The 144,179-nt window shown below is 40.3% G+C and overlaps 5 protein-coding genes across 7 annotated transcripts in view; 3 read left to right on the top strand and 2 right to left on the bottom strand.

The window, feature by feature from the left end:
- LOC143412340 (uncharacterized) overlaps positions 1-2,081 on the top strand; it is a 14,584-nt gene extending 12,503 nt beyond the window's left edge. For both annotated transcript variants that reach the window (XM_076882680.1, XM_076882679.1), the window contains exons 9-11: positions 770-824; positions 987-1,008; positions 1,330-2,081. In XM_076882680.1, coding sequence (XP_076738795.1) covers positions 770-824; positions 987-990 — 59 coding nt within the window. In that variant the 3' untranslated portion in view covers positions 991-1,008; positions 1,330-2,081. The remainder of the gene's footprint in view (positions 1-769; positions 825-986; positions 1,009-1,329) is intronic.
- A 5,469-nt stretch (positions 2,082-7,550) lies between these two features.
- LOC106675400 (uncharacterized) lies at positions 7,551-22,898 on the top strand. Of its 2 annotated transcripts, XM_076881110.1 has the most exons (14): positions 7,551-7,609; positions 7,782-7,934; positions 8,021-8,196; positions 8,401-8,568; positions 11,496-11,628; positions 11,719-11,899; positions 12,836-12,977; positions 13,214-13,357; positions 18,415-18,558; positions 20,550-20,608; positions 20,711-21,619; positions 21,762-21,807; positions 21,896-21,922; positions 22,068-22,898. In XM_076881110.1, exons 2-13 carry the CDS (start codon positions 7,797-7,799, stop codon positions 21,897-21,899), a joined length of 2,244 nt encoding a protein of 747 aa, XP_076737225.1. In that variant the 5' UTR covers positions 7,551-7,609; positions 7,782-7,796; the 3' UTR covers positions 21,900-21,922; positions 22,068-22,898. The 2 variants fall into 2 exon arrangements, with proteins under 2 accessions (XP_076737225.1, XP_076737230.1); XM_076881115.1 differs by lacking the exons at positions 7,551-7,609; positions 7,782-7,934 and having other exon boundaries at positions 8,099-8,162.
- A 13,208-nt stretch (positions 22,899-36,106) lies between these two features.
- On the bottom strand, positions 36,107-47,847 carry zgc:77880 (zf-DHHC domain-containing protein). The gene is made up of 9 exons (XM_004570116.3): positions 47,682-47,847; positions 46,522-46,610; positions 45,939-46,012; positions 43,019-43,131; positions 42,836-42,897; positions 42,471-42,591; positions 42,319-42,391; positions 41,748-41,922; positions 36,107-41,664 (listed from the first exon to the last, which is right to left on the bottom strand). The coding sequence occupies exons 1-9, from the start codon at positions 47,804-47,806 to the stop codon at positions 41,573-41,575; spliced, it is 924 nt and encodes a 307-aa protein (XP_004570173.1). The 5' UTR covers positions 47,807-47,847; the 3' UTR covers positions 36,107-41,572.
- Positions 47,848-51,193: 3,346 nt separating this feature from the next.
- LOC101474463 (serine/threonine protein kinase 26) lies at positions 51,194-104,041 on the top strand. Its single transcript, XM_004570115.4, has 12 exons — positions 51,194-51,478; positions 90,838-90,906; positions 91,080-91,241; positions 91,448-91,504; positions 91,930-92,038; positions 92,971-93,128; positions 98,022-98,207; positions 100,552-100,694; positions 100,797-100,902; positions 101,182-101,238; positions 101,457-101,584; positions 101,821-104,041. The coding sequence occupies exons 1-12, from the start codon at positions 51,458-51,460 to the stop codon at positions 101,834-101,836; spliced, it is 1,212 nt and encodes a 403-aa protein (XP_004570172.2). The 5' UTR covers positions 51,194-51,457; the 3' UTR covers positions 101,837-104,041.
- A 2,153-nt stretch (positions 104,042-106,194) lies between these two features.
- LOC101478381 (FERM domain-containing protein 7) lies at positions 106,195-125,741 on the bottom strand. Its single transcript, XM_004570126.3, has 12 exons — positions 125,447-125,741; positions 112,951-113,055; positions 112,830-112,872; positions 112,624-112,702; positions 112,451-112,548; positions 110,873-110,987; positions 110,360-110,507; positions 109,867-109,962; positions 108,938-109,101; positions 108,357-108,425; positions 108,054-108,129; positions 106,195-107,743 (listed from the first exon to the last, which is right to left on the bottom strand). The coding sequence occupies exons 1-12, from the start codon at positions 125,573-125,575 to the stop codon at positions 106,508-106,510; spliced, it is 2,358 nt and encodes a 785-aa protein (XP_004570183.3). The 5' UTR covers positions 125,576-125,741; the 3' UTR covers positions 106,195-106,507.
- Between the last annotated feature and the right edge of the window lie 18,438 nt (positions 125,742-144,179).

Genomic DNA, 144,179 nt, shown 5'->3' with positions numbered 1-144,179 from the left:
TCTCACTAACCGCAACTCTCCATCAAACACCTACATTTTGATTGAAGTCTGAGGGGTTTATATCGCTGTCATATCTCACGGCAAAGTTCGAACCACTTCATGAACCAGTCACGTGGTACAGCCGGGCAGCGAGGCTTCGGACGTCATCATTTTCAGCTCCTCCCATAAATGAAGCAAGCCTCGATACGCGCTTCGCGGAAACGCCCCCTCCAGTACTCGACACACGCTCCGAAGCCTCGATACAGAACGTCACATCACTACCTGAGGCAAGCTTCCTGGCAGTGCACTAGTCTTTGCCTTGGTAGCACCAGCCATTTTAGCCAACCTGGTTTTCCATTTTAGGATGAAACCTCTTCTCACCCACACTCTGTTATTCATCTCTGTTTTTATGTTGCGGCTTTTGAGCCGGGTCGTAACAGTTGCTAAATGTTTCTAAATCTGCGTATTTGTAAATAATTTTTGACATTGTTGCAAAACTCATTCATGAAAAGCTAAAACGGGATAAATCCCTGTAGATTATTACATTTACATTTATTTTAAGTCAGCTTTATAGCCGTTTACCTGCTCATGAAACGATTTGTATTGCCGGGGCAGTGTTCCGAGGTTTTTTGTTTGTTTTTTTTAATCTTTAAAAGTCATATATAGATACAGTTTTTAAACTTTGTGACACCATTTGTCAGCCAATCAGGTCGACTAAATCTTTGTGTTTCTAAATGAAAAGTCTATTTGGTTGGTCAGAAGTTCTTTAATCATTTTCTACTTGTTTTAGTTGTCCTGGTCATGGGATCTTTCCTTTCAACTCTTATTCTTGCCTTCCCTTCCATGTAAGTATGTGTCTGCATATTTAGATCTTTTTTTGCCGAAATGTGACATTTTGTGTATTTTTTAAACGTAAAATTATCATTACTATTGTTAACTTTTAAAATGAAACAAAATCAACCCCATTGATCATCATTCTGATGTTGAGTTTTTGTCTCTTGTCTCAGATGAATATGGATAAAATCAGAGGTAAGTCTCTTCTATAATCAGATTTTCTACCATAGCATCAGTACTAATAGTACCACTGGTATTGCTAAAAGTAGTAGTGTTGATGTCCAGTGATTGAACTACAGAAAACTATGAACACACACAATGGCTATGGCAACCTCTGTAGGAGCATACAAATATTTCGCAAAATATGCTAACACCACACAAAGCACAACTTATTCTATGACATATTCCAGAAATGAATCACATCATCAATCACTAAATAACATATCAATCTGAGGATTATCTCAAATGTAAAGAAAAAAAAATTCTATGAATTCACTGTTTCTAATTTCCTTCTAGATTGAAGATTGACACTGGATTGATGCAACAGTATTGCCCTCTACTGTTACAACATGAATGTCATCTGACTCGGCACAAATAACTTTTTTCAAGTTTCTTTAAGTTTTATTCCAACCAATGTAATCCAAGCACTAATTGGAGTTTTTACTCACTTGTCCTCACTTGTTCCAGGTGATTTATTGAATTGATGTAAATTTCATTTCTGATAGTTTACCTGGATTTATTTTATCAAATTATTAATCACATCATCTGTAACAACACCTCCTATTAGTCCAAACTACTGCACTTTAACCAACACTTTCTAGTCAACTAAACACTACTTTTATAAACCTTTCAAAAACAACATTCCCAGGCAATACTCCTGTTTATGAGTATGAATTACAGATAGTAACTGTTACCAAACACTAAAGCTTCATAGACATCAAGAGCAAAAACTAAACTTGCATGCTTTAATGACCATTAAAATCTAAACAGCAAATTTTTGTATCAGTTTTACTTAATAGAAATCCTCATCATTCTCTGATGGCAGTGCTGATCTTTGAGAGGAAAAACAGAGAGACACTGACTTGGATTGGATGTGTGTGATGATGTTGTTATTGTCATGTTAGCATTGAATTGTAGGCGTCGCAGGGAAGATTGAATTGAATGAATGGATGTAACATCATTTTAGTCTGATCATGTGATCAGTTCCATGGATGCCAACTTCCACCCCGACCTTGTATAAATGATTTGTTAAAAGGCAAATAAACAACGATTCCTATGATGGCTTTCTTTTTAACTGAGTAAGTCTGACTGAAGCAAGTGCTTTTTTGCACTGATGAACACCAAGAAGATTTTTAAAAGTTGGTAAAATACAGATTTTGTGTTGCAACTTACCCATTTGGGTACTGGGATGTAACAGTGAATTAATCATGCGAAATATTTGTAGTTGTAGGTAGGTGATAACATAAAGTGTAATAATCATCTAAATTTGACAAACTATTATATAGGAGTGACAAAACTATAGAGGCTCTGGTGCCTTGCTAGCAGGTTATATCAGGGCGACTCTCCAAAACATTCAGAGATTCATTATGCAACAGGAATATGCATGGCAAAAGCGAGGGAGTTAGACCTAGTGTTATGGCCCGTCTAGGCGTGGCCCGACCATAACATAAGGGTGATCCATCCCTGTCCAACCCCAAGCAGCACATCACGCAAATAATACTTTTTGGCAGTGATTTATTTACAATGAGTGAATTTAGAAACAAAGAAAGGGAGCGAGTTATAACTTGGGGGTGAGCCCAAGGCCAAAAAAACAAAAGGGATCTCCGGGGTAAATCAAACTTACCTATTCAAAAGAATTAAACCAAACGACAATGACTTACCTCCCTACCTAACAAAAACAGGAGAAAACTGTATTCAAACAAAAAGGCGGTCCACCCTTACATGCTCCTACATTAAACAAATATTGCTAAACAGTGAACACAGTCTGCCGGTTGGGTTGGGCTGAGGATGAATCCCCTGACAGTCCATGGCGGTCTCTTCTTATGTGCTGCCTCCCGGTCATTAGCCAACCGGTATGATCCGTTCACTCTGGATGCACCAATCATGGAGAAGCACCTGCACACTCAGATTTACATATTAAAATTACAACAACAGTCGTAACACCTAGATTCACATTTTTGTAACAAGACAGTGTTAAGGTTCAAAATTATTGGGGATGGAGACAAGAGAAAAAGCCACAATAACAACACTGGTCCGGTCGGGTTGAGTCAAACGATGATTTTAATGATCACACACATGGGAGATGGACACTGTATGCAGACAGCATCAGATCTCAAAATGGTGGAGCATTGCTCAAACTTTTATAGCCTCTGGTGCCTCCACCTTATCATAAAAAGCCTAAACGTTCACATGCTTTCTCTCACACAGCGCCTAAGCTACGACGTTGGCTCCCTGTTTATCTGCTCCTGCTGAGATGGGGCAGAAAACTCCAGCACACTCTGTTCTCTTCTAATCAGACAAATAAGGCAATGACTTTTCTGCAAACAGTATTTCTTATAACTCAGCAATATAATGCATCATAAAACAATATCATTCATTCACAATAAATCAACAGTCTACTTTAATGCAAATTAGTTTAACTAATGCAATAGTTGTCAGCTTCTTCTAATTCAGGAGAATAATGCAAACTAAAACTACATAATAATTCACAATCTTTAATTAGGGGTCTAACATGGCATAAAATAATATTATAATCTAACAACAGTATCTATAGAAACAAGAGCTGAAATTTTCAGTAGACCCACCAATCGTGTGGGAGCCCAGATATTCTCCCAATATGTATGCATCATTAACAGTATAAGAGATGCCCTTTACTTGCCACTCACATAAGCCTGACACAAGCTTACTGAAAACTTTATCCACAACAGAGCCATGCCAACTGTATTTGGTCAACAGCTGATTGGTGGTGTGGACAAACTATGGCTTGAAGTCTGAAATGATCTGACCAAACTCAAACTTCATACGGGATAATATGGGATTAATGCCAAACAGATCAAGCTTAATTTAAGATAAAATATCATGGACTTGACATCAGATTTAAAAAAAATAATTGCAGTTCGCGGCTGTAAAGTTAGTTCAAGTTTGAATCACAGAACTGTCTGCCAGAAGAATGCTGTCTTGGTTTTGTTTTTCATTCCTGGTTGGATTATGTTTGCTAAACACTGGTCGTTAAAAAGTAATGCACATGTGCCTGCATGCTGATATTAAGAGTACCTAATGAGCTGAACATTCTCAATATGAAACCCAGTGAAACCCTATCGTTACACAAAAAATCCCAGAGCGCAAAGATATCTTTACCAACATCTGTCTGTGATGCCACAACTTTTGCAAAACACCAGCGCTTGACTGGTTGGGAACTAACAATAAAATCATGTCTTTATTGTGTTTGGTTTATGAAAAAGCTCAATTTCTAATTAATTTTAAACATGCTCTTGGGCACACAAAGTCTTGATAACTGGAATGTAAAGAATTACACATTACAGGTCCATCTACACATACAAATGCATTGCTTTTCAGTGATTATTTCAATCTTGGCAATGGGACTGGAATGACATTTACACTCAGGGGTCATGAAATTAGCTTGGCATCAAGTAACACTGTGAGGAATCTTGGAGTCATTATTGACCAGGATATGTCCTTCAGTGTGTACATTATACAAAAGTTGTTTAACTGCTTTCTTGCTTTTGACATGTCCTAAAATCGTCCTGAAAAGTACTTGATCCAGAAAGAGAGAGCAGATTTCTTCCACACTGGCTGTTCTTCATTGGCTCCCTGTTAAATGAAGAATTTAACATTTAAAAAAATTTTAAATTTAAAATCCTTCTCCTCAAATACAAGGTATTGAATAATCAGGTGCCGTCTTATCTTAATAACCTTATAGCAGATCATTACATGAAGGAACCTTTTAAATACAAGCGCGCTCATGTTCACAGGTGTACACACGGGTGCTCACACACAGAAACTACACCCTTTTTGGCTCCTACCTCAAAGCACACTGTGCGCTGTCGATCTTACGTGCTGCACAATAATGTTTAATATTTAGTATTTACTGTTACATTCCCATAGATGATCGTAATGTTGTTTATTATGTTGCTCTTTTTTTTCTTCTGCTTGTTTTCTCTTTTTTTCTTGCTCAACAGGTGATCCAGGTGATTGATATATGTACTTTTTGTCTGCTTATTGTCACGATCTGAGGAGGCAGACCGTGCGGTGGTGTGTGTGGTGGACCCAGGTGCGAACACACGAGAGTAGACTGGAGTAAACTTAACTGAAAGCGAGCCTTCATTGTGGCTGGTGACAAGGAGTGCAGACAAAGCAGAAATGCAGTGACAAACTAAACTATGACTAAACTGGGAAAGTAAAACTAGGAAAAACTATGAAGACTCAGGAAACCATAACTATGAATACTAAGACTGGCTGTGACAACATGGAGGGTGGGAACACAGACGACGCGACACAGACTGCATGAAACACAGAGACTAAATACACATGAGGGATGATCAGGGGAAGTGGCCACACATGGGAGCACAGCTGACACACATGAACCTAACGACAGGACAGGAGAGGTGAAACTAAATACACTGACATTGAATACAGACTTACAAAGTAAAACAGGAAACATGGAGATTAGACATGACATGAACTAAACATAACTCATGACAGGTAGACGCACGAACCAGGGAGACGGAGTACAGGGGAAGATGACAGAAGCGACAGCATGAACTTGACAACACAAGACACACAGATATAAACACATGAAGGGCAAGGGAGGCTAAACACAAGGGTAATATAATTACAAATGAGCTGGAATAATTTAATGAACCTAAACAAACAATAAACATCAAAATAGACTAAACACAAAACACTGGGTCACACGACCCAGGACCATGACACTTATTTTGTTGGTTTTTGTTTTTTGCCCCATCCCTCTTCCCTGCTGTTTTTCTTTCCCTCTTTCTTTCTCCCCTTTCTTTTCCCCAGTCAGGTCTGTCCCGCATTCAGCAAGTGAAAATAAAATAAAATAAACAATAAAAGGTGAATCAAATAGACCATTACGGCAAGGCTGGGATGGTCCATTTGGTAAAGTAAATCCGTTGGGCATCTTCCCTTGACTTCCTCCTCCTCACCTTCAACCAGTGACAGCCGGTAGCTGCCGCTCCCTGAGAGTGATTTCTGTTTTTCTTTCTTTTTAAAGCCCAAAGACCTAAAGGTTGAGGAGCTCATTTACCTTCAAATTACTTATAAATTCGAATTCAGCCACTGACAAAACCACAAGCAGAACAAAATGATGAAAAACTTGGGGGGCAGATGTGCGCTCAAGTCAGTTTACCTTTGGAAACGTCTGATCTCATTGCGTAATGAGCAATGAGTGAATCTGATCTGTGAACAAGTTTCAGTATCTTCACTCTAAAAATAAGTAAATAAAACTATACCATCTTCAAATCCTTAAATGTGACACATTTTCCCAGTATTATTATTTGGGACTGATAATAAAGCCACATTAATAATTAATTATAAAACTGTTCGTGTTCATAACTACAAAAAAAATATAGAATTAACATCATTTATGAGGAATCAGTGTCAGATAGGTAGCTCAGATGCAGCAGGAGGGGAGGACTCAGAGAGAGACTCAGAGTATATTGAAGAAAACCTTCAGCGAGCAGCTTAAATTCACAGAGTCAGTAACCATGGTTTCTGGCTCAAGTTAACATCTCTTTCTTTTATATAAAAGCAGGAATTTCTCTAAACTCTGGTTCAAGAAACTGCAATAGGGCGCCTGGAGAGAGCCATGTGTGCCCTCTTTACCAGCTTTGTGTTTTAGTTTCGCTTTTCACACTAAACTCACTGTGTGAGTTTGTTTAGGAAACAGTGAAGCTCTAGGTTAAAAACCTGTATACATAAAGTGTTGATGTATGTCGACAATGTGGCGACCAAGTGCGTTGAAGGGTGCTGATCAAGCATTTCATGGTATCGCTGGTGTCACTTTGTCAAGGACAAAAGACATAAAGACCCCTTTACCGAAGTCTCGCTGTCTTATCTAAAGAAAAACACACAAAATACTATTTAACATAACTGAATAAACACCTTATTGCATTGCATTAGGTGTTTTCACATGCTGCATTTACCTCTCAATAAGACCCACCTTATTGATGGGTAACAATATTCTGCTAACAGTTTGGAGTGAAATAATTAAAGTCAATTTGTAAGTAAGCATAGTGCCACATTTATGCAGGATAAATATTGAAACATACACAGTGGCTGCAAATCAGGAAATTATATCAGTGTTTAAAACCTAAATTATTCTCACTGATCACAAGTCTGCACAGAAATTATCACAGAAATTCACATTAATTGACTGAACAGCCACAAAAGACATGCAGGTAATGCAGTTGTTTGAAAAATGACTGAAAAGATTAAAATACAAACATTTGACCAATCAAATCAATTGTTAGGCAAAAGAAAACATTTGACAAACATATTACGTACAAATAAAACTAATTTCTGCCGCCTGTATTAGGCAATCACAGCACATTAGTATTTGTCATTGCTGACCTCAGTCCTACAGGCTTGGAAATTCTCACTGATGTGGAATAAAATCTTGTATACTGTAAACTAAATCACGTGCCATGTTAAAAATACATGAGTCAGTCAGAAAGAGGCTGTCTTCGTAGTTACAAATAACTGACTTCAGTTGCTTATTTTGCTTAGCGAGGTTTTACTCAAGTGGTTTCGCGAGGTATTGTTTTTCTATTTTCACCTCTTGTAATTTTTGTATTTCATCCCCTCTTTAACCTCTTTGAGCTATTTTGAGCTGTAATATTTTATATATTTCATTGATTTTGATATTTTGGCTGTTGTAACAGTAATTTCTCAGCTTAGGATAAAAGTGCATCTTATCTTGTCCACAGACAAACAGACTCACTATGTCGCACTCTGTGCTGCCGCTGCTCTTCTTCGTGGTTTGCAGCACACAGGCTTTTTTCTTCTTGAGAAACCAGAATCCTGGATTTTATGGCACAGCTACATACTACACAAAAGACGCTGATAATGGATCTGCTATGGTATGTGTGCTTTCTTTTGTAAAATGTTCTTACTTTTTTAAATTTTCTTGTCCTTTAGTAAAAGCATACTGGCTGTTTTTCCACAGCTGACTGTTCGTTATACACTGAATAACCGCTACTGCTACAATGCTTCCTTGTATAACTGCCAAAATAACAGCTGTGAAAATGTGCTAAACAAAATCAGTGAAATCAGTGGAGAGTGGTGCCAGATGGAGGAAATCTATTACGGTGAGGTTCCTGACAATGATGTGCACCTGGTTATGTGAGTACATCTTAGGAATAACCTTCTCTTAAACTTTAATATTTCAACTAAACATGAACTTTATTAAAAGAAAAGTAAGCGATTGACTCTGATGATATAATAACACATTTTATATTAGGTTTGATTGTCCTAGTGTATAATACAAACCTAATATACACCATGCAACATAGTGAAAACTCAATCTCCAACAAATTTCTACTGAAGGCTGCATGGTGATAATTGGATGTATGCCAGTAGCTTGACTTCTGGTGCTAACGAGACGAATGGAGTCATGAGCAACATCACAACTGAAGCACTGATAGACCTGAGGACCCGCTCCGACACTGGCAAAAAAAATTCATCTCCACAGACCGCCATCCTGCCAGTTATGATGTAAGTTTGCTGACTGTTTGAGTCACTGTTTTACAGCTGAAAGCTTTAAACCGTTGTGTGTGTGTGTGTGTGTGTGTGTGTGTGTGTGTGTGTGTGTGTGTGTGTGTGTGTGTGTGTGTTTTTTAGATTTGGCCCTCTCTGTGCTTTTATATAGTGCAATTTATCCTAAAATTAAATTACAACATTTCACATTTCTCTGGGCTGTACTGACATCCGCATCTGTTTTATTCCCAACACAACTAAAATATCTTGTTTTGGAGGTAGTCCACCTTCTTCTATCTTTGTGCAATATACCAGGAAGCAGAACAATTCCAGAGTATGATGCTACAACCTAGGAGTGTTCTTAAGTTTGAAAGCCTTACCTTTACTCCTCCACACATACCGCTTTTCATTGAAGCCAAATAGCTCAGTCTTTGCATCATCTGAGTCTAAAACTCTTCTCCAAAAGGCATTTGGTTTGTCAGTGAGGTTGTCTTGGAACTTGAAGTTGTGGATTTTAGACCAGGGGCTTCATTCATGGTAAACACTTTGTCAATTCATGTCAGGCTTGAACCTAGGTGGTTACTGGGTCATTCCTGTACATCCTAACCACTTTCTTCCGATCTGAGGGTGACCATTTGGGTCTTCCTCCAAATCTTTATAAAATGGTGAAATAATAATAATGATGGATACTTTATTGATCCCCATGGGGAAATTACTTGTTCTTCTCTGCATTTGACCCATTCACTCAGTGAAGCAGTGGGCAGCCACTAAGCAGGCGCCCGGGGAGCAGTGTGTAGGGACGGTACCTTGCTCAGGGGTACCTCAGGGTAGCCGTTAAGTGGATTCGAACCCCCGACCTTCCGATCATGGGGTGACCACTTTACCTACTGAGCTATCCCTGCCACAAATATCCAAATAACTTGCACATATATGCTGTTGTTTGAATTGATCATATTGTGTTGCCTTTATAGCACTTGTCAAAAATAACACAGCATCCACTTATGCTTTGCGAACTACTGCTCCAAACATTTTATTAACATCATTATTAGTGTCGGTCGCGAACGAAATGGCTCTTAGAGCTGGATCTTTGAAGTGAACGACGCGAGCCGGCTCCTTATCGCGAGCTGTGGGGTTTTTTTTGTTTGTTTGTTTTTCTCTCACCCTCTCTCTCACACTTTTTTCCCGCTTCACTCCACACGCGAGCCCTGTGCTTTGTGCTGGGAAGAGGGGAGAGGGGCAGTAGTTACACTCGCAGTAGCACAGGAACAGAGCGGGAGGGAGAGACAGAGACAGAGAAAGAGAGCCAGGGACAACAACGTCACATTAGAAAGGTATAGTAATCATCCACAACTATTTTCAGTTGCGGATGATAAAGGATTCAGAAAGTTTATTCATGCAGGTCCATATGACAGAGAATATGCGTCTTCTTTTTGTGTTCATATTTTAATTTATATTTAATTGTGTTGTGGTTTGCAGTGTTTTGTGTTGTTTCACTTTAAATTTGTTTAAAGGAAAAAGCTGAAAATTTAAATAGTTAAAAGGGCAGCACAGTGACACGGTGGTTAGCACTGTTGCCTCACAGCAAGAAGGTCCTGAGTTCAATTCCACCATCAGGCCGGGGTCTTTCTGTGTGGAGTTTGCATGTTCTCCCCATGTTTGCGTGGGTTCTCTCCGGGTACTCCGGCTTCCTCCCACCGTCCAAGGACATGCAGCTTGTGGGGATAGGTTAATTGGATAATCCAACTTGCCACTAGGTGTGAATGTGCGAGTGAATGTAAATGGTTGTCTGTCCTTGTGTGTTAGCCCTGCGACAGACTGGCGACCTGTCCAAGGTGTACCCTGCCTCTCGCCCTATGAGAGCTGGGATAGGCTCCAGCGCCTCCCGCGACCCTGAAAAGGATAAGTGAATGGATGGATGGATAGTTAAAAGTTGAAATGTAAATAGTTGGTTTTTGTATTATATGATTTATTTATTACATTTTATGTGGAGTGAATAAATAAAAGTATATTTACGGTGGACCCTAGAGACAAAGCACATACAAACCGCAAAGCATGTAAAAACTCAAAACACGTACAAAAGACAACAGAAGTGCTCCAGGATGCTCGGCGCAGTGTTGTGCTTTTGTTAAGAAGTGGCTACACAAGCCAGCAAGTACCAATGACTGGATTTGGTGTGTGGTAATAACAGGTAAATGAACTTTTTTTTTTTTTAATTATTTGAATATATATGAGTGCTTGTGTATAAATACACAAACAATACACATATGCTTTCATATGTAATTTAAGTGATCTAGGCAGCTCTGCTTTTGAAGTTCAGTTAACGCTAGAAATGTTTTTTGGAGTTTGTACGTGCTTTGTCTTTAGGGGCCACCGTAAATATTTATATATAAATAAAACATTAGTAATTCCTTGTGCATAATTTTATATTGTTGTTAATAATAAATTAATTGAAACAACAAAACAACCTGAAGAGCCGGTTCAGAGCTGAAAGAGCCAGTTCTCTAAAAAAAGCCGGAAATCCCATCACTAATCATTATGCAACGTCACAGACCAGTCTTCTTTTATGTGCTCCCCCCGAGGCATTCATGAGCTTTCTTAAATACAGTGTCCCCTGCTGGTAAACCCTATCATTACATCAACATCAACATATCAACACAGATATTGGAATCTGTATTTTTTCGAAATGCTTCCACGTAACCTTCCCAATGTACAATTCTTCTTCTTAGAGCTTCTCTGAGTGCTTTGTACTTTTCCAGTGTTTCTAGCATTGGTCAATTCAATGACTGCTGACTAACAAACCTTTTTGACACCAAAGAGAAACTACTAACTTTATGTTTAGTGTCCATGAATAAGCTCAGTAAAAACTTACTGCTCTTCAATAAAGTTGCTAACCAAAAACTGTTCCAGTTGAGCTGCTTAATTAAGTGGATATTTATAATTCACAGAGTTCCTTCAAACTGTCAGATGAATTTCACCTTGTTGATGTTTGATCCTGATGGGGACAAGGTTAAATGCAGATTTGGAAACACATCAGAGTGTCAGCCGTGCAATTTGCCATCTTTCCTTACCATTTTACCAGTGAGTATGGCTTTCATTTAGAGGATAGTTGGCCCAAAACTAACTTATTAGGCTACTTTGACCACATGTCCTTTTTCTGTCCTCTTGCAGTCATCTTGTACTCTGTCATTCAGCCCCACCAACAGCACTACTGAAGGCTTGTATGTAGTACAGCTGATGATGGAGGACTTCCCCATAAAGAACATCACACTGACTCAAACTAATGGGACAGAGACAAAAATAACAACCAATGATGCTATCAGCAAAGTGCCAGTCCAATTTATTTTGAGAGGTATATGTCTACATTATAAAGTTTTCATATTTTATAAATATTTAAATATTTGGCAACATCAGTGATATGCACTGAATTTAAAATATTGTATATATTTGGGCTGATCTTCACAGGGAGTGAAAACATTGTCTGTCCAAGGTTGCATCACTAGCTTAAACTGTGTCACAGACAGACACTGACAAAAAGAATTCAATCCTCTACAGTTTCATTAAAAACACAAAGCTGGGAGTTGACTGTAAGGGGATGGTTTACATCATACATATTAAATTATGATAATAACAACTCTTGCTGTAATGAATTGCTTGCACCTTTAATTTGTGTAACTCAATGAGCGATTACAAGCATAAATCATCTGTTTGTATTATGAAATTTGCAGAAAATATGTGGATGCCACTGGGTTTAATTAGCTAAGGTCACCATGCTGCACAAGCCTCCTCAAATGACTGACTTCCTGTCTAGTGATGACATCATTTCCTATTACAGACTACACTGATTTAAAGGGGCCAAGTAAAGTCATTTTAAAATGACTTTAGGGGAGAAGTCCAGACTCACCCCAGTCAAATACCCATACCCGGACCATCACAAGATGCTGCTTTCAATAGGAAGATTAAAGGCTGTACTCCCCTAAAGTAGAGCCCAGCCCCCTTTGAAGAAAACTAATTTCTAACTGCTTATATCTACAATCTAGCTGAGGGTAGTAAAATAGAATCACTGGTAAACTGACAGCTTCACATTCATGCTCAGCTCTCTTCACCATAACACATTGGTGTACCCAAAACCTGTCAGTCTATATTCTCCACTAGGTCCTCACTCATGAGCAAGACCTCTTATACTCCACCACCTGGGTAGTAATGCATCCCTGACCTGAAGTGGGCAGTTTATTTCAGTATAAAAATGTCAGTATGACTTACAAATTTGTTTTATGTATTGTTTCAGTGACTACTGCTGTGACATCCTGTGCAGAAGGAGAGTTTTTGCCCAAGTTCCTGTCTCCAACACCAGCCAACGGTGCTCAGCTCTACAACAGGGCCAATCAGACTCTGGAAATTAACATCACTGCAGAGACAACAAACTCTACGTAAGTGAAAGGGAAAGGTTAATAAGATCTCCAGGGCTGAACTTGTTAGAGATATATCTCTACAAATCATCTGTGGAAGTTGGTAATGATTTTCCAGGTGATTAGTTGAGCAATCTGATTTCTCAAGGTAGCGGAGAATGTGACAAAGGAATGATATTATTTGTCTCTATTACAGCTAATATTGAATTCATAATACATCTTTGTAAATAGGTGTTTTGCTTTTCTCTTTGCTGAAGGATCTCTGAGCTGCTGTTCACCGGTCCATCTAATGTAACTGTGATTAAAACGGGACCAGCGGAGTTCAGTCTGAGATTGATGCCGTCTGTAAGAGAATATGGTGGAAGCTATCCATTCTGCTTTGTTATACAGGCAGACTCCAAGTAAGTAACTTGATTTATACAGTACTGTGCAAAAGTCCTGACTAGCTCTTATTTCATATTTTGCTTATAAGGCGGTTTCGAGTAGAAGGGCTTTCTTATTTTCTAAGTAAGTGTTCTCCAGGTTTTCTGGAGGCCTTTTAAAGTCTTAACACATTGGCTGGTTTTTCACAAATTTTCAGTTTAGCCCTTGTACCTGACCATTTCCAGAGTAATGATCTATGAATTATCAAAGCATTATGGCTACATCCCAACTCTAGGAAGTAGTAGCTGTACTCCCCTGTAGCAAGTTTTCAATTGTATCTTTAGGCTCTTTGCTATACTAGCATCCTGTTTCAAAAACACATAATTTTTTTCTATTTCTTCAATTGATTCCATAAAAAATGCCAACGATAACATAGTTTGACAGAAATAAAATAGTATTTTTGCACCAACAAGACAATTCTCAGATAGCTATGAGACTCAAACTTTGAATGTCTAAGCTTGATGTGTGGTGCACCCTTAATTATTTTACAGGCTTAAAAATCTATCGAAAGTACATGAATATTATTTGAAAATCATGGTTTGCATCTAGCCATTCAGTTGAGCTTTCTACTCAAAACACAGACAAAAAGGGCTGATGTATACCAAACTGCAAAAGAACTGCACTAAAAAGCAGTTATTAATCCAAATTTGATGGAGGTGATCAGGAGAGAGGCACAACAGTGGTACCTATGGCTATTTGCAAAAATACTGACATCTCTATTATGGTTAGGAGTTAAGAATACAGAAAAGTATCAGCAGATTTTGCTCAACAACACAAAGCCATTTGAAAAGTTTCTGGTTAACAACAAATTCATTTTTGAGTACAACAATAATCCCAAACACATTGCAGTAAAAAACGCACCAAGGAAAACTGTCAGTCATCAATTTGTGCCCCAGAGCCCAGGCCTCGATATTACAGAAGCAGTGTGGGATCACCTTGACAGAGAATGGATTAGATGGTAGCCGACATTCAAAAAAGAGCTTTGACTGTCCTTCAAGAAGCCCGGAGAACCATTCCTTGAGACTGCTTAACCCTCTACTGCATGACTTTTTAATTTTTTGAGAAAATGATATTTCACCCTATTTGGGGGAGCTTTAGGGTCCCTAATAATATATCAATCATAAAATTTGACACCCTGCCCCCCCCCCAAAACGAATATTGGTTTGTTGCTTCAAGGCAACACTGTGCAACAAGAGTAGTAAAATGCCAAGTTATTCCATAATAAGTTGTATTAGTACAACAAGGATAAACAAATAAATAAACAAGAAATAAACAATGTAAACATTTCACAGAACAATAAAACACCAAAATACATCCAACATTTGACCCTAACCCCATGCATGCGTGCGCGCGCACACACATTGTGTTTCCATCACTTTTTGGGACATTGCATTAACCTGCAGTGGGGCAAAAAAGTATTTAGTCAGCCACCGATTGTGCAAGTTCCCCCACTTAAAATGATGACAGAGGTCAGTAATTTGCACCAGAGGTACACTTCAACTGTGAGAGACAGAATGTGAAAAAAAAAATCCATGAATTCACATGGTAAGATTTGTAAAGAATTTATTCGTAAATTAGGGTGGAAAATAAGTATTTGGTCACCTCAAACATGGAAAATCTCTGGCTCTCACAGACCTGTAACGTCTTCTGTAAGACGCTTTTCTGTCCCCCACTCGTTACCTGTATGAATGGCACCTGCTTGAACTCATCATCTGTATAAAAGACACCTGTCCACAGCCTCAAACAGTCAGACTCCAAACTCCGCCATGGCCAAGACCAAAGAGCTTTCGAAGGACACCAGGAAAAGTCTTGTAGACCTGCACCAGACTGGGACGAGTGAATCTACAATAGGCAAGCAGCTTGGTGTGAAAAAATCAACTGTGGGAGCAATCATCAGAAAATGGAAGACATACAAGACCACTGATAATCTCCCACGATCTGGGGCTCCACGCAAGATCTCATCCCGTGGGGTGAAAATGAACATGAGAGCGGTGAGCAAAGATCCCAGAACCACACGGGGGGACCTGGTGAATGACCTGCAGAGAGCTGGGACCAAAGTAACAAAGGTCACCATCAGTAACACACTACAACGGCAGGGAATCAAATCCCGCAGTGCCAGACGTGTTCTGCTGCTGAAGCCAGTGCATGTCCAGGCCCGTCTGAAGTTTGCCAGAGAGCACATGGATGATACAGCAGAGGATTGGGAGAATGTCATGTGGTCAGATGAAACCAAAGTAGAACTTTTTGGTATAAACTCAACTCGTCATGTTTGGAGGACGAAGAATACTGAGTTACATCCCAAGAACACCATACCTACTGTGAAGCATGGGGGTGGAAACATCATGCTATGGGGCTGTTTTTCTGCCAAGGGGACAGGACGACTGATCCGTGTTAAGGACAGAATGAATGGGGCCATGTATCGTGAGATTTTGAGCCAAAACCTCCTTCCATCAGTGAGAACTTTGAAGATGAAACGAGGCTGGGTCTTCCAACATGACAATGATCCAAAACACACCGCCCGGGCAACAAAGGAGTGGCTCCGTAAGAAGCATTTGAAAGTCCTGGAGTGGCCTAGCCAGTCTCCAGACCTCAACCCCATAGAAAATCTGTGGCGGGAGTTGAAAGTCCGTGTTGCTCGGCGACAGCCCCAAAACATCACTGCTCTCGAGAAGATCTGCATGGAGGAATGGGCCAAAATACCAGCTACTGTGTGTGCAAACCTGGTAAAGACCTATAGTAAACGTTTGACCTCTGTTATTGCCAACAAAGGTTATGTTACAAAGTATTGAGTTGTATTTTTGTTATTGACCAAATACTTATTTTCCACCCTGATTTACAAATAAATTCTTTACAAATCCTACCATGTGAATTCATGGATTTTTTTTTTTTTCACATTCTGTCTCTCACAGTTCAACTGTACCTCTGGTGCAAATTACTGACCTCTGTCATCATTTTAAGTGTACATTCATTTCCTGGAGACTTATCCAGACTCTACCCATCACAAGTCCCTGCCTGATTCTTACCCTAACCCTGACTCAACTTTTACCCTAAAATTAAACAATTTACCTTGCAATTTGTCCCCATAAAGTAGGCGAGACCTCACAATGGGAGTGTGTAAACAAATTTGTGTCCCCACAATAATAAGTAATACATACACGTCCACACACGCACATACACAGCAAAATTGGTATGGCACGGATCTGGTCCACACAATGTGCTTACACATGGCCCACATACCGCAAAGAATGACGGCCCTTTGGTGGCCCAGACCTGGTTTGCCAGTGGTGGCCCACACATGGGCCAGCACAAGGCCAGTTTCAGACAACCTGGTTGTCCTGTGCTGGCCCACGTGTGGATTAGCTCTGGCAAACCTGATCTGGGCCACCAAAGGGCCATCATTCATTGCGGTATGTGGGCTATCTGTAGGTGGTGTGCAGCCACGGGCCAGTTGTAGACACACTGCTGGCCCAGAACGGTTTCAGCTCTGGCCCCAGATGTCAGCCTAATGTCTACCTTAATCAAGCCATGCAATAACAACATGTGCCAGAACATGCAAAACAGTGCAAAAGTAACATGCCGAAACTCTGTTCAGACAGTGAATGGACTGATTTTTATATAGCGCTTTTCTACTCTCCTAGATTGCTCAAACTGCTCTATACAACTTGCCACATTCACCCACTTTTGCTTAACGGAATGCTTCCTAACTACATTCATACACATTCACACTCTTGACATGCAGACTGGAGGAGCCAGGGATCAAACCGCTAAGCTTCCGATCAGTTTGTAACCTGCTCTACCACCTGAGATATGGCATGCCATCGCATAAACAGTGGCATCATTGCCAGACCTGGCACACATCTGGTTGACATACACTCTGCCAAAACACCAGTCAGTCAGAAGTGCCAGCTTGATGCCAGATCTGGACCAGACCTGTTTTCTCTAGGCCTGGGCCACATAAACCAAGCCACAATCAAGCCAGATATGGCATGCCATCACATAGACAGTGCCATCTATGCCAGGCCTGGCCCATATCTGGATGACATATGTCTTATCATACCAGAAGTTGGCCAGCAGTGCCGACTTGATACCAGATCCTGGCCAGACCTGCTTGCTATGTGGGCACTAGCACACACACACAGACACAGTTACTTTACCAACTGACTCCTGAGCTCCTAAGTGTCCCGCAAACCTCATTCAGGGATTCACTCCTCTACTTCAATTTCACTCCCTGAAAGCTCACTGTCCTCACTTTCTGAGGACAGAAAGTGCACATTCCCTTGGTTTCCTTAGATAAAAGGTATTTACATCCATGTCCTGTAATTATGAGTAGATTGTAAAGTAAAAAACATTGACTATGATCATATAAATGCACACAAACACATCTCTACAAACATATGCAAATGCATTATATTGCCTGAAAAAAATTGGGCTAACTGCGCAGTGTTGCCTTGAGGCAACGAATGAAAATTAACAGTTTTACTGTATAAATAAATTTTAAAAAGTAGAACAAACAATCAAATATGCTTCTTAACATATTCAAGCACATACAAGTATTTTTTAATATACATTTATTTCACTATAAACATGTAAAATATTGATCTTTATCTTGCCTCCTAATGGAGATGTCCCTCATGTAGTGCAGCTTGCAGAAAGGGGTCCTCCCCCACCAAAATGAAAGTCACACCACCTTCAATTCATCATGTTATTGGAAAAAGATGTGTCTGGTAGCATTATTTGAAAAAAAAAAGTTTTTTTTTTTTTTTGAAGGGCCGGTATAAGGCATGAAAATGTGGATTGTTGTAAGTGAAAGGAAAAGGTTAATAAGATCTCCAGGGCTGAACTTGTTAGAGATATATCTCTACAAATCATCTGTGGAAGTTGGTAATGATTTTCCAGGTAATTAGTTGAGCAATCTGATTTCACAAGGTAGCGAAGAATGTGACAAAGGAATGATATTATTTGTCTCTATTACAGCTAATATTGAATTCATAATACATCTTTGTAAATAGGTGTTTTGCTTTTCTCTTTGCTGAAGGATCTCTGAGCTGCTGTTCACCGGTCCATCTAATGTAACTGTGATTAAAACGGGACCAGCGGAGTTCAGTCTGAGATGGATGCCGTCTGTAAGAGAATATGGTGGAAGCTATCCATTCTGCTTTGTTATACAGGCAGACTCCAAGTAAGTAACTTGATTTATACAGTACTGTGCAAAAGTCCTGACTAGCTCTTATTTCATATTTTGCTTATAAGGAGGTTTCGAGTAGAAGGGCTTTCTTATTTTCTAAGTAAGTGTTCTCCAGGTTTTCTGGAGGTCTTTTAAAGTTTTCTTAACACATTGGCTGGTTTTTCACAAATTTTCAGTTTAGCCCTTGTACCTGACCATTTCCAGAGTAATGATCTATGAATTATCAAAGCATTATGGCTACATCCCAACTCAAGGAAGTAGTAAGTATCTAGCTGTACTCCCCAATAGCGAGTTTTCAATTGTATCTTTAGGCTCTTTGCTATACTAGCATCCTGTTTCAAAAACACATATTTTTTTTCTATTTCTTCAATTGATTCTATAAAAAATGCCAAAGATAACATAGTTTGACAGAAATAAAATAGTATTTTTGCACCAACAAGACAATTCTCAGATAGCTATGAGACTCAAACTTTGAATGTCTAAGCTTGATGTGTGGTGCACCCTTAATTATTTTACAGGCTTAAAAATCTATCGAAAGTACATGAATATTATTTGAAAATCATGGTTTGCATCTAGCCATTCAGTTGAGCTTTCTACTCAAAACACAGACAAAAAGGGCTGATGTATACCAAACTGCAAAAGAACTGCACTAAAAAGCAGTTATTAATCCAAATTTGATGGAGGTGATCAGGAGTATTTGCAAAAATACTGACATCTCTATTATGGTTTGGCACCACATGTGTGGTCCAAAGTGAAGGAGTTAAGAATACAGAAAAGTATCAGCAGATTTTGCTCAACAACACAAAGCCATTTGAAAAGTTTCTGGTTAACAACAAATTCATTTTTGAGTACAACAATAATCCCAAACACATTGCAGTAAAAAACGCACCAAGGAAAACTGTCAGTCATCAATTTGCGCTCCCAGAGCCCAGGCCTCGATATTACAGAAGCAGTGTGGGATCACCTTGACAGAGAATGGATCAGAAGGTAGCTGACATTTAAAAAAGAGCTTTGACTGTCCTTCAAGAAGCCCGGAGAACCATTCCTTGAGACTGCTTAAAGAAAGTATAAGAAAGCTTGGCTGTGTTGAAGTTTAAACTTTGTGAACTTCTTGCAGATTTTATAAAATGACCTGTTTTGATGTTTGTCTTTATATGAAATCTACACTGTCTAGAAGTGTTTGCTTGTTTACTTGATTATTTTTAACATGTATTTTCACATTTGAAATTTTGCACAAATCTGACTTTTTTTTCCAGTAAACTTTTTCATCTTTTGAGGTTACAGTTGGAGCCAGAAGATGACATGAAGTCCTGGAAATGTCTACAATACTTAAAAAATTTATTAGACCAGCTATCATAAAAACAAACAAAAAAAAAACCATAAATATTTTAGAAACCTGCCAAAAACATCTATAAACAATTATTAATTAGTATTTATTAGGCAAATAAAGTGCATGTTTTTGGCCACACTTAAATTCAGACAACCCCCTATGTTGAGCAAAAAGCCAAAGGTCCAGGTGCACCCTGCCTAGGACAGGATTACCAGGGTCCTACCCTGGAGCCAGGTTTGGGGAAGAGACTCCAGGGTGAGTATCTGGTGGCTAGGCCTTAGCCCATGAGACCTAGGTGAGCTCAGTCTGAAAAAGCTACAGGCAAAAGATGGATGGACAGACTTCTCTCCTTCTGCTGTTGGCCAATGCAAGCAAATGACTATAACTTGGCATCTTAATAAGAAAGAAATAGAAAATGATAAGACAGCTGTGCCATAAAGATTACATTAGGTGGTGATTTAATAAATCCATTAAGCACTGTGTGACTAAAATTCTTTGAGCTCTGCTAAACTGTACAGCACCATATTTTTAAATCTGATAAACCATTAATTATTTACAAGCTTAAGAATGAATGTAAATACTTTGGGAACCAAAATAATTGAAAAAAAATTACAATTTGTAACACAAATAATGATGTATCTACATTAATTTATAGCCACAGTGGAACCAAGTACTACTCAGAGCTTCGATGCGTCATTGTGAGCGTTGGAAACAGTGAGCAAAGCCGTTACCCTTTTCTCCCAAGTCTTACATTTTGCTACTGATTTACCCAATTCATGTATTTAATTTAACATCTCTACTTAACTTGATTCACAGAGTCAGAAATAATTATAGCAACGACCACTGCAGCAACTCTTACCAGTGAAGCAACTACTACAACTGCAGCAACTCTTACCAGTGGAGAAACTACTACAACTGGAGCAATTCAAACAAGTGGAGAAGCTTCTACAACTGGAGCAATTCAAACAAGTGAAGAAACTACTACAACTGGAGCAATTCAAACAAGTGGAGAAACTACTACAACTGGAGCAATTCAAACAAGTGGAGAAGCTTCTACAACTGGAGCAATTCAAACAAGTGAAGAAACTACTACAACTGGAGCAATTCAAACAAGTGGAGAAACTACTACAACTGGAGCAATTCAAACAAGTGAAGAAACTACTACAACTGGAGCAATTCAAACAAGTGGAGAAGCTTCTACAACTGGAGCAATTCAAACAAGTGGAGAAGCTTCTACAACTGGAGCAATTCAAACAAGTGGAGAAGCTTCTACAACTGGAGCAATTCAAACAAGTGAAGAAACTACTACAACTGGAGCAACTCTCACCAGTGAAGCAACTTATACAACTGGAGCAATTCAAACAAGTGGAGAAACTACTACAACTGCAGCAACTCTCACCAGTGAAGCAACTTATACAACTGGAGCAATTCAAACAAGTGAAGAAACTACTACAACTGGAGCAACTCTCACCAGTGAAGCAACTTATACAACTGGAGCAATTCAAACAAGTGAAGAAACTACTACAACTGCAGCAACTCTCACCAGTGAAGCAACTTATACAACTGGAGCAATTCAAACAAGTGAAGAAACTACTACAACTGCAGCAACTCACACCAGTAAAGCAACTACTACAACTGCAGCAACTCACACCAGTAAAGCAACTACTACAACTGCAGCAACTCACACCAGCAAAGCAACTACTACAACTGCAGCAACTCACACCAGTAAAGCAACTACAACTCTTTCATTTACCCCTCCAGCTAGTACACCAGTTTTGAAGTGTCACACAAGCCATTGTTGATAAACATTTTTAATCAAGATTAGCACTTTTAACTTTCAGTGTTTTTTGTTTTCTATTTCTTTCAGTTATTCTGATCATGGGACCTTTACTTTCAACTCTTATCCTTAATAAGTAAGTATCTATGCGTCTATGTGTATATACATTAACAGTCAACTCTTCTTGCTATCAATATAATGGTGAGTCTTTGTTTCTGTCTCAGGTGAATGTGGACGCATTGCTACCTGAGGTTGGTCGATTCTTATAAAGCCACAGAACCTCTCACAGTATCACATAATTTCTTTTTACAACTCAGGGAAAGTTTGCATTAGTAGTCATGATTAATGACAGTAACAACTGAAGCTCACTGTTCCTTTTTATCCATGTGCTGACAGGACCAGAAGATACCGCACCAGACCTCAAAAGCAGCCAGTACAGATGAGTGTGCCACCACCTAATTTTAAAACACGAACATCTACCTGCAGGAAACTCTTGAATTCTCTCTGTTTATTAAGTTTATTTACTCATTCATTTTTGTTCTTCTTTAATATTGAATGAAATCGAATGAAGTTTATTATTGTTAATCATTTATTTCACATTTTAATTTTTTATGTGATGGTTGTTAAATGACTGTCCTCTTTCTTTCATGTTATACCTTCTCTAATCAGTTGTTGCTATTAGAAATACAGTGGCTAAAATAAGTAATGAATAACAACACTACAGATGACAACAGAGCTGCTATTGACATGAAATTCTCACCAGATATTGGTAACACTCCGTCCAATCCACACATGCAAAGAAATGAAACCACAGTTGTCCATGAGGAATAACACAGGGAAAAAATATTGAACACGTGAAAAATGGGCCGTGCAAAAGGGTATGGAAAGTCATAAAAACAGCTAAAATATATCATTGTCTTTCATTTATATAGCACTTTAAAAATACACCTGGTAGACCAAAGTGCTGTTCAATACAAACATAAATATAGTAATAAAATAGCAAAAACCAGACATAGCAATAAAATTAATAAAAATGTTAGTTTTTATTAAACACCTATAAATAAACAGAGGGGCAGAGATACTCTGACAGTCTATGGCCTATTTTGACAAGAATGTGGCAAATAGTTGATAGAAACTGGACAGTTTGATGATTTGTGTTGTCTTGCTATTCTGTGTAGTGTGACATTCTTTTTTGCTTTCTATATGATTCTGTTCAATAAACACTTTCCAGTGAATCTCTCTGAGTTGTTTAATTTTATTTTGATCTAAAAACCTGAATCTACAAGTTATTGGCTGGATAAAGTTCATCACTCAAAGGTCAAAATTGTTACCTGACAAAAGATACTCCAATGTTTGTTCTCATTGTGTTTACTCTTGTTGTGATTACACAACTTATTTTGTGTAATCATGATTTCTATTTGAGAGCTGATACTCTAGGTCAAGTCTCAAGCTTTTACACTCAAAACAGGTTTAACAAGACAGGTACAATAGCTGTATGACTTTATTTTCATGCAACAAAAAGTACATGAGTAACTTAAAACCAGACACAAACTCCCTTAAGTGGAAAAAATGTAATTAAGAAAGGAATGAGATGCCAAATGGAAAATAAAAACAATCTGGGTTCATAGTTGCTGAAACATTACAAATATGTCATTACAAAAACATGTTCCTTTGTTTGTAGGTGAAGAGGCATTGAAGTTCTCTAGTATATCGAGACTATCTCTCCACACCGTTACATGCCCCTTGGTCGTGGCACATGGATACTTCTTCATTAAGACACTCCGGCTTGCCCGGCCACACCCCAGAGTTCAAGTAAAGGTCCCTGCCTGTTTCGGCAGCCTCCCTGGACGCTAGCCTCTCCCCAGTCATTTCCCTGAGCTTGGGTCCCCTTAGTTTTCTCTCGGCCCCAGTCTCCCCTAGTTGGTCTCCTTTGCCGATTGAGCTTACATTTGTGTGTGTGGTGATCGGCCTGTGTTCTCTCAGCGTCTTGCCCGCTTCGCAAGCTTCCCGCCGCTTGGACCTCGCTGTGCTTTGGTCCGGCGAGTGAGCATTCTCCGGTCTGTTAGCCTGTCTGTGTTTACCCATCACCCATCCATATAGATACAGTGGATTGCAAAACTATTCGGCCTCCTTGTACTTTTCCACATTTTTTCACATTACAGCCACAAACATGAATCAATTTTAGTGGAATTCCACGTGAAAGACCAACGCAAAGTGGTGCACACGTGAGAAGTGGAACGAAAATCATACATGATTCCAAACATTTTGTACAAACAAATAACTGAAAAGTGGGGTACAAGATACAAGTGCTAACAATAATAATATCTTCTTTAAAGAGTCTGCAGTGTACTATTAAACATTCCCAGTTAAGATATTGTTAACTGCTGCATATCTGGAAAGGCTGAAGGTCACTTTCTACTTGTATTTCAATCATGAACTCAAATGTGAAAAACAAAACAAAACATCAGATTTCCATGAACTATTCTAAACTTTGAAAGATATTGTCTGTATTCAAGGTTCTTTCTTTGCTTATCTTCAAAAATGTAAAGAATAAGCTCATTTATTTCCACAGTGGAACCAAGTATCACTCTGAGCTTCGATGCATAGTTGTGAGTGTTGATGTCAGTGAGTACAACTTTTCTTTGTTTTAATGTCAACAGTTATTTACTGTATTAATATTGTTCACTAATAAGCTTTTATTTTGACTTTATCTAGAGTGTTACTACACCAACACCTACAACAGCCAACTCACCAGTTTGTGAGTAACTAATGACAGAGTTAGCCTACCTTGATAGACTTTGGGCAACTTGGAGAATCCCAAAAAAATGGGAGCCCAGGCCTTTGAGTTCCAGTTTTCCACTTAGGCTGTGCTCACTCTTAGTCAGTGTTAGGAAGGTTACTTTTAAAATGTATTCCACTACAGATTACAGAATACATGCCCCAAAATGTATTTTGTAACGTATTCCGTTACATTACTCAATAAGAGTAACATATTCTGAATACTTAGGAGTACTTAATATATTGACGCACTTTTTACAACTACATGAATGTACTATTGCTGTGTGATTTATTACTATTAGTTAAGGTTTAAGGACATTAGGTAAGGCTGCACTTTTTGCAGCGATTTCGTATAGAAAACTATTCTGTGCGTATATAAAACAGGTCTGCAGCTCCGAACCGTAGTAAAGGGACCTCTGGCTAATACGTCGGGTTCCATATCAGAAAATGTTAGACAGCAGGGATAAACACTCTAAAACGCTCTAAACACTATAGATAATCATACAGTTTAACTCGTTCCCCTTCACACTGTGCCTACTAGTGGCACTTCCTCAAAGAAAAACATTTCATCACTCCAATCTTCTTCAGTCTCAGCTGAATGCAGCTTTCCTCGACCTTATAAACAGTACATTTGCATATGGACCGAAACTTGCATCACTGATGAACAATGGACTGTGAGGTCAGTTTCTTGATCATTAATATTCAAATTGTCATAAGCATTGATCAATCACGGTGATTGGGGAAACCTGAATTCAGGTGAGATTGAAGAAGATTGGAGTGATGAAACGTTTCTCCCAGTGAAAACACTAAGTCCGGATGAACAGAATCAACTTTTTAGGATTTCTTTAACCAGAATGCATCAAGTCATAAACTCATTCATTAAATTTGCTTTCCATGAACACAGCTTCTAAGATCATGTTCTGTCACTGCCTCTGGGACTAACTCAGTGTCACTTAGTCCAGAAATTAAAGCAGCACTGGTGAAAAGGGACTCCCACCTGATGTCCTTCTACAGTTGTGACACAGTGACATGCAGATTGGTGCAACTGCAGTGCCCTGTTATGATGCATAAAAATATGCATTTCATTTTAGTGACTTGATTAAATACTTCTGATGTAAAAAAAAAAAAAAAAAAAAAAAAATTGCATTTTGGATTTGAAAAAGTCATTGGTGATGCCAGATATTTGATATTGTACTGAAAAGGTGTTTCTTTACTTGTTTAGATTATTTAGCATTATTGTATTAGCAAATGGTGTTCTGGGCACATTTTCACTTTAGGTAGGACTTTAGGAACACATTTCCATTAAGATAAAAGCAACAGTATTGTCCATAAAAGAAATGAACTATGATGTGGCTAAGAAAAGTGTGGGTAATACATTTGTGGAGTACCAGTCACTCTCCTTTGTCCTCTCCAGGTATTCATGTGTATCGAAGCAGCTGACCGATACTTAAAGGTTCTGGAAGGGACTAAGGAGAAAGAAGCAGGAGTTTTTAAGTTCGTATTTGGGATTTGTAGGGTTATATTCAATTCAATTCAATTCAATTTTATTTATATAGCGCCAAATCACAACAAAAGTCGCCTCAAGGCGCTTCATAGATACAGAGAAAAACCCAACAATCATATGACCCCCTATGAGCAAGCACTTTGGCGACAGTGGGAAGGAAAAACTCCCTTTTAACAGGAAGAAACCTCCGGCAGAACCAGGCTCAGGGAGGGGCGGCCATCTGCTGCGACCGGTTGGGGTGAGAGAAGGAAGACAGGATAAAGACATGCTGTGGAAGAGAGACAGAGGTTAATAACAGATATGATTCAATGCAGAGAGGTCTATTAATACATAGTGAGTGAGAAAGGTGACTGGAAAGGAAAAACTCAATGCATCATGGGAATCCCCCGGCAGCCTACATCTATTGCAGCATAACTAAGGGAGGATTCAGGGTCACCTGGTCCAGCCCTAACTATATGCTTTAGAAAAAAGGAAAGTTTTAAGCCTAATCTTAAAAGTAGAGATAGTGTCTGTCTCCCGAATCCAAACTGGAAGCTGGTTCCACAGAAGAGGGGCCTGAAAACTGAAGGCTCTCCCTCCCATTCTACTTTTAAATACTCTAGGAACAACAAGTAGGCCTGCAGAGCGAGAGCGGAGCGCTCTAATAGGGTGATATGGTACTACAAGGTCATTAAGATAAGATGGGGCCTGATTATTTAAGACCTTGTATGTGAGGAGCAGGATTTTGAATTCAATTCTGGATTTAACAGGAAGCCAATGAAGGGAAGCCAAAACAGGAGAAATATGCTCTCTCTTTCTAGTCCCTGTCAGGACTCTTGCTGCAGCATTTTGGATTAGCTGAAGGCTTTTCAGTGAGTTTTTTGGACATCCTGATAATAATGAATTACAGTAGTCCAGCCTGGAAGTAATAAATGCATGAACTAGTTTTTCAGCGTCACTCTGAGACAGGATATTTCTAATTTTAGAGATGTTGCGCAAATGGAAGAAAGCAGTCTTACATATTTGTTTAATATGTGCGTTGAAGGACATGTCCTGGTCAAAAATGACTCCAAGGTTCCTCACCGCGTTACTGGAGGCCAAGGTAACGCCATCCAGAGTAAGAATCTGATTAGATACCATATTTCTAAGATTTTCAGGGCCGAGTACAATAACCTCAGTTTTATCTGAATTAAGAAGCAGAAAGTTAGCGGCCATCCAGGTCTTTATGTCTTTAAGACATTCCTGCAGTTTAACTAATTGGTGTGTGTTATCTGGCTTCATGGACAGATAGAGCTGGGTGTCATCTGCATAGCAGTGAAAATGTATGCTATGTCTTCTAATGATACTGCCTAAGGGAAGCATGTATAATGTAAACAGAATTGGTCCTAGCACTGAACCCTGTGGAACTCCATAATTAACCTCAGTGTGTGAAGAGGACTCTCCATTTACATGCACGAATTGGAGTCTATTAGATAGATATGATACAAACCACTGCAGCGCAGTACTTGTAATACCTACAGCATGTTCTAATCGCTCTAATAGGATATTATGGTCAACAGTATCGAACGCTGCACTGAGGTCTAGCAGGACAAGCACAGAGATGAGTCCACTGTCAGAGGCCATAAGAAGATCATTTGTAACCTTCACTAAAGCTGTTTCTGTGCTGTGCTGAGCTCTGAAACCTGACTGAAACTCTTCAAATAAACCATTCCTCTGCAGATGATCTGTTAGCTGTTTGACAACTACTCTTTCAAGGATTTTTGATATGAAAGGAAGGTTGGAGATTGGCCTATAATTAGCTAAGACTGCTGGGTCTAGAGATGGCTTTTTGAGTAAAGGTTTAACTACAGCCAGCTTGAAGGCCTGTGGTACATAGCCGATTATTAGAGATAGGTTGATCATATTTAAGATCGAAGAATTAATTAATGGCAGGACTTCTTTGAGCAGTTTTGTAGGAATGGGGTCTAAAAGACACGTTGATGGTTTGGAGGAAGTAATTATTGAAGTTAACTCAGAAAGATCAATTGGAGAAAAAGAGTCTAACTTAATATCAATGGTACTAAGAGTAACTGTAGATAATATTACATCTGTGGGATGATTATTGGTAATTTTTTCTCTAATGATAAAAATTTTATTTGTGAAGAAGTTCATGAAGTCATTACTAGTTAACGTTAAAGGGATGGTTGGCTCAAAAGAGCTCTGACTTTTTGTCAGCCTGGCTACAGTGCTGAAGAGAAACCTGGGGTTGTTCTTATTTTCTTCAGTCAGTGATGAATAGTAAGATGTTCTGGCTTTGCGGAGGGCTTTCTTATAAAGCAGCGAACTATTTCTCCAGGCTAAATGATGATCCTCTAGATTTGTGACACGCCATTTCCTCTCCAGATTACGAGTCATCTGCTTTAGGGTACGTGTTTCAGAATTATACCATGGAGTCAGGTACTTCTGATTTGAGGCCTTAGTTTTCACAGGAGCTACAGTATCCAGAGTCGTACGTAGTGAGGAGGTGAAATTATTAACAAGATAATATCATTTTAAATTAGATATAGGGTTTATGTATACTTTGGAAGATAGTTTCAATCATAAAATATGATATAAAATGGTTTTGTGGCTCAATTGCCACTTTAGAAAATGTGGAAACAGCCGTGGCAGGTTATGAGCAAAGTGTGGCTCATCAGCAGCAGGATATTAAGGTTTTGGCAATTACCCAATTACTTCTGGTTTTATTTCGCTGCTGTTAGGTCACTAGTGCCCACAGAGCCGCTATATTAAGATTTGTAAATTAACATTTTGACTAATAAAAATAATTATATTTGGCATTTGTTAAATCTTAAATCTGTGAATCTCTTTAAAATAAGCCTTACATGTCATGGCTGTGCAAGGGCAGGCAGAAATGCTGGACCCAAGAGCAGGACACACGGAGGCAACGTGAACTTGTAGATACTCAGCTTTATTACTGGTTGCAGGCAAAACAGAAAACTGGCTAAACTGGACATGAGACTAACAGGCAGATAGAACACACAGTGAAAGACAATGGACGAAGCGACACGGAACTAAGGGAGACTCTGACGTAAATACACAGAAGGCTAACGAAGGACATAAGGACACGGGGAACGATTACACATAACAAGACAGGGAGGACATGAAGCTGAAAATACTGACTCAAGACGCGAACCTTAAACGTAACACACAGAGTCAGCCGAGAGGAGCACATGACGGGATGAGGTAAACATGGAACACAAGAAGTCGGAGCAAAGCACAATAACTCACATCACTAAACACACAGCGGGAGACACAGAGGTTCCTAATACTCATTTGTAGACTCTAGCAAGACACCACTACAGCTGGGAAACCACGAACCACAGATTGGTGCAACTGCAACACCCTCTAGTGACACAACATAAACATCAAATCAATGACTCATGTTTGATATCTGCAAGGCTTGATTCTGATGTGATTTCTCAGCAAGAGCAAGCTTTGGATTTGAAAAATAATTTAAGTCAGCTATTTAAAGTCAATTCATCCCATTATTTAGTCAGTGCTGAGCAAATTTGGCAGTGTGTTTTTGAGTGGGTCTGTGAAATGTGATGGATTTTTGGGAGAAAGGATGAGTGACTGGGCTCATAATTTTGAAATCCATGACCTGACTGTTGAACACCACAGCCCTGTGTTTCAGTACCATCTGGGAAGAATGTGATTGCTAACTGCTTCATTTTTCAGCATAGCAATAATCACAAATACACTGTCAATGCAGTAAAATGCAGCAAATGCACTTGGATAGAAAACACACACAATAGAACGCTATCACTCTGGGATTGGCCTCCCTAAATCTTAGACCTCAACATTATTCAAGTAGTGTGAGATCACCTTGATAGAGAGCACAACAAAATGCAGCCAACTTGCAAAGAAGAGCTTTGAATGTCCTCATATTTGGACATACTAAGTACTGACGTTCAAGTTTTTTAGAATTAGATTTGACTATGATTTTACCATCACAAATCCATTGAAAAGCTGTGAAGAAACACAAAAAAATACTTTAAACAAACATAAAAAGATTTATTGAAGTTTCAACTGCTTTAACTGAATAAAGGTACTTTTAATCCCATGTAATCTGTGCTATCTCCAGCTACTCATGTGTGCTTGTCCTGCTAGAATTGTTAGAACGTGCAGTGGTCAATATTGTTAATCACACTATTTTCTATCCTATACAGCTAATATACTCAAATTAGTTGATGTAAATGGGAGCCTCCTTCACACAAAAAGGTTAATTATGGTTCCACATGGGATAAAGTGGCAGGAGTGAGCAGCAGTACAACTGAGCAGTAGCAGATTTAAAGTGGCAGTTGGTACAGTATTGCACGGAGTAAGGGTTTTTATTTTTATTTAAATACTAATAAAAATAAAGTGACCAGTGCAGAGTGTAGTATGTACTTGAGAAACTGTAGGACATATTCTGAGTGCATCCTGTGGAGTGTGTGTGTTTAAGTGTTGTCGTTGAGGTGTCGAATGGCTTGATGGTAAAAGCTGTTTTTGAGTCTTGTAGTCCGTATAAGACAGATGTCCTGAGTGGAAGGAAGCCTCATGCCTGCAATGTGCTCTGCTGCCTTCGCCACCCTCTGTAGTGATTTGCGGCTGCTGGCAGAGGAGCTTCCATACCAAACTGTAATGCAGCTCATCAGCAAGCTCTCAACATACAGACCTGGATGACCTCTGATGTCCTACTTTTAAATTCAGATAAAATTGAGGTCATTGTACTTGGGACTAAAAATCTTAGAAATATGGCATCTAACTAGATGCTTACTCTGGATGGCATTAGCTTGGCCTCCAGTAACACTGTGAGCAGGGCTGGACTGGCACAAAAAAATCGGCCCGGGCATTTTGACTAGAGACCGGCCCACCAAAAATGTGACGTCATTCAGGGGTACAACCGCAAAGGATTCTGGGAACTTGTGGCAAGAGGTACTAGCGCATGCAGGCTTTCAATTGAACTCAGTTACACAGCGATAAAAAGAAACACAAAAAATGGCAAGAAGCTGTTGTATTATTAACTGCAATAGCCGGTGTTGTGCCAAAAAGTGATTGTCTGCCAAAAACTGATTTCCGGTATTTGCCAAAAACTGATTGCTCATATTTAAATTGCTATAAGTAACTTGTTGGGCTATAATATGTGAAACATATGTCAAATGCATCCCTTATGGATGACATAAAGTCATCTCTCCATCTCTCTCTGCTGCTCTTCTGTCTCCTCCACTTTTGATGATAAATCAGCCTGGTGCAACATGTAAGGATTGGCACAATTTGTTAAGATTGTGAGGAGTTTGAGAAACTAACCTTTTTTTTGTGTGTGTGTAACGTTTGGATCTATAGCCATCAGAATTGTTGTCGTGAGGCCAAGAGAGATGCCAAGCGGATTTATTTTACCAAGTGGATCATCATGGCCTTGCCATATTGGTCCATTTGGTTGACCTTTATTATAATTATGAATTTATTTTATTTTCAGTTGCAAACGGGACAGACATAACTGTGGGATAGGACAGGGGGAAAGAATTGAAGAAAGAGGGGGAGAGAAAGAAAGAAAACCAAAGGGGAGAAGAGACGGTGAGAAGGGGGGGAAGAGAGAAAAAAAAAACAACAAAAAAAACTCCTGGGTCACCTGTATGGAGAAAAAAAAAAAAAAACAGAGGAGACAGCAAACAACAAAGAGCAACATAATAATAGAAAAAAAAGCACCATCACAATAAACTAGCTAGTCATAGATATTAATAGTTACTAAATAATAGACGATATTGTTCAGCACGCAAGATAGACAGCGCACAGTGTGCTTTGAGGCAGCAGCCAAGAAAGCTGTAGTCCGCGTCTGTGAATACCCGTGTGTACACCTGTGTGCATACCTGTGTGGATCAGCATGCTTGCATTCCAAAGGTTTCTCCATGTAATGATCTGCTAGGGAGTGTGGGGAGCCACAGCCCTGTCCTTTATGGTATCAAGCAGGTATGGAGGAGATCAAAACTCCAGACATCCAGAGGCCCCCAGAACACAAGAGACCAAGGAAGACCCACAGAGGGGAAGCTGCGCCACTGTCCCAGTAAGAGCTAAGGAGAGTCCCAGATGAGGGCTCATTCAGCAGCCGCGGAGCAGAAGCCAGGGGGAGTTGCAGTGATGCGCCCGTGGGCTCCACCGGCAGCCAGCTGTGCCTGAGTGACCGAGCCCCAGGCCGAGAGGCCGGGGGCACCCCACCTCCGAAATGGCCCGAGCGAGCCCCAATAAGCGGCCGCCAAGGAGTGAGCCGGTGTGTACCCAGACGCCCACCCCCAGATACAAAGAACCACCAACGCACCGACACCTGAGGGAGTCCGCCACCGGCAGGGGAAGTGGTGGTGGGTGGAGATAGACCTCCAAACCTTGGAAGGCCCGAGATGTCCCCAGAGAGGTGGCGTCTGATACCCAACCTGACATATAGACACAAACATCCATTCCCACCCTCATGCTCTCATGTGCACTTCACACTCAACCGACGTGGAGACAAATATAAAGAGACGCTGTATACGCGATCACACTCCCCAAGCGTACTCTACAAACCGGGTCTAGGTACCCCTGCCCCTGGAGGGGGGAACTGCACCCAGACCCAGGTGGTGTTACCCTTTTCCCTGCGGTGGGGAGAGGCAGACCGCCCCGACTCCGCAGCAGCAGGGAGGCCCCACACCCCAGACCGCAGCCGGACGGCCAACTCCTCCTAGCCCCCCCGCTCCAGCAGGCCGCAGAGAATGGGGGCGAGAGAAGACTCCAAACCTCCCTCCACCCGCTCATTGTAGTGTTGACGCATGTGTGTTCTAAGGTGCAATTAAAACCCAGGAGGGCATGGAGCTACCTGCCAGAGAGCAGCAGGTAAGCGCATAGTCCCTCCTGTTAGCCCTCAATGTCTACGTGTATTTAAAATTGAGAGGTGGGCAACGATGCCAGGGGTGAGGTGTACACCCTGATGGTAACTTTGACTCCATGTATTGTGCCCACCCCCAAGATCCTATATGTATGTGTAATGAGGGTGTGAGTAATGTGAATGTCTAAGTTGTGGGATAAAATTGAGGCAGAGGCAGCCAGAAGGGGACAGAGGGGGGGGGGGGGGTAGCCTCCTCTGCATCCTGGTGACATACCCCTACTCCAAGGCCCTGCATGTGTGGGTGGTTGTGGTGGAGCGGGAGGAGGGAGGCAGCTGGAGATGGGGAGGGAAGGAAGGGAGGGGCAGGTGACCCCTCCCTGGGGCCAGTTCCCCCGCTGACCCCAGTAGGCACTCCCACACTCTGCGACCCGCCAGGGAAAAGGGGGCCCAGGCCCATCCAGACCGGGGCCCAGCGCAGCAGCGCCCCCCGGCCCCACAGAGCCCGGGACAGTCCACCCAACCCCACCACAGAGAAAACTGCACCCACCCCACCATCCACTCGTCTTCCAGACTACATGAGACAATAGACGCCCAGGCTGAGATCTTCCTCCACCTCTCCTGTATCTCCCCCTCCTGCAGAGAGTTCCTGAGGGGAGGAAAGCTCCTGCAAGGTGTAACAATCTCCCCCACCGGTTGAAGAGCCCCACAGGCGACTCGACACACCGGCGGCACCCTGCGCCAGGGATGGGCTCCCATGAGAAACTAACCTTAAGCATAAAATAAAATTTACTATCAGTAACTTCATAGCACCCGCCCAGTGTTGGGAAGGTTACTTTTAAAATGTATTCCATTACAGAATACAGAATACATGCCCCAAAATGTATTCTGTAACGTATTCCGTTCCGACTATGATGAGTCGATCATGACCAATTGGCCAATCCAACACCTTTCATTATTTATACCCTTCCAAAAAAAAAAAAAAAAAAATCAATCGGCCCATAAAAACAAAAAATCGCCAGCGGCCCACCGGGCAAATGGCCGGTATGCCCGATGGCCAGTCCTGCTATGACTGTGAGGAAACTTGGGGGGGTCATTTTCGATTAGCACAGGGGTCGGCAACCTGCGGCTCCGGAGCTGCATGCGGCTCTTTAGTCTTTATACTGCGGCTCCGCAGTTATTTACTGGATTGATATCGTTCATTAACAAGCTTTATTTTGACTTTTACTTTGTGTACAGAATTATCAACACCTACACCAGCCAACACACCAGTTTGTGAGTAATTCATGAGACTTAGTCCAGCTTGACAGATTTGGGGCAACATGACTTGTTTGTTTCAGTTAACTCATAGCTGTTAAACAAAGCCTAGAAGTTAATGTAAAGTAAGTTAGGGAGTAACAAATGTTATACAGGGGCGGTGAAATTTTAGGGGCTTTTATGTCATCTAGCTAGGAAGCTAACCTACAGTGTGAATAATGATCAGACAAGTTCCTGGATTAAATCTTTTATGGTGTTAAATTTACCTTGTATATCTACCATTGTGTTTTATCTAAATGTAAGATCCACTGATTTTTGTCAAATGCAGCTGCTTGCAGCAATGTTAGCTGTGTAAAGCAGAGACTCATGGACAGATTACAACACACTGTATGACTGGTTTGCCTGTCACCAAATTATAAATGATTTAGGCAAATTGTTTTTCATGTTTTGAGTGATTAAACCGATTAAACAGACAGAAGACAATTCTGACCTATAACGTGGAATCTTTGTGTTTCTAGATGTTGCAGGTCTCAGAATGAAGCTTTCCTCTTTAGTGGGCTTGTCTCAGATTGATAAGGACACCCTCCTAAATCAGGTTAGTCTGTTCTTATCTCATCAGAAATATTAGTACTTGGGGAAAACTGAAAAAAATCGTAATCCCAGACTGATATTTTATAGATTAAAAAATGCAAAATTTGCTTAAAGTCTTGCCTCAATAAATGTTTTTCTTAGATCTATTAAACGTTTCTCTGAGTGTTTTCTTGTGCTCTGCTCTAAACACTAAAGATCCTAGTCTAACTCATTGGCATTCCCAGTGTGCCTGACATTTTCTCCACATAATGAGGCATAAAAGGACCCAGTGGACCTGAGTGTAGCATACACTAAGCAGAGAAAGTAGTGACTCTAACTCGGTCTTCCTTTTTTTAATCCATAGATTAAATCAGCACTGGTGAAAAATGGACTCCCACAGGACGTCATTCTACAGCTGAGAAGCAGTGACCCGCAGATTGGTGCAGCTGCAGCGCCCTCTAGTGGTGCAGCATAAACAGTGACTAGTGTGTGATGTCTGCTGGGGCTTAATAATATACTTCTGATATGATTTCTCAGCATTAGCAAGTTTTGAAAAAAATCATTGATGATGCCAGATGTTGGTTGTTGTACTGACAGAGGTGTTTCATTTAGAGTTAGCATTATTGTATTAGCTAATGGTGTTCTGGGCACATTTCCAATTTAGGTAGGACTTTAGGAAAATATTTCCATATTAAGATAAAGAGACAGTATTGTCCATGAATGTAATTTACTATGATGTGGCTACAAAAAGTGTGAATAATATATTTGTGGAGTAGCAGTCACTCTCCTTTATCTCTCCGGGGTATTCATGTGTATCTAGGAAGTTTAATGCTTCTTAAAGGTTCTGGGAGGGACCAAGGAGAAAGTTTGGTGCTTGGATATTTTTTTTTTTTTAGCTGTTATTGGGGATTTTTAACATTAAATGGTTTTAATTCAGATATAGGATTCGTGTATACCTTGGCTGATTGTTTTAATCATGAAATATGATATAAAATGGTTTCATGGCTTAATTGCTGTTTCGGAAAGTGTGAAAACACCCCTGGTAGGTTATGAGCAAAGTGTGGCTCATAAGTTGAAAGTTATCACACACACAAATGGAGACCACGTGTAAAAGCGGTGAACCTACTCAGGAGTGACTGAGTAGGTTCAATTATGGAAGAAATATTCATGTTTCAAAGCTTAGCGTCAGACTTGTTTTCTGTGATCACAGCTCCGAAAAAAAATGCCAATTGCCACAAGATTGTGCTGCCACAAGATGTCACTATGCTGAGCGGCAGCATGTCTCAGACTGGTGCAGCTGCAGCGCCCACTTGTGAGACAGCAAAAACTTAAAAAGACTCGTGTTTCATGTCTGATAATGTTCAGAATATTTAGAAATTCGTGCCTTTGTTGTTGTTACCGCTGTTGGATGTACATGTAATGCTAAAATAAAGTAAAACCCCACAAACCACCGTGAAAAACCAAAAGGAGCCAAAGTAGTTTAAAAGACATCAGTTTAATTCCAGGTGAACGATCCAGAGCAGCATATCAAAAGAAATGATACACAGGTCACGGTTTCAAGGTTGTAACATGACATAAATAAAACATCAGTGAGCTGTAAACTTGTTCATCATGAAGCCGCATGATATTAAACTCTGTTTTTTGGGCTCTGAAACTTCTTTTTTTTTTTTTTAGCCAACCAACAACCCAATCTGAAAACACATCTTCCCAGATCTCAAAATACTGTTTTTCAAAGTTTTTTGGATTTGGTTCAAATAAACAAAAAATTACAAAAAAATATCTTCTGATTTAGCACTTGTGTTTGACTGGCGGCCAGCTATGAATTTCAGGCCCTCTTTGTGTGTGCGCACATTCCTTCTCGCTGTCTAGTAAAACAGCACCGAGATGCGCCTGTTTTGTTTTAGCTAGCAACATCTATGCTGGATTTTAACAGAATCAGTTATGAGGAGGCGACTGCCCCGACATGGATCAACAAAAACAAGCGCTGATGATACAAACACACACCTGGACAAAAACATTTACAGTTTAAAATGTTTTTTTTTTTTTTTGTGGGGGGGTTTTAGGTGTTGGACAAATTTGAGGTACAGCTGGTTTTGTTTGTGAGTGATGTTTTGGACTCTTTGTTCAGCCCTGAATAAACCCTCAATTAGACCAAAAATAATTTTAAGGAGAGAATAATTAAAACATCAAACCTTGTGTACCTCTGGACTTCTCTGACGTTCACAAGATCAAAAACATTTCAAACCTCGTTTTGCTTCAAACTGATCAAAAACAAAAAAAGACTGCAGGAACTGTCCCTTCATGAGAATTGCACATCATTGATAGAAAATATGAACTTTCCTATTTACAGCTAGCAGAGACCCGACCTGGGCGGACTGAGTGTTTCTGTCTGTCATGAGAGAAGTTACGAGAAACTTTCAGGAAACCTTTCCAACATCCTCTGCAGTCACTATAAAAGTTCAAAATCCCACAGAAATAAGGCAGCGTACAGCTCGAAGAACGTGCTTTCACACTGTGAACAACATGCAGCTAAACTTAAGATCCAATGTGCAACATAATTCTAAATAAATTAGAATGAGACGAACAGTAAAAGCCTCATATACACGTATGATTTTTCTCTTTAAAAGGTCCAAAAGCCTTGGAGAACTGTCCCAAGCATTTGTAGCCTTTACACGGTCCACATGTTGCATTTACCTGGCAGTAAGGCCCGCCTCACAGCTGAGCAACACGAGATTCTACTTTCTTTGACAGTTTGGAGGAAAATGATGAGCTTAAAGGCAAAATTTAAACTAACATCTGAAAGTTAGAAAATACTGAATCTTTAATAGTATCAATGTTCCAGAAGCCTTGTATTTTTCCTCGTGTGGGGGGATCTTTGTGAGAATCACCCAACTGTGCAAGTGTTTAAGAATAATTTCCTGGTGTGCACTTAAGCTAGCAGTTTATTAGCTTATCTTTCCGTAAAGCTTTGAAACACCTGACCCCATAAGTCTACGGAGTTCTTAATAAAGCCTATGCTGGTTGTTAAGCCTTAATTATACTTTCTGCAGCCAGTCCGCGGGTATTTAAGTGACATAAATTTTCTTCGTCAGACAGTGAGTGCCAGGGTCTATCCAGACATCTGCCGATCTGCATGTTTCTTCTGACTTAACGGACTCATCTGCTGAGACATTACATTAAAATATAGCAACTCTGCCATCATGTCTCCATCTGTCCATGTCCGAGTATAATCAGGACTTAAACCAGCTAGCCACCCAGTTACACTGAAAGTGGCCAGAGACTGGTTCAGACTGAGCCAGTGCAATGCCACAGTGGCCTCCAGTCTACCTCAAATCAATTCCCATTTAAAGATGAGCTTCTCTCTGGAAATATTGTTATAGCAGACTTAACTTGTAACAAAAATGCTGGTGTTTCTTTTGGAAAATCTTACTATGTTAGTTAGCCCTGGCCCTGAAAGGATGCTTGAATTCAACATTTTGACAAGTTTATTGCAATCAATTTCTGTCATGTTGTTGCAGTGTAGGTACAATTAGCCTAATTTCTCAACTTGCACATTCAAACAATGTTTTCTTTAGCATAGCCAAGTAATTTTTCTAGCTAAGTCTAAAAAAAAAAAAAAGAAAAAGAAAAAACCCCTTGTGATCGTCCAATATTGTGTGACTCCAAAGAAGATACCTGCAGGCTAGACAAAAGTGGCAGTAGTAGCACTTGACGTAGAGCTCCACCTTTGGCCTTCAAGCCACTTTCATTGGTTGACACCACACATCACTATGCTGATTTTGGATAAGCTAATTTCTAGGTGCTAAGCTAAGCTAAGCTAAGCTAAGCGGCCACTAGTCCCAGATCTACATATTTTTTCAGATATGTGGGATGTCCACATTAACAACAACAACAAAAAAACGTAGCAGTACATGTGTGCTTCAACATTTTTTTGACTCATTCTTACTGTAAAAATATTTAGTATAATTTCAAGTGTAACGTTTAAAGGTCAAAATAAACTATGCATTTCTGCACCAGCAGCCCCACGTTGTTCACAATGTGAATGCAGAACTAGAAGTCTTTCTACAGCTGTTTCATAACATCTCTCTAATCTTTAATATTTTGCCTTTAAATTGTTAATAAATATCCAAAAGCATGTTAAAATATAAAAAAGGCAGATTAAGTCATGTAACTTCATCTCTCAGCTGGAAAGTTTTGATCGAAACCTCTGAGGGCTGCAGCGAGTACTCTGAGAAAATGGACAATTCGCAGAATATTGTTCAGCCCAGGTTGGACAAGGAAATGAAAAAATATATACAAACATACATAAAACACACAGAGGGTGGAGCTGCCTTCATGTCTGACCTCTGACTCTTTCCAATACAAAGCCACCAGTTTACTTTATAAAATGTATCACATGATCACCATCATTCATTTGAGACTGTTTCCTGTGTTAAAAATACAATGTGCTGATAAATCGCCCGACTCTGGTCATATATACTTTCAAATATATCCAAGTAACAGGTCAGCAGTGAAAGGCAGCCCCACCCCTCACATAAAAACACACACTTGTTAGAGTTAATTCCACAGAATAGTTAGAAACCATAACTAAGTTAAGAGTCGTCCCTTCACTGAGATAACGCAGAATACTCACTGGTGAACTCTGAGTTTGTGTTTCACTGTCAAACAGATTTCAGTGTAGTAAATCCTTTCCCCCCCAAAAGCAGCTTCTTTTTTATACCTTCAATTGCACCAAACTATATATGTGTGTGCATGTGTGCGTAATAATAGTGTAAGAAATCTGCAAATGTAACAAAGTTTAGTAGCACGTCAAACAGAAGAATGAGTAAAAAAACAAAAACCCTAAAACAAGAATTCAACATTCCCACACACGCTTGTCATCCTGGACATGACTGCACAGGAAGCTAATGCATTTATGTTTCAGAATAAAACAAATGAATGTTATAAATATAGAAACCATTTAAGATTGGTTGAGCACGAGAATAAAAATAGATAATTAATTGCCCTCCACGTAAACACGTTAATAAACTATGTGACTAAAAGTATTTGGATGCTTCAGTTAGAGGGCTTATTCATTCCCAATAGAGCCCCACCATCAAAACGTACAAATATCCCTGTGGATAAACTTTCTGGTTGAACACCAGCGTAGATTGAAGAAGCCTAAGTACTTATGGCCACAAAGCATACCATGGTAAACAGTAGTTGCATAAACAAAATTTAAAGCTTGACATGTTTTGCACCACAAGGCTTCACCAGTGTGGACGGAAAACAAACAGAAAACACACAAAACACACAGAACCTAACGAATTCAGTATCAGTGCATCCCGAATAATTAAAGCTCGACTGTACATAAAAACTCAAATAGTCTCTCTATCGTGCTGCAGTGTATGATTAAGAAACACTGAGATGAACCAGGAAGCTGAACTGACCTATTTTAGAAACTTCCTGTGGAGGCTGATGAAAGCTTGAGTGGTAAAACAATCACCAGCATAAATACTGGTTGAATAAAGCAGTAAAGCACTGGGATTTGACCGATATCTGACTGTTAGTGGACATCAGCTGGTCACAGTAGCTGAAACGTCACAGGCATTTTAATTAAAGAGTAACTCAAAGGACGGTTTTCCTCTTCTTACACTCACGGGATTAAAGAACGGCTCCATACCCATATTTGGAGGAAGTTTCGGACAGGTGAGGTTACACGCTCTCTGTACAAATGATACGTTTCGCACATACACAAATGCACAGAGTGACCAGGGGCAGCCAATGAGAAGAAAGCTGTCTTAAAGTGGGAGGAGCTTTATTTAATATAAATAAGGCTTATTTTTAATTTTAAATCATGCAAAGCTGGTCGTGTAGTTTCACGTGTAGTTTATTGTATTACACTGTTTATTGTATTACACTGTAGTTTTTAATTTTATTGTTATTGTTAAGCACTTTGTGCAGCATCGGCTGTTGGAAATGTGCTATATAAATAAATCTGACCTTGACCTTGACCTTGACCTGCTCACTGGGGTCATGTGATTGTTGGGATTTTGTCTGTATTACTGGAGGGTCTTTACGTTACAAGCCCCTTGAGCTGACTGTTGCTGTGATTTGGCGCTACGCAAATAAAACTGAATTGAACCGAATAGAAAAGTAATTTCCATGAATAAAAATCTGGAGGTTTAACTAAATTTTAAGCATCGTGCCATAAAGAGAGATGTCTCACAAGTATGACGCCAAGCTCAGTTTCATAACTCAGCTATATGAAATCTATTGTTAAAGGCAGAGCTGATGGTGATCAGCGTTTGAACTGAACATGAAAGACAGGCATCGACTCACCCTCACAACACGAGGAATCACAAGGTCAAGTTCTTCGCCTGTCAGGATTTAAACCCTGGTCAGGTGACTTGTACCCGTTTTTGAGTTACTCTTTAAAGAACATTGAAGCGACTGCGCATCTCGTTTTCCCCCCTCCCACAGCTTTGGACGCACTTGATGTGCATGTTGCATTTACGTCTCTTTAGCAGCGCCTGTCGTTGGGTTTAGTGGACATTATATTTAGACCTTTTTAATTCAGCCTGTTTAGTGTGAAACTGTCTAAAAGCCACACCAGTCAAATCCCAGAGTCCACACAGGAGTAGCTCTTTCCTATAACTGCACATCAGGACACATCGGGGGGCGGTCAGTGCTCTTTCCTCGTGCCAGGAAAGATGAGAAATAGGTTTTCATGAACATTGTGTTTAGGTCCTGGAGGAGAGTCATACTTGGTGCATTATTCATTCTTCATTCATTCATTCACACCTCGGCCTTCATCCCTTTTACTCTCACCCCCTCAGTTCCAGAGATAAGACATCATAAATATGCAAAAAATTCATTCACGCGCTCACACAAGCACACAAAAACCTCCCTCGCCTTCCCTTTTTCTTCTCTCTCCTCTCCGTCCCCTCTTGTGCCCACGAGTCAGACGTCGTAGTCAGGCAGGGCGGAGTAGGTGATGCCTCCGACTGACGGAGGGCTGGAGTGGAGCGGGAGAAGCCAGCAAAAGACCGACCCTGCAAAGACGGAAAGAGAGATGAAACAGTGCTTTATGTATTTGGAGCGCCGGCGAGACGTAGGTGTCAAAAGATCAGCGCACCTCTCCCAAAGACCTCCCGCAACAGGGCCAGCTTCGGCTTGCGGGTGTGTGAAGGGTGGTGAGGCAGCTGTGAGGAGGGGGTGGAGGATGAAGAGGACGAAGAAGCCCTGTCTTTAATCATCAGCCTGTTTCTCATCTGCTCGATGGGAGTCTCGTCTGTGATTATGGAGACCAGCTGAGAGAAGACAAACCACAAACGAGGGCACATGATTTTTTTCCTTTTGTTTCTTTAAGGAGCTTCAACGTTACTGGCAGAAAACAGACAGTCGTCTTCTTAATTTCACATGTTTGACCTGCGCTACCCACCGGTCAAACATGCGATATAGTAACGTTTCTTTAACACCGTTTAGGGTTTTTAAATGACAGCAGTGTTTTACTCTACTAATCCAAAGATCTACATAATAGGAATGCAATCTGTATGTGTAGGGCTTTTATTGTGAAAGACAAAGACAGGAAGAAGCTGTGTACTGCATGAGGGACGACTTAAAACATGCCTGCATCACCTCTGACTGACGGCATGTTTTCATTAGACTGATCTCTAATACTTAAAAGTGTGTGTGTGTGTGTGTACCTGATCGTAGAAGATGACCATGACAAACACACCAAACAGCACCGACTCCACGAGGAGGATGATGTAATGCGCCCTGAGACAAAGAGAAGGAAACTGTCACAAGCCTGACGCTTCATCCTGAAAACCAGCCGTCACAGGTCGCTCTGTCTCACACTATCAGGTGTTTGCTGGGCGTCTCCTCGCTTTCCTTCTCTGCGTCACCGCCTCGCTCGTTCCTTATTCTCCACACCCACGCCGACACCACCAGCACCATGGAGTACAGGCTGGCCATACCTGCGCACAGACATCACGTCACAAATCACAGCCTGAGAATCTCTACCTTCACTTTTCAGACTGAGGTGAAAGCAGCAGCAGCAGCTCACCACATTCCCAGAGCGGACCTTTGTCTGTGTTTTTGTGAACACCTCCAGCGTGTGAAAACTTTACACGCTGGAGGTGTTCACAAACTTTACACAAAACTTTTGTGTGTTTTCTAAAAAGTCATCATTTCGACAGGCAGTGTGAATTGTGTGCTCACCAGTGTAGAAGAGAAACTGGATGAAATACTTCTGGTTTAGCTCCCCGACACAATTATTGATCCTAAAAATGACACACGCACATCAGAAAAGCACAGATGAGAAGATGCTGGAGGTGTAAAAACAGAGGTGGGGGTAAAGGTGGGGGGTGGCAGGCCGATGGACAGACGAGGGCGTGTTCTCACCAGGGACAGTGGTGGTCCATGCGGCGTATGCACCTCTGGCAGACGCGGCAGTGATGCGCTCTGGGGGGTCTGTAGGTTTCGCAGCGACTGCACACCGTCCAGCCCTCGCAGCCCTGAACACAGCAGCGCAGCAGTTCATGTGTTAAAACCTCAAACACTCCCAAGTGCAGGCTGAGGGTGAGGATGAGCAGCTGCACGTGCACCAATCATTTCTGCTTTAAAGTTTAAAAAAATAAAAAATAAAAATCATACAATATGATCCAAACTTATAGGCACGCATTCAGGGTTTCCTTTTTTGGCAGGAACACACTTTACAGACAGCTGTAAGCTCGTAAGCGCATAATAACACGCTGTGAAGCAGACACGAGTGCAGCTGCTGGGACGTGAATGACGGCGCGCTGAGATAAACACGGTGCAAACCTGGTAAAATTACAGCTCAGAGTACAGCTGCCATCCACCGACACTCCCTCTCTGTCATTAGCGTTCGGCTTGTTTTTGCTTATTTTCAAGCCACAAACATCACTGCTGAGTTCAGGGTGGGAACAAAAGTAGGAATTTGGAGCTCTTCCAGTGTTTGGTCTTTTAGCGTCAGTCTTGCTCTCATACAAGTTTTTATAATCTGTGGGATTAAAAACAACAGCTATCATTCTGGTTCTGCTCTTAGCTGTAAAGAATATATTTTTAAAGCTGCCCAGTCTTACTTCCCACATATAAAAATCAGCACTTTCCCCCCTCAAACCTGCAGAAATCCATCCACACGTTTCAGTTCTCCCTCCCTCTCTCACCTCCAGGTCATTAAAAATGCAGACGGCGCGGCGTCACATCACCCCGACTCGAAAGGTTTCACTGATACTGAGAGGTGAACTGCTGTCAGCCTGCAGCAAACTACGCTACAGATTAGTGACGGATCTTTTCAGTCAGTTTGGTGTAGGTGAACTCGATGGATGGAAACGCAGTCATTGGTCCAAATAGGCCAGCAGCCGGCCAATTAGGTTACCCAAGACTAGGGCTGTGCGATATGACCAAAATCTCATATCCCGATATAAGAATTCTATCGTCCGATAACGATATAAATCACAAAAATGTAACATTTTCTGTAAACTCTGTGAATCTCGGGCAGCTCGACTTGCAGGAAGTGTTTCCAGCTGCGCGTCATGCAGCTGGAGTTGAGTGTTTTAACCGATGAATGAAACTACACATTTTTAGACATAAGTTGTAACGGCCGCCGTTTTCTTTGTGAGTATTTATTACACGGCGTGCTGCGGGGAAAAGCCTGTTCTAACGTTTGAGTCTAAGGTAAATTTTTTAGCACCTGCCGGCTCTTTTTTGCTTCTCATCCGTAAATAATCTGCTCTTTCACGTGATTCAGTTTATTTTGAAAAGTCTCAACAGGATCTTGAGCTTTATTGTGAAAGGTTTATGTGGAACATAAACAAGCGGATACGCGATGGTTTTACCGTAGTTGTTGCTAACCACAATGCATAAAAACAGGCGCTTGTCCGTTCGTAGTGTGGTTATATTAAATATAAGAGAAAGAGAGAACTTTAGGAAATGAATATAACCACTACAGTGACCATCAAAACCATGAAACAATATTGCCGTAAACAGTTTATTTTGCGACACCACGAAACAAACGATAGCGTAAAATGAAACGATAGACGTTTTTATATCGTCATCCGATATATATCGTTATATCGAACAGCCCTACCCAAGACCCTACCGTTTTTACCATCATCCTCAGCTGGCATGAACTGACACTCAGCTGTGCCGCATGTGTCTGAATTTTTATTTGACATCATCACTACAGCGACACCGGCCACACGTTTATGTTTCGTAGCGTGCGCGACGAGACGAGGCCGAGCACGACCGACAGTGAGAGCGGTGTGGGAGCCAGCAATTTAGATTTAGTACCAAAATAAAAGAGCCGCTTCAACCAAACACAAACTGGTGTGGAAAGAATTTAATAAACACCTGTCGAGTACAACCAGGCTACCAAAGAGGTGATGCTAGCAACTGGAGACGTGTGACCTGAAAGACCTGACCATGTGACCTGGAGCGCTTGTTAGCTGTGCTCCATACAACAGGAAGCTCAAGCTGCTGCTTCTTTTAGGAGTGATCACAATGGATCATCTCCATCTCACTATCACACCAACCCCTACATGTCCTCCTGGCTGGCAGCTCCATCCTCACCATCCTTTGTCTAATATATCCACTCTCCCTCCTCTGCACACATCCGCACCATCTCAGCTCGACCTGAGCCGTCCCTCTGACGGACTCGTTTCTAATCCTGTTCATTCTGCTCACTCCCACTGAAAATCTCAGAATGACAAGAAGAGCTGACGGTGCTTTGAAATGACGGGTGTAGTTACGCAGGGGTAAAGCAGGGCTCTGAGCAGCTGGTTAAGCAAGCCCAAGCCAACAAACTTACCAGGTCGTGCTGTCATCAGTGACAGCAGCTCATCAAAGGAAGGATGAACATGCCTTTTATTTAACTGCACTTAGAAATACTGTTGTCTAGCAGGCTTCAATAAAACACTGTCCGGTATTTCCTCTACATCGTCAGAAATATCAGATTTCCCCGCTTGCAGTATCGTGATATCATTTTCAGGCTGAACTTGTTTTTCAACCTGCCGGCTCTGTGATCTCAGCCTCCGCTCATGTGAGAATCACATTCTTCTCCCGAGCGAGTGGGCGTCATCTGTGCCGCCTCCTTCCTGCTCTGTCCTGGCGGCTTTCTCCCCTAAACCACACGGAGGATTTTTCCAGCAGTCCGAACGCGTCTGATGCTGTCGTTACGCTCTCAGTGCCACACGTGACCGAGGAAAACTGCGGAAAACGTCCCCAAACCGATTCTCCTGAAACTTAATTTGTGTAAGTGTGCGCGTCTCATCAGGAGGATTTCTGTGTTCTTGCGACTCACCCGCTCGTTCATCCGAGACGACTGAGAGCGGAGGTCCGAGAAGTCGATGGCCGTGTCAGGAAGAGGCACCATGCCTAAACACACAGACACAAAAGACATTTGTTTGGATGTTTCCACCCAGAACCCACAGCGTGTGCGTTTTCTTTTTCTTTAGAAAGATGGACTAGCAGTGAGAAACTCGTGCTACGTGTTTGTGAGCTGAATAGTGAAAGAAATTATGATGAAGAGCTGAAAACCTTTCAGAGAGGAAAGTTAGCGGTTTATAAAAAGTTATCTGCCCTACCCTGAAACAAAGGGAGACTGCTACCAGCCCTGAATGAACTATCAGTACGTTAACAAGCAACAAAGTTTCAGTTATTGTGCCAATGTACTACTTATAGGGTTGGGGAACCCTGCAGTGAGATGAGACTGAAGAAGTCATTCGGATGAGTGACCAAATGTTTGTCCCACTGAAAACGCTACGTCCAGATGAACAGAATCAACTTTTGGGGGTATAAAAGACAGACTTTAACTTTATGAGAGATAAATATGACACACAGGGCGTGTGTGTGTGTGTGTGTGTGTGTGTGTGTCTCTTACTGACCAGGATCTGAGAAAACAGCTTTAGAGTGGCAGGCTAGCAGCAGCAGCAGAATCAGGTTGAACACTGACCCGTGGAGAGTACACCACACACTGTCAGAGACAGAAGAGACATGCGATTATTACACTTCATCATTTAATCTTCTTAATAGAATTCAATTCAATTTTATTTAGATAACGCCAAATACCAACAGCAGTCACCTCTGGGTGCTTATGTTTAAGGTAAAGACCCTACAGCAGTACAATGACAGAAGTAAAGCAAGTTATTAGAGCTTTAGGGAGTCCACGGTACATTTCAATTCAATTCAATAAAACTTTATTGAATTGAAGGATGACCCCGAGGAAAATTGGGTAAATATCCTGTAAATGTTCATGATCACAAAAGACAAAGAAAAGCCGATTTATTTATTTATTTTTGCATTAAACTACAACTTAACTGAGCATAAGTTTCTCTGAAGGGGCTGGATGACTGCTCTGTAACTTTGACAACTTTACAATTTTAATAAAATACGTTTTACTCCTTTGCTTTCTAAATAGTCCTGGTTACATCCAATATCATACAAAACTGCACAGAATAAGCAAAAAGCACTACATTTGACTGAAAATAAGAGTACATACAAACATTTTGTGACGCTAACATTTAAAATATTTGGGTGGAAATTGAGGAAGTGCGCGCTTCTCAGCTCAGGAAAGTCTGAATTTGGCATGAAGACTTGGTTAACGCAGTTTTGAATTTAGGACGAATTAAAGAGCAACTCTCGTTGATTTAGATGAAGCTGCGATTCTGGTTTTAAAGAGGATTTTTGTTCTCAGACACGCAGAGCAACTTTAAATCACCCAAAATTTTGAACGACAGCTGGACTCGTCGGCTCCGGAGTAGGCTAATGAAACGCCTCAGCTACGAAAACAAACCGAAAGCCACCTGTGATGGAGCGCGAGCCCGGTTACAAAACCAAAGACGTGAATGGGAACGCGATTAAAGCCACATTACAGTGAGAACAAACGAGATTTGATTCAGTTTCACTGCGCCGAGGGTGAAATCGTGAAGATACCGTTACTGTTGATCTGTTTGCTGTCAAATGAATGAAGGCACAGCAAAGAGGCGGACGACATATTGAGGGATTTTAAGGGGTTTAAAAAGGCGTGGAAATGCAAAACACCCACCTGTCCGAGTACGCGGGGATGAGCACGTACTGTATGACCACATAGTCCGCATAAAACACGCTGAAATAAGTTAAAATCAGGCAGATAACGCCGCAGGGATCTCGCCTACAGCGAAGAACCGCCATCTTCTCCCGGGCTCCACCCCCGTCCCCCGCTTCCGGGTGACGTCAGATGGAAACTTGAAGCTGCCTTCCAGGACCGTCGAGAAAAGGCGATTCATGTTTAAAGGGCCAGTTCATCTTTTTTTTCTTCAAAAGAGATTAAAGAATATTTGACTCAACAAATAAATCTTCACCTCTGATCTGCCGTGTTTCTTTTTTATTGATACCCTTAAGCAGATTTGTTTTTCAGATCACAGAGCTGCCAGTCAATCTAGTAGACGGGGAGTAAGCTGTGGTCACCATGGAATGGACATGGTGAACAGTAATACTATGGTAGGCTGTGGTACTCAGCTGGTATAGTGGGGTTCAAAGACTGGATACATGTTTTCATCTTGTTTATGTCAAACTGTGACCATACCATTGGAATGTTTCAGCAGACACTGACATGCAAAAACACCAGACAATATTTGTCCAACCTTCTATGGTCCAGTTTTGATGAGCTCATGTAAATTGTAGCCTCAAGTTCCTTTTCTTTGCTGAAAGGAGCAGCATAAAAGACCGGTGAGGTCTTCTGCTGCTGCCAGGTTTGAAGTCAGCCAGAGACGCTCTTCTGATTTGACTTGAACTTCAGTGGGTCGCGTTGAGCACAGTTGCCCAATTCTGTCGGGTTGCTCCCATGTGATTGGCTGAATAGATTTTGTCTTTAGCAATCAGTTACAATCTTAGAAACATTGTCTCTAACTAGACACTTAATCTGGATGGCATTACCTTGGCCTCCAGTAACACAGTAAGGAATTTTTAAGCATGCTAAACCAATATATTTCTTCTATTTCAATATAATGCTTTCTTGCATTTGGACAGTTTCTCTAAAATTAGAAACATCCTGTCTTTAGCCGTGTCCAAGTTCATAGGCTGCATCCTCCTGAGGACCTGGCCTTCACAGTCTATGTGGACCAGGTCCTTCGAAGGCTGGAAGTGAGTGGCTGTGAAATTGGACCGTCTAGTCTTCAGATTTGCATCACCGGCTGTTTCAGTGGAGTTTAATAAACTCAGCCGTCTGCTCCTTGCTATCTAAAATATAACAGGATATTGGTGTAACTTCTCAATCATGTCACACTGCTGTTTAATCAGTTTTCCGTTTGACATTTATTTAGCTATAATCTCAGCCAAACCAATTTACTCACAAACAAATAAAACACGTGGCAGCACGGTGGCACGGTGGTTAGCACTGTTGCCGCACAGCAAGAAGGTCCTGAGTTCAATTCCACCATCAGGCCAGGGTCTTTCTGTGTGGAGTTTGCATGTTCTCCCCGTGTCTGCGTGGGTTCCCTCCGGGTACTCCGGCTTCCTCCCACCGTCCAAAGACATGCAGTTTGTGGGGATAGGTTAATTGGATAATCCAAATTGCCACTAGGTGTGAATCTGTGAGTGAATGTGAGTATGAATGGTTGTCTGTCCTTGTGTGTTAGCCCTGCGACAGACTGGCGATCTGTCCAGGGTGTACCCCGCCTCTCGCCCTATGACAGCTGGCTCCAGCACCCCCCGCGACCCTGAAAAGGATAAGCGGTAGCGAATGGATGGATGGATGGACAAATAAAACTTTGAAAAAGCCAAACAATAAAATTTTTAGGTTATCTAAGTGAATATATTATATTATATTATGTTTAACCTGAGTAGCGAAAGACCGCGGGGGACTGAAAACAATGTGCCAGGAGTTTGATGTTCTTGCCGGCTCTAGTGAGCCTTGATCCCCCGGCTAGCTATCAAGCTGGTGGGTAACAGACGTCTCCGAAAAAAGTTAGAGCACTTTTGCAAATATTGATGTCTTAATAAATCGAGCAGATATTTGAAGTTTACACACCTACATTCTCGCCTGAAAATATGTTAAAAGTTTATTTTGTGACCCAGAAAGAGGAATAAGAGTAATATTAAAACTAAGTAGTTTCTGCCATTGTTGGAAAGTGGAATTGGCTGGGCTGCGCTATGAATTCTGGGATATGGTGGGCCATGAAGGATACACCCGACCCATCCTTCAAATCTGGGGAAAAGGAGGATGCGTTTGTCTGCTGCATTTGGAGGAGTCTACGAATTGGGACAGCCGTCGACGCGTTGCTGTGACGTAATCGACCTACAAATGCAGCTTCAGGAGGATGCAGGCTATGAATTTAGACGCCCACTTAGAATGATGCTGAAAATCTAGTTCATGCATTTATCACTTCTAGGCTGTACTACTACAATTCAGTATTATCAGGTTGTCCTAAAAACTAAAATGCTGCAGCAAGAGTACTGACAGGGACTAGAAAAGAGAGAGCATATTTCTCCCATACTGGCTTCCCATTGTTGGCTTCCTGTTAAATCCAGAATTGAATTCAAAATCCTGCTCCTCACATACAAGGTCTGAATAATCAGGCCCCATCTTATCCTAATCCATATCACCCCATTAGAACACTGAACTCTCAGCCTGCAACCTTACTTGTTGTTCCTAGAGTATTTAAAAATAGAATGGAAGAGAGAGCCTTCAGTTTTCAGGCCCCTTTACTGTGGAACCAGCTTCCAGTTTGGATTCAGGAGACAGACACTATCTCTACTTTTAAGATTAGGCTTCAAACTTTCCAAGCCTGGCCAGCTCAGTTGGAAGAGCATGAGCCTCTTAATCTCAGAGTTGTCGATTGGAGCCCCATGTTGGGCACTCCTGTTGCATATTTGTCCTTAGGGATTATTACATTATTTTAATAAATACTACATAGTTTTATATAGTATAAAAGGATTTTAATAACCCATATAGTTAGGGTTGGATCAGGTGACCCTGAATCCTCCCTTAGTTACTCTGCATTAGATCTAGGTTACTGTGAGATTCCCACGATGCACAGTTTCTTCCTCAGTCGCCTTTTTTCACACACTGTGTATTTAAATATTAGTTGTTATTAATCTCTAGCTCTCTTCCACACTATGTCTTTGTCCTGTCTTCCTTCCCTTAACCCTTAACCAGCTGTGTCAGATGGCCACCCCTCCCTGAGTCTGGCTCTGGTGGAGGTTTCTTCCTGTTCAAAGTTTTTCATTCCCACTGTTTCCAAGCATCTGCACATAGTGGGTCATCTGATAGTTGGAACTTCTTCTTAAACCCTTCAGTATAAAGCCCTCGAGGTGCCTCCTGTTATAAATTGGTGCTATATAAATAAAATTGAATTGACCTGAACCGATGTATCTAATGAAGTGGCCGGTAAGTGTAGGCAGCTGTTGATTCGAAGCAGTTTTGGACTTGCACCTGAAGGCAACATGAACCACAGATAGGAACAGTTATGAACAGCAGGTGGCAGTAGAAGTGTGTGCGAAGCTGACATTCCCACACCGTCGCTCCTCCCTTGAAGGAGGCAGAAAGCTGCGCGTCATCCTCTCCGTGCACTTCTTCTTCTGTGCTCACTTTGTCACTGTGTGTTTGTAGTTTGTTCACTTCAGCCGCCTGCAAGTTAAACCGCCGTTCCTCTCGGATACAGTTCCTCCACTTCGAAGTCAAACCTCTTTACTTATTTTTCTTTCGAGAAGTTTATTTCCTTGTGAAGAAGCTCGACGAGGATTAAAAAAATATATATAGTAGAAGGCAGTAGTCAAAGAAGGAGGAGAATAAAAAGTGACAAACCTGGAGGAGGAACAGGGCGTTCATACTTCGAAGTAACCATGGAAGTTCCTGGTATGCAGGTAAGGAGAAAGGTGGACGTGCTGCTGCTGCTCTTCTCTGGGTTTTCAATCGTCCTCATGAGAAAACTGAAGCGGGTCTTTATGAGAAGTGGAGGGGAGATTGTGCAACTGCTGCTGCATGTTTCTTTCTTTTGTAAGAGTGATTACCTGTTGTGTATATGAGCCATAGGAACATACTAACATACAGCGCTGTGTATTCAAATAAACAGACATAGGTCTCCACATCCAGTTAAAAAAACATCAGGGAAAAGTGACTCGTCAGATCTTCTCTAGCTGTGGAAAATGAGTTTATGGTCAAAATCTCACATGGTGTCTAATTGTGTATTTATACCTGTTTATTCGACCTTTGATGTGCATGTGCTGACTCATAAAGTGATGTAGCTTCCCCAGATTGTGGCTCTGCGCTGTGAAATGAAGCTACACTTGTGTAAAATGTAGCTTTGGTTCCTTAAATTGAGCTGGCTTTTATTTTATGGTGTCTAAATCCCTTAAGTTTTGGCATTATATTTACATAGTTGCTCAATACCTTGCTCTATCAACCTTTGTGTGTTTACATCTGTAATAAGTGTAATTCCAATACCTCTATACCAGCTTATATCATAACTTTGGTGCTCAAAGTTTAGTTTACAGGGCCTTTTCTCTTGATGTGACCTATAGTGTGGATTTAATGACCCATAAAGTTATTTAGCTTATTGAAATTGTGAGGTTGTGGTATTTTATATCGTTTAAAGTGTACTCATAATGGAACTCTGGGGCCATAAATTGAGTTTCCTTTTTATTTTGTGCTTTTTAAATCACTTTAAAGTTGGGTGTTTTACTCAAATAATTGCTTAATAATGTGACTTAACTTCTCCAAGTCGACTTGATAATAACCTTGCGTTATTATCATCTATAATAAGTATAACTATAATCTATACTAGCTTATATTGTGACTTTGGTGCTCAAAGTTTAGTCTGAATTTTGAATTGAAGTTTTTGTTGCATCAAGTGCGCCTAGTTCTAATGTTTAAATCTTTTAAATGAAACTGTAATCTTCATAGAAAGGTTTATAAGGTGGCTCGGCTTCTACAAAATAAGCTTACAGTAACTTTTTAGGGTGTTTTTGTGTCTTCAGTGGTAACTGTGATACTTGCATACACATAGTTCACAGTGCCCTTACCTCTTAATGCGACCTATAATGTGTGTATGATGATTTATAAGGTGACTTTTAGCTTTCTGAACTAGTGAATTTGTAGTGTTTATACAATTTAAGGTGTACCCATGATGTCTCTCCGGTTCCCTAAAACGAGTTTTATTTCATGGTGTTCACATTTTTTAAAGTGAACTAATATTTATCGATATTACCTCATTATTGAGTTTACTGTATGTTTAAGGTGGTTACAGCTGTAAAAGTGTGAAAATAGTGTTTCTGTAGTGGCTTATGTGTTGGCTTTGTTGCTTCATATGTACTTTACAGTGTCGTGTAATGTGTCATGATGGCTTGTGTTGTGACTTTGTTTTACCAACCCAAGGTGAAGTGTGACTGTGGTTTACGTACCGTCGGATATATACATGCGATGAATTACAGTGTGACTCTGCTGCTGTATAAACGAGTTTATTTAACTCTCTTGTGTATTTAGGATTTAAGACTTCTAAATAATCCAGATTTACCGTGACTTAATGTGCTGCTTGTAATCCAGGCACACTTTATGATGACACAATGTTTCTGCCTCTTATCACATCCATATATTTAGTTATTATCAGCTGATATCGCAGACTCACATTATATTGACCTTAATTCTCCTGAACCTGATGTATTTTCTGATTGTATCACTTTTGTGTTCATGTAATGTTTCCATAGTGACACATTTTATAGTCCTCTGTCTTTATCTCCTTAATGATGTGAGCTATGTGTAACTCAAAAGGTGTGTCTAGCCTTCATGATTTCCCGTAACACTCCATGTGTTAATGGCCCATTCTGTATCTGTTGCTCAGGAGCATTGATTGATATCTTTTATAGGACATCCACTGCCTTTAGTCTAGTTGATTAAAATCTACTCTGGGATCATCCTTCCCTTGGAAGTCATATTAGAGGAAAATCTTCAGGTATGCCAGACTTGTGCCAGTAAGAAACAAAAGGTGTCTAACGTGCACTAAAAGTGTGTAAACGCCTCCAACCTGTTGCTCAGCCGGCTTTCAGGTGTGTCTACCTGTGGGACTGGCTCGCCGTGTCTGCTCTGTGCGTCCCAAGTGGGCGGGGCCACAAATGGTGTCACAGGCTGCTTACATCAACACACCCAACGCCTGGCACCAGCTGCCACAGCATCGAGACAGACAGCAAGGTTTGCTGCCAGTAAGAGCAATGATGCATAGTGGAAAGTGCTGTGCAAGACTGGAGCTACCTGATCAGTCGATTAGGTGATAGGATATTTATCACTTGTTGGGTAGTTATTCTTTTAAGCATAAATATCAGTTATGGTGGCTTTCAGATCGCTTTAAAAAAAACAAAAAACCCAATATGTATATATTTGCTTATGTGGCTGGGAATTATGTATTGTTGGCCTAAATGTATAAGTAACTTTGCCACTTTGATCTCTGGTAGCTTAAAGGTGATATAAATAATTTTTTATGTTAAGGAAGAATTGAATCGCTAAGTGCGTTAAAAGGGTGCTTATATTATAACCACTTGGAAATAATACCAGAATTTGTAGTGAAGATGAAGGTACCTAGCATCACTATAATGCTAACCAACTGACCATTGGCATCCAGCGTACAACTAGACATGCAGTGCAAGCTGCTGTGGCGAGCCCTTGTGACAAGATTGGTTAGCAAGCTAAATTTATAGTGTATGAAAGTATCAGGTGATAAGCGTTTTTGCTAATTTCATGCTAACTAAAAGAAATGATAAAAACTTTACTAAAAATGATGATAATAACAAAATGAATGGGCTAGTGGTCTAATAAACTGCAAATCCAGTAATTGTATTTAGCAGAAAATGGATTAAAGGTGTTAAAGTGTTAAAGTCATGAATAGAGTCAAAAGGTCCAGTACAGTGACTTGAATTAGCCAAATGGGCAAAGTTACCTAAGCTAAAGGGCTTGATATTTTTTCCCCCGCTAAAGCAAAACAAACTTGGAAGAGGAAACAACATATCTGTTTCGCATAATGTCTAAAACTTGTTTTGACTGCCCCTAGTTAAGTAGCCAAAAATTTCTTTTAAATCAAGTTTAAGACGCATGGTTGCCATTATTGCAACATTTGTTGTTATTAGACAGCTCAAAAAATAACCCAAAATTTGTGCTGGAGTGTCTCATTTTGTAAGAATTATCCTGTAACAGGTGGGGGGGTATTTAGCTTAAATGAATGAGTTTACAAAAGCGGTACAGTAGCATAATGGATGATTTGTGGCTCAGGATATCAGTTTCACACATACTTTGAACCTCTAGTTCCTCTAGTCCTTCCTTTCTGCTATCAGTGGAAGCTGCTGAGAGATCCCAGCTCCATGGAAAATGTTGTGTAAAGCCTGAACGATATCACTCGGCTGACTCTTACGTTGGTTTCTGGCTTGTGACCATGATTCAGAGCCTCTTTTGAAAGAAATCTTACATAATCCAGAAAAATAAGCTTGATATCATTTGAAACAGTGCTATCATTATAATTACACAAGTGCCCCCAGCTGACTCCTTTGTTTATGTCTTTTACAGTCTGTTACGAATAATAAGTTCACTGTCTGACTGTGATATTTGCTGCCTTGGGCATCACATCGTTGTGTCAGCTCTTTCATGGGTTTCCACACTATGTTAAAATGGAAATGACTCTCTTAACAAATGCCCTCAAAAATACATGTTTGTTATATTGAAACGCTTTCTTCTTCTTTTTTAACCGTGCAGACATGGCAAAACGTAAGATTTCCATTTTACCAACATGGGGGGAAAAAAAGGAAAGCACAAGGTATTCACATCTGAGATCACTGAACTTATAAAGTGATCGACAAACTTCTTCTCTAATATCAATAGTCCTACATTACGCAAGGTTAGGCGAGGCCTAATCTTCATTGATCATAAAATCTCATTAGCGGGATTGAACGCTTAATTAGTGGAAAATTTTGCAATGTTGGGATATAAAAATTGTGTTTATTTTTCCACAGAATCCTAACACCGTGGGCGAAATTCCATCTTTGGTGAAATGTACAAATTTCCACTGATGCCTAAAATCAAATCTAGTGGCGCCACGAAACACAGCTACTAATGTATGATGTCACACTTGCAAATCAGAAGCATCTTGACAGTATGGTTTGAGTTGTTGATTGTCACAGAAGAAAAATCCAATGACTCAGCTGGCACTGTGATTGATTGCGTGCTGGCAGGTATGCAGGAACATGTTTTTATGATGTTTGTTCTTTCAGTAATGGGCTTTCAGTTTTAGTGCCCCATGGCGGTTTAAGGAGGTCATTCCCTGTCAAACAGTACAAACTTGAGGCAAATTCCACAACTTAAAGGTATTTCCCCAAGAGTTTGATTCTGGACATTTGCCTACCTTCCTCCTCGGGCTCCTGCCTCATGCTACACTAATAAATTTTGTTGATCTAATATGAATTTATGTTTAATTCGCAGAATATTATTAGAACTGTCACTCTGTTGGGCTTTGAACTAAATATGACAGTTTAGTTGAATCACATATTTTGTCAATCCAGGGAATCACCCTCAAAGTCAAATATACTTAGGATTTCCAGCCAGCCTTCATTTGGCCAAGAAATGGCAACCAGAGATGTACCAGTCCTACTTTCTACAGTTCTGATCTGATAATGATCAATGACTTTGGGTATCAGCTGAAATCCAGTAGTAATCTGATAGCAGTGTCACATTAATGAGCTGTGATTATGTTTTTTTTAAAAAAGAACCGGGAATCGTTCTTTTGTGTAAGACAATGAATTGAACACTGGTTTCGTAACTTCGTAACTACAAAACAATTATCTCTACAAATATAAACTGTACTGGTAATAGGTTTTTCTTTTGTTTTTTCTAAATTTAAGGTACAGATGAACATAATAAAACAAAATTAATTTATATTATCCCTTTAATTTATTCACTCTAGTTTATTTTCAGCTGTCTGTTAGTCTTTGCTGCTGTTAATAACGGCCACGTTAGATTCTCCTTCCCTGGTTCTCCCCTGTAGAGGGGAAGCTGAAAAATATAAAGCCAGGTGACGGCAGAACATTATATTACCATAAGTGTCATAAAGTATTTCAGCAAGTCTTACACCGCTTGTAACGAAAGTTACAATTTTTTTTGGTTGTGTCGGCTAACTTGACAACAGTTGCTGGTTTGAATTAGTGTCATGGCACTAATTTGTGCGACGGGTCAGAGCATTTTTGATGATACCCGATCCAGCTTTTAGATTGGACTGATATCCAATCCAAATATCAGATTAGTGCATCCCTGCAAACGATTAATGGAAACTTTACCCCAATCAAACAATAGCATTTTATCAGCCTCGCTGAGTAACAGTTGTGTAATTTTAGTACCTGAAGTATGGCTGGTGTAGATTTGAAGTTTTATTAGACTGGAAGTGCAGCAACTTAAAAACCAACTTAAAGTTAACTCAGCTGGCAGACTAGCATAAAAAATGGAGCTACGTATGGAGAGAGAGAGGAAAAAACTAAACATGGGTTTTAGGTGTTAAACGTCTGGCATTTTCCTGTTCCTGCCATTTTTTTTTTTTTTTTTTTTTTTTTTTTTTTTACTTTGATTCCTGCTCACTGATCCACTACAGGACTTTACTGGCCTTAAAATACAAAAACAAAAAACCCACATATGTGGATGCATCGCTTAATTATTCACAGATACCAACTGTCATAAGGTGAACTACTAAATTAGCAAATAAAACTGTCATTAGAATAAAAACCAATCAGCGATTGACCCAGCTGGTTGCCTGAAGCAGATATATTTCAGTCACACAACCCTAATGCACTGTAATGTAAAAGAGCCTCTTGAGGCCTCTTGAGTGCGTTCTGAAAAAAACAAAACAAAATTTTTTCTTCATTCAAACTTAATTTAGGACATTTAGCAGCAGTGAGAAATCCTAAAGATTTCAGGATGTCAGCGCAGCATCTAGCTCGGCGGTAGCTCGTTAACGGAGATTTGCCGTGTTGTGGCGTTAAGGTCATTTCAACGAGATTAACCTGAAAGCACTAGTGGGAACACAACGAATATGACTGCACATTTACGCCGACATCATCCTAGTGCAAAGACAAAAACAACAAGCATGCTACTAACTTTAGCCGAGTCATTTAGACAGCTGTTAGCACATGATTCTCCTTATGCTGCTGAGAATATAGCCCAGAAGAAGCGGATAGTATAGCTTTTATTTTGGAAAGAGACATTTCTCTGTAATAAACTCTCTTTTCCAAAGATGAGTGATTCCTCAATCAGATACAGGGCTTGCAATATCGCTAGCCCGACGTCCTGGGGCTAGCGATTTTTTCAGTCGGGCTACCAAAATCTATCTCTTCCCTGCCCGTCGGGCTATTGTAGGAAGGAAAAATATATGTCAATGCTTTTGCATTCTTTCAGAAATGTAGCTGGGTAATTATGTCATTGGCATCGGTGAGCCACTGTCAATATGTGACATATTGAAATCGCGTTTGAATTTGCGCTTGTTTTTTTGCTTTCACTTTGCAATCGTGCGAACTGTGTATAGAGAGCGACAGCACTGATCTGTGAGTGATGATAATTTGCGCACCAATTCCTCTGACATCGTCTTATTAATCGTTAGCTTACTATGCAAACATGACAAGTGAAATCTCCGGCAGCAAGCTTAAACATGTGAGAGGTTGATTGCGCAGAGAATCGCTGAGCTTATGTGAGTGCGTCTGTAAAAGCAGCAGGATTTATATTTGACTACGATGACCTGGATGACTGAGAACCTTCACAGACAGATATATATTTCAGTTCTGCTGAGCCAAATAAGACAGGTCAGGGTGAAGAAGTGACAGCCAAAGAAAAGCTTACCACAAAACGGAGAAGTTATGACAAATCAGACTATAAGGCAAAAAGAAAGTGCAGCTTTATGGTTTCATGGACAAAATAATTTCTGTGGCTGCAATATGACGAGCTAAATAACCAGGGCTGCACATAAGTGGTCCGCAGGTGCGCATTCGCTGTCAAAATAAAAAACACGCACAAGGGTTAGGGTTAAATTTAAAAACTGTACTTTTGAGTTAAAATATATATTTATAATTTTAATAAATGACAAATTAAGAAGGCATGAACATTTTTTTGTATCGAAAAAATATCGAACCGTGACACCAAAGTATCGAACCGAACCGAACCGTGAATTTTGTGTATCGTTGCACCCCTACTACAAACGTCACTGCTGTTTAGTTTTCTGTCTTCATTTATGCTGGAAGTGATAACAGAGCTGTACGTTTTACTTTGTTTCCAAAACCCCGCAGTCAGGACATGCTATATTGTATTTAGATAGACGCTAGCGAGCTAACTTCCTGCTAACTTCTAACTCCGTTAAATGTCATAAATTCCGTTTTCATGGATGCCTGGATGTTAAACTCAGTTGTTACACCTGGTAGAGCAGAACGCTGATCATTTTATTAAAGATGAAAGACTTTAGACAGTTTTTCAACTCTCAGTAATGCCATAGTGATCGTTTGATATATGGACCTGCAGCGGAGTTTAGACTCAGACACGGCTAGTGACGTCAGACTGAACAATCGGATTGTCAAAGTGGCATACACCTGATCAAACACCTGGGAGTGGCCGCTTCTCCTTCTGCTCTTTGTCATTTTTACGGCTGCACCTTTTCAGCGCTCCAGTTCTCACAGCCTGTACGTATCTGTGGCTATATATAATCACAGGCTCCACCACCCTGAAGGTGGTGTGTTTGTGTTTTCCTGAGTGAGGAATTATCAGCAGCTACCAGCCAGCTGCCTGCAAGTTTTGATTATAGAGCGTGAGTCAGTCTTTCTGCAGCCTGAATCATAGTAGAGCATTCTCACACCCCTCTGTTCATGCGTTTGTCTTGTTTATCTTCACATTTTCCTGGATGAGGACGTATAAACAGAAACCGCCTGACGGCACAAGCGGCTCCTGTGTTGGACGGAGTTTGAGTCATTCAAGTCTTCAGTTTCACTCAGTGCTGGCTTCAACATCATTTTGAGGAAACGAAATGATACAAATTATACAGAAATGACTGGCAAGTTATAAAACTGGCCACTTTGTTGTAATTGAGATGTTTTTTTATTTCTTGTGTGACTGAAATTGGTCATTTTTGTGGTTTGAGTTGTTTTATGTAAACCTACCAAACAATTAGTTGATTCTTTTGAAGAATTGATAGATAAATCAGCCATTAACCCATCAAAACAAAAAGAGTTGGTGGTCTTTCAAAGCCACACAGTAACTCAAACAGGGCAGCGGCAGATCGGTAAGTCCTGTGAGGTAAAATGACAAAATTACTGTTGTTGTCTGTGGAGTCTGGGGGATTTTGAGAGAGCAGTATAATTACTTCAGTTCCTCATCGGAAACGGCTGTCTGATGAAATGGTGAAAATACTCTAAATATAGCTAACACTTATAATTTGTGGTTATCGTTTTTTTCAGTTGACAGTAAAATATTGTGGTGCTGATTGTTCTCAGCATTGCATTGCTTATCATCTTGTGCAGCTGCCTGCGTTTAGATTAGGGCATAATTTTTAAATGTTGGATTAGTTATAGGCGACACAGTAGTCTGGTGGTTAGCACTGTCTCGTCTTAGCAAGAAGTTTTGTGTTCGCCAGCTGAGTGGGACCTTTCTGTGTGGACTTCTGCATGTTGCCTCCAGGTACTCCAGCTCCTTTCCACAGCTCCAATAGCTTATGGGACCAATTATTGATTTTAAATATGTTTTTTTTTTGTTTCCTGCTTTAAAATAAAAACAGCCAACCACTAAAGAGGATTTTACCTTCCACCAATGGAAAAGCACCAAATCTGTGATAAAACATTATTTGACCAGTCTTTTTTAGCATAAAATGTTTTTTCAGGTGGCAAAAAATAACTGGACTGCACCGGGCTTCCTTTAGATTCAAAGTTAACCTAAGAACCACAGACTCAACAATTTACAGACCAGTCAACCTTATAAACATAGTTATTCTAAAGCTTCAGTTTGAATGGGTGAACAACATAAAAGCTAGTAAGTTATAAGTTCTCTGACAGCAGGTTATCCAGCAAAACTACTTCCACGCACACGGGTATTTTTCTAAACAGAGATTTTCTGTTTTCGTTTACAAAAAACAAAATCCCGTTCACACGTGCAGTTATGGAAATAATATCTCTGTCGGCATGTAAATGCAAAAAACGAAGTCAAAGCTCTTAAGAGCACACCAAAGCAACAGGTGGACAATCGGGAGTCTATGTGAATTCTGTCTAAATCAGTGGTGCACAGTGTGACGTCAAAAAAGGCCGCACTCCTTTTACATTGCTTGACTAAATCTCTGTTTTCCTCATCCACGCGTAAACGGCCAGACAAAGTTTTTGAAAATTTTCACATTGGCAGGACTTCTTAAAACTCTCCATTTACGTGTGGATGAAAGGCCCAAACATGTAGAAAAAGCTGCGTTTTGAAAGATACCAGTGTACGTGTGGAGGGGTGGGCGGTATAAACGGTATACGGTAGAAACAATATAAATTTGGCCAACAATAGAGATTTTGACTATACCGCTCTACCACGATAGGGCATGTTGATGGAGTCATCGAGCTGCGCCTGTTTTGGTCAAAAGCATTGCAGCGGCTGCAAACAACATCATCTGTAAATTATGCCGGGCGACAGTAATAGCAAAGAGACGAAGCACTTTTGGAATATGGGGAAAGCCAAAAATAGCGCTTCCTCCACTTCCCTACCATTGATTCATTAGTGCTGAATTCTCTCGCAGCTGCTCTATTCCCATGTTGTTGCAGTAACCTGACTAACCTCGTATTGCGGATGGATTATCTCAGTTGTTCTCTTGACTGAAGTTTGGTCCGTTTATAGCATTTTGCCATGCAATTGCATTTGTCCCTAACCACCCGAAACCCTCACATTAACTTTTACTGAGTGGTAAAAAGTTTGCGTTCATCCTTCAGCTTCACTGTGCTAATGTTATGCTAACGTAGCTGTTTTGCTAGCGATCACGTAGCACGTCATTATATACCAGCTAGTCCGACTTCAGTAACCTTACAAAAGTCACTGCTGTTTAGTTTTCTGTCTTTATTTATGTTGGAAGTGATAGCAGAGCTATACATTTAAATTTTTTTTAGAAATCTCTCAGTCAGGACATGCTATATCATGTTTAGGTGGAAGCTAGCGAGCTAACTTCCTGCTAACTTCCAACTCTGTTGAATTTAATAAATTCAGTTTTCATGGATGCCTGGATTAATTGTTACACCTGGTAAAGCAGCAACGCCGATCATTTTATTAACGATGAAAGAATTTAGACAGTTTTTAACTCTGTGATGCTGCAGTGTTCGTTTGACTTTGGGACCAGAAGTTAACGGAGTTTAGGACCCAGATTACTCCGTGAGGCTCCTGACTATGGCAGCCGTAATGCTCCAACAATCCATCAAGCGGTGCGGCTTCATAGCTTACCAAAGTCGTACTAAAATATTTTTGACAGATTTCTGCGCGCTGTGTACCACATAAAATCGGTTCGAGGTCAGTAAGCACAACCAGAATTCCTACATAAGGTACACTGTCGATTTTTGAGAAAATTAAAGGATTTTAAGTGTGCCTTATTGTGTGTAAAATACGTTATACAGAAGAAAAGAATATATTGCGATATATATCGTTACCGCACATGCTTCATATTATACCGTGATATGGATTTTAGGCCATATCCCCCAGCCAAATGTGGTTCCATTTTTTTATACATTGACAAGATGTTCAGTTAGCTCAAAGTCTTTCAGTGATTTTGGCTTTCAGACTACAAAACATAGTACACTTTTCAGCTTTCAGCTTTCTACTGCTGCCATTGCCCTGTGTGCTTGGTGCTTGTTTTTCTTCATTATATTGCATGAGTGACGTCACATGGTCTTGCAATCTTCTAATCTGAATGTGTTCTCCTTTGGAAATTTGGCACAGGTTGATTTAGTGTGAATCGGTGCTCTGTAGTAACAACGTAGTTTACTGCCCACTTACTGTACGTAATACGCAGCTAGTGCTGGCAGGTGGCAGAAATATGTGCCATTTCCCAGCCTCAAAATTTGGATAAAAATTCATTAAAATACCAGATACTGCCAGATAAAGCTTGCAGGAGCTTGGAGTAAAATCTTTGGCTAATGGTCAAATAATTTTATTTGTAGATAATATGTACTTATTTTTGATATATATTTGACTAAATGCAAGCCATTGGTTTACTTATTTACCTAATTTTATCTGGTTTGAGAGCGGGAGGAAACACAAATTCTTTGGAGACCGCGTCATGAAGGGCATCTTGCAAAAACATCTGCCAAATAAAAAGTGCAGGGCCAGCCACAGTGGTGACCCATTGTGAAAAAGAGACCAGCCAGAAGTAGATATTATTTTGGCTGCACATCCCTAGACTTTACTTGTTTTTAACTTGTTTTAATAGTCAACTTGTTGCCAATCACCTATTATTGGCCCTACTTGTCCTTGATTTTTTTTCAGTACTGGCTGTAGGGCAAAAACAAGAATCCTAAATATCGTTCACCTGCTCCCCACATAGTTGCTCATCCTGCAGCTGGACATATGCCAACATATGGAGCTGTAGCTGTCAGCTATAAACGGTCTTCTGCTCGGAGGATCTGCTGTTAGCTGGAGAGCCAGTCAAACCAGAATCTGCAGTATGCTGAGAGCTGTTTACATGCAGCCGCTCACCGACGTTCCTCGAGGACAAAGAACTGCCATCTGCACCTGCAGTCTAAGATGTGGAGTTGTAGTCCCACCATAGGAGAACAGACAGATAAGTGTTGCAGAAGGTATTTGCCACAAAGTAAAGAAAATATTTTCAGAGGAGTAACATGTTTTTAGAAAAGCAATATCCGTAGAAATTATAAGTGCTTAAAAAGTCTTTGTTGGTGGCTTTTGTAAGCTTTGGATGAGGGCTGTAGTCAATCATTGTGTAGGTGGTAGAGGTGGGCAGCTCAATATAAATATTGATAGTATCGATACTTGCACTGGTATCAGTATGTGATTGATACTAGCACAATTGGATCGATATTTTCTTCCTCTCCTCAAAGTCTAGTATGTGGAGAGTGGGCTGGGCCTATCCCTGCTGTCTTAGGCCAAAAGGCTGGTTACACTGTGGACAGCTCGCTAGTCTATCGCAGGGCTACCACAAAGAGATCATTCACACTCACATTCACACCTGTGGGGAATTTAGAATCACCAGTTAAGCTAACACTACTGCATCCCACTGAACTATTTGGCAAATGTACGATGATTCAGCACATGAATCATGACTCACTTAATTTTCAAATAAAATATACATACATACATTGTATGCAACATACATACATACATACATACATACATACATACATTGTATGTATGTATGTATGTATGTATGTATGTATGTATGTTGCATACAATGTATGTACTGCACTGCTGTCATATGACATGAACCACTCTCACCCTCCAGCAGCTACTCTAGAGTTTTGACTTAGAGGAAGCAGTAGTGAAGGGCTTAACTTATTGTATATAATAAAATATGTTGGTATGTAAGGTGAAAGCATGGTGCCATTATCATTTTACAAAAGTTGTTTTGGAAATTTCGCATCTTGGGTGATTCAACGCATCATGTCATGTTTAAGAGGAAAGAGGAAATGTTAAAGAGTGCTGAGAGTTTCACATGATGCTGTCTGCAAAGGTCATTTTGGAGAATGCTGTGTTTGTACTTCCTCCTCTAGCAGCTGTGACCTTTGACCTCCAACAGGGACATACTTGTACACAGACTTCTCTTGTTTTTGGACAGCACTTGTTAGTAAAAACATGGTCCTTTCTTGCTCAGTTGCACAGTTTCCACAGCTTTGTCCAAGTTTTCCAGGGCAGTGTCATGTTTGTGTTAGCAGCTCACTGACCTCTAACTTTAAACTTTAAACGCTTCTCTTTAGTGCTTCTACCTGACCCGACTCCACCTCTTATCACCTGCTCTGAGGTAGGGCTGGGCGATATATCGAGTTTTTTTAAAAATATCTATATATTTTCATACGAGATATAAGATGTGACAATATCGTTTATATCGATATAGTCTATGTTACGTTATAATTATACTTGTGGAGCCGCAGGTTTGCCTCTCTTTCGTCCACTTTTGTCTCTATGCAAGGTTACTCGGCCTCGCCTCTCCTTCACTGAACACAACTCCCCCTCCCCCATAGCTTCACCTGCAGGCAATGACAAGATGAAAGCGGAAAATCTCTGTTAGCGAGTTACCGCGGATCGCCCCGTGCGTGGGGCTGGACGGCGTCAACGTGTTAGCGAGCTAACCGCGCTAACCACATGCAGCCCGGAGGGGCTGCATGGCCTAAAATCCTTTAATTTTCTCAAAACTCGACAGCGCGCCTTATGTATGAATTCTGGTTGTGCTTCATGACCGCGAACTGATTTTATGTGGTACACAGCGCTCAGCAATCTGTCAAAAAATGTTTTAATATGACTTTGCTAAGCTACGGAGCTGCACCGCTTGATGGATTGTCGGAGGATTACGGCTACCGGGGAGGAGCCTTGCGGAGTGATACGTACTGTGCTTCCAACGCAATCAATCAATCAATCAATCTTTATTTATAAAGCACTTTTCATACAGAAAAAATGTAGCACAAAGTGCTTTACATAGTTAAAAGCAGCCCACCCCACCCTCCAACTCACTCCCCACACTCTCAATACACATATATCCCCCCACCCCCACCCACACACACATACACACACGCGCACACTTAAAGAGTAAAAATTGGGCTGGGCTCGCATGAGCCAAGTGAGGAAACATTATAACAGAGAGCCGTCTGCACCGGGAGCCGGTCACAGACCGCAGCCTCCGGGCTGGGCACACAGCCGGAGGGAGGCAAAGGAGCCCCCCAACCAGGCTGAGAGGACCCCAGAGACCCAGCAGCCACGGTCAATAACAGCCCCGGTGCAGAGAGCGCCCTCCGAGGAAACACTGGAGATATGACGCAATACGATGTATACAGGGTAAAATGATAAAATAAATAAGAACAGGATACAATATAAATATAAATATAAATAGAGTAAGAAGATTAAAAAATGAATAAGAATAAAATCAAGAAATATTAGGTAAATCCTAAATTAATAATAGAATAACAGGATAGAATAAATAAGCATAAAAAATAAATAAACGCTAAGTAAAAGCTAAATTAAAAAGGTGGGTCTTGAGCCTGTTCTTAAAAACATGTACGTTCTCTGCGGCCCTGAGCTCCTCCAGCAGGCTGTTCCACAGACGAGGACCATACCACTGAAAAGCTGCCTCTCCGTGAGTATGTGTCCTGACTTTAGGGACAATCAAAAGGCCAGTACCAGAGGACCTCAGGGTCCGCGAGGGTTTGTATGGTAAAAGCAGATCTGAGAGATAAGAAGGCCCAAGACCATTAAGACATTTAAAAACCAATAAAAGAACTTTAAAATCGATCCTGAAACACACGGGGAGCCAGTGCAGCGATTCTAAAACCGGTGTAATGTGGGCCCGCCCTCTGGTCTTCGTCAGCACACGAGCTGCCGAGTTTTGCAAGAGTTGTAAAGTTGAAATATTCTTCTTAGGAAGACCAGAGAGCAGGGCATTACAGTAATCAATGCGACTGGTAATAAAAGCATGCATCAGCATCTCCGTGTTGGCCCGAGAGAGAATAGGGCGGACTCTGGCTATATTTTTTAGATGATAAAATCCAATTTTGGTTACATGTTTAACATGTGGGATAAAACCAAGCTCAGAGTCAAAAATAACACCCAGGTTTTTCACTTGTAGCGAAGGACATAGTGAAAATGCCTCTAATTTAGACAAGAGTTTCTCTCTCTGAGCCTCAGGACCGACAATTAAAACTTCAGTTTTGTCCTGGTTAAGCTGTAAAAAGTTTTCTGCCATCCAAGATCTTATATCCAAGATACAGTTAAAAAGGGCATCCATTGGTCTGGTGTCATCAGGAGACACGGAGATGTACAGCTGCGTGTCATCAGCGTAACTGTGGAAGTTCACTCCATGCCTCCTGATGACACTGCCGAGAGGCAACATATACAAATTAAAAAGTACAGGGCCTAGAACCGACCCTTGAGGCACACCACATGTCATTTTATGGATGTTAGAGGAGCATGTATCCATACTCACCATAAAAGATCTGTCAGAGAGATAGGAAGTGAACCAGTTGTGTACAGCACCAGAGAGGCCCACCATGTGTTTCAGTCTGTTTAAAAGAATAGCGTGGTCTACTGTATCAAAGGCTGCGCTTAGATCCAGTAGCACCAGGACTGAGAGCTTTTGGGCGTCCCAGTTACATCTAAGATCATTTAAAACCTTTAGGAGAGCAGTCTCTGTGCTGTGGTTCACCCTAAATCCAGACTGGAATATCTCCAGGATCTGTCTATCATTGAGAAAATCAGTAATCTGAGTAAAAACAAGTTTTTCTAAGACTTTACTTAAAAATGGTAAGTTGGATACAGGTCTGTAGTTATTAAAATCATTACAATCCAAATTGCTCTTCTTCAGAAGGGGCCTCACCACCGCCGTTTTAAAGGCAGCAGGGAAGACACCCAACTGAAGAGAGCAATTCATCATGTATAAAAGCTCAGCCTCAAAAAATCCATAAAGTGTTTTAAAGAGTGAAGAAGGAATTGGATCTAAAAGACATGTGGTGGGTCTCACTGTGGAGAAAACTTTCTGAAGGTTCTCAGCATTAACCAGGACAAAGCTGTCCAGTGTCTCCTCAGGTACAATCGAGCCCTCAGATGTGTTTACAATCATATCGCGATTAGATAAAATATCAGATCTGATGGCGCTGATCTTTCCCCTGAAGTGGTCTGCAAACTGCTCACAGAGTTTTAAGTTGCTCGGAAAATATTTGATGGTTGATATTATTTTTATTTTTCCTCCATCTCCTTTCTGCTGCCCTGCAATTTCTTTTGAGTTTCTCGTTCTTCGTTTCTCCAGGGTGATGCATGTTTTACGTTAATCTTTTTGGTGGTGAGTGGAGCAACAGAGTCAAGGCTTTTCTTCAGTTTGCTGTTAAAATAACTAAAAATCAAATCGCAGGGTGCAGGTAAAATCACAGGGGGGCATTTGACTAAAACCCTGGTAAAATTTGCAGCCACTTCAGAGGTTAGATAGCGCCTCCTCACAGTTCGCACCGAGGTCTTCCGCTGAATAAAACCGGTGATGTTAAAAAACACACAGTAGTGGTCAGAGACAGCCAAGTCAACAACAGAGGACACGCTGGTGGACAGCCCATGGGTGATGACCAGGTCCAGAGTGTGTCCTCTGTTGTGAGTCGGCTGCGTGACGTGCTGGATAAAATCCAAACAGTGAAGAATGTTTAAGAATTCTTTTGTTGCAGGGTCAGAAGGATTATCTATGTGCAGGTTAAAATCACCGGTTAAAATTATCATATTATATTTTGAATGTATGTTTGTTAAAAATTCTGAGAATTCCTTGATAAAAGCAGCGCTGTCTTTAGGTGGTCTATAAATTGTGACAGATAAAACTGGAGGGCTGCTGAAAACAATAGCATGGAATTCAAAAGTGGTAAAATGATCAAATAAAATTTGTTTGGTGGTGAGTGTGTTGTTGGCTAAAGATGCAGTCCCACCACCTCTCTTACCACTTCTAATAGAAAAAGAGAAATTAAAATTTGGTGGGGAGGCCTCAGTGAGAACAACTGGTGCATCCGAGCCCAGCCATGTTTCAGTTAAAAATAAACAGTCAAGTTTATTATCTAAAATTAAATCATTAATAATAAAAGACTTGTTCGACAGAGAGCGTACATTTAAAAGTGCCATACTGATTGAGACTGGTGGATTATTGACAATAGAGTTGAATGGATGTTGATATTTTTGAAGAGGCCGGAGGTTATTAATGTTTTTGGAGTTACTGGATTTATGATAATTCTGTTGCTCTCTGTTTGTGATTATGACGGGTATTGTGTTGACTGTGGGAGAGAAAGGTCCTAGTCCAGAGTTTTGTGTATTACTGTTAAAAGTGGAACAAATATAGGAGCTGGGACCAGGGGAACATCAGTCAGTGGCAGACAGATCTGCAGGTAATGTCAATTTGGGGTAGTGACAGGGCGATGTGCGGGAGTGCTGTACGCCAAATGCCAAATTGGCGGACAGCAAACGGCGTCCCCAGGCATTGAGGTGGAGCCCGTCTGCCCCAAAAAGATGCCTCCTCTCCCAGAAGGCATCAAAGTTGTTAATAAAACCCACGCCGTGGGAGATGCAGGCAGAGGAAAGCCAGGTGTTAAGGCTGAGCAGCTGGCTGAAACGGCCTATCCCTCTGCCACAGGTGGGGGTGGGCCCAGAGATAAAAGCACTCACCTGCAACTGACCAAGGAGGCTGAAGAGTTCGAGGAAGTCCAACTTCAGCAGCTCAGATTGCTGTTTGGGGATGTCATTGGTGCCGATGTGGATGATGAGCCGGTTAACCTGTGGGTGGGATGCCAGAATGTTGGGAATTCTGTCCACTATGTCAACAACAGTGGCTCCCGGGAACGACAGCGTGAGCGCCCCCCTCATCCGCACGTTCCTGACGATGGAATCCCCGAGGACCAGCGTGGAGAGAGGAGGTGCCACCGAGGGCTGTTGGCCATCTGAGACGCCCGCGCCGTGACACCGGGGGTGTTCAGATGGAGATGCGCCAGCCGGACTGCGTGAGTGACTCCCAGGTAGCCGCGCCATGGGTCCTCTTCTCCGAGGAGCCGGGGTAAAGCACAGCTCTCCGCGGTGAGTTTGCACCACAGCGTCGGGTTGCCCGCCGCGGCTCCGGGGGCGTAGTGGTGGAGATGGCGCAGACCTCAGCGACACAGCGGGATGGCGAGGGCTAGCGGTCAGAGGAGGAAAGTCCACAGGATCCAGGACATTGAATTTATTCTCCAATACTACCGCACCGGAGGGGTGAGGGTGCGAGAGACGGATCCTCCTGCCCCCTCTGCAGCCACCACGCGTCTCAACCATGGTCCATGGCGCTGGTTGGAGTGGAGTGGAGCTGACCAGAGCCTTGGGTCTGGCCCCTAGCTGAAACCAGGAGTTCTCGTCCTTGGCAGAAGCACCAGCGACGCAAGTTGAGAGCCTGTGTTGACTGTTGGCGGGATCTTGGGACACAGCAGCTGGATGGTGCACTGTGTCGGCTAGCTCAGCGCTAGTAGCGGTGGTTTGAGCAATATTACCGTACTGTGTGTGTATAAGGACCACAAATGGCACCTGTTCAGAAACGTGGTGCAGCTGTGAAATCTGTCTCTTTGTTATTATGCTCAGCATCTATTAGTTTACATTTTGACTGCACAATTGTGAGCTTTTTGTTATGCACAAAAATAACATTGTTTTCTTTTATTTATGGACCATGATTATTTAATAAATGCTGATAATTTATTTTTGAGTAATTTCTTCATGTACATCTACGCTGTATGTAAATAAAAGTGCCCGTGTGACAGCTGGGACACAGTGTGACTAAGAACTCTCTTTTTGTTCTTACTTTATGGCTTTAAAAAAATATCGAGATATATATCTTATATCGCCATCCAGCTAAAAAATATCGAGATATGAATTTTGGGTCATATCGCCCAGCCCTACTCTGAGGCATGTGTGTCGTCACTATATATACATCATCAGTCTCTGTGTGAGATCAGTCTAAATATAAAACACGGCGTATCTTATCTCAGAAGCATATAAGAGGCTATAAAAAGAATGGAAAAATGGGCTCTGCTGATTCAACAGGAATTCCTTCAGGAAGTTTGGAAATGTGAACCAGTTCCAACTTATATTAAAGAAACCCATTTTATTATCTATATCTGGAAGTTGTAAATAATTTAATATATATAATTACACTTGCAATTGGGTGTTTCCGCTTCATAGAATGAGTGGCGCTATGTTAATTAGCTGAGCGATCGATATACTGATACACAAAGTCGGTGTTTTACCAATGATTCGATCAGAAGAGTCACTGACTGTTCGCTGTTTGAACAACTGTGAGAAGCAGGTGTGGTTTAGTCGTGTTCAGTCATGCATGACCAGATGAAGTTCCTCTTTTACTACATTTATTCTATTTTAATTTGTAGTTGTGGTGTTATTTTTAGGGCATGCTTCAAGCTCGGTCATTTGCATATAAACTCTTAAATTCACTTCAAAAACCTTCCACATGCCTATTTTCTGTTTGTCACATAGTTTTAAGGAGACACCAGTACATATTTATGGAAGTCTGTAAATTTAAAGTCATTTACAGTAAGCAATGACCCTCAGAGAATATTTACTTTTCAAATTTGTTTTTGCTGTCATGCACCAGATAATGTATTAAACCAGTGATCCTGCTGACTGGTTAGCTTCCCAGCAGTTTCTTGAGGTTAATGGTGCTTGTGACCTAATGGTGCTGGTTATTTAATAGTCTTCCAGTGTACCCACTTGATATCAACAATGTTAAAGCCAGTTAAAATGTTTATCGAAGTGACAAACAGAATGCAAATACACCTGAGCTATTTTGCATTTGCTTAAACGTTAGCATGAAACGCCTTTTTTCTGAGTATGGGAACTTGGTTTGTTTACCTTTTGTCTAATTCCTGAATGCCTCTAACTGATAAGCCAACATTAAAAATTCCCCTGCTGCATGTCTAATCAGACCCAACGTGAAACAATAACTAGAGCCATTTTTCTTTTTTTGAAGTCTTATAAAAATGGATAATTTAACAGTAACTTCACAGCCTGTAAAATGGTCAGTAATGGTTGAGCAGCTGTTGAATCTTTAACTTCCTCCTGTTACCCAACTGTTTTTCTTTGAGCACCCGGGGACAGAAAGGGCAAAGTGTGACCTCTCAGGGTCACGTAATCCTGCTTTTATTATGATATATTTATATTTTTATAGTGTGAACCCCAAACCAGTTTTTCCCTGTCAGTGTTTTCACATGACAGGTGAATGTTAGCACTGTCATTGTTGGATTTTTTTATTTTTTATTTTGATGCTTCATGATTCAGTTACATCTATGAAACGGCGATTCTACACCTTTTTACTATGTCGATTGTAGTTTATGATCAGCATATGCAATATGTCTGTATTTACCACGTCTCCTCCTTAAGGGATGAATCTATCTGAACGAAACTTTGCAGAAACATCATAACATCTATATGAACATCGACATGTTTAAAAAAACAAAACAAAACAAAAGTAACTCCCCAGTTGTTGGGATTGAAATGTACATGTTCATTTCATCATCCTCATGTCAAAATGAGTTTTCCAACTTCACAGTCACCACAGTTTGGATGCATGATGGAATGTTGAGCATTTTTACTGTTTACGGCAATATTTTTTAATGGTCACCGTAGTGGCTATATTAATTTCTTCAAGTTCTCTCTTACTCTTATATTTAAAATAACCACCCTATGGATGGACAAGCCACTGTTTTTATGCGTACTTATGTTAACAACAACAATAACGACAATAAAACTATTGAGTGGCTCCGCACACAGAATTTACAGAAAATGCACTATTTTGTTATATATATATCGTTATTGGGATAATAAATGTTTATGTCAGGATATGAGATTTTGGTCCTATCGCACAGCCCTATTTCGAATATGAAATAAAGAATTGAAAAAGTGTAAATGTGCAAGGACTTGATGGAAATGTATCAAACTGTATATGAGTTTTATACTCAAAATAATCCTTTCTGTCTACGCTGTTACGTTAAAGGGTAGCAGTTACAGGCCTTTAAGCTACATGAGGGTGTGGTTTGTTTTTTTTTGTTTTTGTTATTTTACAGCAATCCTAAAAAAACACATTTCGCAGTGGATTTGCTAAGCAGGGCAAAATAGTGTTTACATGCTCTCAGTAGATAGCTTTACAGGTGAATTACAACAGTTGTGCTGCTTGTTAAAGACACCTTTTCTGTAAATTCTGTGAATCTCGGGCAGCTCGACTTGCGGGAAGTGTTTCCAGGTGGGTGTCATGTACCTGGAGTCGAGTGTTTTAACAGATGCATGAAACGATACATTTTTAGACACAAGTTGTAAAGGCCGCCGTTTTCTTGGTGAGTATTTATTACACGGCGTGCTGCGGGGGAAAGCCTGTTCTAACGTTTGAGTCTAAGGTAAATTTTTTAGCACCTGCCGGTTCTTTTTTTGCTTCTCATCCGTAAATAATCTGCTCTTTCACGGGATTCAGTTTATTTTGAAAAGTCTCAACGGGATCTTCAGCTTTATTGTGGAAGGTTTATGTGGAAAATAAACAAGCGGATACGCGATGGTTTTACCGTCGTTGTTGCTAACGAAAACGCATAAAAACAGACGCTTGTCCGTCAGTAGTGTGGTTATATTAAATATAAGAGAAAGAGAGAACTTTAAGCAATTAATATAGCCACTACAGTGACCATCAAAACGATGAAAGAATATTGCCGTCAATAGTTTATTTTGTGACACCGCGAAACAAACGATCGCGTAAAATGAAACGATAGACGTTTTTATATCGTCATCCTATATATATCGTTGTATTGAACAGCCCTAAAGACAAGTTTCTTTCTTGTTTAAAAATAAAATTTATTAAATTTAGACATTTATGAAGGAAAAAAAATTTCCACTGAGCGAACATGTCAGTAAATCTGGGCCTTGAGCTGTGTTTAAAACTGCAGCGTCCACTCAAAGTGTCACTTTGTGAAGAGAAAATCATGTTTTTGTTCAGGTTCAGTGTTTCAGTAGCAAAACTGATCCAGTTTAATGTTTGTGATGTAAAGGAACAATAGTAAAAATTGGTTTGCTGGATGTTTTACCCGTTTTCTGATAATTCACATCAAAATTTGAAAGGGTCATATCACCATGTAGCACAGGTCAAAACGGGCTATAATATATGAAAGGACTTTTTTGAATTTATAGGTCATTGGACTTGAAATGAATAACAAAAGCTTTTTTTTTTTTTTTAACTTTTACACAAGTTACACACTAAACTTTAGTAGTCTTTTTTTTTTTTTACTTTTTTACTTTGTTCAAATTAAGTTTTAAAATGCTCGTTAAGAATAAGATGGTAGTAAAATTCTCAGTTTAGTCATGGCTACTGTACAGGTGTAGATAGGAATGCTTGCAAAACAGACGGTGTCTAAAATATTTAATATTCTCTATTTTCTCCCCTCTGAAGACTAATGTCTTGGTTTTTGCTTTAGCTGTTTCTATTTTAAGCTGTGACTGTTTGCTTTCCAAACCTTTTGATGGAAACACAGAACACCCGACCAGAACAGAGCCGTCTCTGTGCCGGTGGAAACGCCCCCAACTGACATGCTTCCTCCCTGAAGGCAGACGTGAGCGTGCTGCTGCTGCTGAGAGGTTCAGGAGCTCCAGCTTTCATACACTCTCTCAAAACCACCCATAGAGACCACCAGGGGCCTGTGGGTGCTATTCTTGGTTTTACCGCCCATTAGTGTTTTTGCATGTTATTTACTTGCAGTTAAAATTACATTTATGCTCCGGTGATGACAAAAATGCACAGTTTGAAAGACGGTGGATTTTAGCGTATTTCCTGCGACTATACTAAATGTGAAGCCTCTGCGCTTTTACTGCACAGAAAGAAAAGTTAAAACATCTGCAATTTAATGTTTAAAGACCTCTATTGTTTAGTTTTACATATAAGAGTCTCCTAAACTCTGTGGCCTGAGGAGGAGAACACCCAACACTGAAAGTATTTGAAATATGAACATTTAAAGGGCCAAAGAGGAATAACAGCACTTAAAAATCCCCAGTCTGCTCATACTTCTAGATTCGTGGGGTTAAACATAACATCTGATTCAAACATTTTTGTGCTAAAGTTTTGTTAAAGTCATTTGGGTGAAGCCATGAGGGCCAAGAACTCTATTTTTCTTTGTTGTCATCAGCAGGTTTATGATGGCTCGGGGGTAAAAACAACGCTGAGCTCATGCTGCTAAAATAATGTGACTGAAAATGATAAATAATGCTGATTGGATAATAGACGAGGGAAGGGAGAGACACTTTCTCTCCGTCTGTCTCTGTTTGTCTTTGAGGAAGCCACGTGGCGCTTTTATCATATTCTTAGATCATAATTGATAAATAAACAGTCACTTTCAGGACTTCCTTATTGGCTTGAAGTGAATTATGAGGCAGGCGATTATGGATTTCCCAGATGGCAAACAAGATTGTACCAAAGGCTTTAATTGCTTTTGGTAACTTTTGCCTTACTGTAATGTAGATGTAGATGTTAATGTAGATTTTTATAGAATTCATTTTATTTAGATGCTTTTACAATTTAGGTTTTACCCCTTTTTGTGCTACATGAATGATTCTTTCTGTTCTCTTTTTTTTGGGTTTTTTTTGTTTATTTCCTTGATTTAAGTTTTGGTCCATAAAGTGTCAGAAAAAAATATATATATATATATATATCAGATACCCTAAACCTGGGTATATTACATTTGTTTAATATGTAAAAAATATTAAATGCTGGAACCTGAAAATATTGATCCTTTAAAGAGAAGGAGTGGCTAATTTACAACCACAAACAGCTATGTAAACCGAAAATATGTCAAAGGGCTGTCACACTCACACAGGTATTTTAATTGGCTGTGACAGGTGGGTGTAGCTGGGCTGGGAATTACAGGAAACGCATTTAAGGGAATGATAAAGACATCACTCAGATCACTCAGATCCAAGAGTAGAAATAACTATTTCAGCCTGAGTTGGAAAAGAGTAATCTTTTATTTTTTCTTTAGCCTCTTCTTGTTTTTGTTCAGTCTTTTTAAAGTTGTTCATTCACGGTTCAGTTCATATCTCAGTTTTTGGCCTGCAGTCTGGAGCTCTTTCTGTAAAGACGTCAACTACATCAAAATTAGAGCAAAAATATTTTGTGATGTTCTTAATTACAGCTGCATAAACAACATGATCATGTGACTAGTATACAGATACATGTTTATAATACTAAAGCATTTTCAGTGTTGGGAAGGTTACTTTTAAATGTAATTCACTACAGATTGTAGAATACAGGGCCCAAAATGTAATTACTCAATGTGAGTAACGTATTCTGAATACTTTGGGTTACTTAGCATATTATGACATCCTGCAAATTCTTGTTTGTTTTTCTCTACCAATTGGCTTGTAAGCCCAAATCTCACTGAGTAGACAATTTATTTACTTTAGGGGAGAAAAGACGTATGTCAAGATAAGATGCTAGCTTGGTGGCGAGTAGCCTTCAGTAATAGTAATAAATCGCACAGCAATAGAACATTGAAAATACTGAAGTGCCATATAACTCAGGTAGCTACCACAACTAAAGCAAGGTAGTTGCAGCAGGCTAACTTTAGTTTTTAAAAAGAACTTCTTCCAGATGTTTCTTTAGGTTGGAGTCTTTTGACGCTGAGAGCAGCTTGTTTGTTGGCAGAGTTTGCATTGCACGGTCAGATTTCGCTCATCCCTTTCTTCTTTAAATATGAAGTGGTGGAATTTCCAAATAAGAAATGCATTCCTGCCCGTGCACTGCTGGCGCTGTTGTGCTGGCTCCAGGTCCATTGTGTAACTGACGCCATCAACATACACAGAATGCTTACATTAGTCTCTTATTGCGTGTTTTGTTTGGGTTTCCGGCAATGCATTTAATTACCAAAATTAGAAATGGAAATGACCCCCATGAAATCCATTTATTCCAACAAAGTAACTGCATTGTAATTATCACCTATTTAAACCGTATCTGTAACAAAATACATTCATATTTTGTATTTTAAATACATAATGCCGGTACATGTATTCCATTACTCTCCAACAATGTGTATTTTCTTTACCTCAAACTGTTTTACCACGAAGCTCAACTCAGTTAAATGCTGTCATGTAATCCTCCTGATCTGTGTTTCTTAGTTACGTTCTTGATGACCACCCTAAAGTCAAATTTTAAAAAAACTAAACAATCAGGCCAGTTGACAAACCTAGAAGCAGTTCAACATTTAGACAAGCGTAAAAATGTTTTTATTGACACCTCTATAACGACTCTTTGTGACTGGTTTCTTGTCATGAAAAGATCTAGATTTAAAAAAATTACTTACTGTACTTATACTTAGAGATGGCACGATACCACTTTTTTATGTCCGATACCAATATCATAAATTTGGATATCTGCCGATACCGATATGAATCCGATATAGTGTTTTTTAATCAACAAAACTGTTTTTTAAATATATTGCTGCATTTTGTATAAGTTCATACTGAAGTTTAAAACAACAACTACACTCAGGCTATTCTGTTATACCTGTATGCAAAAAAAAATATTTCATAGTTCAGCAATACTGATCAATCTAATAAACTTAAACCTACACCACTGTTTTTTAAATATATTGCTGCATTTTGTATAAGTTCATACTGAAGTTTAAAACAACAACTACACTCAGGCTATTCTGTTATACCTGTATGCAAAAAAAAATATTTCATAGTTCAGCAATACTGATCAATCTAATAAACTTAAACCTACACCATCCTCCCTATTCTGGTATTTTAAAGAGTACTTAGCGTAAATATTAAGCAACCTAACTAATAGGGTTCCAACTCCCAGCAACAACAAAAATAAATAAATAAAAAATAGGGAACCACCCCTCACGCTCCACCTCATGATGCTTAATCGACGTAATCAACTTTAATTTGATGCAGTGTGAAAAAAAATGCACAGAAATCAATTATTTTTCAAGAAATATTAAATAGATTCAACATCTTTCTTCAACAAAATTGCAGACTGCACAGATGGTACCTTCCCAAAGGAAAATGTACTATAGCTTACTAGGGTATATTCGACTTAACAGTTACTATATACAGTAATGGACTTCTATACATTTTACATCAGATTAAAACTTTGGGTGTAAGATTCAGATAATTATTTATTAAAAGCTTGACATTTTAAATGAGAATAAGAAAGAAAAGTATGTCTTTGTGCCCCCTTTTCCCTGTTCATGCCCTATCGGCCCCCCTGGCTAAACTTTGCTAGATCCGCCCCTGCACAGTTACCAGCGTCAGCTACGTAGAAAAGGATCCTGGTGTAGAAAGTAATATTAAATAAATTCTAACAACAGCTGATCAAGCTTAAACGTGCTGCTGTTGTTCAGCCGCTGGTTTCCTCTTTCTGGTGCAAAGTGGGCCAAAAACAAAGAAGAGAGACGGAGTAGCGACAGAAAAGCCGATCAGCTGATCATTGATCAGTTTCATGATTGAAGTAGCAGCAAGAAGAGGCAGTCGCTTGTTAAGCTTAACGCAGGAATGCTTTACAAACATTCAGAGATGCACTTACACACTTGCTTTACTTCTCTTGGGATAACTTTGTCGGAGATGAAATGCCAGGTTGCTAGCGAAGCTCCAAATGCTATCCAGACCACCACAGGTCCTGCATGCCACAGCCGCTCTATCACGTGATGCATACTGCTCCGAGTGCTAACGTTCTGAGGCGAGTTACGGCGTGTTGCAAGTTTTGTGAGGTGCTTTCGTGATATTTAATGGATCAGATTACATTTTTTATTTTTCTCCGATATCCGATCCAGTAATTTAGGTCAGTATCGGACCGATACCGATACGTAATATCGGATCGGTCCATCTCTACTTATACTGGCAGCAATTTCTCACCTTTAATCACGTTTTTCAATAACCAAATACATTTTATTCCCTCCACTATAGCAGGGGCGTCACCAGGTTTGTTTGTTTTTTGTTTTTTTTTTATACGGTGTCATGAGGCTCCAACAACTAAGTTGGTGGGGAGGTTGTCGGAAAAGCCATACCACTGCATCCCTTTAGATTCAGACAGGCACCATGGCCTGTATAAAAATATGATTTAGTTATCTCCTGTTTCTATTGCATCCTGTCATGTTATTCCCTTGACTTAATTATCTATTGCTTTTTATTGTTTTAATGTACATTTTAAATGGATTTACCTTTTTTGAGCACACAAACTGTTTTCATAATCCTAGTCACATTCATACAGTGCTTTTCTCTAAAATTCACAGACCGATGGATCCACTTGCTTTAAGTATCTTGACAAACTGAGTTGGTCAATCTGCCAGCCTTCAGATTGCTAGATGACCTGCTTTACTACCACAACTGCCCTGTCCTAGTGTGCCTAGATGTTAAATGTGAAGATATAACTGCAGTTTTTGTCATTTCAGCTGTTAGTTGTGCTTTCATGCAAAATGTTTTTTTTTACTTAGTCACACAGGCATATTTTCCTTCAGTTGCTCCTGCGTCATGGTGCTTTTACTGCTTTGTGTTTGTTGGTTAGGTTATTAATTTAGGTTATTGTACAGAAAGTTATTGTCATGCTCTGCATTGCTGTGTTCTCCTTTCTGCATTCATCCTTTTTTTTTTTTCTTCGCCTCTGTGCACCAAGCTAAAAGTATCATTAAACAGTAACCGCTGTATTTGCTGACAGGGTGTGGCAGCATTGTGGGTACTGAGTGCGCTTCTGTGTGTGCGTTCTTTTTTTAGTCCAGAGAGGAAACTCAAACAGAATCATAGGAATATCATACACTTCTGTGACCAGCACGTTTTTTACATGTTACTCCAAGTCTGAGGACAAAATGTGAGTGTGTTTCATAACAAGTGCATGAGGCCACTTAAAACACAAAAAAGGCCCAGAGTAGGGCTGTTCGATATAACGATATATATCGGATGACAATATAAAAACGTCTGTAGTTTCATTTTACGCTATCGTTTGTTTCGTGGTGTGGCAAAATAAACTGTTTACGGCAATATTTTTTCACCATTTTGATGGTCACTGTAGTGGCTATATTAATTTCTTAAAGTTCTCTTTCTCTTATATTTAATATAACCACACTACGGATAGACAAGCACCTGTTTTTATGCGTTGTCGTTAGCAACAACAATGATAAGACCATCCCGTGTCTGCTTGTTTATTTTCCACATAAACCTTTCAGAATAAAGCTCAAGATCCTGTTGAGACTTTTCAAAATAAACTGAATCACGTGAAATAGTTTGCAGAGTATTTACGGGTGAGAAGCAAAAAAGAGCTGGATCCTCAGGGGTGGCTATAGCTCAGGTGGCAGAGCAGGTCAGCCACTAATCAGAAGGTCGGTGGTTCGATCCCAGGCTGCATCCTGGCTGCATGCCAAACATCCTTGGGCAAGATACTAACCCCGTGTTTGCCTACTGGTGGTGGTCAGAGGGCCCGGTGGCGCCTGTGTCCGGCAGCCTCGCCTCTGTCAGCGCGCCCCAGGGCAGCTGTGGCTACAATGTAGCTTGCTATCGCCAGTGTGTGAATGTGTGTGTGTGAATGGGTGAATGACTGAATGTAGTGTAAAGCGCTTTGGGGTCCTATGGACTAGAAAAGCGCTATACAAATGCAGGCCATTTACCATTTACCAAGAGCCGACAGGTGCTAAAAAAATAAACCTTAGACTCGAACGTTGGAACAGGCTTTTCCCCGCAGCACGCCGTGTAATAAATACTCACAAAGAAAACGGCGGCCGTTACAACTTGTCTAAAAATGTATCGTTTCATGCATCGGTTAAAACACTCGACTCCAGGTACACGACACCCACCTGGAAACACTTCCCGCAAGTCGAGCTGCCCAAGATTCACAGAATTTTCAGAAAATGTAAAATTTTCGGGATTTATATCGTTATCGGGACGATAGATGTCTTATATCGGGATATGAGATTTTGGTCATACCGCACAGCCCTAGCCCAGAGTATATCACACCGAGATAGGAATCATTAAGAGCCAGATATGGATACACTTAATGGACGCTTAATTGAACTGAATATGCACATATATATATATATATATATATATATATATATATATATATATATATATATATATATATATATATATATAAAAATAATGGTGGAAGCTCCTGTCAGGCATCATAGCGGCTAAGATGAACAGGCACATGGGTCAACACATGAGCGGGGCACAGGAAGGGATGGGCAAGAATAACAGAGGCGCAAAACACCAGCTACTGGCAGACCAAGCAGTCAGCCGAGACTGCAGGACCAAACTGACCAACCACTGCCTGGATTGATTACAAGAAGGCCTATGACTCAATGCCCCACACCTGGATCCTGGAATGCCTAGAACTACATAAGATCAACAGGACCCTGTGAGCCTTCATCAGGAACTCAATGGGGATGTGGCGGACAACACTGGAGGCCAACCTCAAGCCCATAGCACAAGTCACCATCAAGTGCGGGATCTTCCAAGGAGATGCTCTGTCCCCACTCCTGTTCTGCATAGGCCTTAACCCCCTCAGTGAGATAATTGACAAGACTGGCTACAGATACCGACTACATAATGGAGCAGTTGTCAGCCACCTCCTGTACATGGATGACATCAAGCTGTATGCCAAGAGTGAACGAGACATCGATTCACTGATCCACACTACCAGGCTATACAGCAATGACATCGGAATGTCGTTCGGGCTGGAGAAGTGTAGTCGGATGGCAACAAAGAGAGGGAAGGTAGTGGATCAAACGGAGGGGATCAAACTACCAGAAGGCAACATTGCAGACATAGAGGACAGTTACAAGTACCTGGGAATCCCGCAGGCGAATGGGAAACATGAAGAAGCTGCTAGGAAAGCTGCAACCACCAAGTACCTGCAGAGGGTCAGGCAAGTCCTGAGGATTCAGCTGAACGGTAAGAACAAGATCCGGGCTATCAACACCTACGCCCTGCCCGTGATCATGTACCCTGCTGGGGTAATAGGCTGGCCAAAGGAGGAGATAGAAGCCACTGACATCAAGACAAGAAAGCTCCTTACCATGCATGGAGGGTTTCACCCCAAGTCCAGCACCCTGAGGCTGTACGCTAAGCGGAAGGAAGGGGGCCGGGGACCTGGTAAGTGTCAGCACCACAGTCCAGGATGAGACAACGAACATCCACGAATACATCACGAAGATGGCCCCAACTGACAGCATGCTCAGTGAATACCTCAGGCAGCAGAAACCCAAGAAAGAGGAGGAAGGCGAGGAACCATCATGGAAGGACAGGCCCCTGCACGGTATGTACCACCGGGAGACAGAGAAGGTGGCTGATATCCAGAAATCCTACCAGTGGCTGGACAAAGCTGGACTGAAAGACAGTATGGAAGCACTAATTATGGCAGCACAAGAACAAGCACTAAGCACAAGATCCATAGAGGCTGGGCTCTATCACACCAGGCAAGACCCCAGGTGCAGGCTTTGTAAAGATGCCCCAGAGACAATCCAGCACATAACAGCAGGGTGTAAGATGCTAGCAGGCAAAGCATACATGGAATGCCATAACCAAGTGGCCGGCATAGTATACAGAAACATCTGTGCCGAGTATAACCTGGAAGTCCCGGGGTCAAAATGGGAGATGCCCCCAAGGGTGATGGAGAATGACCAAGCTAAGATCCTGTGGGACTTCAAGATACAGACGGACAAAATGGTGGTGGCTAACCAACCGGACATAGTGGTGGTAGACAAACAGAAGAAGACGGCCGTAGTGATCGATGTAGCGGTTCCGAATGACAGCAATATCAGGAAGAAGGAACACGAGAAGCTCGAGAAATACCAAGGCCTCAGAGAAGAGCTCGAGAAGATGTGGAGGGTGAAGGTGACAGTGGTTCGAGTAGTAATCGGAGCACTAGGTGCAGTGACTCCCAAGCTAGGCGAGTGGCTCCAGCAGATCCCGGGAACAACAGCGGAGATCTCTGTCCAGAAGAGCGCAGTCCTGGGAATAGCTAAGATACTGCGCAGGACCCTCAAGCTCCCAGGCCTCTGGTAGAGGACCCGAGCTTGAAGGATTGACCGCCCACAGTCGCCCGGCATAATTTGCAGATGATGTTGTTTGCCGCCTCTGCAATGCTTTCAACCAAAAAAGGCGCAGCTTGATGACACCATCAACACGGCTATCACAGTAGAGCGGTATAGTCAAAATCTCTACCGTTGGCAAAATTCATATAATTTCTACTGTTTCTACCGCCCACCCCTACTGTACACAATGATTAGTAAACAGTTAGTTAGTGTTGTTTTAAGAGATCTGAAATGTAAATGTGTCCATTTCTAAAGCGTTAACAAGAGGCCTGTCTCTCCCTTATCTTAATTTTATCTCACATTCTGTGCTGGATAGCTTGATCTCCATTTAGTCTGCTGAAGGGCAATTTACAAAGATTCTGGACTTTAATGTGTGATCTATATCAGCGGTCCCGAACCCCCGGGCCTCGGACCGGTATCGGTCCGTGAGTCGTTTGGTACCGGGCCGCGAGAGTTGAGGCTCAGGTGTGAAATGTATAGTTGTCAGGGCTTTTATCGGTTTTCAGCCTTATTTTGTTATCGTTTTTATCATTTACTCGGTTTTCCTTGGTCTTTTCACGTGTGTTATGAATAAATGTTCTTTTTTTCGGTACCGGTACTAGTTTTATTTTGTTGTATTTATCCGCGACACCTTAAAGGCCGGTCCATGAAAATATTGTCGGGCATAAACCGGTCCGTGGCGCAAAAAAGGTTTGGGACCGCTGATCTATATTATACATGATGTAATCTAACTAAATTGAAACATTTTATTGTGAAAGGTTTTAAAAAAACCACATGGACAAGTTACAGACTTGCTTCTCATCTGTAACTCATGCAGTAGACCACATGCTTACCCACAGATTATAATAGAAGTGGGTTGATAAAACCCGTTGCAAAAAAATGGCCGCGAAATAAAGATGAGTCAAGTGGGGTCAGAGGAAAGGTAAAGCATTGCTTGTTTGCAGGAAGTCGGTTATGCTGTCATGCTGTTGACTGACATGGATAAAACCAGAAAGACCAGCAGCAGCAGCAGATTTGGTCCCATAACTGTGGTAAAAATCAAGAAAAACAGGCAGGAAACTGCAGCAATGATTGCCTCAGAGATCTAGATCTATCAGATATGTCTGTTTATGGAGTGCTCAGAGTAAGAACGAGTTACATGACGTAACCCAACCGCGAACTGTGGCAGTGAGGCTCTGATAGCAGGTTTGAGAGAGCGTAGGTGGGAACTGTCCTAGAGTTTAGAGCTTTTCTTTATAGAAACGTAGGAGAATTTGATTGTGAACCAGAAAGAAAGCTGGTAAATAGGACCGGTTTTTTTTTTGGTTGCCTAGCTGAGCCTCTAATGGATTGATATTATGTCATATGTCAGCCACCAGTATTCTTCACTCTTCATGGTAGGTAGTTGTTCAGTCGCTCGTCTAGAAGTTTATCTTTGTCCACATCCTTTCAATTCTTTCGCCCATCGTAGCAACAACATTCTGCGGACTTTGGCCATCACTTCGCTGCAAACGGCCTCCTGCATGAACATAGCTTTAGACACAGAGTGCTAGGAAGCTGATAAGCCCGAACATCAGTCATGTTTTCTCACAGTGATGTTGGGGAATTGTTGATGCAGTCATTAAACCTAGTTACAAAATTAACCAGAAAATAAAATATCAGATGGAAATCTCACAATTTGCCAGGCATTAGCCAGTGACGACATCCTGGATTATCCTCTTTTGTGACTTTTAGAAGTTTCTCAATAAAAGAAAAATCTGCAGATTTACTTTGTATTTTATTCTGAGACTGAGCTTATAAAGAAAAGGTGTTTATTGCGGTCATAGCAGAGGGACATTTTTCCATTGGCTTCTTTTTTCAACCAGATGAGTTGCCTCCTGCTGGTCATTAACAAAAATGCAGCTTCCATGTTTGCAAAACTCGAGCCATTTTATGTCCGTGATACTCCGAGAAGACTTAGGCTACGTTCACACTGCAGGCGAAAGCGCATCATATCCGATTTTTTTTGACCCTATGCGACCCATATCCGATCATGGTATGACAGTGTGAACGGCACAAATCCGATATTTTCAAATCCGATCTGGGTCACTTTCGTATGTGGTACTGAATCCAATACATATCCGATGTTTCAGAAAGCGACTGCTGTGTGAATGGTCATGTCGCATTAAATCCGTCTTTTACGTCACTGACACAAGACAGACGCCAATTATCAGCGCCAGAGAAGTGCCCGAGAAGACATCGCGAACGCTTCCTGGCCATCCGGTGAAACTGCTGGGAAGACAACGTTGGAGAAACGTTAACATTTTATTTGTACTGCATAACCTGCAGATTCTGACAGAAATCTGCAACTATCCTTTGAAGCACCGCTCCCCTAAAACAGCAATAAGGATCATTATTAGGTTATCTACATTATTATGTAAATAACAAAATAACTTAAAGCAAAAATTGGGAAACATGAAGTCCGAAGTCTTTATATGCGTGAATGGGTGGATGACTGGATATGTAAAGCGCTTTGGGGTCCTTAGGGACTAGTAAAGCGCTATATAAATACAGGCCATTTACCATTTATATTAACAGCCATCAGTCAAACAATATAGTTTGCTCTGGGTCTAAACAGAGCGCGTTGTGTGTGACGTCTTCTTTTGCGCATGCGGGCCGCTTTGAGCGTTCACACTAGAGCGCGTTTGCTGTCGCATTTTATTTGTAGTGTGAACGAGCAGACAAAAAAATCGGATTTGATCAAAAAATCGGAATTGAGCATTAAGACCTGCAGTGTGAACGTAGCCATAGTTGTAGAAACTGCTCAGAGAATAGTGAATTACACACAGTGTAGAGGTAGGCGATATAAACGATATACAATAGAAACAATATAAATTTGGCCAACAATAGAGATTTTGACTATACCGCTCTACCGCAATAGCGCATGTTGACGATGTCATCAAGCTGCACCTGTTTTGGTCGAAAGCATCGCAGCGGCTACAACCATTATCATCTGCAAATTATGCCGGGCGACAGTCATAGCAAAGAGATGAAGCACTTTTGAAATATGGGGAAAGCCAAAAACTGCGCTTCCTCCACTTCCGTAACATTGATTCATTAATGTTGAATTCTCTCGCAGCTGCTCTATTCCCATGTTGTTGCAGTATATTAATAACTAACCTTGTATTGTGGATGAATAATCTCAGTTGTTCTCCTGACTGAAGTTTGCCCCGTGTATAGCATCCTGTTATGCAATTGCATTTGTCCCTAACCACCAGAATCCGTCACATTAACTTTTATCGAGTGGAAAAAAAGTTCATCCTCCAGCTTCACTGTGCTAATGTTATGCTAACATAGCTGTGTCGCTAGCAATCACGTAGCACAACATTATATACCAGGTAGTCCAACTTCAGTAACCCTGCAAACACCACTGCTGTTTAGTTTTCTGTCTTCATTTATGTTGGAAGTGGTAGCAGAGCTGTACGTTTTAATTAGTTTAAAAAAATCTCTCAGTCAGAACATGGTATGAAATGTTTAGGTGGAAACTAGCGAGCTAACTTCCTGTAAACTTCTAACTTCGTTAAATTTAATAAATTCAGTTTTCATGGATGCCTGGATGTTAAACTTAATTGTTACACCTGGTAAAGCAGCAACGCTGATCATTTTATATGAAATAATTTAGTCAGTTTTTAACACTCAGTGTTCATTTGACTTTGGGACCTGAAGCGGACGGAGTTTTGGACCCAGATTACTAATCTCCTCACTACGGCAGCCGTAATGCTCTGACAATCCATCAAGCAGTGCGGCTTACCAAAGTTGTACTAAAACATTTTTTAACAGATTTCTGCACGCCAAAATCTGTTCAAGGTCAGTAAGCACAACCAGAATTCATACATAAGGCACACTCTCAATTTTTGAGAAAATTAAAGGATTTTAAGTGTGCCTTATAGTGTGTAAAATACGTTACACAGAAGAAAAGAATATATCGCGATATATATCGTTACTGCACGTGCTTCAAATTATACCGCGATATGGATTTTAGGCCATATCGCCCAGCCCTAACGCAGTGTGTGACACAGAATTAAATGTGTGTGACACAGAATTAAATGTGTGTTTCTGATTACTTTGCACAGCAAAATGAAGATGGTGTGCTTTACATTTTATTGGTTTAGGTGATTAAAAGTGTCAAACTTTTAAGTGTGGCTTGAGTGTAAGTGTATTTCCCAAGAACGTTGCAGTCTTAAAATATAACTGGAAGTTGCATCAGTCTGAACTGCTGAGCTCATTCTACATGTGAAGCATCACAATGATAAACACGGATGTTTTCTTCCTGTCGATCAAAACTTTCTTTGTTTTTCAAGATTTCTGTGAAATTGTCTGTGCCTACTTGTCAGTTTTCAGCTTTGAGCACTGACTCCTTTTTGGGCTTCTTTTTTTTTTCTGTCACGGCCACGACGGCTTTGCTTGGAAACTCGTGCAGGGTTTTGAGTCTGTGCGAATGCAGAAACGGGAGAAATGAACTGAAATGACGTGTATTTCAGTGTAAGTGCTGCGCTTTGAGCCGCAGCAGCTTTTAGGAAATGAGTGTAACTCAGATAAGTACTGTGCGCGTGTGTGTGTGTGTGTGCTTGTGTGGTCACGCAGCTGTGTGTGTTCAGTTCCTGTTATCTTCAACTGTCATGCTTGTTTCCTTCTGCACCTCATTGCTGTTTGTGTGTGTCTGTGTGAGTCTGTGGTAACAACATTGCATTCATGTTGCAAAGTTTTGCGTGTGAGGAAATAAGGCAGGTCGCTGGGAATGTGATCAAGTTTTTTTGCGGGTTTTTTTTTTTTGTTGCTCTAATAATTCATCTTTTATTTGGTTTCACTAATGGATCCATATTGATACAGTCTTATATCTTATAGCTGTTTTTGTTTTGTTCTGTTTTGCTGTTTTCACTGCCTTTTAAAGGTTTTTAAACCAACATTTTAATTTTTACGTGTTCATTTTTGTTGTTAAGTATATTTAATTTACATGACAAGTCAATGTGCTATATAAATAAAGTTGTCACTGTCATTATATCAAATGATAAATACTGTTTTAAAAAATTCTCTCTGTGTCCTCAAAACGTTTTAGTTTGCTTTGAGGGATGTAAAAATCCAAATGTTTCCATCCGTCCATCCTCTTCCGCTTACCCTTGTCAGGGTCATACGGGGGGGGCAGAGAACACCCTGGAAAAGTTGCCAGTCTATCGCAGGGTTAACACATAGAGACAGACAACTATCCACACTCACATTCACAGCTTTGGCCAATTTAGAATTACTAATTAACCTAACTGCACTAACTGCATGTCTTGGACTGTGGGAGGAAGCTGGTGTACCTGGAGAGAACCCATGCATGTTTTAAAATATAACGTACAAAACATTTGGGCGGTGGAAGACAGTATAGTGTTTGATATTTTTTACATTGTTATATTGTATCGATACAAGGATACTAATGTTGGGGGTCCAGACTGCATTAACTCAACTGAAAAACCACCCAACACTAAACACACTGGGTTTGCTCTGAATTAGAAAGTAGCTTTATCAAGCTAACGGCTCAGTCACACGAGTAAAAATACTACAACCAGCTCCGTACGTCTTTAAACTCCTGTGGCACTACGTATGGCAGGTTTTAGTGACAGTGTTGCATTCTTCTGTCTCATTATGCAGCAAATAAAACTGAAGTGAGATCATTCTTATTGAATAAATCAGATGTTAAAAGATTTTAACTTTGAGGATGTAATTTGCATTTTAAAAATGATTATAAATTGCAATATATGCTGTTTCAATACTCAAATTAATGCAAAATGTTAAAAGTCACTACACCAAAAGGTTGATTCTGTTCATCTGGATGTAGCGTTTTCAGTGGGAGAAATGCCCATTGTTCATTCAGTGGTGCTAGTTCCAGTCATTGTGCAATGACTTTATAAGATTGGGGAAACCTGCAGTCAGCTGAGACTGAAGAAGTCACTTGGATGAGTGACGAAACGCTACGTCCAGATGAACACAGTCAATCTTTGGGATTTACTTACCTGGAAGATTGAGCATGCATCAAGATGTTAAAAGTCACTATAATATCTTATTATTCTGTCTTTCTGCCTAATTTCAGTGATTTTATATTTAAAACAAATCCTGCAAAAACAAGGGCAGCAATTACTCATTAGTAACTCCTCTGCGAATCTTTATAGCTGAAATATTTTGTGCATGATAAGCAGCTGTTTGTTCAGTGAATTCAGCTGAGGGTAGTTCAGCCTCGCTGACCTCATCGTACCTGGTGCCAGTAAGGGTGACTCTCCAGCTTGCAGCGAATCTGCAGAGCAGGCACCTGTATTTACACAGCAAGGTCAGCACACCCACAATATCTTTCTGGGCTTCTCTTAGACTAACATCTGCAATCAGGCTTAGCGACTAAAGGCGGCTATCAGCTGGATAAGTCGGTCACTACATCAGAAACGTAGACTGGTCTATTAGCAGCTGATTTTTAACTATAATTAATTCTGTGATTTAATGGAAGTAGAGCAGCTGTGAAAGAATTCAACATTAATGAATCAATGGGACGCAAGTGGAGGAAGCAAGAAGAAAGTTGAGTAAAGTTTGACTTATCTGACTGTTTTGTTTCCCTTAATGTGCCTTATAACCCGGTGTGCCTTATGGATGAAAACAGACCCATTCATCGACAGTGCGTCTTATAATTCCATGCTCCTTATGGTCCAAAAAAAATACGTATTTGACTTATTTATTTGGCACACTGCAGTTTCCTGTTGCAAAGCACCTCTTTTTATATTGTGTGGATATCATACATGGTTATGCTCGGGATATATCGGCCCATTTCCAATGGAAATGCCTTTTGGTTAAACTGTCAGCAAGGAATTTGCACTGTAAAGTTTTTATATCGCTTTAATGCAATTATAAAGAAACAGCTGCTTGTTTAAGTGGAAATAAATTGATGCTGGTTTTTTTGCACTAATAAAGTTGTGGAGTTGTAAAGTATTTTGTCTTGTGTCAATTATATTGTCAGTTATATCGTTATCGCAAATTATCAAATATATATGGTGATAAATATTTTGCAATATTGCCCTGCCCTACTCCCAGTTTGTCTTCGTACCCAGTAGGCACCAGCTGTGATGCTCTGATGGTTGCTTTTTGATGTGCTGAAGGTTCTGGTGTGTGTTGTGCACCTTTGACAAGGAATAATTAACACACACCTGAACTTTTAAACATCCCTGCATCTAAAGCATCATCAGGTATGCAATGAAGGAGGCCGGTGGATGTTTTTATTGAAAGGCCTGTAATGTTTTATGCTACAGCTAGGGTGTGGATGCTACCTTGACCAGGTCTTTCTTAGAAGTTAGATTTATAGAGCAAACAAGGGAGGATCTAACAGGTGATAATCCATTACATTAACTGGCTGTTTATTGACATGCTTAACAGAGTTTTAGGCCTGTTCTTTCCAGCTGCGATGGCAAATGAAGAACAATAGTCTGTAAGGTCACCTGGTACAAATAGGTTCCCTGTTTTACAATCATATTACCATATTTAGGTTCTTGGTTTTTGTTTTTTTGTTTTAACTAGCTTGCAGCCAACAGGAAAAAAAAGGATCCTCGTATGAAGCTATACTTCTTAATGATGCTCATCAGAGACAGACAAAAACTTTAGACACTCTTGAAACCCTCCTGGCAACTGAGCGCTGAGATCCACAGGCCTTTCTCGGAATAGACGCATACCTGTTGAGCTCACACGTGACCTGCTCTGGAGGAGGTTTCATCTGCAGCTCAAGTTACCGTGGTGATGCACCTTGGGAAGAAGCACAGTGTAAAGCACAGGTTGAATGTGAAGTTAAGAGGATAAGTCCCTAAACTAAGGAAGGAGCGATAGAACTGCCTGAACTTTCAAAATAAGAGTTAATTATTTACTAGTAATTCCTGATCAGTTTACACATGATTGTTACACCTGGTGGCGCGCCTGAATAGGCTCAGTGTGTCGATGCATTAACACTCATGAGCCAACAGTTTTACTGGAAGTTATATAATATTCAAATGTGTAATAAACACGCAGGATGTGCAGATGTTTTTGGATCAATTTGACGTCAAATGTCACAGCGCTGCTGAGCTTCAGTAACAGAAATCTGGTTTTCTGTTGCTGTTGTTGGAATTGTAAAAATACATTCAATTTCAAGCTACAGCTTATTTAATAATAAGAGAGACGTTTGTCTTAACCAGACTGGCCATTCCACGTCATGATGTCTGTCCGATATTCCAAGCATGCAAATGACTTGGATATCTGCTTCTGGATATTATAAATGATAGAAATGTGTTTTTAATCTATTTGCAAATGAGCAGCATGAGTCTGTTTGTGTTTCAGCCCGTGTGGTGCATTTATCTTAATTTGTTTGAGACCTGTAGTTTTGCTAATAGTTTATTATTTTTATTATTATTATTATGGAGCTGTTAACTCTTTGTTCGTCGTCTCCTCAGAGTACTCAGCTCGATCCAGAGGAGCTGTTCACTAAATTGGATCGCATTGGAAAAGGATCTTTTGGAGAGGTGGGTGTAATTTATTATTTTTTGTCATCTTCTCTCCTACATTCACTTCCTTTATCCCCCTCATTTTTATTCTTTCTCACCTCTCTCTTTCTCTTCTTCCTCTCCTGGTGATCCTCTTTTGTTTTCTTACATCCATGTTTTTTCACTTCTCTGCCTCCCGTTTCCTCCTGCAGGTCTTTAAAGGAATCGATAATCGCACTCAGAGCGTCGTCGCCATCAAAACGATCGATCTGGAGGAGGCAGAGGATGAAATCGAGGACATCCAGCAGGAGATCACGGTGCTCAGTCAGTGCGACAGTCCGTACATCACCAAGTACTATGGCTCCTACCTGAAGGTAAGGCGGATATTTTCATTCAGCCCGGAAGCCGATCTAAGTCAGGTTTAAAAGGAATTCCACAGGAGTGGGGAGTGTTATTTTCCCACGGAAAATTTTTCACCTACTGCGAACTAAGGATTTTTTTTTTTTATTCCCAGTATATTGTAGTTGAGTCATTTTTATAGGCACATTGTTGGAAGTTTATTTGTAATTCTGTCTTTCAGGGAAGTAAATTGTGGATCATCATGGAGTATCTTGGAGGGGGCTCAGCACTCGACTTGGTGAGTCTTTATGTCCATTTGTAGAGGATTTATTGTCCATGAAACCTAGTAAGTGAAATAATATCAAGTAATGACTAGAGCCAATGTTTGTGAGGTCTCGCTAATAGATGTAGAAAGCGTTTAATCTCCTATCCTTTAGTTTCATCCTCCCTGTTTTGGAGAATTCTCACTTATGAGTATAAACATCTCTTTGCACATAAATACAGAGAAATTAAACTTTAATTCTTTTAAATCAAAATAAAAAACAAAGTTTTTAAAACTCTGTTTAAAATGAGAAAATCTGATTCATTAACATTTGATTGTCTAATTTTCTGTGTTGGGACTTGTCTTGATTGAAACTGGAATAGGGTGTGTTTGTGAGCCTCCGGCATATCACAGTGTATTTTATACCCGTGTCATCACTCTGCGTGTGTGTGTGTGTGCAGCTGCGGGCAGGTCCGTTTGATGAGTTTCAGATTGCCACCATGCTGAAGGAGATCCTGAAAGGGCTCGACTACCTGCACTCTGAGAAGAAAATCCACAGAGACATCAAAGGTGCGGCAGGTGCTGGTTAGACTGTAGCGCCCGGACCTCTAACACCGATTCAAATATTATATCATTTAAATGAAAGTAAGATTCAGAATCTGAGAATCGGTGCAGGTGTTGGTGCCTTAGGGGAAACGAAACTTCCCACAATTGATGACCTCTTTCATTGGAAGCCCGTCCATTTAATTTATGTCGCAGGATCCATGCAGAAAGCTTTCTTGATCGCTGATCACTACTTGATTTTCTCACATTTGACAAAAGATTTTCATATTCTGCGAGGCTGTGACACTCGAGCGTTACTGAGCTGGGTATTGAAGTAAACACTGTCATAGAAACAATGAAGAACTTCAACATGTTCTCATTACCAACTGTGAAACAGCTCTCAGGATGTTGATCCACCCACACAGGCCTGAGAGCAGGTTTAACATGAGGTCTGAGTAGTTTGATTCACCCTGATGTGTTTAAATCATATTTCAGCCTACTTATGGAACAAAATGACTGGGCGTGCATCAGAAGTTAGTGAGGGTGATCTCTGCCTGTGCAGATATTCTTGGAAAAGCGCAGAAAACGATTCTAATGTTTGTCAAACTACGTCTTTATTGATATATCCTGATGTGTCAAAAGTCATCTTTAAGAGTACAGGGGAAGTTGTCAGAAGGAGGAAATGGAAAAAAAAATTTTCAAACCCGTGAAATTGATACTTACTTGATACTTATTCTTTAATATGTGCTAACTTTGTACTCAACATCTTAGCTGTAGGGGTTCAGAGATGAAGGACAGCCGCTTTAGTGGAAATCTGGAATTCTTTTGCGATTTTTATACTTAATTTGACAGCATTAGAATCAGAATTACATTTATTGCACAAAATAACTACCATTAGTTGATGATGTTACTCAGTCCGATGATGTTGCAGAAAGGTTAAATTATTTGCTTCTCTGCAGCTGCCAACGTCCTGCTGTCGGAGCAGGGTCAGGTGAAGCTGGCGGACTTCGGAGTGGCAGGTCAGCTGACAGACACGCAGATCAAGAGGGAAACCTTTGTGGGAACGCCGTTCTGGATGGCTCCTGAGGTCATCCAGCAGTCCGCCTACGACTCCAAGGTAAGACACCTGTTTATACCGTTGCAGATTTCATAAAGGCCATTCATAATCTTTAGCTTATAACTAGAAGGTAGTTGTGGGAATTTCAGAATGCAGAACCACCTCATATTCATTCAAAATGAGCAAACTCTGGCTGTACAAATAAGAGACATTTAGAGGAAGTGTCTTATACAACAGTTCTGCTTGTTTACATCACCCGGACAGCGTGAACTTTTGAAAATGTCCATCAAAACCTGAAGCTTGTACTTCCACTTCCATCTAACAATAAAACTCTAACTTAAAGTCAACAACAGCCATGTAACAATGAGCTTGACGACTCTGCTGAGCATGTGCTTGAAAACAAAAGAAAACTGCCAAATTTGATCAGAATTAAATGTCATTAACATAGTTGCAGTTGTACAAACTGCGTCTGCACTGGACCTGGAGGCATAACACGAAAGAGTTAAATGTAAAACAAACAAAATACTTTCTATTGTGCTGCCCTTCTTCACATCCACTCAGCTCCTCTTGGAAACTGTAATTATCCAATTATGTCTGAGGTGCCATAAGTATGCAAGGCACGACAGACATACCTTTCTATATATGTCTTATTTGCACAAAAGGACAGTAGGCAAAGCATATTTTCACAGTTATTTTTAGACTTTATTTTGTTGTTGTTGCTTTTTGCATATAGTTTTTGGGTGTGTTTTTCCAAAAAATATACGCTAAAATTAAGAAAACTAATCAAATTAAGAGCTTGCACATACTGGTGTATTAGCTATACTGTTAAGTTAGGCATTATCCTAATATTGGGTGGTTGTCTAATAAATTTGTTAAACTTGAGAGAAAATTATTTTCTCATAAGTTTAATGACTTTGGGCAAGGTTCACAACAAAATAAAGTATAAAACTATTCTTATGTTAAGCTAATAGCTTCTCATAGTCAAAAATACAAATGCTAAGGAATGGAGAAACCTGTGCTTGTTAGCATGTTAGCATGCATTTCTAGCTAAAGGCCTGATTGTGATGCTGCATTGGTAGTCGGTAGTCACATAACAGCCTTTAACAGAAAACTTCTAATCAGTGTTTGAGACTTATTTTGAAAGAACCATCTTTTAGATTAGTGCAAATTTTCCTAGTTAATTCAAACAGCACCTATCCTTATACCAAGACAGGCATTTTCTCACCCTTTAAAAGTCCACCAGGTCTTAAAAAATAAAAACAATAGACTATCCCGCTTTGTGATTTTCCTCCTACTCTGTTTGCGTGTTGCTGTAGCAACCCAACACATGTGGATTTGTTGTTGTGGCCCACTTTGCATTATTTCCACAGTCCTCTAGGGTTTATTTGCATCCAATAGAGACGCTGCTGCCATCGTGGCGATTTTAGCTTTTATTTGATGAGGATGATGATGATGATCGTCCACTTGGTCCCCAGTTTAGAAGGGATTCCCTCACCGTGTCCTTTGTTTGTGTATCAAAACAATGACTTCAGCAGTGAATGGAGTTAGAAATGCACCTTGCACCTGCTGGCATCAAACACGCAGGTTTTGATGCAAGTCACAGAGCAAACAAAACTGATGAAATTTGTATAAAGAGGCGGAGCTGCTTTCTGTCTGCTTGTTTTATAAGTGTGTTCTTTGGAAATAAGGCAGATCCATTAGGGTGTTTTCACTTGACCTCTTGATGTGGTTTGGTTCATGTGTCTTTGTGCGTATATGTAACACTGCCTTCATGTGCCTTTGTGATTTATATTGTGTATTTTGGCCTTAGAGGGATCAGGTAACAAAAAAGGTCTATAAATGATCTAGAAATGTGACCAAAAACTCATTTAAGCTGGACTCGTTCATTATCTCTCTGGCACAGTTTAATTGCTCAAATATCTGCAGGAGACCATCATTTAAAGCAGGGGTCCCCAATCTCAGTCCACGAGGGCCGGTGTCCCTGCAGGTTTTAGATCACCCTGGATCAACACACCTGAATCACATGATTAGTTCATTACCAGGCCTCTGGAGAACTTCAAGACTTGTTGGGAAGGTAATTTATCCATTTACATCAGCTGTGATGGATCAAGGACACATCTGAAACCTGCAGGACACCGGCCCTTGTGGACTGAGATTAGGGACCCCTGATTTAAAGGTTTTTTTTTTTTTAAGTTTTAAAGGAATAATCATGTAGTTTGTGAAAAACAAAAACAGGTTCAAGTATGAATGAATGTTTGAGTCTGTACTGTTTTGTTTTTTTGTTTTTAAAATCCTCTTTAAAGGGAAGGAAGACAAAGTGCAACTTGTTGAAATACCGAAGGCGGTTTGGAGACTTTGCCAACGGTTACGTAAATGTAACCTGAGAAGTTAGAACAAGCCTGCAAACAGAAGACAGCCATTGTACTTTGCTGTGTGTGTGTGTGTGTGTGTGTGTGTGTGTGTGTGTTGCCTAATCTCATATCAGTCTCGGTCACAGACTGTCAGTTGTCCTATTAATACATCAACCATGTGACTTTGACCAGAGGTATTTGAATCTCCGCACCATTTACAGAAGCACTTCCTCTGTCAACCAGCAGTATTTTCAACTTTCTCAAAATAATCTTGTTAGTTGATGTTACAGCCACTCATAACCCATAATTCAGTTATATTTCTAAGAAGTCTTGCCCTGTTTTTCAGTGACTGGCCTGAACAGCCATTAGCGTGAGAGCAGTGTAAAGCCTGCCAGAGGCTGATTCAGGACAGTGACATGACTGAGAAATGTAAATGTTTTTACAAGTTGAATATGTTTCTTTAACTCTGCCCTACTGTTTGCCACTAACACCACAGTTTCCTGTGGGGTTTAGTCCATACAAGTAAAAAAAAAAAAAAAAAGCAGACAGGAAGTGGGGGGAACCTCAGCTAGATCGAACTGTAGATAAGTGTAAGGGTTCATCTGATGCACAGATCAGCTGCTCTGCATCACTGGTTGTATTAGAGGTGGAAGAGGCTTGGATCGCCTTTTTTTTTTTTTTTTTTTTTCTTTTTATCTATTTTTTAAATAATAGTGGTCTGCCTCCAGCTAGGGTAATAGTTCAAAAAGGTGGTGCCTCCTACACTTTATGTTGTGTTGAGCTACAGTTGAGAGTTGTGCATACACTCACCTGGATAGTTTTTGTTTATTCTTCTACGTAAAAAAAAAACCTTTCCAGGCACAGAACAAATTTTTGTTAAATCCTTCTACATATCACAGAATTTATGAAATCACATTAGAGAAAAGAAAACACTGCAAAAGCTAAAAAATAAATAAATACATAAATGATGAAACAAAGCAGACGTGTTATTGGGGAAACAATAATGCAATGTTCGACCTGATGAAGTGACAAGCTAGCAGTAAATGGCTAACATGAATATACAGTGTTATATGAATCACTGATTAAAACACACGTTACCTCGTCTTGTTTTCCTCTCACAACAATGATGAAATCTGTGCTTCTTTTAAGCGTGCCTCAGTGCAGTCCTTTACATGTTTTGGTTTTTGTTTCTTCTGCCAGTGGTCCGTCACGATATTGTGTCCCCAGGAACCTTTCTGTTTTTGCCCTGTCTTTCTTCCCTCACGCCAAATCTGTCACGGCACATTGCTGTTCCTGGTTTGCGCCAATATGAATAAAATTTTATTCTACTTTCTCTGTATTTTTAGTGCTTTTGCAGCATTTTTCTATTTGCTGGAGTTTTATTCGGTTTTTTTTTGAGTGCAACTTACGGGACCCAGACTCAGGCACAAATTTGGTCTTTTTCCTCTTTACATGGAAGAAATCTAATAAAACCTTATCATGAATAATCTCTAGATGAGTAGTTTTCTCATTTTTGTAGGTATTTATTGAGAATTAACTTGTTTTATACCATTTGGTGTCCATCGGGGTGGGTGTGTGTGTGTGTGTGTGTGTGTGTGTGTGTGTGTGTATTCCTACCACATGCTGCCATATGGTCAGTGTGACTGTAATGGAGCTGGCAGAGTTAACAGTCAAATAGTGACTGAGCATCCTGTAGTAATGTGACCCTGAACAGCACTGCTACAGCTGAAGTCTGTGTGACTGTGTGTGCATATATAAGACAATGTCTGCTTCTTGTCTGGTCTGCCACATGATTGTTAGAGCAAGTTGAGAAGATGGGATATTCAATCGTTCATGCATGAGTAACGTGTGTGTGTGTGTGTGTGTGTGTGTGTGTGTGTGTGTGTGTGTGTGTGTGTGTGTGTGTGTGTGTGTGTGTGGACAGGTATTAACATCTTCATGGGGACCAAAAATTGGTAGTTTACTATACTTGTGGGGACAAACAGCCCTTGTGGGGACCAAAATCAGGGTCCCCACAAGTTTGAAGGCATTTTTGAGACTCAAAATGTGGTTTTAGTGTCAGGTTGAAAATTAAGTTGTGGTTAGGTTTAGGGTAAGGGTCAGGGTTAAGCATTCATTTTTGATGGTTAGGGTAAGCAGCTAGGGAAAGCATTATGTCAATGAGATGTCCCCACAAGGATATAAATACAGGTTTGTGTGTATGTGTGTGAGTGTGTTCCTCCTTACCAGCTTGACATATGTTTAGTGGGTGTCACAGCCACCGTGCAAACAGAAAGTCAGCCTGACTCAGCATGTTGGCGTGTTTCTGCCTTTATGTATTAATAGCTGCACAGCCTGTATTCCTGTATCAAAGTTGTGCTAAAATAATCTTTACCCAATCACATGAATGTTTAAAGTCATTTATAAGGTTAAAAAAAAAATCAGATTCCTTCATGTGTCTCTGTCAGTTTGTTGTTAAGAATACAAAATCCCCTGTGTTGTCTGGGTATGAGTATGTCTGCTTTACATAGCCATAATCCACCTATAAACATGCAAAAAGTCTGTTTAAAGCTTTGATCACTGTCAATAACATGTAAATGTGTTTATTGTTTGCCCCTCCCAGGCGGATATTTGGTCGCTGGGCATCACGGCCATCGAGCTCGCCAAGGGGGAACCGCCGAACTCCGACATGCATCCAATGCGAGTGCTCTTCCACATCCCCAAATCCCCTCCTCCAACACTGACTGGTGATTTCTCCAAAAGCTTCAAAGAGTTCACAGAAGCTTGCCTCAACAAGGACCCTTCTTTTGTAAGACTCACAGCTGACACACACATTTAATGCAATAAACCTTTGGGGGTTTTGTAATTTAAAAGTATTTAGCTGCCATATCCTTTGAGTTCTATTCACATTAAAAATCTATGTTATTTTAACACTGGTGGAAAGTGCTTAAAATTTTCTCTCTGCATTTCTGTGACATTTCTGGTTTTACTTTAGCACTTTATCCCTTTAATTCCTACTTGGAGTAATCCATATTTCTCTTTTCTGAACTAAGTAATTTCTGTCACATTTCGCTCCTGCTTGTCGAACAAAATAACTTTGTGTGCATCACAAGTTAGTGAGGGTGGTCTCTGGACTTCGGAAAAACCCAGAAACGATCCCAATGGTTGTCAAACCGTGTCTTTATTGATATATACTGAGGCATCAAATGCCATTGAGTGTACAGGAGAGGTCAGGTCATTAGATCTTGTTTTTATGGGGAAAGAGCTAGAGCAGTTGCATTTATGTGACCAACAGTCTTGGTAACTTTCTGAGGTCGTTTTTTTTTTTTTTTTGGGGGGGGGTTTCAATTACCCAAAATAAGCTGCCTTGTATGTTTTGTTGTAAACCCAGAGTTCATGTAGCCTTCTGTACATTTACCTCTAAATGTACTGAGTTTAACTCACTGCTTAGCGTTTTGATATTTGCAGCATTTCTTTCACCACATCACGAGAAACTAGCTTTGATTTCCCTTAATTTAGCCCACTCGGTCTGTATGTAGCTGGCTGATGGAGCTCCTTACTAGCTGACAGTGTAAAAGATGCGATGTTATTATAGCTAGCTAAAACTAAAACTCATTGTGGAACATACAGTTTAGTTGACTCAAATAAAATAAAAAAAATTAACTTTTGAAAAAAATGAAAACTAAGTGAAACAATTTTTTGAACTTCCTAGAGAACTAAGCTAAAATAAAAATGCAAAGGAAAACATCCTTAGTTTTACTATCTGTTAGTTTGTGAGTCACCGAAAGACTCTGGATGTCTATGAGACAATGACACATTATGAGTCACCTGCTTTCAAAAAGTCCACTGTTTTTTTTTTTTTTTATTGCAATACCTCGACTAATTTTTCCCCTAATCTTGCCTCTGGCACGTGCGTTTGTCACTGTTCAGCTAGAAAGAAGTCTGAGAAACTGAATAACATTATGAGCAGCATCCAGAAACACTGTAACAGAAGCAGATTGGTTATTTGAAAAATTAACTTAATAACCAGTAGGTTGAACTACAAAACTAATTTGCTACTTGGTATTTGTTACACTGGTGACCACATACAGCTAAGAAAATTGTTAGATTGTAACAAGTTCCAGATGGCAGTCGCTTCCAGGTGTCAAACCTGGGCTACGTTTGGCGTTTACAGCTCATTTATGGACCTAGAAGTTGTGTTAGCTCAACGTGGTCCAGGTATCGCCACACACCTGACATCTGGCCGATATAAGGTGAACCTGGGGCTGAGTTAATGTAGCCTGAGTCAACACCATCTGCTTCCCAGCTGGGCCCACCGGGGTGTGGGAAGCACTTGGATAAGTGGCGCTGGTGTCAATACTTAGGCACTATTTACAGTGTTTTGTATACTTACTAGCAAAGCTTACGAGTTCAATTTCCTGGCAGTGACGAGGCTGTCGGCATACACGTCTTAGACTGTGTTTACATTAGCTAGTAATATGAATAACTAAGGAAGTTAGTTTACATTTGTACTAATGTTATATCAGTCATAAATGTTAGCATTTCCTGCTGTACGGAGAGACGCGCTACCACATATGTGGCTTTATTGACCCCAGATTATTCATAAGCTGTGTCAGTGTTGGGAAATGGTAGCATGGACTGGGACTTCTATTGTGCATTTTTACTCTGATTGAGCACACAGAGTGCTTTCTGCTAAAAGTCCCATTCATGCAGCCCGTAATATCTAACAATCACCCACACACAAACTCTATTGGTCATCAAGGGCAACTTAGGCTTCTGATTGGTGGCTTTACCTGCTGGGCCGCCATCCTTGTAAACTCCCCCTTTAGTATTTTGTGAGCTTGGCGCAGATGGCTTCATTTCCTACAGTTAGGGTGGTTTGAATATTTCAGGACAGCTTCCCTGTTCTCTGTGTGTGTGATTTACGTTGGATCCTGCTGCCCCCTGCTGGTCACTTCTGTTTTCAGCCTATCTTTCTGATATTCTTTTTCTCCATCTCCTCCAGGAAAGCTGAAGCTTTTTTAACTTTTCATCTTAAATCTATAGACTAATAACATCATGACCTGTTTTTTTTGTTTTTTGTTTTTTGTTTTTTATCTCTTTTCAAAAAAAAAAAATTTAAAAAAATTACAATCAGTTTTCTTGTCCTGCAGCGTCCCACAGCCAAGGAGCTGCTCAAACACAAGTTCATCGTCAAACACTGCAAGAAGACGTCCTATCTCAGCGAGCTGATTGACAGGTACAGGAGGTGGAAGGAGGAGGACCACAGTGACAACAGTTCAGACGACTCTGACAGGTATTGTCTCTTGATTTAGCTGGAACTTCGTCTTCAGGTGTGTGTGAGCAGAGAGGTCCGACATCTATCTGTGCATTTAAATGTGTTCATTTTTTCTTTAAGTGAATCTAGTAATAAGGAAAACAACGAGTCTCCAGAGTGGTCCTTCACCACTGTCCGTAAGAAGAAGCAGGACAAGTCAGATAGCAGGACCATCCTCAATGGAAATGTTAGTACCACCTGTGTGTGTTACTTTGTTTTTTAACTTGTAGTTGTTTTTACTTGTATTTTAAAGTCAAATCAGAAGTATGGTCCATAATGGTCTCGCTAGTAATGCCTCAGTCTCAATCATCTAGCCGGACCAGCCACTTTATTAGTTACACCTTGCTAGTACTGGGTTGGATTTTTTTTTTTTTTTTTTTTAATGCAATATGAGGAAGTCGGAGGTCAGTATAACTTGGATTCTCACAGTCTTTTGTTTTCTTGTCCTCTTCATCCTTGGGTTCAGGATCAGATGAGTAAATCTGCCAGTCTCACCACAGTCATCTCCCCCGTCTTCACAGAGGTTGGTATACACAAGTCTCCTAAACATCAATACACTCATCCTTTTGTTTCAGACACTGTTTTTGGGATCAGGGAATATGTAGTTATCCTGCCATTGATTTTGGGCGTTTGTGCTGATTTTTGTTGGAGGGTTTTGTGGTAACCTGAGAGAAGTGAGCTAAAATAAAATTAAAAAAAAGATTTTCAAAAATGATTCTAATTGTTCAACTTCTTCTGTAGTTGAAGCAACAGCACAAGGAGCACTCTGAGCAGCGGTTGGCCATCGAGGAGCTGGAACGTAACATTCGAATAGCTGAAGATATCTGTCCAGGCATCACGGACAAGATGGTCACGCATATCATTGCCAGGTACCAGAAGTGTAACCTTTTCTAAATACAGCGTTGCGTTCCTGTTTCTTTCAATTATTTATGACAACCTTCTCTCATTACTCAATTTCTTTTATTGGAAGTTAATTCTCTTATTTATGCCAGAATATGATGCTTTTATTTGCCCTTCGTCCTGTTTCTTTCTCCCTCTTTTACATTATTCAGAACAGAACATTTGTATCCTCCTTCATTTGTTAACCAAATATCTTCCTCCTCAGATACACAACAAATTGAAAGATGGATGGATCGACCCAGGAAAAAGAAAAAACATGAAGAGAGAGAGACTGTGTTTCCTTTACGGTGACGCTGCTGGATGATGAAAATAAGGCAGATTTGCTGTGCAGTATCTGCTTGCTGTACACACACACACATCTCAACACACACTCACACACATGCACGCACACACACTACCAATGTAATATATACACTATATTAAACATATACATATAAATTCCCTGCTGCTGGTTGAAAACCTTTTATCTCCCTATGGTTAATTAAAAAAAAATCCACAACAATAACGAAAATAAAATCTGATGTATAGCTTTTATTTCTGATCTGCCTTTACCATAATGTGCCTTAGTTCTTTTTGTTATCAGTCATTTTCTACATTTTCTGCTGTCACTTGTTTTCTTAAGAGGTTTTTGTAGAAATGGCTCACGAAGGAAATGTAATACCAAAGAAGGTTCTCGTCCATCAGCAGTGGTATGTTTTTGTGTCATGTTTTTGTGTCATGAGTTGCCTGGAGTCTGTAGATGTCTTTATTCTTGTTTAGTAGCACTTGAGACAGATGATATGCCAATATTACATTTGTTTTTTATTTTTGTTTTTCAGTAATGTCTTTCAGTTACAGTTCCCTGATCCCAGAATTCATTCAAGGTGGTTTCTGTTAAAGCAGTGTAGATCCTTCAATTTTACTGTTTTGTACAGCGACTTTCTTGAATATTCAAGGTGAAAAGCCTCCTACTCTAAAATGGTACAAATGTGGTGAATTTATGGAACTTTTTAATGTCCAAATGTTCCTAAACTTTTAAATTTCCCCATCAAGTTTAATAGCTTATCTCCAGTCTCTGGCTAGCTTGGCTAGGTAGCCAGTTGCCTGTTAACTGGTAGGCTAGCTGTTATTGTAGCTACCCAAAGTTGCTGGCAAGATATGAGTAGTTAAAATGCTGAAAATGGCTGCCATGTGAATAAGGCTGGTTTAGTTAGTTTTAGTAACAAAGCCACTGGCAGCACACAACTGTTAGTCCAGATTTATTTTGTTATGTTAGTCTTGCTAGCCAAATAGTTAGTAGCTTGCTAAACAGTAAGCTAGATAGTTGTTACTGCCCTTCTCTAATTAGCAGCAGTTAAGGCTTTAATCACAGAGGCTTAGAGACCAATCGGTGACCTAGTAGAGGGGGGAAAGAAATGTGTAGTCCCCGATTGATTGGCAAGTGGTTGCTGGAGTGTTCTTGCACTTGCTAGCTTCAATGCAAACCTCCTACCAATTGCTTTGGTTGCTAGCAGATTGCCACAGTTGTTTGTAGTTTGTACGGAAGATGCAAAAATTGTCTACACTGATCAACTACACCAAGTGGTAATGAAACCTTGAAAAATGTGGTGCCAACTGGAAACAAAGAACGTTCCTTTGTAAGTTTTGCCTTACCACTGAAACCAATACATTTCATTAGGCACATGTCCTTTGTTTCCATTACAAATTTTTTCCAGTTTCACTACCACTCGGTGTTTGGTTAGTGTTTGCAGATAAGTCGCCATCTTCCATGCAGACTGCTGGCAAACATGGCAAGCTGCAAGTGACTGAAGAAGTCACGAGTCTTTCAGTGCAACACACTCAATGCAAACATGTTTATCACTTGCCAACTGATTAGGAGGATACGCCTTCATTCTTAGCAACTGGAGGTTACCATGCAGTCACTGACCAGTCTTTTTGACTGAGGTACAGGATGTTAAAATGATGAAAATGGCTGCCATTTGGTGAGTGTAACTACGTTTGATAACCCACACCCAGTAAGATTGAAGGAATCTTTTTTTTTTTCTTTTTTTTTATTAAAGAATACATGTTGACATGTAGTTATGACACAAAGGTCTTCCAGTGGCTGCTTCATTATATGTAGCATTTTGGAAAACTTGGTAAGTTTCAGATTGTGTCAGAAAGTTTTACGATATCTTCCTTAATAGATAACATTGGAAAGTAGCGCAGGTTTTTTCAAGGGCATGAAGGGACCTGCAGTTGAAGGTGTTACTGATAGTTTGTACCAAAGACACTATATAAAATTCAGTCGCTGTATATTTGTTTCGTTTTTTTTATATATATCATAAGGGATACAATGCTTGTTGAGGGGTAGATGTAAAGTGAAAGATGTAAGATTTTACAGCAATGTACTCATTTTTTGTAGCGGGACTTAGAGTTTTATGAATAAATATTTAAGTTTGATTCAACTGCTTTCACTGGGTTTTATTCAGTGATTATGAGTTCCTTTATTATATATTTTTTACAATCTTGCACTTTATTAATTTTAACACAATTGTCTTCTTGTTTTTAATCCTTTAATGACAAAATGCGACTGTAATATATATAAACCCAAAGTTCACTTTTTTCTACAGAAGTAACAATACATTATATAACTACATCACCCAGAAAATGATTCCACCAACATTATGAAGGCATCATACCCACACACAAAGACTTTATATTTAAGTCCTAGAAGGTCCTTTTCCAACAGACATCAAGATTAATTTAGTCATTTTCACACAGATTAAAAATTATTTATTTTTATTGGTGTTTGATTATTTATTATTATTGTTTTGCTCTGTTTTTAAACCATTGCCATTAGTCTGAAATAATGTCTCCAAATACAGCAGTATGTCAACATTAAATAACACAACCTGAAATTCAGATGATCTGATCGGGATCAAATTGACCACCATTTTAGTCTGTGGGAAAGGTTAAAGCCAGCACAACTACCACATTGCTAATAGTTTGCTGGTCCAGTGGGATCAAAACAGACTCCACATGATTTCAGTCCAATCCACACAATCTGTGAATGTTAGATTCCAGTGCTTGATAGGCTGGATTAACTGGTAAGGGTATGGCTAGTGTTTGCATATAACTATAAATGCATATAAACGGCAACAGGGATTTCATTCTCTCTTAGCGTTTTTTTTGTTTGTTTGTTTGTTTTTTGGATGTAGCAACAAGGGTCTTTGTTGATACACATGTCGCTTATGTTTTACTTTGGACAGTCAGTGAGGACGATCACATAGAAATATAGACAATTATGGACGATTAAAGGTAATGCCAAGAATGCAGATTCTTGGCGTATTCTTTGTACTTTAAAACTCAGTTACACACAGATCGGTTGTTGTTCCCTTGGCAACAACTATTTAGTATGCAAAAAATATGTTTTCCCTTATCAGCTGGCAGTGGAGGTTGCTGCCTGTGGTTAGCAACGTCAAAGATGATAAAATCAACACTTTCCAATAGATGCACTTTTCAGAGTTTCACCACCACTAGGTGATTGTTTGTAGTCAAGTCTCCGTCTTCCACGCAAACTGGATCACCGTAGTGATCTGCCAGTGAGCAAATCAATCAAAAAGAGGTTTTCAGTGCAGTACCATATTCATTTAGCGGCTCTCACTTGGCATCCACTGCCCAGTCAATTGGGGAATACAGATTTTCTTTATCTACCAAGATTTCAGGGGGGTTGTGACCAAACACTCTCCTTTTTTTACCAGCAACTGATAACTTGTCCAGATATGGTAAATTCTGGCTCCAAAAACTAGTGTAACAGTGGCCGAAAAGCTAACGTCACAGTTGCTTCATCCATTTTTTTTTTCAACCTAGGTATGCTTTTCACACATGTACTGCACATAGCTATAGAGTGCTTCAATGAAAGGGGTTACAAAGCAAAAAAGCAACATAGGCACTGGTCTGCAGAAATGTGGAAAAGTGATACGTTTGGGTGAGCCATCCTTAACCATACTGTCAATAAGTGAGAGACTGCATAAAAGACACACATAAAGACATTAAGAGAAAAGCACAGCCTAGAATGCTCGGCCCTTAGAGCATCTGTTGGCTCTATTAAGACATTTGGGGTATTTTGCGGTTTCCTTTTTCCGAGGGGCCACGTTAGAAACTGGGACTTTTTTGGATGGCCACACCAATAAGCTTAATTGATGCAGCCCTGCAGTCCCAGTTTCTCATGTAGTCCCTTGGAAAAATTATTGGCCCACCCCTGCCTTAGAGGGAACGAAAAATGAAAACCAATAGAAAGTTGTTCTGGTTGACCAGTTGTATGGGATGTGAGTGGTCTATTTCAGGATGACAGTGCCTCCACCTATATATGGGCCTACCTTATAGTTAACACGGCTTAAGGAGTAGCCTATGAACTTCACAGTCACCAGATTGCAACTAAAATTAACATCTTCAGGAGACCAATGTGTCTCCATTTGATGATCATCATCAAGACATGAAATGAGGGAAAATATTTAAGAAACATGGTGCCCATACCCCTCTGGTAAAGGAATGTTTGAAGAGTTAATGTTGTAGTGGCTCAAACACCTTAACAAAAAATTTAAATTGTTGTCTGCTTTAATTTGTCAAACATCTTTAATTTCTAAAATACTAATTATTATTATTATTATTATTATTGTTATTTATTTACTTGTTTTTGTAAGCTTGCACCTATAAAATAGCCACTAAAACAGTAGCCCCTTTTCAAAATCTGAGGTTTTCACTTGAAGAAGGCAAAAAAATACATTTCATCTGCCAGTGCACCTCAAAACGACACACTTCTTATCTAATACATTTATCGTGTTATCTACAGTCTGCAGAGGATGTGCTATTTTAAATTATCCTTCCAGTTTTGACTGTGATCATCAATCGCTTTAATGTTTTAATCTTTTCTACAGCGTCACTTCAGTAACCTTTGCCGCTCCCTTCGTATCCGCTCCTCCTTCACTCTTTTCTTTCTTCTCCTCTTCACCCTCTGGCTCCTTCTTTGCAGTTTCTTTTGCTGTTGCATGCTCCTTCTCTTCCTCCTCCCCCTCTTCCTCCTCATCAAGTTGGAGACTCCCCGATGAAAACCTCATCCTGGCTAGTCCAGCGGACCGTACCATCTTGCCTACCTGAGGGGCAGGGCAGTAGTATGGATAGAAAACCTCCGGGTCTGAGTCGCTGTAGCTTCCCGCAGTGCTGCCAATCATACATAGTGAACTGGGGCGTTCAGGCAGAGGGGAAGAGTTTAGTGGGAGGTAGGTGGGTCTGGAGGGGCGCGTCAGGTGGGGGTAGTAACCAAGAGGGCGAAACTCAGAAGCAGGGTTAAAGGCAGTGTTTGAGCTCCTCGAGAGGTTTAATTTGACATCAGGTTGGCTGGCTACACGGCGAGGCAGTCCAGGAAGGAAGTTGGAGTCATCGCTGTAATGACCCGCCTCTGTATGTCCAACGCCCCTGATTCTTGCACCATTGCTTCCTGGTTGGTACATTCTGGCCAATCCCAGCCCACCTGAACCACTGGAGCGGAGGTTTCTCCTGATTGGTGAACTAGATGGCGAATCGTGACACATTGGGTAAAAAGATGGCCGTGTTATGCCATCCATTGTCACATAATCCCGCCGTCTTGTATGTGGAATTCGTTCCAGTGAGGAAACGGTAACAAATTCCGACAAGTAGGGATGTCGGTTGAGTGGCGAGGAGCCACCTAATGGGAACGATGGGAGGACAGGATGATACTGGTAGGCAGGGCTGTTAGGGTAGAGAAGGACCAGCTGCTGTCCTGCATCTGGATGTGGCTGGGGGTTGGGTCGACGTCTAGATCGGTTTCCATAGACACCAGCTAACCGCTGGGCTTGGCGCTGTGTCCCGATTCGTACCCCCCTTGCGTCCTCTACTACAGATATCGAAGCAGATCTCGTCTTCAGTGAGGGTGAAGGCGGCGTTGTCTGGTTGACAGATGGAGAAAGAGGAGTGACTTGGGAGAGGAGGCGAGGCCTCTGGCTGACCTCAACACATGAATGGCTGCGTTTAGCCACTCTTTCGTTGATTTCAATATCATTGTCTCGATGATGCGGGTCCAGCTGATCCTGGCTGTGTATTGCCAGAGCACGACTTGACCGTGGGAATGGGTGGGAATGTTCGTACACCTGAGAAGAAAAGGCACGAACACTCGAGTTGTTTTTATTACTAATATTTTGATTATGCTACCATTAATTAATTCGCTCATATGATATCAGAGTATGTATGTATTAGATAATATCAGAGAACTGTAAAAAAGAAGAAAAAACGGCCCAAGAACATGTAATGAAATTTTGAAAAACCCATAGCTCTTCAAGTTAATTAAACAAAATCATTAAAAACAGATAATAGAACAGTAGTTGTTTTAATTTTGTCAGACATGAATATGCTTTGTGTGTCAAGTAATAGTTTTAAAGACTGAACAGTCATATTTATTACCTGTTTGGAGACATCTGTGAGGAGATCAGGAGAAGATCGACATTGTCTGGGGTCACAGTCAGTCTGACTGTACATCCTGGACAGACAGAGAAAGGAATAAAATAACGGATGTTATACACAGACTATAAAAATTGATCACAAAATATTCCTCTGTTCCAGATCCTTTGACCTTTACATAAGATGGCTTAATAAAATATGTTGCCGTTTCAAGTACTTAAAGCTCCTTGCTTTTGAAGTACATGCATAAGCAAGTTTCTTGCTTATGAAAAGGAAATTGAAGCATCAATAAAATCTCTCTCTCACTTTTCAAAGTGTGAAGGCTTCTTCTCCCCTGATCCCAGACACTCCAGCAGCTGCTTCTGGGTCCGACCACTGCCAAACAACATTACTAACATCAGATGGACACACTACCACACCTGACTGAAAACAAAGAGTCTGAATATTCATCAGAAGAAAAGGGTAATAAAAAAACGCTCACAGTCCATCATATTTCTCAGGTTTTTGCTTATAAATCAGCAAATGACTTTGAGCACAGTTTGGTTCAATTCTAACCAATACTATCAGTAGGGATTCTTGTGAGTTGTGGACAGACTGATCACCACGACATGATCTGTCCTTTGGATAAGCTGGAAAGCTCAGGATGGTTTATTCAAACACTACAAGAGTAGGTAAGTACAAAGTTTTGTGAGTCAAAATATTTGTGTACAAGCTTAAATCCAGATGATGTACCACTAAATGGTTGGAGAACAATTCATGCATAGTAGACACTGGAAGTAAATGACTTTGATTTTGGGCAAAAGATGATTAATATATATATATGTATTATACAAAAGCCTGAATGCACCTTCAGATTATAGCATTATGTGCACTTGTCTGCATTTTACCTGTATCTGAAGCTGGAGCCTTTACATGACAGCAGAGTTTTGTGTATGGCCTTTGGTTCCTCAGCCAGCCTGAAGAAAGCATGGTACTCCACACACATCTTCCAGAATGATTTACACACATCACGGCTGGCCATGGCCAACTCTAGTGTATCCTTACACGAGGGCTGAATGGACATGAAATAAGACGATGATGAGTCAAATATTTACCGCCTCTGTATAGCATGCTCTCTGCACTTCAAGTCCCAAAAAGTCTTCTACCGGAGAACTTAAAAGCCCCCATAGGGTGCTCTGTGGGAACTGGCACCAGTGCTCTAGCTGTAGAACCTTTACATTAGTAACTTGGTAGCTGCTATGGATCGGATTTGATCTTTACATTGCCTATTTGCATGCTGTTCACAAGTACTTAGAACTACTGGCCAGGAGATCTCCACAAAAGCCTTACTCTTTTGGCCAGAATGTTTTGTTCCTTCCAAAGATCTCTTAAATATTTGGACCTGCCCATTTTTCATGCATCCATCACAAGAGTCCCCTGTTCACTCACAGGGGAGTGAGACATAAACTCACTCATTATTCCATACTAAATACTAATGGTAGGTGTGCCAGTTTAGCTAACTGGTAGAGCAGGTGACCACATGCCATATGGCTGAAATGCAGATGTCCAGGATCGAGTCTGGCCCATGGCTCATTTCTACATGTCTACCCCACACCACCACCACCCTTTCTTTTCTACTCTTAACAGCTCAACTATTGAATAATGGCCAAAAAAAAAACCCCATCCATCTGCTTCCCCTTTTCCTTTTTCAGGGTTGCGGGGGAGCTGGAGCCAATCCCAGCTGTCTTAGGGTGGGAGGCAGGGTACACCCCTCAAAGATAAATCTTCATAGGACAAAAAGCAAAACCGTGTGGCCCAAACTGGACCAGTTTCTCACCCCAACTTTATCATGTAGTTTGATGAGGAAATGCTTGCGTTTGAAGCTTAGCTTGCGGATCTTTGCCCAGCTGAATGTGTTGATTTTTGTGTTTCCCTGGAAAAACACAAGAAAAAAATAATGAGAGATTATATGTAATGTGTAGTGTAGCATCTGCACACATATTTAGCCTCAAACAGTGTTCCTCTCCTAAACCTGTTAGTTGATTTTTGAGAAATGCACATGGAAATTGTAAACTTTTATTGGTACTGTAAAAACTAAAAAGGATCACCGACGTCCTCAGGTTTTATCTCTACACATCTCGCATATCTTGTTTTATCTCGCATACAATGAATGATTGTTAGTTTATTAGATCCATTAAATTTATTGTGTTGTAACTTCACAAACCAACTTTTTTATGCTAAAACAGCAACTCCTAGCTTAGAAGAAGAGGAAATTTTTCTGATGGAAAAAAAATAAAAAGATTTGTCCTTTTATGTGGAAGTGGACACACCTGAAAGACTAGCACTCCAGAGTGTGTGACAGCCAGATTGATCCTCATTCCCTCCCCATCATAGGCAGGGTAAGGCCTGATTCCATACATGTCCAGCTTCCTCGCCACCTCCAGCAGCTGGATGTCGGAGTTTGCTGGAGAGAGTCCTCTATGGACAGAAACAAAGAATCACAATTACTATCCAGCCTCTGATTTATGGAGAGTTGGATGCATTGCTGTTGTTTTGCTGCCAATTTGACCCAGCAGTCACTTCTGCTTTTCCAACAAAATTTCTCCTAGTTAGACTCAAACAACACGTCAAATGCATGTTTCAAAAGTGGCATTTTGGTTGGAAACCATCATATTTTCAAATCTATCGTCTTTTTAAAAGAATCTATGGGTGGGATGGGGGAAAGAGGCGCAGTCCTACGTCCAGTTAATACTTTGCCCTTTCTCTCTGGTCAAAATTAACACTAGTTTGACAAAACTGTCCGCATACTACAGAGCACCAGTGTCTTCTGCTTCACTTCATACCTGTGTTTCTTGTGAAACTTGATGATTTTGTGGTCTAGATATTCCTGGTTGGGAACATAGTGCTTCATCTCCAAATGCTGGCAGTCCAGCTCCTCATCATAGTCCCCTATCTCTGCTGTAGCACAAATGCAAATGCATGCAAACACATATTTAGTTTCTCTGCGTTTTAAATATTTAATTGCAGTATAGTCACCATTTTTGGGCCATTTGGGAAGGAGAGAATCGGAATGGGTCGTTGGTCTAGAGGGAAATCTTTGACTAAGTAAATGCAGTATATGAAACACATTTTCAAAAACATAATGTATATAATGACTATGTACTCCCCGGACCCTTTATTAGGTACACATGCAGAAAAATGCATGTAGCCATGTAAACATATAGATTTCCTACCAAAGTTCAAATTTTAGTGTGGCACAGTTGTTGGTACCACATGGGCTCATCTGAGCATTTCAGAGACTGTTAATCTACTGGGAATTTCCCTCACAACCATCACTAGGCTTTACAGAAAATGTCCCAATAAAGATAAAATATCCCACGAGCAGCAGCTCTGTAGGTGAAAATACTTTGTTGATTCCAGAGATTACAGGAGAAGGGCCAGACTGCTTTGAGCTGATAGGAAGGCAGCAGTAAATCAAATAACATGATATGAAGGAATGCAGAAGAGCATCTCTGAATGCACAACATGCTGAACCTTGAAGCAGATGGGCTATAGCCGCAGAAGACCAAACCAGGTGCCACTGTTGTCAGTGAAGGCCAAGAAACTGCCGGTGTAATTGTAAGAGGATACTTTCTTAAAATACACATTTAAACAGTTGAACATTGTTTAAATGCCATTGCCTATGCCTATCCTCTGATGGCTGCTTCCAGCAGGATAACACACCATGTCACAAAGCTCAGATCATCTCAAACTGTTTTTTTGAACACGACAATGAGTTCACTGTACTCAAACGCGCTGCACAATCACCACATCTGAATCTGAGCACCTCTGGGATGAGCACCTGCGTCTGTGTAATGCTATCATGTCAATATGGACCAAAATGTCTGAGGAACGTTTCCAGTACTTTTCTACGGAGCCCCGCAAGGGACATGGGAGAAAAAAAAATTAAGACGGACTTTTGCGAGATCTCGCAAAACAAACTCAGGATCTCACAAAAGTTTTAGCCGCATTCTTTGGTGGCCGCCAGCTCGAAGCCGACCGGGAGGTCGAGGCACGATGTGCCGGGAGAGCGGTGTTCCTCCCGGCTGTAGTAGGTCTCGACCTCCCATTAGCTTCGAGATGGTGGGTGTCAGATCTCCAAAAACGTCGGAGCACTTTTGCAAATATGTGATGTCTTGTAAACCGAGCAGATATTTGACGTTTACATAGCTACATTCACAACTCGAAATATCTTAAAAGTTTTGCGACATCTCGCAAAAGTTTTGCGAGATCCCGAGTTTGTTTTGCGAGATCTCGCAAAACTTCATCGTAATTTTTTTTCTGCCATGTCCCTTGCGGGGCTCCATACTTTTCTGAATCTTCCGCAAAAAAAAAAAAAAAAAAAAAAAATTACAGCAGGTGTGATGCACTTTGATGCTTACACTGCAGTATGTGAGAGACCAGCAGGGCGGCACTGTTGTCATTACAGGTCAGACTGCCATTAGACAAGTCCTGCTTGATCTGTAAGGCAAAAAGATACCTGTGCACACACAAAACAGTATGAGTACACCTACTGTGGCATTTCACATATATCACATCTATGCTCAGACTTTACCTGGTGAGGCCTCTCTTGAGTTGTCCAGGATCTGGTGGAAAAAATTTGACTATAAACCTGAAGAATAAATCATTGGTGTCTGACAGAGGGGAAAAGAAAAGAGATTATAGACGTAGGACAATGGTGCCAACGGAGACGTTGAGATCTGGAAATATTTGGAGGAAATATGAAGTCAGAGCACTAATCTTAGGACAGATATGACTTACATTTGATCTGTTTGACCAAAGGTTTCAGCAGCTCCAACCAAACCTGCAACAGAAACTTGTTAAGACATTAAAAACCTCCCGCACTGATCTGTGCGTATCTGTGTGATCCAGCATTTCTTACATAATTGCCACTGTGGTGTCTGAACTCCAGGCCAAAGTACTCCTTCTCCAGCAGTTTCAGATGACCGCACACTTTGTTGTAGAAGTCGCCACCTAAAACCTTTTGCTGGAAGAAAGAGTGGGAGAGAATTAAAGTGAGAAGGATAATAGGACTTTTTAATTGAGACGTTCTTAAAACTAAAGTCCGGGAGTGCTCCTGGGAGCCCAGAAAAATGTGCTACAGCTCAGTTACTTTATCCACTAATACTTTGCTTAATGAGAGTTTGCATAATCATGGCCATTTTTTTTCTTTCATATTTAATTAATCTGTGGAAGATATGCATAGGGGACATTAAATGATTAAAAGACAACAGACAGAAAAAGTTGAGGCATGACAGAGGACAACGGCAGAAAATTTTGAACTGTATCCATGGAAACTGAGACCTTCATTGCTCGTCTTACTTAACCTCCTAATGGTGAACACGTCAGGCGAAAGGTTAAGATTAGGTTTGTTTGTTTTTTTCACTAGTTTGTTAATTAGGCACATTTTCAAATATTAGAAGGTGTTGCCTTTCACATGAAGTCTCACACATTTCTTTTGCCGTCATGGTTACAAATCTGTAAAAATGGTGTATTTCAACTAATGTCCCTGACTCTGGATTCCAGTGACTTTTGGGTCATTGGAAACTCAGTTTGCTGGCAGATATGTATAGATATATAAACCTAAGGGGTCTTCTCTGCCAATGCCAAAAGCACAACTATACAGGCTGATTTGTGACAAATGCTGGTTGATGAATGGGATGCCATCCCACAGCAGTGTGTGAACGAGCTGGTGACCAGCATGAGGAGGAGATACCAGGCTGTGTATGGTTCTTCCACATGGTACTGAGGTCCATTTGTTCAATGAATAGACTGTAAACTGTTGCTATGTCTTGTTTCTTCAGACTTCAATTATCCAATCCATTAAATTAAACCAAACAAGACTCAAGAATAAATTGTTTGGCCTTGGCAGAGAAGGTCTGGCTTGTTTTTCATGGACAAAACCCGCATACTCAACTCTGCTGCTCAACTCACAAATGTATTTCCCTTACAAACGTGGCTCCATTTGAAGGGAAATAATGAACAGATTATAACAGATATATACACTGCATTCCAAATTATTATGCAAATTATATTTTTCTCTGTTTTTCTGAAATAGTCGATTCAAATGACAGTCGGCATCATTTTCGAGTCATCGACCAACAGAATATAATTCAAATGTTGCTGAACAAAACTCCCAATGAAAACAGTATGTTCTTCAAAAATAAAAAACTTAAAATGCACTATTCCAAATTATTACGCACACAGAGCTTCAAAAGATTTTATAGGTTGTAGAGAATTCAAAATAGTCATTTGTTGAATTTGCAGCATTAGTAGATCAATTTCACTGAAATCAAAAGCTATTTCAATCAAAAACATCTTAACAGATCAAGTTACATATTAACATAGGACCCCTTATTTGATAGCAGTTTTACAATTCTTGCATCCATGGAACTTGTAAGTTTTTGGAAAGTTTCTACTTGAATGTCTTTGCAGGATGTCAGAATAGCCTCCCTGAGCTGCTGTTTGGATGTGAACTGCCTCCCACCCTTATAGTTTTTTGCTTGAGGATGCTCCAAAGGTTCTCAGTAGGATTGAAGTCAGAATGGGGACCACAACATGAGTTCCTCTCCTTTTACGCCGATAGCAGCCAATGACCCGACTCACTGGACCCTCTACAGTTTGCATACCGCCACAACAGGTCCACTGATGATGCCATAGCCCTGACACTACACACTGCCCTGTCACACCTGGAGAAGAGAGACACGTATGTGAGGATGCTGTTTGTAGATTACAGCTCAGCATTCAATACCATCGTTCCCTCGAAGCTGGACAGAAAACTGCAGGATCTAGGACTGAGCAGCTCCCTCTGCAGCTGGATCCTTAGCTTCCTGTCTGACAGACGCCAGGTGGTCAGACTGGGCAGCATCACCTCATCCCCCATCACACTGAACACTGGTGCTCCACAGGGGTGTGTACTGAGCCCTCTCCTGTACTCACTCTACACCTACGACTGCACAGCCACTAACAACTCCAACATCATTGTGAAGTTTGCGGACGACACTACAGTGGTGGGTCTTATCACCAACGGTGATGAGACGGCTTACAGGGAGGAGGTCAGCGCCCTGACCCACTGGTGTCAAGACAACCATCTCACCCTCAACGTCGCAAAGACAAAGGAGTTGATAGTGGACTTCCGGAGGTGCAGAGAAGTACACACCCCCATCACCATCAACGGCGCTGCTGTGGAGAGAGTGAGCAGCTTCCGGTTCCTTGGCGTACACCTGGCTGAGGATCTTACGTGGTCAGTACACACAAACAAAACAGTGAAGAAGGCGCAGCAGCGCCTCTTCTTTCTCAGGAGACTGAAAAGATTCGGCATGAGCCCCCGCATCCTCAGGACCTTCTATCACTGTGCCATTGAGAGCATCCTCACTGGATGCATCACCACCTGGTATGGCAACAGCACCGCCTACAACTGCAAAGCTCTCCAGCGAGTAGTGCGGTGCTCTGAACGGATAATTGGAGGTGAGCTTCCCTCCCTCCAAGACATCTACAGGAAGCGGTGCCTGAGGAAAGCGGGGAGGATCATCAAGGACTCCAGTCACCCCAGCCATAAACTGTTCAGACTGCTTCCATCAGGAAGGAGGTTCTGCAGCATCCGGTCCCGAACCAGCAGACTGAGAGACAGCTTTTTCCACCAGGCCATCAGACTGCTGAACACGTCATAGACACCTCAGCTTCACTACTGGAACTTCAACATTATGCACTCCACACTGTATATAAATGCCACTTGTTTTGCACATATTCAACTCTGTATATTTTATATATTTTATTATTATTATTATTATTGTTTTATTTTATTTTTTTACTATTTAATTTGTAAAAATGTGTATACACACACACACACACACACACACACACACACACACGTAGGAAAATATTTAGTATACACATCCAGAAATGCATACACTATTATGTATTGTACATATATTTATTAGTTTCAGGTTGGCCATTCTTGTATTTTGCCCGTTTGTGTTGTTGTGTTTGCACATCTCTGTTGCTTGTGGGGCTCGCACACAAGAATTTCACTCGCATGTGCTGTGCCAGTGTGCCTGCACATGTGATGTGACAATAAAAGTGATTTGATTTGATTTGATGCAGAGGTGTTCCTTGTAGCATGAGATGGTGCATTGACTAGCATGAAGATGGTTATGTTGCAGAAGGCACAGTTCTTCTCTTTCTACCATGGAAGAAGGTGGTCAGTCAGAAACTCCACATACTTTGCAGAGGTCATTTTCACACCTTCAGGGACCCTAAAGAGGCCGATCAGCTCTCTCCCCGTGATTCTGTCTCAAAACATGACTCCACCACCTCCTTGCTGACAACGCAGCCCTGTTGGGACATGGTGGCCGTCCACCAGCCATCCACCACTGCATCCACCACTGCATCCATCTGGACCATCCGGGGTTGCACTGCACTCGTCAGTGGCCAAGACTGTTTGAAAATTAGTCTTCATGTAGTTCTGGGCCCACTGCAGCCATTTCTGCTTGTGAGCATTGGTTAGGGGTGGCCGAATAGAAGGTTCATGCACAACTGCAAGTCTCTGGAGGATCCTACACCTTGATGTTCACAGGGCTCCAGAGGCACCAGCAGCTTCAAATATGTGTTTGCTGCTTTGTAATGGCCTTTTAGCAGCTGCTCTCTTAATCTGATGTATTTGTCTGGCAGAAACCTTCCTCATTGTGCCTTTATTTGCATGAACCCATCTGTGCTCTGACTCAGCCACAAATCTCTTAACATTATGGTGATCACGCTTAAATTTTCGTGAAATATCTAAGGTTTTCATTACATGTCCAAGCCATTCAACTATTTCACTCTTTTCAGCAGCAGAGTGATCATTTTTCCTTCCTATATTGCTTGAAAATGGTGGTCTGCTTCATAATGTGGAACATCCTTCTTTAGTAGTTTTTCCTTTAATTGGGCTCACCTGGCAAACAAATGATCACAGGTGTCCGAGATTGATTTCAGTGATACAAAGAGCCCTGAGACACAATTCCATCCATGAGTTTAATTGAAAAACAACTTATTTACTCTTTATGACACTTAAACACAATTTGCATAATAATTTGGAACGCAGTGTATATAAGCTGTGCATCTTTCCTTTAATGTTTGTTGTTAAATTACAATGTTTAAGAGTTTCTGCTACTACTTTTGTTTGCACACCAACCTAATTGGTGTGACCCCCTACATCCATATGAAGTTTGTGACTCCAGCCAGAAATTAAATCACTTTGAAACTGGGTGATTATTTTTGATATGTCCTGTTTTTACCTCCATTTCTGTCCTTTAAACTAACAGTTATATTTCCTCTATTCCCCCCCCCCCCCCCCCCTTTTGTTATTTTCTAAAAACTGATATTTATTCAATCTTGTCACAATCTTATATAACCAGATATTTTACTATTTTAATCACTTGTTATTTAAGTATTTTGTCTTTAAGGGGCAGCCAATCAGAAGAAAGTCCAGTTAAAGCGAGGTTGGGGCGTCAAGCCACACTGGAAAATGTAAAGTCAGGTGCATCTCCCACATCGTCATGATTATTTTGAACTCTGGATCATGCAAAGCTTTTCTAGTAGAGTCCAAGAATAGAAATGTGGAGTCAGCTCAGAAGAATGGGTCACTTTAACCACATTAGACAAAAATACAAAGGACACTACAAACATGTAAAAGTACTGCCTTATTGTTTATCTATTTTGAAGACCCTGTGTCTTAAATTTAATTCAGGATTAAATCAAAGTAGTAGTGTGTGCCCACATGGAGCCCTGAACCTGTCTCTGGTGTTTGTGCGGTGTTCACTTACTGCAGTGACACGTTTTTGCTTTTTTTTTAGCCTTCACCGTCTTATAGCTGGTGTTTAGTGCCCTGTTGGGGGGGGTCACTGGACGTCCCTCATTAACTTGTCATGAGGGAAGGAGAAAGGTTATTAGGGGAGAGGGAGGATGACGAAGGACATGGCAGCTGTAACTGATTATAGAGAGAAGAAGAGGCCTAACTGATAATTACTGGAAGCAAACAGCCGCCCACAGATCAGCAGAGCAGTTAGTTTCCAGCAGAGCAGAACAGAGGAAAAAGTGAGCGATGTGCAACTTTGGATGTGAATTCAAAGCAGAAAACAGCAAAACAGTTTCATTAATGATATCTGCACAAGCTTACACGTGTTTGTTTGACTAGTGAAGGGCCTTCATTGCATACAGCAGTGGAGTGTTAGCTCGTTCAAGCTGGTTCCAGAGGAACAAACGCAGTTTTGTCAAATCTCAAAGACAGGCACAGAGTTACCTTTGTCATAGGTGTCATGACACATTGCGAGGTAGCAGTAACACTGAACATGTCCAGCTCATCACGTACGGACAAGTTTAAATTTCAACATATTGGTTAAGTATTATTTTTCAACATGTGCGGTTGTACAGGCCATCAGGCTACTGAATCACTGCCTGATTACTGAACTGTGATGTACACATTATGATACAGTTTTATATAATAACACCTGTACAATCTGTATGTCCTACCTTAGTATGACTATGTACATCTAATTGTACTTTATATTTGGACTTAATTCTACCCTGATATATAGTTCTTGCATTATTGCTGTTTATTTCTATTTCTTATTATTCTTTCACATCATTTTATTTATTTTACTTTTGTGAATTGGACACATGCAGTTCACAGAAAATCCACCAGGGATCAGTATTTCATGCACCAGAGGGCACAAAGTTGCCAGATGTAGCAAAAATAATACAAATTAAAACTCAGTCATTGACCCAAACCAGTTAACCTTAAAAGCTTTGGACTGAAACCAGAGACTCCAGAGGAAACTCAAGCGTGTAAGCTTTATTCACAAGTTGTTCATAAACCAAACATAGAAATTGCTGTCATGGTCCAGTGACGCGTCACAGTTCTCTGTTTTAATCAGCGGACTCACCTCAGTCTTGGTGTCACAGCTTTGATAAACTAATCTGAAGGTTAAGAAAACATGACCTGAGTGACTGAACCATGCACATCGGGGAAAAATTCAGCATGACAGAACATGTCTAACATTTTACGGATTAGCTACCACAAGCTTTGCTAAACATCCACAAGGTGCTGCCATAATTGTTAAGCAGACTGTAGCAAACAAACACTATTGTGTATTTCTGTACCATTAAGCTATGATGAGTAACATATTCAGTTCTTCCTGTTGAAACAGAATAAATTCCAGCAACCTATAACATCTCCAAGTTTCTGGCTTTGATCCTCAACCCGCTGGTAGGCAGCTCTGAACACCACATCCAGAACACCCTGGATTTTGTTGAGAAGGTGAGAGATGTCATTATGGAGGCAGATGAAACCATGGTCTCGTACAACATTACATCTCTCTTCACTTGCATCCCAGTCACGGAAGCATTGGAGGTAGTTCGTAAGCGATTACCGGATGACCCAACCTCAGCAACAGGACCACTCTCAGCATCAACCAAGTGTGTTTGCTTTTGGAACTGTGTCTTCATTCAACCTACTTCACAAGGGTCAGTTCTACAGGCAGAAACATGGGTGTGCCATGGGCTCCCCAGTTTCACCCATCGTGGCCAATTTGTACATGGAAGAAGTGGAAAAGAGGGCTTTGTTATCCTACCATGGAACACCACCAAGCCATTGGTTCAGATATGTGGATGACACCTGGGTGAAAATCAAATCTGAGGATGGACCACAATTCACGGATCACATTAATTCGGTGGACCAACACATCAACTTCACCAGGGAGGATATGAAAAGTGGCAGGTTAGCCTTCTTAGACTGTGAGATTTCCATCAGTAATAGGGGATATCTAAAAGCTGACGTGTACCGTAAACCTACACATACGGATCAGTATCTAAGGTTTGACTCTCATCATCCACTGGAGCATAAACTGGGTGTCATCAGGACGCTACAACACAGAGCGAACACCATCCCCACTGACACAACGGCCACAGAAGCAGAAGAGCATCACATCAAGAAGGCCCTGAGTAAATGTGGTTATCCCAGCTAGACTTTTGTCAAAGCTGGAAAGGCACCTAAAGAAAGCTCCAGCTGATCCAGGAGAGAAAGACAACCGCTGCCCAAGCGAAAACCTGCAGTGATCCCATATGTGTCAGGAGTATCGGCGCAGTCGAGACACATTTTTTTCTAAACACCGGGTCTCTGTGGCTTTCAAACCCCAAAACACGCTGCGCCAAAAACTGGTCCGGCCCAAGGATCGGGTCCCCCAACACAAACAGAGTAACATAGTGTACGCTGTTAAGTGCCAGGAGGATTGCCAGGATTTATACATCGGGGAAACCAAACAACCTCTGGCGAAGCGGATGGCACAACACAGAAGAGCTACCTCGTCAGGCCAGGACTCTGCAGTCTATTTACACCTATAGGCCAGTGGACACTCTTTCAAGGATGAGGATGTACACATCCTGGACAGGGAGGAACGCTGGTATGAGCGTGGAGTCAATGAGGCCATTTACTTGAAAAGGGAAAGACCATCTCTGAATCGAGGAGGGGGCCTAAGGGTACATCTTTCACCATCTTACAATGCTGTGATTGCAGCCATTCCCAAACTCTCTGTGAATGGTACTCATCGCAATTCATCAGTGATCTTTGATCAATGAGCCTTGATCAGTGGTGTTGATCAATGCTCAAGAGAATTTGCATATTAATGATCAAGGAACTGACCTCCCAGCCCATTGTTCCTTCAGTGGGCTGGTTTCAGTCATTATGCAAATGTACTGTTTATAAGATTGGGGAAACCTGCAGTCAGCTGAGACTGAAGAAGTCACTTGGATGAGTGACGAAACGTTTCTCCCACTGAAAATGCTACATACAGATGAATAGAATCAATCTTTTAGGACTGCACAGAAATGGTTCAGGAATGGTTTGAGGACCACAACAATGAGTCTGAGGTGTTGACTTGGCCTTGAAGTTGCCCATATCTTAAGCAAGCATCTGTGGGATGAGCTAGACAAACAAGTCAGTTCCACGGAGGCCCTACCTCACAGCTTACAGGACTTAAAGGATCTGTTGCTAACATCTTGATGCCAGATAGCACAGCATGCCTTCAAGGGTCTAGTGAAGTCCATGCCTCAGTGAGTCAGGGATGTTTTGGCAGCAAAATTAAGCTAAATTAAATTTTATTCATATCACAGTAATTCCCAACTACAGTCACCTCTAGGTTCTTTATATCATAAAGTAAAGACCCCACAGCAGTACAGAGGGGGACCGACACAATATTAGGCAGGTGGTTGTGATGTTATGCCTGATCAGGGTGTTTACTAAATTTATCACATTTTATTTTTTCCCTATTCTGTCCATCCATGCCTTTTCCTTCAGCTCTCTTTCCTCTTGTACAGACTCTGCTAATGTCCCGGAGGCCGCTGGGAAACTGACAGGGAAGAAAGCATGGGCATGGAAAAATGGAGCTCCTTTGCTAGCACAATACTGCAAGCCATGCACACACACTCACACACACTCACACACAGATTCTTTTTAGATTGCAATACTGCCTTGCAGGCGACGTTACCATGTTGAAAAAGAGGCCCGTTGGTCTGCTTTTTCTGACCTGGATAGTAGAGCAGCACATGGCTGTTCATAGACAGCAGAGTGTTTACACCTCACACAGCTGGTAAACATCTGCAGCTGTTTGGCCCATTAAAAAAATAAAATAAATCTTTCTTTTGACAGACTTAATTAAGTCACCAAGAAGTGACTGTTGTTGTGATTTTAACCTCCTAAGACCCAAACTCTTCCACGACACGCATTTTTAATTTCTCTTTGATATTTGGGCTGATTGGGGCCTGATGAATGTAAAAACAAAGAATTACCAGATTTTATTTTATTTTTTACCTTATTTTTTTTTAAGAAAAATAAGAGCCACATATGAGGATATTCATTTCATATTTTGATAGAACAGTAGCAGTATAATGTCCTCGTAAGTGGATATCAGGCCCTTGTAGAGCAAAATTGAGTATTTTAGTCTAAATAACCCAAAATGTGATGTCCACATATGTGGACGACAGGTCCTAGGAGGTTAAATAAAATTAAATTGAATTTTCCATCTAAGTTTAATTCTCTGTCATTACTTTGTGGTGGATGTGCTTACAGCCACATGACTTATGAAGCTGGTAACAACATTCAGGTTTTAGGAGGTGTTCAGAGACACACTGTACATACAACCACAAAACTTTTTCCAATAACTTTTAGCAATGCAGATGTTAACAACTGTGATATTTCTGCTTGGTATCACTTGATAATGTCAGATAGATCAGGCAGCGTTTCATGAAAGATCCACTTCCTGATGCAACCCCAAATGGCTATATGTGTCTCTAACTGGAATTGTTGACATGCTAACATTGGAAACATGCTAGCACAGTGATGATACTGCATGGCATATATGTATATGCATCTGCATATGTAAGAGCCTGATGCTGTGGCCTGCTTTTATCCCTCAGGATGGCGTTTCTCTGCTGTACGGCTATTTCACTGCGAAAACACATGCTGGCAGTGAAGTTTCTCTCTTCTAATAAAAGAGAAAAATGAGTTCAAGAATAACCAGAAATGCATAGGAGTAAACAGGAGCACTTAAAAGACCTATCAAAGTGCGCCGATTTGACATATAGTAACATTTCTAGGTAGGTACCTATCAACTTCCAGCACACCCACAGCATAGATTTGATATTGAAATCTATATCATGGTAACTTTAAAGTAGCTCGCCAACATCGCTAATCCAATAGCTAGTTCTCTGACAATGTTGACATGTGCCATTTTTCTGGTTTCCGTAGCTCTAATAACACGCTTATTGGCCAGGGGTGATTCTGAAGTCTTCTGTTTGCTGTGACAGTAAAATCAGCTGTCATTCAACATTTATCAGCTCCAAGTCCAACATGAACAGCTCAGGCAGTCCTGATGGCAGATCAGGAACATCAATGCACAAGTATGAATGCAAACAGTACAGGCTATCTTTCTTCTTCTTCTTTTGTCCCTAGCTGGTGGTTGTCCACGAAGCCAATACATCGCTGTGGGTGCCGTAGGGTTTCCATTTTGGTCAATGATGCATTCCCAGGCCTTGTGGTCTCTTGCCTTCACATTTGCTTGCTCAAGGGTTAGGCGTCATTGTTTAAAATCGTCTTCAATTTGCTTGATCCAAGTCTTCTTAGGCGAGCCACGCTTGATTCTCCAGTGGGCGGGGTGCTGCTGCATCAAAAGGTGATGCGGCAGATGTGGCCAAATCATTGCAGTCACTTCCTAATCCACTCTTCCATTGAGGGCTGCTGGTGACATTGACTACGTATCACGCTGTTGCTGAGACGATCACGGAGGGACACTGGGAGAATCTGACGCTAAACAGCGGATTTGGAAGCACTCCTGTAGGATGCTGTTCAGCAATCCTGAAGCACCTACAACTGTAATGAAACTTTTTTTTAAAAATCAGGTTACAGGGTATTTTTTAACTGACTTCTGCCTGTCATTATGTTACTGAAGACTGCATCAGTATATTTAATGCTGAGTGAAAATTAAACTGTATTAGTAATGGCAGTATTAGTCACTGTGATGACTAATACTAATATTTAAAGACAATTTCTCTCATTTGTGCCTACCATGTGAAACAGCCCACGTAAGAGTTTCTGAAAAGACATTTTGGAGCTTTTCCATTTTTAAAGAATGAAAGTTTAGACAGGAGGTGGTTCAAACACACCATTTCTAATGAAGAAACTGGGGTTTGAGCCTCGTTAATGCATTAATTTCAGTTTTTAGGGGGGAGAGCAGTCCTAGCAATGCATAAATCTACACAAACCTGCCTTCACAAACACTTTTCTGTCGCTAAACAGCACCTGCAAGACAAACAATCAACTGTTACAGCTGTACCAGTGTTGTCAGAAAGCTTGAGAGTTTGTTTCCCTATTTCATCTTTTTCCCTATTTTACTGGACAAACTAACACAGAGAGAGAGTCAAGAGTGGCAGTAACTCAGGTGGGAGAGGTTTTGATTGTTCTCCTCACTTGTGCTAAACTGCACTTGGATATGACACTAAAACTCAAGTTGCTAATGTTAGTAGGCAAGCAACTCACATTGTAGTTCTCTTTGTGAGCCACTAAGGTAAAACGGTGTTATGTAAGTGCAAGCAGGAAAGGACATAACACACATTTATCTCCTGTGTGTTCTCCATATCATATAATCCATCATTTCTTTTATGTCACAAAAGCTGTGAAAGCTGCCGGGGGCAAATGTAATTGCATGTAAACGGACCAAACTTCAGTCAGGAGAACAACTGAGATAATCCATCCACAATACGAGGTTAGACATTCATATACTGCTGCATGGGCTGGGCTGTAGTTACATTGTAAGGTTTTAAAAACCGAGCTCTAAAATGAATAGTGGCAATAATCACAGAGAGAGTCTCACAGTTATCACTGACTTTTTAAAGGTGCTTGTTCAGATTAAATAGAACAAGATGCAAAGCATTAAAACATGTTAAAAACACAACAGCCTTAATAAACTCAGAGTAGTTTGGACCCGGAAGCAGGGTTCATACATCATCACCGAAAGACCAGATTGACAGACCTGAAACTCTTTCCATCTTTTTATACAGTCTGTAGTTATCTGTAATAGATAAATTAATTGATTATTGAGTGCAGCAATCTTGTGCTTTTGTATCTTTGATTGCAGTTTTGCCACTGATTGAAACCCACCTGAAAAAATAAGTACATGGGAATATGGTAGTATAGCTACAGTATACTGACCACAGATCTGCTATTTATTTAAATATAACTTGCAGCGCTCTTCTTCTGTTTTTGATTGTTCAACAGAGATAATCAGAGACACGGGGTTTGTGTCGGATGTTGGTGCCTAAGAATAAGGAACACTCGTAAGCATAAATGTGAAGCACATTTATGCTTAAATGGTCAGTTTCTGTTTTGCAGTCTAACTAAATAAATACTTTAGTACAAGTACACACTCTCTGCTGCATAAAGCACGCTATAAAAACCTAAAATAGTGTCTATAAAGCAGGTTTAACTTATATTAAACAGCAGATTAAACCCTGTCAGACCAGAGAAGTGCATGACCAGGTACTCCCAGATCATAATCCTCAATATTATATTAAAGCGTAAATGTTGGAGAAGAATCCAGTCTGAACAGAGCCCGTGGTGGATTCCCCCTCTTTGATTTCTTTCTTTTTTCAGGAAGGAGGGGAAGAAAGTTGCAAACAAAGTGACAGAAAGCTTTATCAAAACGGGGAAAAAATAATATCCAGACAGATTTAAAACGCATATTCGACACATTTGATCATTTATAATATTGTTTTGAAGAGAGACACGTGCTGTATGTGGATCCACTCAGAAAAGTAAATATGAATGTTTTCACTGCCCCCTGTGAAGGGCTTACCTCCACTTCGAACGTGCGCTCGCTGTCATCCAGGAAGACCACGCGCAACCGGAGCTTGGTCTCCTTGGAGACCCGGGACTTGGTAGTGAGGTTCTCGAGTCTCCCGGTCCGCCGCTGTCGGTCCCCCATCTCTCCCGCTCCTTTCTGTTTGTCTGCGTCTCTCAGGAGAAGTAACAACTAAAACAACTACGATCGTCCATTAAATCCATGTCCACGAGAATTAATCCCACGAGAAACGGCTTCACGCGCTCCCCGCCATTACCATCAACACCAAAACCTCCACGATCGTGTTCATCCTCCCCTTCGCTCCTACCGCTGGAGCGCGCGCTCTCCGGATGCGCAATGGCACGCTGACGTTGTCTCCAGACAGCCAGACCTCATCCAGCTTCTCGTTCACTGAGAAATCACTGGATTAAACTCACTGCACATAAATATTACTGCGCTTAAACACACTTTCATGTACTTGTACTTTAGAGGAGTAATACAGCTCCCACCTTCTCATCTATTGTGTCTTTTTATTGGCTATTGTGACAATTTCTTATTTATTTTACACTCACAGGGCTTTGTCTTTAAAAATCGCCTAATAAACAAACTTTACTCGCATTTCACTGCATTCACCTTTAAAAAGTGCTTAGAGTGACTTCTAACACTGTGATCTTAAAAGTTGATTATTTAGACTAAAAATATCATCATTTGCACGAAATGTGGTGATTTGATACTTTTTAACAAGTTACTGGGACTCAACGGGACACTGTCACTGTGTTACTGATGAGGAGTTCTCACTGTTTTTTTTTTTTTTTTTTATGTTTTAATACAAAATAGTTTATAAATTAGCTCCACATCAGCCACATCAAAAGAGTACAGCTCTACTTGCAGTAAGCATCAATGCATGCGTAATAATGATCTAATACTTTATAACAGTACAACAGATCATTATATGAGCACACAGGGGGCAATTTGATTTACTGAATACTTAACGGATACTTACTCTTTACTCATAGCAGAGGTTTTCTGTGGTCTCCAAGGATTAATTCTTAGACCTGTTAGAAATCCTGTATTGATGTGACTAAAAAGGCACCAGAAATTGTTTCGTTCATCTTTCTTTTATATTAAGGAATGTATCCATGTTCATCATTACTACCTATGCACTACACTACAACTGTCATTTTTATGCTGTAGTTAGCTGAATCAAAGATAATAATTCACTATACATATACACATACGTGAATATGTACTGGATTAAAAAAAAGGCCAAAATGTGTGAATATAATAAGAAAAATGTTTCAATATAAAATTAATTTTAAGATGTCTTTATGAGTCTGTTAAAGTAGGTGCTGTCGTGTTTTTATGGCTTATTGTACATCTACCAACAGCTATCAGTAGTACATTTACCAAAGTAAATTTTTATGGACATATTTAAATTTTATGCTTGTAAAACACATTTTTAGTAAAATATGTAGGCATGTTCAGTATATAAAGAGACAATATATGGTGTGTGTGTGTGCATGCGTGTGTGTGTGTGTGTGTGTGTGCGTGCTGTGTGTGTGTGTGTGTGTGTGTGTGTGTGTGCGTGCTGTGTGTGTGTGTATGTATGTGTGTGTGCTTCACGGGAATAATATGAATTTCACGGTGGCTGGACGCTTTTAGAGGACTGACCTGTCCAAAAGTAGGCTAGTAGTGCAATGCCTTCAGTCGCCTCCAGCATGGACTGAGCACTTTGCGCGCGCGCGTGTGTGTGTGTGTGTGTGTGTGTGTGTGTGTGAGAGAGAGAGAGATGGCACACATATGAAATGTTGGTCAAGACACATCCTCACTTGGCTTCCTTTCTTTCATCTCCTACCGTCATAGATGCACACGCTCACACACTTACACTAAAATGATGAAAATTACAAATTTACCTGAGTACATTTGAAGCTTTTTCACATTTCCGCTTCATTATTTTTTCATTTTCGGGTACTATTGTTGCATTTTAATTTTAGCATATTTGTGAGGTAAGTTAAATATTTGATCAGATTTTATTCCAATATGTTGATTTGAAAACTTCAGCTACAAGTTACTTAATAGTTTAACATTATGCACACTAAATATTTTTGAGCTTTCAATTACTTAAAGAAATAAACATGAAAAATGACCAAAAACAAGTGCAGGTGTCACATGTGTTGACTGACTGAGCTGACATTTTTTCACAATTTTTTTTACACCTCACAAAGTAAATCAGTGGTTCAGTCAAGAGAATAATGAGCAGATTATAATGTTAAAAAGCTATTTAGAGGTTAGCAACTTTAACAAATTAATTATAAGAAAACAATGTAGCAAATCTGAAAATCTAGAATATGATAATTATGATTGTTTCATTTATCTTGCACAGATATAAACAGAGCCACATAGTGATTACTCAGGACAACAGCAGATTAAAAAACTAAATGTGTTATATTTAATTACATGTGATGTAAAGGTAAAAAAAGAAGAAGAAGAGAGAATTAAAGCAACATAAAGGTCTTTATCTGTTGTACTGTTTGCTGTGATCATTTTCTTCCGCTGTGATCACCAGATGTTTTAGGCCGTCACATCCTTTTCTGTCCAGCAGGGGTCGATGTTGAGGCAGCTTTTGTAACTCTTTTTTTTTTTTTTTGAGCGTCTTTAAGATGTGGCAGAGCTGTTTTAGCCTCCTCATCTTTCAGCCCATCTTCCAGGGGCGTAATTTCCGGGGAGGTTATGAACCCCCCAATAATCAGACCCAACCAATAAAACCCCCATAAAATTATGAATAATCTTGCATAAATAGGCTGTTGATTTTCTTTACTCATATCCGTTATTACCAGCAAAATAGTTTCACGTTTAATCATCTGAGTTTACCCAGATTTATTTATTTATTTAGACAGAGATCTTGACCCCCCCCCAATTTTCAGCACAAAGTTACACCGATGTCTTCTCTACTGTTGCAGACCATTTAGGCTGTGCAGGTGTTGCAGATCCTTCTAAGACAGCTGGAAGGTGTCAGTGTTTTTCATGTCCTTCTGCACTACCCTCCAACATCCTGAGCCACATGGTAGCACCGAGTTAACATCACTATTATAGAGCCTGGTCTTGGTTTTAAAGTTGTGTTGCTTCAACTTCCTGAAGTGACTGAGCTGGCTATAAAAGCACCTCAAGCTTTGTTAACTCTGCCTCTGATGTCTTTATGGTCACTGCCTATCAGGCTACCAAAGTACTTCAGCATTCTTCAGGGTCGACCAACTAACATGTTATCATCATTTCTGTCTACTTCTGGTTGATATATAGACCGGTTTCCTTGGCATAGTTACACAACACAACATAAGATGAGGCCACACAGCTGAATTTCCACTTAAGGTGAGAAATTTAAGAATAAATGTATAAGTGCTCAAATCATATAGGGACTTTTAAGCAAAACTGGAGCCTTTGAGACCCATCGCGTTCTTGGTAAGAAATCTACTTTGTGATGTAAGATTATGTTTGTAGAATAAAAGTTTATCTAAGCAAATCTGCAAAGATCCAAAAAGGCTGAATGAATAAAAATACAACAGTGATTCAAAGGACAGAGAGCACAGTGATTTTATAGTGCTGCAGCCTGGTGGATCCCATTTATTTGTCAGTACTACAATCAGACCACTAGATGGAGATAAAGGCCTGAGGATAATCCAGAGTAGTTGATAAAAAGGTCCAGTGCAGTAACACACACACACACACACACACACACACACACACACACACACACACACACACACACACACACACACACACACACACATTTGTGCTTGCATCTTTGTGAATACACTTGCTGACTTCATCTTTACCTTAACCTGAACTTTTTGGATTTGTGCATTTTGACAACCCAACATTTGTACCATCAGTAGCAAAAATTTGGGTAATTTCCATGGGAAGAATGTCATACTACCCACAATCTGTAGGCCGCCTTTGCCAATTATTGTTTATTTCTTTTGAGGAAACCACTCTTGTATCCATGGATCGTGGGCCCATCAGTTCTGTGGTTGCCAGCATTTTCTTTTAGAATAACTTGTCCTAGATTGTTCACAAGGATTATGTGTGTTGATGGAAAATAGCTAATAGTCAGCTAAAAGGTCCTACTACGGTCAAAAACTCAAACCAGCAGATTCCTGAAATATGACTTATACAGATTTATTCTTCGTCCCATCTCCCCACAATATGAATAGTACAAGTACTAGTATAGAACAGCTCTTTGAAGTTATATCCAAAGACCCATGGACTAAAACTGAAGCCAGTTCTCACAAATACAGCAGCAGAGGCACACTTTATACCATCACTTAAACTAAAATGTGTCACTGAAAGTTAGTGATTTACATAGTAAATTATTATTTTTAGTTCACAAAGACAAGGTGTCCACAATTTGACAGTCTGCTTAACATGGACTAGCGTATTTTTGTGCTTTTGTTTGTGGTAAGTACCTCAAACCCAGTCTGAACACCCAAACATGCCTTTAAAAGTCTGTCCCACAGTGGGGACCAGCCAAAGTTGTCCTTGCCTTCCTTAAATATCAGAAGAATTAGAAATTTAAATTTAGGGCTGTCTGGCAAACACACACATAACCTTTACTTGGATAGGCCTATTTTGTAGTCTGCTTGGAGAACACTTTTATAGTTGGTGCCCCTATGCCAAAATGTGTGGGCCTGAGCTGTACCACCCCCAGTTTGTCATAACAGTTATGTAAATTTAAACTTCAACCTTGCTTTGCTAGTCCCCACAATATGTCTATGCAAACAAAGTCCCTAATACAGGATCACACACAATAACTGCTGGCATAAGACTTACTTTACAAGTTTTCACACTAAAACACATTCACAGCAAACACATTTTCATCCCCACAACAGGAGTAATACAAAGACAAACATGGCGAGTGTACAAACTTTATTAGAATACACGAGTGTTACTTTTTACTCCAACTTTATCTTTCACAAATTAATCGCTAAAAGTGAGCCGGAGGCCTCGATCGGCCTGTTGAAGCTGTAAAGAGAGGCCAAAATGACAGTTTGTCCACAGGGATGCAGAAAATGTACAGTAAACATGAGGAGTTATTCTGATACTGCAATATGAACCTGCCTCTCTCCATCTCCACTCACCATCTGCCACACACACACACACACACACACACACACACACACACCTAACCTGTCTGACACAGTAGCATCTGGCGTCTTTATGCTGCTGCCTCTCTCCTGAGACAGACACACACACACACACATACTCTTTACTACTGCAGCAGCAACATGTCACAGGATCATAATTTACCTGCAGTTTAATAACTGACACAGGAAGTCATTTAGTTAAGGAAATCCCAGAAAGTTGAATCTCCCGCTGAAAACGCTATGCCCAGATAGGGACATTGAACTTTCTGCGACAAAGTTAAAGTGTAGTTAAGGCACATTCAGAGCTAAATGCAATTAAGTTTTATTGCCGCTACAAAAAAAATCCAAATATGAGTTTTACATTTTTATCATATCATTGGACTTTATAGACTACATCAGTCCCCACAGTTGATGTAAAAAGGTCCAACTTTACAGCATTATGAAGCAAATTTACAACATACACAAACCTTTGTGGCCAGTTTCCCTTTACATAACTCTGAGGTGGATTAATATATTTGCATACTGGAGTTAGGAGTGTGACCACATTGATTATTAAGTGTCCTGACCAGAGATAGGCAGTAACGTGTTACTTGTAAAGCGTTACTGTAATCGAATTACTTTTTTCAAGTAACAAGTAAAGTAAGGGTTTACTATTGCAAAAACGGTAATTAGATTACCGTTACTTTCCCGTAGGAACGCTGCGTTACTGCGTTACTAAAACCGTGATTTTTTTGCGAGAATGTCTCATGACAGTGATATAAGCGAGTGCGCTGTTAGTGACAACAGCTGTGTGCAGATCAACAACGGACAATATATCGAGTGCTGGGAGAGAGTATGAGCGTGCAGCGTTTAACGCTTGGAAGTACTGACCTTACTTTGAGTTTGATTCCATAAAAAGTGACAAAAACATTAGCGTCCATCGTGCGTGGGAAGAAAACTTCTTTTTACAGCGAAAAAAACCCCTAAACTTCCAAGCAAGCACTGAGTGCGCAACGACGTAATGGGAAATTCACAGAGAAACTCGCAGATTCTTCCACTGACCGCTGCGGCACACCTGCACCAGGGTAAACCTCCGCCTACCCTACTCCTGCTTTACAGGTGAAAATAGAGCAACAGGACCGCTAGTCTTTGATTTTATTTATTTTCTGCTGTGTTTTACTTGCATCTATTTGAAAGAGTGAGTGTAAACACAAAAAAATATTTTATTTTATGTGCTGGAATGTGTAGAAAATAGCTTTAAATGATAATTTCTTCCAGTAAGAGAATGGTGCATATAATAAAATTTTTGCTTGATGCATAAAGTTAAAAGATTAAAACTAATAAAACAAGTTTTAAAAAGAGACTTTTCCATTTGATTACATTTTGTATGATGGATTATGTAGAAAAAGTAGAATTGGGCTGAAAGATCTATCACTTTATCACCTCTTCAGGTTGTAAATCGTGTTTTTAAAAAGTAACTAAGTAACTAAGTAATTAATTACTTTTGAAAAAAGTAATCAGTAAAGTAACGTGATTACTTTTTGGGGGAAGTAATCAGTAATTAGTTACTGATTACTTTTTTCAAGTAACTTGACCAACACTGGTCCTGACACAGGAAGCTCTAGCCAAAGTGTGTCTGCAAGGGGTCAATCCTGCCAACTGGAGTCACTGAACTCCACTATGTTTGTGCTGGTGGAGCATTTTTAGGGCATGTTAATGGACTGCCTGATGTTATGGCATGCTCTGTGGTGCAGGGCATCCAATAGGTGTATATACGAGTTTTGGTGAGTAAAAGTCTAATACTTTATTAGTCTAGTATTAATTAACAGGTACTTACATCTGTACAGGTTATGGATCCAGTCGGTTAAATATATTAGTTGGTAACTTCAGCCTCTTCTCTAAATATGGCAGTTTTGTCTCCAAAAAAACAACAACAACATCAACAAATGGTTATATCCATGTTTTTACATTACTAAATTTTTCCATTATTCGTCCATGTCTGCCTCATACCCAGCCCTCTGCTCATCCCTGAGGAAGTAGTCCCACATGGACTGTGTTTCTGTTCTGGATTGCACCACCTGTCAGCGAAGTTCTCTATTCAAGGCAGCCTCAGGTTCTGTAAATCAATCCACTGGGACTCACACGCTAACCCACACTGAGGAATTCATGTATCTCTGGGTGTTGCTGACGAGTGTGGAGTGGTGCTTTACCCTGTACCGGATTGCTGTTGTGTATGGCAGCTCTTGATTTACGTGTTAGAACTCTAGAGTCCTCAAAGGTCTCTGCCCTTACAGACTAGATTTTGATTCAAGAAAATGGATGGATGGATGGATGGATCTTGACCCACTTGCCAAGTTTGTGTGGACTACAAGTATGGCACATGTCTAATGTGACTGCTAAGCCCAAGAGCAGTACTCTAATGCTTCTCTAACTACAGATGTCTGCTAATTTAAGCTCAACTAGAAATCACCATGTTATGTTGATCCACCCTTTTCCCCCCCTCTCATCCAAGGGTGTGTGTAAGGGTGGCTGTCACCGGGCTGGGATTTGCAGGATACAGCCACGAGAGCTCGCCAGCCTGTCTAACAAAAGTTAGAGGATAGAGGGTCACCGCTTCGAGAAACTGAAGTGTACTTGGGTCCACATTGTTAAACACAGGCTAATGAGGAAGTGAGGAGGAGGAACAAACATGCTTGACTGTTAAATCTGCATCGTAGCTATGTCTTAACTGCAAACTTTTTGGTAACCCTACACCGTAACCTGATGTGTATCTTCCTAGAATTATAACCACATCTTGCTGTTGATGCAACCCACACAGATATAAATCCCGTAATGGTTTCGACCACTTGTTTATACCACATCTTAGGCTCTAAATAGATCCTCCACCAAAGCATAACTTTAGCATCAAGCACCTGGGCCTCTTAGAGATAGTTTAGGAGCAAAAGCTTGAAGTTGAATCAGTCTGAACTCTGATCAGGATGCCTGTAACGAGGGTTTCAGAGCTGGTCCACCTGGTAGGAGACTCCAAGGGTAGACCAAAATCACACTGGAGAGATTGTGTATTTGGACCTGGGTCACCTTCAGATTGTCCAGCCTAGACTACATTCAGCAACAACAAGCCAGGGAAACAAACATTTATTGTTTATTTATGCAAGTGGAAAAATTGTACCCCATTTTTTTTGTTTGTTTGTTATCTTTTCTATTAATTTTGTGTCTTTTTGTTATTATCAGATTGACTTTTCACCAATAAATGCTAATAAATAATGTTAAACTGGGGCTCTTCACCATGAGCCTTTGGGTGTGCCAGAGTCAGTGACATGCAGACTGGTTCAGTAATGCAAGTCCACAAGGAGATGGGAGGCACTACCCATAATAACTCTGCCCATTACCTATTATGAGACAACCATCAAGAAATTGATAGATCCTTGGTAAACACTATTTTAATACTTCTTTAAATAACATACATGGCAATTTATAAATGCCGGATGCATATTTTTAGATGCAGAGAGTTGGTTAGGCAGCAAACGTTTAAATATGCCAAACTATGAAAGTCAGAAGAAGAAAGAGAAGAAATGTTCAAATACAGAAGTTAACATCTGCTTATGGGGGAAAAAAACCGACATTGAATAGTCGGTCATTATGAAACAGGAGATGCACCGTGACCAAAAAAAGGGGACAGGATGTGGAAAAACCAGGCAATCTGACCGTACATGTGCTGATTTTTGAAAAGTCTGATGAAGTGTCTGCTGGAAAAAAGCTGCTGAGAACAGAGCAGGGCAGGTGCAAGCCATTAAAGCCTGTGCGGAAAGTCAGAAAACTGGATGAGATGGAGAAAGGGAGCGAGACAATGGCCACCTAAAGTCACCGACAGTCAGACTTTCTGGCTCCGCGATCAGTAAACTCCACCTGCCTGTTTTGCCCAGGTGCTCAAAACAAACTCCACTTTCACTTTCTGCTCATCTCCTGCTTCCTCTCCATGTTTCCCATCACTGCAGACATTTTTTGATCATATCAGGACACTTTAAAAAAATTATATATCTCCAAACTTGTGTATTTGACCCCGTTTATGTGTCACTGATTTATTTTTTAATGTAAAACTGAGGAAGGAAGCCAAACTTTGGGAATAATTGGACAGAGGGACATTATTTTAGAAGCAACACCATTTCATACAACTATTTTTAAAAACTTTCCACATATAAAGAACTGAAATGTCACTTACATTAATGGGTTTTCAGCATTTTAAACTGCTTTTTGGCTTCTCGGTTGGGCAAATCAAACAGCTTTAAAAACGTGGGAAACTAAACGGGCATTTCTGACAATTTTGTGACATTTTAGACCAAAAGATTAAATAATAAGCAGAAAAAAATCCCACCGATTATTTGACAATGAAAATAACCCTTAGTTGAGGAAACTTTATGTTAAATCTCTCCAAAAACTCCCTATATTGTGATTGGATCTCTTCTGTGGCAGTGATGGATGAGCTGTTTCCTGCTAAATGAGTGAAAGAGTCGTTAGGCCGAGCTGACTCTCAGATGTATCAGTGATTGTGTCACATGAATTTATCAGCGGTCAGACTCAACATTTAAGGCCTGGAAAAGGTAAAAAAAAAAAAAAAAGGAACAGAAAAAAAATGAAGTGAGTTTCCTGGCGGGTTAATGGGAGATAATGGAGGTCTGATTGTAATGTGCAGCAGGACGGATCTGATGTGGGAAAACGGAGAGAAAGCTGAAGGCAGAGATTCTATCTGCTGGGAAAAACAAACCTGCATCGCTGCTTTTCGTTCTTTCTTTCTTTCTTCTTCCTTTTTTTTGCTACTTCTCTCAGATATGATGCAGTGCAGTTTTCTTTCACATTTCCTCTTCTTCTACTTTCATTTTTCTTTGCTTTTTCAAGCATTCCTGATTCATTCATGTTGTTTTACTCCCATCCTTCCAGCCTCTTTCCCATCTTACCTCATCCTTCTCGATTCTTTCTTTTCTCTCTTTTCTTTTGTTTTCTCTCTCTCATTGCTTTGTGCTTTCTTGTTTTCTCGTCCGTCTTCCTCCAAATAATTAATTATTTTTCCTGAACTCTTCTACATTCCCCTGTGATTCTTTCTTTTTCCCTTTCCTTCCCGGTTCACTTGTTTGATGCGTCTCATTTTTCTCCTTTTCTCCTCTTCCTTGATTCCATCCTTGTCTCGTGCTTTTCTCTTGTCCTTTTTCATAAACCTTTCTCTTAATAATTCAGTTTTCTCTAAATGTTTCTTTCCTTCAAATCTGTTTTTGTTCTCTCAGCAGTTTAACGTTTCTGTCTTTCCTCTTAACCCCTTTTTCTTTCTGTCTTCATTCTTACCGTTTGTCACAGCCTTTGTTTTTACTTTTTTAATGTCTTCTTCAAAATATTTTCTATTTCTTCATTCTTGGTGCTTTCTCCTCTTGTGATCTTTCCACATTATCCTCCTCTTTTTCCTCCTTTTCTTTACTTTCTTCTTCCTTGTCTTCTTCTCTTTTTAACCTTAAATAATTGTGGTTATTATTAAATTACTCATATTATATTAAAATCCATTTTTGGTGTTATGCAACAATGTTTTCCTTTTTTGGGAGATCTTTTGATTAAATGTGGTTATTTCCTGTTTTTTAAATTAACTATGCAAACTATTGCATATAAAGGTCTAATTTTTTATTATTTGAATAAATCATTTGTTAAAACTTGACCTCTGCTTTCTTTCTGTTTCTTTAGTTATTTCTTTTATTTTTGCCGCTAAAGTTTGTCCTCCGTTTCTCTCTGCCTGTGTCTCTTGTTTTTTACATGCATCTTTTATTTTGATGTAATGGGCACTTTTTCTTTTTCAGTCTCCCTTTTCCCTCCGTCTCTTCATCCCATGTTTTTCTTGTTCTCTTCTCTGTCTTTGCCTCCTCCTCTTGTTTTCTTTCACTTTTTTGTTTCTACTCATTGTTTTTGTTTATTCTTCCTGTTTTTATTTTCTTATTTTCATGTTTCTTTCTCTGCTATTTGATTTTCTTTCTTTTATTTATTTTTTTTATCCTCATCCACCTCTTTCCACCTTCTCTGTTTTTAAAATGCTGCTCTCCTTCCTTCTTTCCTGCCTTTATTTCTTCCTGCTCTTTTCTCTGTTCTTTCCAGTTTTCCCAAAAATTACCTTTTACCCTCCCTTTCTTCCCCTTTGTCTCGTTCCCTCATATTCCATCCCCCCCCTCCTTCTTCTCCACATCATCCCTCCATCTCTGCAGTGCTGAGGGCTGCAGAGGAGCCTCGACGGTTAATTATCCTGCTTCAATTACATCCACTTACAGCGCGACTCCATTTCACACCCCGTCGTCAGCCTCGAGAGGCACGCACACACTCACACACACTGAATGAAAGAGATATGGAGAGCACAAAAGGTCGTGTAAATTCTGTCTCACTCTGGTATTAAAATGCTTTTTTCCCCTCTTTCACATGTTCTCCCAGCCCATATGTGCAGCAGTGCAACGAACAGGACGACATCTGCCGAGTTTCCTGGCTTAAGTACAAAGCCTAATTTTCCAATCACATGATGACGAGTGTGAAGATTTACAGATGTGTCTGGCGGATGTCAAAGTGTGCTCCAATTATGTGAGCAGTAAAACACATTTTCTTTAAATGTCAGTAGACTGCAACTGTGCAGCTACACATTTCCCATTAAGGCCTTAATGGGAAATATGTACTCTATTGGCAACAATGTAAGACGACCCTGATTATGAGATGACGCCCATTTTCCAACAGCTGGTTTTGTTTAAAAAATAAATAAATGAAACTTTTGCTTTCCTTTATTAAAAAAATGGGAAGCAAAAGTTTATTTATACCCTTACGTGTATAAATAGCCTTCCTCTCAGTCAGTGTCACCATCTGTGAATGCATTCTTTTGGAAAGTTCCTTTGAGACTGTGTAAATGTTTGGGTTTTATCTCAAAAGCCAAACTAGGGGACAGATCTGTATACACTGTATACAGATCTGAATAGTTGTAGATGAAGGTGTAATTGTCCCAGGATTTTATGCTTTTATTAAAATTATTAAACCTTATGATATTTGCAAAAGGGGCAGAAAGATGTGAAGTGTAACTGTAGGAGTTTTTCTATTTGTTTTTATTTCTTTTTTTTTCAAAAGAAATATTTGAAATTGTGTTTTTATAGCATGTTTCAAGAACAAAAGTCAAAATGTGCTTTACAATATAAAATAAGACACAGAATCTATTTATGCCAAAATGGCATAAATAGATTTAAAAAAAAAGAAATGCAAACCTACACAGATGAGTTTCAAGCTTATTTTTAAAGATGTTGTCCACAAATGGGTCTTAGCTCCACAACCTCAAAATCTTCTTTTGACCTTAATGTGGTCGAAGGCACCACCAACAACCGCTGACCAGCTCAGAGACCTAGTAGTTACATGCAGATATATTGGTTCAGGAATACAGCAATCTAAAAACAATTCCCAAAATCTTTAATTGAACTCTACATTTTCTAGGGAGTAAGTGTCAAACGGACATCAGTAACTAGATTACGCCTTCAATATAGAAGAAAGCTGGAGACACCGTGTCCAAGCAGATCCCTGTTACACTTCTCTGAAGTTTACTGCCTGGAGAGCACGTGTTGTCTGTGCTTTGTAATGTAACTTCGATGAGTTTGCTCAGTCAGGCACAGGCATCCACACAGACTCTTGCGCTCGTCACCTGATGGCGAAATTTCCATAACGCAGACCCAGGCGGACCCTAGCAAACTTTGAGTAATTTTCTAAAATTCATTCAAATTGTGACTGGGCTTGTCTAACAAAAGCTGTTTTAGCCCCGGGCTAGCTTTTGTCTGATTGGCTGCCCCTCATAGATGGAGGATTTTTACCACATGGTGGGTGGGATCAAGTGCCCTGAGCTTTTGGCTCATCAGATTACGTAACTCATTGTAATGCTTTAACTTTGTTTAATATGAACATTAAGTCAGATGGCTCCACCTCCTTGGTTTTTTCCTTCTCGCTTTCACCCAGTCCTTGCTCATACTGGGTCGTCTGAGTGTTGGGATCTTCTCTGTCTTTGTCGGGTGTTTATTGATAGAGTTGTATTGTTGATTGTCATTTATGCTTAGAAACATTTACTCATTTATGCTTAGAAATATTTAACCATAGATGCTTAGAAGTGTATAATCAATTGTGTAGTGATAAGTTGTGTGATCTTTAACAGGCTACAGAGGCCTGGTGTGCATTCCACACTGGGAGCATGGGAAAGTTCGTACCTTGTTTAATTGTTATGGTAGGATTAACGTAGTTACATTTGTTTTAGTTTAAGTGCTTTTTGTGTATAAATGAACTGCTAGACTTCCTTACTGTGTTATCTAGGATGAGGGGGGGTCTACCCTCTTCCTGACCAAGGATGTTTGCTTGTGTGCTTTTATGACCCTTTGATCAGCAGTAACACACACACACACACACACACACACACACACACACACACACGGTACTCTTTGTGTATGTAGACGTCATATGTTAATGAACCTATGCATATTCATGTAACCTCAATAAAAGGACAGTGATACGGGAGAACGGACGAGAGCGACTGGGGTCAAGCGAAGGGACGGCGCTCTGTCCGGTCTCTCCCGTGCACGAGTAACATGAAGAACTTTGCCTACTTCGTGTCTTGCTTAGCAGTGTAATTATATTGTCTTCAACGTTCCAGCGGATGGGTTCAAGCTACAAACCCATCATTTATCTTACAGCTTGTTGTGACTGTTTGGTGCTATAATTAAAACGGAATTGAAAATCTAACATTGCAACAGTTCATATATGACAGAATAGGTCTCCAGATAAAGTAGAAAAAAGTAGAAAAGTGCTATGTAAGAACTACCGTAGTCTTACCATTAACCATTGAAAGGCACTTCATCTTGAATTATTTCATGGAGACAAGGTTGCCTGTAATCGCACACTTGTCCTGGTTTGGCTGCACAGTAAAAATTACTCAACACTTGACTGGAAAAAAAAGAAAAAAGAAGTAGTATTCGTGTTCTGTTCACCTGTTTTCGGTGACTTCTTTCCTGTTTTAAGCCTGAGCAAAATTTGGCATTGAAAAAGTAAAAAGAAAGGAGGAGGAAAAGAAGATTGAAGGAGGTTTTATCTTGTGCAACAGGCAGCGTTAAGAAATGAGTCGGGTGTTTTTTTAACTGAGAGGGCAAAGCAGAAAAAGGGATTTGTCTCCAAATGCAGCTGTAGCAACAGGCAGTGTGAGTGTGTGCAAGCACAAGTGTGTGTGCAGCTAAATGAGTTATTGAAGCAGAGACATCCTCGCGTCTGTTCTTGACTGATGAGAGCTGAAAATAGGATTTATGTTTGAAACAGAAGGGGACGGCTGTAAGCCAGTTAAGACGGCTGGAGAGCCCATTTCACACTGAGGAAATGGAAGTCGGTGTGAGACGTTTGTTTGAGGGTTTTGCTCTGACAACAAAGATTAAAAGGTACAGATTTTTAACATTGTCGATAGCAGAGCATTTCGACAAAACCCTGCAGAGTGGATTTAATGTGAAAACATTGGTTTTGTGTTTCGGTTCGAACATGGGGAATAGAGCTTTTTGATTGTTGTACGATTGTCAGGCCTTCAAAGATGTAACTGAGTTTCCTGGAGAAGAGGCCAGCTTTCTCTTGTATTGGTGTCAGTGAAGCTCAAACAATACAGGCGCCTGTTGCCAGATTAGGCTGTTTTCTGTCCAACTGCCCTAGTTTTTCTTGAACTGAGTGGGTATAAAAAAAATTTGGAACAATTTCTTAGCATTTGGGTGGGTTACATTGCCTTAAAACCCTTAGAGCCCAATTACCACAATTTGTGTCATGAATGTTGTCTGATTCACATATTTAGATCCAGTGCGAGTTACACTTTCTGGGCATATAGATATCTCAAATGGCTTTTATGATTAAACACCCTCAGACTGGCTTAAAAAATTATACAAAGAGATTTGCTTTGTTAAACTTGCTTGAGAATACCTTGTTTTCAATAGATTGACAGATCCCAGTTAATTAAATTGAGCACTATTAACATTAGTTGCTAAATGCAAATTCTGTATAATTTCTTTTTTCCAAATTCGAATTCAAAGCGATGATGAGCTGGTCCTGATGGGAAAAAAACAAAACAAAATTCAGGGTTCATCCAGTTCTCTTCAGAAGGGAATAGCATAGATAATGTCATGATTTCATCCAGGAGTTGAAGCTATATCACGGCTGCTTTTGTACATATTTCAGGATATCAGTGCGCCACTTTGAGCTCTTGTTGACAGAGTTAGGTCCACATCTGAGGAGGAAGAAAAATAGTTTCAGAGAGCTGACTGACCTGGAAGATCGTCCAGCTGTGTCCCTGAGGTAAAACAGTATTATTTTAGTATTATTATTTCCATATCGTTCTATACTAAGTACCGGTGTGCGTCTTGAGGTATGCCGACACTTGTTGCCAAATACAGTGATCTGATTGGTCAGATCTGTTTATTCTATTTGTTTTTTTAATCTGAAAAATGTGGTTCGAGCTGCAAAAGTAAGTGCTGCAAATTCTTCCTGTGAAATTCCATGTTTGCTGTGAATGGCTTCATTAAGAATAGGCAACTCCAAAAAGTATTTTTAACCCACAAAATATTTGCACAAATTTTACACGTTTGTTGTGTAAAGGCCTTCACACTAAACGGTTGTGTCATGGTTCTGAAATTTGCCCCAGAGCTTTTCTGACTTAAGTCTTCTTATTTGATACTCTGTTTGGTTCGTAGTGGGTTGTTATTATTAGTTTCATTTCCATTTTTATCTTAGCTAGGATTTTTGTTTTTTAGTATAGTTACACATGTTATTTTTCTTAGCTTTTCCCTTGTGTTCCTCTTGGTCAAGGTTTCTCTGCATTTAGTTCCTGTATTGCTTTGGTAGTCCTTTCAAATAATTTCAATCCAGTTTTATTTACATAAATCACAACAACAGTCACTTCAAGGTAGGGCTGCGCAATATGACCAAAATCTCATATCCTGATATAAGAATTCTATCATCCTGATAACGATATAAATCACAAAAATGTAACATTTTCTGTAAACTCTGTGAATCTCGGGCAGCTCATCTTGCGGGAAGTGTTTCCAGCTGTGCGTCATGTAGCTGGAGTCGAGTGTTTTAACAGATGTATGAAACGATACATTTTTAGACATAAGTTGTAACGGCCGCCGTTTTCTTTGTGAGTATTATTACATGGCGTGCTGCGGGGAAAAGCCTGTTCTAACGTTTGAGTCTAAGGTTTATTTTTTAGCACCTAGCGGCTCTTTTTTACTTCTCATCCGTAAATAATCTGCTCTTTCACGTGATTCAGTCTATTTTGAAAAGTCTCAACAGGATCTTGAGCTTTACTGTGACAGTTTATGTGGAAAATAAACAAGCGGACACGCGATGGTGTTACCGTAGTTGTTGCTAAGGACAACGCATAAAAACAGGCGCTTGTCCGTCTGTAGTGTGGTTATATAAAATATAAGAGAAAGAGAGAACTTTAAGAAATTAATATAGCCACTACAGTGAACATTAGAACGATGAAAAAATATTGCCATAAACAGTTTATTTTGCGACATCACGAAACAAACGATAGCGTAAAATGAAACGATAGATGTTTTATATCGTCACCTGATATATATCGTTATATCGAACAGCCCTACCTCAAGGTGCTCTAAATTGTAAAATTAAGACCCTTCCATATTACAATGAAACATCTCTCTTGTTTCTTGTACTTTATCCTTGTACTTTCAGTTTTACTTCATTTGTCTCGTTACCCTGATTAGTCTCTCAGCTGTTATTTGTTCCACACCTGTTCCCTATTTCCCTGATTACCCCTTACTGTGCATCAGCTTGTATATATAACTTACGTTTTCCATTTGTTTGTTCTGGTGGCATCTGCATACGTTTATTTCAAAGCATATTTCAAAGTATGTCTGTCACTGTATTTTGCTGCCTTCCACATGGACTTTGGTTTCTTTGGACCTTTGCAATAAAAGTTTTTCTTTTTTGTTTATTTCTGCCTTATTTTCACATCTGCAGTGGGTCCTCGTTGTGCTAGATTATGACAGTTTGGCTTTTTTAACATCAAATGTGTTTGTTTAATTTTTAAGGTAGTGAAATCATAAATGAATGTACCAGATTGTTTGGAAAAGAGAAATAGCTTCGCAGTTTCATCTATTTTTCTACTTTTCAGCCGCAGGTCACTCCAGGAGGGCTGGATACTATCCCAGCTGTCGCATATCAGGGACCACCACCATCATCCCACCCAGCCTCCAGGTCTTCTGAAACTGTCCAGTAAAGAGGGAGGTTTTAAAACAAAACAAAACTGGTCAACCATGTCTCTAACATGTCTACTTGGCATCTTTATATTGTCAGAACCAAAACATGCCAGAATCTTCAATCTTCAATCAAGCTTATGTGTTACTGTAATCACATTACATTTTTAGCAGTTCAGTAGTATAAATGCTGAACAAATTCAGTCATTTCATTACTGTTATATTTCCAGTTACTGGTGTTACATTTTGTGTGTGAGGGATATCAGAATTGAAAACACCCACTGGCAGTACATCAAAAAAATAACTGGCATCTATTTATCGTCACATAAAACATGTCCATAGCTACAACTGTATCAGATAGTAGTGGCCTACAGTTTGAAATATGGAGAAATTGACTCTTTGTGATCATAATGTTGTGTATGTTGTGAGAATTATTATTATATGCAGATTATTTACAGTACTGGTGTGCTTACAATACACAATGTCATAGGTTACTTGTATGAAATACATTTCTGCTTTCTTGGATGACTTAGATGAAAGACTTGTCTCTATATTTTGTCATAGTCTTTGAGCTCAGCTGCAATTCAAAACCTCAACCTCTTACAGAGCTTTGTCAAAGACATGGGACCTTCAGTGCAGTACTTTATGAATCAGAATCCGAATACTTTATTAATCGCTAAGGAAATTATGTATGCATTTACGTAATTCAATTCAATTAAACTCAATTTAATTTTATTTATATAGCGCCAAATCACAACAGTCGCCTCAAGGCGCTTTATATAGTACAGCAACGTACAACAACGTAAGCATTGAGAATATAAACTGATGCTTTAAAGGTACATTTTGAGTCGGGATGCCTCTCTAAGGTGAAGAATTTTCGATGTAAAATTTAGGCCACAGTCATTTTTATATTGCACAAATATTTTCACCATACCAATAACCAAATAATAAATAAACTCTGTAGATAAGTAGGTAAATTCATGAATGTCAATGTGGTATCCCTTCAAGAGACAGAGACCCTGCAAACGGCAGTGTGGGGATAACAGAAATAATTTAGAAGCAGCAGCAGACAGGACAGAAAATGACATTAATTTAAGAGGTTGAATCTTTTACATTCATTTTCGGGGCAGAACACAGGATTTGCCTCTGACACAGCAGAGAGCATTCATAAGCCAGTTAGGAGTTTAGTGCAGCCTATTTCACACTAAGAAAATAGAGCCACATTCAATACAGAATTTGAAGATAAAAAATAACCTAATTACAGCAGCATAACACTTGATTTAATTCACATTTTGCCAAAGAGATTATTCTCTTTTTCTACCACATAAATGGTTCTCAACAAAGCTGACAAAAAAA

Source organism: Maylandia zebra, linkage group LG3 (assembly GCF_041146795.1).
Source record: "Maylandia zebra isolate NMK-2024a linkage group LG3, Mzebra_GT3a, whole genome shotgun sequence".
NCBI lineage: Eukaryota > Metazoa > Chordata > Actinopteri > Cichliformes > Cichlidae > Maylandia > Maylandia zebra.
Note: the sequence above shows the minus strand (reverse complement) of the source record. Positions and strands in the feature narration are given on the sequence as shown.

Coding starts and splice junctions, on each gene's coding strand:
- LOC101474463 (XM_004570115.4), top strand. CDS start 51,458: ATGGAAGTTCCTGGTATGCAG. Junction 91,505..91,929: donor GGGGCTCAGCACTCGACTTG/GTGAGTCTTTAT, acceptor GTGTGTGTGCAG/CTGCGGGCAGGTCCGTTTGA. Junction 101,239..101,456: donor TCTCCCCCGTCTTCACAGAG/GTTGGTATACAC, acceptor CTTCTTCTGTAG/TTGAAGCAACAGCACAAGGA.
- zgc:77880 (XM_004570116.3), bottom strand. CDS start 47,806: ATGGCGGTTCTTCGCTGTAGGCGAGATCCCTGCGGCGTTATCTGCCTG. Junction 42,898..43,018: donor ATGGACCACCACTGTCCCTG/GTGAGAACACGC, acceptor TGTCATTTTTAG/GATCAATAATTGTGTCGGGG. Junction 42,392..42,470: donor CCCAGCAAACACCTGATAGT/GTGAGACAGAGC, acceptor TCTTTGTCTCAG/GGCGCATTACATCATCCTCC.
- LOC106675400 (XM_076881110.1), top strand. CDS start 7,797: ATGTCGCACTCTGTGCTGCCGCTGCTCTTCTTCGTGGTTTGCAGCACA. Junction 11,900..12,835: donor AGTCCAATTTATTTTGAGAG/GTATATGTCTAC, acceptor GTATTGTTTCAG/TGACTACTGCTGTGACATCC. Junction 18,559..20,549: donor GTTATACAGGCAGACTCCAA/GTAAGTAACTTG, acceptor ATTAATTTATAG/CCACAGTGGAACCAAGTACT.
- LOC101478381 (XM_004570126.3), bottom strand. CDS start 125,575: ATGGGGGACCGACAGCGGCGGACCGGGAGACTCGAGAACCTCACTACC. Junction 112,873..112,950: donor GACACCACAGTGGCAATTAT/GTAAGAAATGCT, acceptor TTTCTGTTGCAG/GTTTGGTTGGAGCTGCTGAA. Junction 108,130..108,356: donor AAGCCTTCACACTTTGAAAA/GTGAGAGAGAGA, acceptor CTGTCTGTCCAG/GATGTACAGTCAGACTGACT.